Source organism: Aegilops tauschii, chromosome 7 (assembly GCF_002575655.3).
Source record: "Aegilops tauschii subsp. strangulata cultivar AL8/78 chromosome 7, Aet v6.0, whole genome shotgun sequence".
In the NCBI taxonomy this organism is placed as follows: domain Eukaryota; kingdom Viridiplantae; phylum Streptophyta; class Magnoliopsida; order Poales; family Poaceae; genus Aegilops; species Aegilops tauschii.
Genome location: NC_053041.3, coordinates 7,664,793 through 7,788,411, shown reverse-complemented (window position 1 = coordinate 7,788,411; position 123,619 = coordinate 7,664,793). Strand labels below are relative to the sequence as shown.

The window sequence follows — 123,619 nt, the reverse complement described above, 5'->3', positions numbered from 1 at the left end:
CATATCGTGGTGTGACACGCATCAATATTGGTCGTGGTTCTTCGGCATTGTTCTGGAAAGATAATTGGAATCATACCATCTATGCTGAAACATATCCAAGAGCCTTCTCTTATGCCACCTCTGAAGATATTTCGGTCAAAGATCTTCTGACATCCACGGACCTGCATGAAACCTTTCACCTGCCTCTCTCAATACAAGCCCGCGATGAGCTACGCTCCATTCAAACTGAGGTGGTCGGGGTCACTCATGTGGATGAGCACGACACTTGGCAATGCGTGTGGGGAGACACCAACTTCAGAACATTCTCATACTACAAATTCTACTTCAGGAAAGTGATTGCCCATGAAGCTTTCGGTTGGCTGTGGAAGGCAAAGTGCATTCCCAAGATCAAGACCTTTGGATGGCTCCTGCTTGTTGATCGTCTCAACACCAGAAATATGCTCAAAAGGAGGCACTACAACATTGGGAACAACTTTGATTGCCTCCTGTGTGGCCAACATGTTGAAGAATCGGTGGAACACCTCTTTTTTCATTGCACTTTCAGTCAGGAGTGCTGGAGATCTCTAGGTTTCACTTGGCCCACGCAGAATGACAGACTTACTATGATCAAAAACCAAAAAACCATGCAGCCCCGAAAGATGTGGATGGACATTTTCCTGACGTCGACCTGGAGTTTATGGAAGGAGTGCAATAACCACCACTTCAGGAAGATCAAGCCTTCTGTGGCATCCTGGAAGCAGAGATTCAAGTTGGAATTTTCCAACCTTAGATATAGAGTGAAACCCTCCAAAGAGCATATTATTACCACACTACTAGAGAATATACAATAGAGCCCTGCTGCCTCCCGATAGCCTTGGGTGGTGACCCAACCACCCACTGTATGTAATACACCATGTAATTGTGCCTTCCCTGTTTTGGGTAATATATATGCAGTAGGAACCTTTCCTACTGTCTTCACAATAAAAAAAAAAGAGTCAATGTGCCAGCCTTACAGGTTCATCCCATGCGTGAGCCGACTCCATGGGCGCGACGCAGGACCATATAAATGCGATCGAACAATCCCGTGCGAGCCGGTGCACATAGGCATCAGGCTTGCCGATGCGTGAGCCGATCGACGATGATGGTGCGAGCGTGACACAGGCCCCGACCAGCGCGAGCGAACCAGCCCGGCATGGGGCGCACAGTCCTGATAGGCCAGCCCTGCGCGCGACTTACTTGCCACGCCCGCCCACCCAACGCGACAGAACCATCCCGCATGGGGCCGAAGTCGTCAACAGGCTTCTAGCCTCCCCATAGCGCGCGCGGCAACGCGCAATAGGGTCATCACATTCACAGGTGCGACCGAAACTGCCGGATGATTGTGGCCCTATGCGACCCTGCGGTCCACCCATAATGAACCGTCGGGGTAGGTCGGCTAGGTGCGCGCTGCCCGAGCAGAGCAGATCAGACGGCACGGAGAGCCCCCCACGGTAGGCCGCATCCTTAAGAGCATGGTTAATAGAAGCGCCTACCGGTTGTACACGAGCTCCATGTGAGCAGTAGCCTTCATAAAAGAAATCTCGTGCAATAAGACTGGCTCTATACGAACTGCTGGATAGTTAAAGTAATCAATGTTTGCATGCATGCAAAACGCTGTTCATTGGACAGTGGGACGCTGGAAACAGAAAACGGCAGCGCTAGCGCTTGCTTCGGGCTGCAAGCAGGCGGAACTTTCTCGCGTCTTGTGTGTAGCCGGGCGCTTGACGAAGCGCTCGCTACCTTCTCTCTCCTGTCTTAACTCTCCTCCAGCTCAGAATATTGCTGATGTGGAATTCCTTATAGCCCGCTTAGTAAGACTATTATTCTTGCTCCATTATAGCCCGCTTGTACTATCCTAGTCTTCCCTGGGCCTTAAAAGCTTCTTTTTACGAGGAAAAAATTGGTGTCTTAAAAACTTTATTCACATAAAACTTGACAAGAACTCATGAGATGAGTTAGTATAAATTAATTCAAAACTTTAACATTCTCTATTGTAGCAAATTACTAAAATTATACTTAAACATTGCACACTAAATGTCTCCACATATTTAATATTGGTATTCACTAATGGAAACATTAAATAATTAAGCATAAGCAAACAATGTAATTATAATAGCAAACTGTCAAAACAAAAAGAGTCTGTAAAGAAAAAGTAGTCAATAAACAAGAGAACTGAACAAAGAGAGACTAGCAACGGAGACCCAACAAATTGCTAGAGGTGTAATGCGTACTGTGTGAAATTTAAATGCTCCGGCTTTTGTATTGCATGAAAAGGCCAATGGCAGATGGCTCGGCCAGCTTGATTTGTCTAGGGATTTCATTACGTGATAACTTGTATGAATCATGCATATAGCTAACATAGTCCTTTTGTTACTGTTGATTTACTTCCATTTTCAATTTTCCATCCGGTAAGCAATGTGCAAGAGTTTAGCTCTATTATATTGAGATAAAGTTTACATTCAATAGTTGTTCTGGATTTCCTTCACATATATTCTTGTGGAGATGTTTAAACATGGCCGGCAGTGGACAATTATGCATAATTAATAGACCGCACCCAAAATAAAAAACTGTAGAGTTAATTCATGAATGAAAAACGGCGCGGCAAGGCGCACGTCACACTCTAGTAGCATGCATTTCTGGCTGCTTTGTCATGTCATCCGTTTTGGAACTATGACCCAGATTTGTCAAAACTAGACGAACCCTTGTCCTCGCTTAATGCCTTCTGAAGCGCGTCCTGCATGTCACCGAACCTCCGAGTCATCCGTTTTGGAACTATGACCCAGATTTGTCAAAACTAGCCTTGTCCTCGCTTAATGCCTTCTGAACCGCGTCCTGCAGGTAACCGAACCTCTGAGTCCTCTCGGTGGATGCGTCTCTTTGAAGAGGAGCCAGCTCAGGTTCATCATCCATAATCTTGTCTATCACATTTGAACAACGCGGAAAGAAGCGTTTACAGAGTTCAACTGGTAAAAAAAACATTGAGCTTGCAGTTAGTCCAGATCCATAGACTATTGGGTTTCACACTTCAGCTACGCAAGCTTTCTTATTCAGAATGTTACAGCAGATAGTCTAAATAAGTGAATACTATTATTTGGTTGAAAATATAAATAATGTAGAAGCGCGGTGGTTATACAAAGGCAATCTGTGTCTCACCTGTTTTGGAGAGGGTACTCATCCGAGCTAAGTGTTCTTCATTCATATGGAAAGGAGTTTCATTTAGATCAATGGTTGCCAGTTCTTTCTCCGGAGGAGGTTTTGCCCCAGAATCAAGGGTTAACTTCAAAGTACAATCCACTTGAGCGATGTCCATTGCTATTCTTGCCTCAGTTGGAAACATTATCCTCATCAAAGCAACTACATAGCAAGAAAATAATTGAGTGAAAACACCACTTCCAAGAGAAGAAAAAGGTAGCACACATTGGGTAATTGCACATGGAGAACTTCACTCCACATGCAAAACACCATCATCTGCAAACCATACCAACCACTAATTTGAACACTTGACGATTTGTAAATAAATGTTACCTCGATTTTCGAGGTACAACAGCTTTCCACGTTGACGGTCACCAGCTATTGCAAGAGAAACCGATGCTTCTCCAAGTTGTGGATCCCTTCTTTCAGCTTGCTCCAGTATCTTAATGCATAACCTATCTTCACGAGACGGTTTTCCTTCTTCTGTAATCCCAAAGTAATCCCCATGTTTTGTGAGTCTCTTTGAGATTTGAACTGCTTTTCTTCCATCAAATGTAAGATCGGAATGCCGAGCACCTTTGGTTAAAACAGAGACAAGAATTTTAGGATCTCTTCGCCTGGCAGCAACGTGAAGAACAGTATAACCTCTTGGATTTCTATGATTAACATCTGCAAGTCCGATATCCAGAAGTTCCATTGTGACCTTCGAGTCACAATGTTCTACAGCATGGTGCAATGCAAATGCACCATCAAGATTAGTCCGCCCTTCTTTGAGCAGCATCCTCACTAAACACACATCATCAGAATCAAGAGCTCTGAGTATCCTTCTTACATGTTTGTTAGGAAATCCCTTATCTTCGGGTGAAACTAGTCCAAGACTTAGCCGTGAATCAGTAATCTGCTCGATGATATCTGAAGGCAATGCTTTCTCAAGAGTAATCATGTCAAGATTTGACCGGACTACCATCTCAAGGCATCTCTCGAGCAGATGCATGCAAGATTTATTGCATAAGTTCGCAACAGATAAGATCAATGGAAGGTTATCCACTTCAACATCATCAAGGACATCAAGGAGAAGCCGCTGCATGGAAAAGAAAGGCATAAGGTAGCTTAGTACCGTCTCCTTAAAACACGAAACAATACGACTGTAATGTTACAAGTAGCGACTCGACAAGAATTATCCTCAAATGGTAGACACACAAGTCATCTGCAGCAAAGTCAAAACTATCAAAATACAAATCCCAGATAAGAATCTGAAAAGGCAACAATTTCATTAAGGCCCCGTCTCAAAATTTCTAGCTTGTGCAGATGCATTGGTTGATGACTGTTTACCTAAAACAAGGGGTCTCCTATCTAAGTACAGCCCCTTAAGAGAACGTTCATTGATCTTACTGGAAAATGAGAGGTTATGGAGCTAATATGTGTATAAAAATTAGGAATGTTAGGCCCTATTAGTAGGATCATTGTCAGTTTTGATATTTCACTTCACACGCACATCCAAAACTTTATTAATTGAAAACACTAGATCAATACTATTGTAACAGGGGAAAAGCACTGTATTTATATCTTTGGTTTTTGCTGTACATGTATCGACTGTCGTCATTCATGGAGCCTAGATTTGGAAAGTATTATCAAATCATGTTTGTCATGAACTGCCTATCGTTGATGCATGTACCATGAAAAGTCAAAACAAGAATCCCTGAAATATATCATTAAAAATGACACAGCACTTTGCAGTGCCAACTGCATCATTTGCATATTGAAGACATTTAAGCGGACAGTTTTGAAACTGAAAGAGACACCACATTTATACCAGCACTCACCGATAACTCGATTAATTATAGTAAAAAAACTAGTCATAAAAAGATAAATCGATTAATTTCCACACCTATGTCAAACTGAGTTAGGAATGAGTGTTGATTCTTGAACCTAAGTGGCTGTTGCACCGTAGTAGGTATCTCCAAATAACTCAACATATCCTAGCACCCATCCAAAACTTCACCAGTTTAACGAGTACCATATATTCACCACAAATGTAATGCTTGTCGCTATTTTGTGAAAGCATTGAAATTAATATTTTTTGCTGAAATAATATGATAGGTTTCTTTCCCATTCCTCTCAAATATAGCATTGAAATGTCTGACCAATATGCATGCCAGCAGGCATAATAAACAAGTGATATGAAGAAATCATTGCAACAGAGAAGAGGAGGAAGAGGCGGACCTGGAAGTGGTTGGTGAGCACGGCAACCTGGAAGATGGATGCGGCAAAGATGACCTGCGCCATGAACGAGATGGCAGGGAGGCAGCCGACATGGGCGCAGCCGTCCACGTCTGCGCAAACGCATGCCGACTTGGGAAGGTCGCGGATGCAGCCGGTGTACAGGTACTCGAGCACCAACTGCAGTGCCTCATACCCGACCTCCACCTCCTCACCCAGAAGCTCCCGGAGGTCCAGCGGGTTGCCCTCCCCTTCAGCGGCACGACGCGCGAAGACGGCATCAAGGAAGGGACTCCGGACGGAGAGCACGGAGCGGTACGCACGCATGTCGACGAGGAAGGTGAAGTCTTCTGGAGGGCGAAAGGCGGTGGCGAGATTGTTGGAGAGGTGGCAGAGCGTCTCCACATCTGCGTCCCCGGAAGCAGCAGCACCCTCTGTCGAGACACTGTCGCAGTGGGTGAAGGCGGTGGTGACCTGGCTGGTCGGAGTCTCCGTTGACGTTGCGGCGGCCATGTGCGACTCGACCGCCGAGTTGGTGGGAGGTTTCTCTTTTGTGCTTTCATCACCATAGGAAGTAGAAGTCACCAAACACACATGGACTCTAGGATTTCTCAGATGATTACTAATGACCGTCTTCACGGCATACTCTATAAGAGCAGCTATACCCCCAAATTTTACAGAGATCTCTTTAAGGTCTGGCATATGCTCGATGCGGATTAGTTGATGTTGGTCCATTCGGGGGATTGCATTGAAACCCAGCTTCAGCTTCCAGAGATTAGGCATTGCATCCGCCTCAAATTTCAGCCATGGGATACCACTCGTGAACCTCAACTTGAAGTACTTGAGAACTGAGAACCCGGCCATCTTGTCAAAGAGGATCCTTTGAGCAGGCGCGCACCGCACATACAGCGACAGAGCAGTAAGGGCAGGCAATCCTCTGAGAATATCAACACAACTCATCTGCAGTTCCACCACTGCAATCTTCAGAATGCACAAGTTACCAAGTTTTTTAACCCACTTAGGAATTCGGGAAAATATGACGCAGCTGTGCGGTGAGCATTCAAATCTCTGGAGAAGTGGGAGAGGTTCCAACTCATCCCAGGAAATGATTACTTTTGAGGCACCAGGAACCACAATATCTTTAACCGATGGGCCATGAGACACTACTATAATTTTCAGGTTGCCATGTCCTCCTAGTAAAGAACCCAGAGCTTCCATGTTTTTCTCTGGATGGCCAGAAGGATGTGTAGAAGAAATGGTAAGATAAAGATCTTGCAGGTAGTTCAGGTTGCCAAGGCTCCACAGACTGATGATGGAGTCAGTCATGCTGCCAATCCAATCCAGCAGATTTGTGTCAACAGGAAGGGTTAGGTGCAACAAGTGTGGGAGATATATAATATCCCATGGGATAGCAGTGACTCTTGGTGCATCTATAATATCCAGCGTTTCCAAACATTGCAGCTTTCGCATTTGGTTTGGTAGTTTTATGCACACATCACTTGTAATCTTCAAATATCTCAACTGAAACAGTTCTGAAATCCCAGTGAGGTCTATGGGGTCATGGTCGCCACAATGACCGGATAGTTGAAGGTTCAGAACACGGAGAACCTTGAACTCTCCAATACAAGGCATGCACTCGAACAATCCAACAAAATTAAGTGACCGAACTTGCGGCTTTGTGATGTTTACTGGTGTCTTGGCATACCTTGCAGTGGCAAAGAGGAGAGATAGCCGACGGGCCTTATGAGAAAGTGATATATTCTTTCGATTATAATCTACTACCACAATGAAATTCTCTTCTGCAGACTTGTGTGCAAGAAGATCACGTACCACTTCATGAACAGTACAGGACAACACCTTATTGTTGTAGTTGATATTTAGAGGTTGGATGAATCTTCTATCAATAAGTTCATCGAAATAGATTCCTGCAGCTTTCTCCATCCAGTTTTGATCTTTTTCTTTCCCTTTTCGTGTATTGATGAAGGCTTCAGCCACCCATTGCTTCACCAGATCATCCTTCCAGACTATGGAGCCCTCTGGATACATATGAAGATACAACAAACATGTCTTCAGATGATGAGGAAGATTATTGTAGCTGAGGTTCAGTACTTGTCTTGTTCTTTCCGAAGTAGAACTTGACCACGATTGTGACCTCAACGAATCACGTATGTATGTCAGAAAATCCAGTGATACTGCTGTCTGTTGATTTGCCAAATGACTAGCTATGTTGATCGTAGCTAGCGGCAAACCACCACATACATCAACAATTTCATTTGAAACTTGTTTAAATTCTTCAGGGCAGTCACTTCCAGAACCAAAAAGTCTGTTAAAGAACAGCTTTCTTGAGTGATCGTCATCAAGAGGTTTCATCATGAAAACATGTTCTGAGTGATCACAGCAACATGTTAATGCAACATCTTCAATCTGTGTAGTTATTATTATTCTGCTGCCACGGTTTCCATTTGGAAAAGCATATTTGATAATATCCCATGCTGATGCGTCCCACAAATCATCAATAATAATTAGGTACCTGCATGCCAGGAATTCACGCATATCAGATATATTGTGTCAGGCTAATAGTAGAAATGAAGTTTGATGTGTTTACAGTAAACTAGAATAAATAGCATAAGGGAACTGGGTTAGCAGTGCCTTTTATCTTGCAGATGTTTGCTGATATTAATGTCGCTGATGCCAAGCTCATTAGAATTGGCATGTAGTGGCCGCTTCTTCTGGTGGAGTTGCGAGAACAAGTCGCAGAAAAGTATCTGCATATCCGGCTTTTTGGACACTCGAATGAAAGCTCTGCAATCAAATTGCATCCCAATTCTGTTGTACAACACTTTGGCAAGTGTAGTTTTACCCAGACATCCAGATCCAAGGACAGATACCACCTTGAGCTGCTGCTGATCTGCCACCAGTGAGTCGATAAACTCATTCATCCGGCCATCAATTACAACGTGATCATTGGTTTCTTCATAGTGCATTGGAAGCATATGGCCAGTGGACAAGAATGTACGTCTCCTCAAGTTGCTGCAACAATGGAGATTATATCTGTCATACCGTTCAATAGCCTCCTGGACATAGATCCTGAAATCTGAAATTGTTTCCGCAATCTTGGGCTTCTTGGGAAGACGAGGGACAACACTAACATGAACGCGTTTGCTGGTCTTGACACCATGTTCTGACACTTGCATGACGTATGTGATCTGTTTGTACCATTTGAGCCTCTTCTTTATGGTCATCATCTTCTTGTTTTTCTTCTTCTTGTTTTTGTTGAAATGGTCAGGTGGCACAGATAAAAGGCTGTCAATGTAATCCTCCATGTCGTAAGACAGGTCACGCACCTCATTCATCCAGCACATGGCTATTGGGGGATGGTCATCCACCTCTGACAGTTCATCAAGGTAGGAGCTTATCTCTTCAACATCATCTTTGAGGAGACGCATCCCATCCATCACCCTCTTGGAGAAGAATTTCTGAGAAGATGAATCATCTAGCAGCAGCATGTCCAGCTTCCCAACAAGAGCTCTCATGGCGCCCAAGGAAGCACTGATCACCCAACAATGGCCCTGGAGGAGATGGAACTTGGCGGCGTTGGACTGGCGCATGGAGAGAGTGTTCATGTCCCAACCAGCACCAGCGCCCGAGTAGCTGCCTTCGTTCTGGATCCTGGGAGGTTTCCTGTCCGAGCAACTGCCGGTGAAGCTGGCGGCTTCGTCCTTGATCCTGAGAGGTTTCATGTCCGAGTGTCTGCCAGTGAAGCTGGCGGCTTCGTCCTTGATCCTGTGAGGTTTCATGTCCGAGTGGCTACCGGTGAAACTAGTGGCTTCGTACTTGATCCTGGGAGGTTTCAGTTCCGAGTGACTGCCGGTAAAGCTGCTGGCTTCATCCTTGATCATAGGAGGTTTCATGTCTGAGTAACTGCCGGTGAAGCTGGTAGCTTCGTCCTTGATCCTGAGACCGCCCCCGGCGAAGCTGGCCACGTCAGCGTGGGCCTGGGCAGCATTCATGTCCCAGGTGCTGGGGGGCATGCTGACGCTGGAGAGGCTATTACTGGGGGCGGCGGCGGTGGCGGGGAGACTGGGGAGCCCTGTAAGCTGGCTGAGGTCGGTGCGCGGGTTGTGCGTGATGGGGTCGATGCCCATGTGGAGCAGCTTCTTGCGCAGGTTTGTGTTCCAGTAATTCTTGATAAAATTGCCTGTCCTTCCTGGCAGATGGGTTGCAATCGCCGACCACCTGTTTAAAGCTCAAATCATCAGCAGCAACAGATACATAGTACAACAGAAGCAACAGAGAACAATATACGTACTTGTTGCCGAGCATGGAGTGGAGGTGGATGGTGGTTTTCTCCTCCTCATCGGTGAAGGGTCCGCGCTTGATGTCGGGGTGGAGGTAGTTGGTCCAACGGAGGCGGCAGCTCTTGCCGCAGCGGTTGAGGCCGGCGCGCTTGGGGATGGTTCGCCAGTTGCCGCCGGTGCCATGCAACTTGATGTAGTCCACGAGCAGCCTGTCCTCCTCCTCCGTCCATGGGCCCTTCTTCAAGGGGGGCTCACTGCTGCAGGACGGCGACCTCCCCATTGATTATGTGTATTCTGCTGGCTCTCTGTGCATGTCCGATGGCACCGGCGTGCTATTCTGATCGATGTTTGGTGTCTAAAAACTGAGCCAGCACTTTGCGTCCCTGATTTGGCTAGAGGAGCTCTCTGTCCTGGAGACGACGTTGAGCTAGCTGGACTGCAGGGGGGAGCTGCCTATGGCCGCACAAACCACATGGGACTGGCCTTGCTCGATTTTGCTTTTTTCACGAGCTCAAATTTTTTTTATCGACCAAAAGTGCATCTGTCCACCTGTGCCTTAAGTCATGCTAATTGTTCAACTAATTATATATGGGAAGCCTGCTGTTTAAATTTTTTTTTTACAGGAACCTGATGTTTAAAAAGTTGATAGTGCCTACTATGATAGCAGAACGTTTCAAAATCTAAAAACACATTTATGATAGTGGGTTGCGTCAGCTCAGAGTTTCTGAAACCTCCAAAAGGACAAATACAACATTTAAAGAACACCATATACATTGAATGACGCAATTTCAAGGCAATTGAATGGCTGTGACAACAGGGGGCGCAAAGAATGGTTGCAAATCTCCAGATTTTTGTTAGTAACAGTAGTTGTTGATTTAGAGGCTCTAGATGAGGCACTGAGGTTGATTTGTATGTGCTACACAAAATTATTTTTGAAAAAAATATATAGTTGAGCATCTCAGCAAGTGGCTACTAACGCCAATTCCACTCATGTTCCTACAAAGTTCACCCATATTGAAATAGAAACATGTACCTGTTACCACCTTGGTTAGAGCACCTAATTGAAATACTAGGGTTGTGTGTATACATTAATACAGCACGCATCTACAAGCCACAGCTGTCCTTCCTCATAGTAGGAAATTTTCACCCATGTTACTGCAAGTTCATCCACACTAAAATAGAAACATATACTTACCTGCTATCACCTTGGTTTGAGCATCTGCCTGGTGGCTACTGACACCGGCCTAATCGAAATACTACCGCTGTGTATAAATATATAGCACACATCTTGAGGCACAGCTAGCTTTCATCATGGTAGGAAATTTCCACCCATGTTACCACAAGTTCATCCACATTAAAATAGAAACATCTACCTGCTACCATCTTGGTTTGAGCATCCGGCTGGTGGCTACTGACACCGGCCTAATTGAAATACTAGCGCTGTGTATATATATAGCACACGTCTTGAGGCACAGTTGGCTTTCATCATGGTAGGAAATTTCCACCCATGTTACTACAAGTTCATCCACATTAAAATAGAAACATCTACCGGCTATCACCTTGGTTTGAGCAGACTGGTGGCTACTAACACCTAATTGTAGGGCTGTGTGTGTTTGTGTATATATATCACACATCTTGAAGCACAACTAGCTTTCATCGTCGTAGGAAATTTTTACCATGTTACTATAAGGTCATCCATATTAAAATAGAAACAAGTAACTAACAAACAAGGCGTTTTCCATCCACCAGAGATGGCCCATTTGGGAAATGTGAGCCCGGAGAGTAGTATTTGGTTGTAAAATGAACCTTTTTCCATGTGTTTTCTTGAACTTTAACTTTTTTTTAATCTGGTACTTGTAAATCATATGTGTACAGATTTGTCAGTAGAAATACATTCATACCATCTAAATTTAACTACTGTATATTTCATAAATAAATTATACTAGAATCTAGTGGTCCAAGTTATGTTTCGAACCATGGCCATGTGCAAAGGGGACCAATGTGAAAAAAAAATATATTGGTAGCATCATATGTAGTGCAAATAGTTAACTCCTCCATGAAGGAAGAGTGGAATGGAGGCAGGCACTTCTAGCTACCCATGAACCGGCCATGGCTGCTGTTGTGACCTCTTCTATATCCAGGAAACTCAATGATCTGATCTCCCAACCAGAGTGAGAGAAAGGGGCCGGCCAGGGAGATGGAGGCTGCGGCAGCCACTGCTTTTGCCTGTAGGATTGCGCCAAAGCTGTTGGCATTCTTAGCTACAAATCACAAGCTTCGGCAGAACCTGGAGCACGACATCACCTACATCAGAAATGAGTTTGCGTTGATCTCTGCCGCCATTCAGCAAGATGACGACCACCGCTGGAGGAGCCGACCCAGCAGAGACCACATGCAGAGGGCCTGGGTCAAAATCATACGTGACCTGGCGCATGCCGTCGAGGACTGCATCGACCGCTTCATGCACCGGGTGACCATCTCCGGGACATCGACATGGCTTCGCCAAGCTGTTCACCGGGTGCAGACGGTGACAGTCCGTAAGGAGTTTGCCAAGGCAATCCGTGAGATCAAGAAGATATCACAGGAGTCATCCAAGCTGAGAGAAACTTATTACAGCGCCAGCATAGCTGCTGGCACCTCCTCTTGTTCAGCAGCGTCGTCGTCAGTGGCAAGTGAGACGACGACACAGATGGCGATAGATGACACTCTCTCAGCTGGCAGATCTGTTGGCATGGATGCGCCCCAGGATGAGCTTCTTGAGCTGATCCAGCAGCAGCAACAGCAGCTCAAGGTGATCTCCATTGTTGGTTTCCATGGCATAGGCAAGACTCTCCTTGCCAGGCGTGTGTACCACAGAATGGAGAACCAATACGAAGCTCGGGCTTGGGTCTCTGCAGCAGAGCAAGGGGTCCCAACAAATGTTCTCAAGCAGATACTCCAGCAACTTGGTATCCCCACCAATGGTGGAGGCAACTTCAACAAGCTCTGTGCAGTCCTCAGACTATACCTTGGAAGCAAGAGGTAAATAATTTAAGCTACTTGTTTCCAAACCATATTGGTAATTTTTTTCAACTCCATCTGTGTTTGACGATTTGATCTCGACCTACAGCAGCCTACATCTTTCATATTTTTGCACAGTTCAGCAATTTTCCTAGCTAAACTCACTAGTGTCATCTTCGCGGGTACAAAATGGAATTTACTCTGAATTATAATTTCCACTTGATATCTCTCCATGTCAATTCTGTCTGATCATGTACTCCTCCTGGTAGGTTCTTCATCGTCATCGATGACATGCAGACGGAATTTTGGCATGATATAAAAGATATCTTTGTGGGGCTGAGCGGTAGAGTTCTGGTGACGACGGCCATTCAGTCAGTAGCAAATGCCTGCAGCAGCTCAGCAGCTCATGATCATGTGTATGCAATGAAAACTCTTGCTGATGAACATTCAAGACTACTGTTTTTCAAGGAAGCTTTCCAAGACGACAATCCGCCAGTCAATAAGGAGGATCAGCTTGGCTCAGAAGCACTGAAGAAGTGTGATGGCTTACCCCTTGCTCTTGTCACCACAGCTCGGTACTTGCAAAGCACAGGTAATCCGACACGTGAAAACTGGGCAACATTATGCCACAACCTTGGAGTACATCTGGAAACAAAAGAGATGTTGGCAAGAATGAAGTGTGCGCTTGTCCATAGCTACACCAGCCTTGTTAAACATGATGTCAAGACATGCTTGCTCTACCTAGGTATCTACCCTACTGGTCGTACTGTCAGGAGAGGAAACTTAATAAGGAAATGGTGCGCCGAAGGGTTTATCCAAGGAGATTATATGTGTAATGCTCTGGATGCCGCTGTCGCCAATTTCAGAGAGCTGGTCAACCGGAGTATCATCCAGCGTACAGATGCCAGCAGCAAAAACATCAAAGATCAGGTGAAGACATACCGTACTCACGGCATGATGCTGGAGTTCATCCTGCACATGTCCAAGTGTGACAACTTCATTACCTTGTTATATGATCAGCTGGCTCCCCCACCCCCACCCAGTAAAGTCTGTTGGCTCTCCCTCCATGACGCAAGTGCCAGAGTAGCCAATGATCTATCTCTTGTCCGGTCTCTGACAGTCTTCGGCAAGGCACATGAATCCGTCTTGTATTTTTCCAAATATGAACTGCTGCGGGTATTGGATCTGGAAGAATGTGGTAACCACTTGGAGGACAAGCACCTTAGGGAGATATGCAACAACCTGTTGCTGCTTAGGTACCTAAGCCTCGGGGCCGCTCTTACAGTTACAGTGCTCCCCAAAGAGATAAAAAAGCTTCAACTTTTGGAGACGCTGGATGTGAGAAGAACCAGGATAGAGATTCTGCCCACACAAGTCATGGAGCTGCCATGCCTGATTCACCTATTTGGAAAGTTCAAACTCCAACAAGGTGTAGGTGGCCGGAAAATGCTTAAGCTACAAACTTGGTGCTCAGAGAATAGCAAATTGGAAACAGTGGCAGGATTTGTTGTGGACAACAACAAGAGCCAAGGATTTGCACAGCTCATGGAGCATATGAAGCACTTGACAAAGGTGAAAATATGGTGCCAGCAGTCCACTAATAATAGTATGGATCCCATTTCCAGCGGCAGCAGCAGCAGCAGCAAGTACACTCATCTCTCAGAAGCCATCAAGGGGTTCATCAAAAGAAGCACCGATAAAAAAGCTCATTCACTGTCACTGAGTTTCAATGACAGATGGTGCCAAGACTTGCTCGTGAACTTATCCCTAGAAAAAGAACAAGCCTCCTCCTGCTATCTTAGCTCGCTCAAGGTAGAAGGGGGCAACATATGCAGCCTGCCTCCATTTGTTACCATGCTAGGTGGTCTCACTAGCCTGTGCCTTTCATCCCCTCATCATCAGCTGAGTGGGGATATTCTTGCTGCCCTGAGCAGAGTGCGCTGCTTGGCGTACCTAAGGCTGATTGCATCCCAACTGGGCAAACTTGTCATTGTAAGAGGTGCACTTGGAAGCCTGCGGCGACTATGCATCGTGGTTGAAGTCATGACTGAACTGGAAGTCCAAGAGGGAGCTCTGCCGCTCCTCGAGTCGCTCCAGCTGCTATGTAAGGATCTAAATGGCTTTTGCAGCATCATGATCCAGTCCCTGGGACGTATTAAGGAGGTCACCCTCCATGATGGAGTCAATGATGAAACAAGACAGAAGTGGAAGGAAGCAGCAAAAAACCACCCCAGACGCCCGAAGCTCTTGTTTGTTAAGACAGCAGAAGATGTTGATATGGGAAGTGAACCTGCAGACAATTCTGAGAGCCCTACGGTGCCAACCAATGATACGACATTACCAGTGACAGCGCCCCATGATGCCATTTCTACTGGACAGTCTGGTAACCAAGTATTGTGCATCTCATTTTACTTAATTGTTCGTACTTTGGTTAATTATTGGTGTTGAGTTATATATACTCCCTCTTCACGCATCTATGTGACATTTTCTATTGTGCAGTACAAGTTGATGGTGATGATCTGCAACAGGATGATGATGAGAAAGAAGATACAGATAAAATTGATATGCTAGTGGATTTTGTTAGCAAAACTTGTCTGGGCACTATGATGAACAAGGAAAGTTTTGAACAGGGGATGGAAGGAATGGTGGTGGGTGAGAATAGAAGAAAGAGGGCTAGGACTGTTGGTGAAGGCAACTCAATGGACAAGGTTTTTGATAGGGTGAAGCGCAAGAACCCGGAGAACATCCCAGGTAATTTACACATTCCAACTATCCTAAATTTTCTGATGTTTCTCTTGGTGACATGGCTAGTAAAATTGGGGTCACGTTTGGAAGTAATTTTCTAAATTTTCTGAAGCCCACCTATTTATGAAAAGTAAAATAAAAAAAAGTCAAAACTATGTTTGTTGTCCCATGGCAAAAATAAACTTACTTTTTCATGATGGAACTTTTTTTATTGTACCCATAGCAATCTTTTGTTTGGTACTACGTAAAATTCCTTTTTACCTTACTTTTCATGATAGAAAACTTATTTGTTGTACCATGGATATTTTTTAACATGGCAAATTCCTTAAAAAAAACTATCACTATGGCAATTGTTTTTTGTATGATGGTAATTTATTATAGGTACCATGGAAAATTATAACATTTGACCATGAAAATTATTTTACTTTTAGTTTTAGTTTTGCATGATGAAATTTTTTAATTGTTAGTACCATGGCCTTTTTTATTTTTTTTTGTAAAATTCCAAATATCATTTTGGACCATGGAAAACTTTCTTTCTGTCATACCTCACAATTCATTATTTGTTACTATACAATTGTAAATTCCTTTAGTGAATTACCATTTTTGAATGATGGCAATTTATTTATGTTCACATCATTGAATTGTTTTAACAACCCATGGTGAATTTAGTCTTAATACCACTGTAAATTATTTTGTTTATAGCACGGCAATTTTATCTTAACAACAATGGCATACATAGCATTGTTAGTTTAGGAATTTTTATCATGCCAACTTATTTGTTTGTGTGTTTCAAGATGAATTTTCTTTTTAAATACATAATCTTGAACATGGTCAAACATTTTTTAACACGTAGGTGTTTTTTATCAAGAACCTGGAACTTCTCTCATGCGTATTCACATGTCATTTTTATTTATTTTTCCCACAGTACATATAGGAAAACAAAAAAAAATCATTGTGTGGTGTTTTACCGATATATTTGCCTTCCTTTTGCAATGGATTTTTTTTTGAGCTTTGACTGCTGGCGTCCCAGTAGAAGAGGTTTGGCCGTAGGTGGGCTAGTAGAGGATGTGTTCGCGCAGTGGAGTGTGTTGTAGCGAACTAAACGGTTCGCTCATTCCCCGCTGGTAGATCGAAAGAGTTTTTCGATCTGACCAAGTCCCCTTATCTGGGCCCATATTTAATCTTAAATTTTTATATTTATTTTTTGTCATGTCTTAAATTGGACTATCAGTTACATGTCCATTCATCCTAGCCCTTTCCTCCAAGCATAGACAGTTTCAGCTTCTATCTGAACTCTGAAGGTCTTGTTGCGGCAAGCCGTTTGTCCCCGGCGACGGCAAGACTGAATCTATTCCCTGAAGAAACCAGCCGCATCATCCACCTTTAGGGAGGGCTCGCTTGGTTGGTTGATATGTTTGAAGTGTCTTCCTTGAAGCTTCCTCATGTCCACAGAGGGTATAGCATGGTTGACTAGAGTCGGTGCTGATTTAATCCTTTTTCGACCGGTAATGCACGCTTGCACTAGTGGTCAACTTGACTACACAACCAACCTGCCGGCAAAAAATAAAAAAAGGACTACACAACCAACCAACCCCAGTCACACCGAGTTAGTTACCACGTTGCTTTTTTATGTTGGAAATGTGCCTTCAAGTTATTCACTTCAGTAAGTATAGTAGATAAACAGGTAAATACACTAGAAATCCCAGAACTTGTACGCAACGTTCAGTTTAGTGCATAAACTTGTAAAATACGTGTTTCTGGTCATCTAACTTGTCCTCTTGTTCATATACGGTGCTTTCTACGGTATCCTGTCGTATCCCTATGAGTGCCACATGGAGGGCCCACTGTCAGTGGCTGAGATGGTGGTAATCCGCATGCACTTTTTTAGATAGCACCCTTGTATTTTATTTATTGACGTAAAAAATTCTAAAATAAATGGAAAACGTTGGAACGTTTGTGGGATTTGAACCCACGACCTGCTGTGATTCGCCCAGGACAGACAACCACTCGACCAGCTGAAGTTTTACATTAAATGTATACAATTTGCTTTATATAACATACACCATACGAATTAAAGTAAAAATCAAACCGGGAAAAAAGGAAACCCCACTTCAAACCGGCGACCTGTTGCACTAAAGCGGGCGTCCTAACCAACCACCTAATGTTACTTCATGTTTATTTGAGACTACTAAGATATATATCCAAGTGTAAAAGTACACGTTCCGAACTACATTTTCTCTTATCTAGATTATTAATTTTAAATTATTTGAATTCAATTCAGACAAAATTCCCGTTGATTTTTCCGAATTTTTCCATTACTAAAACCGAAGTTACTTGGACTACTATTATGAAAAAGTTCAGACCTCGGCCTCGAGGACGTAGTCCGAAAGAAATTTGTAAACATTCATTCTGAACAATATTTTCTTTTATCTAGATATTCACATTCAAAGAATTTTTTTATGATTTGTCACGAAAAATTATGTGCATTCATTTTGACCTATATTTTTCTTTATCTAGATATTAAATTTTCAAATTATTCAAATTCAAAACACAATGTCGTTAATTTATCCAAAAGAATTTAGGTACATTCATTATGCACTATATTTTCTTTGATCAAGATTTTAAAATAAAAATTGTTCCATTTCAAAAAAATAGTTGATTTGTCCGAAAAATTAACGTACGTTCATTCTACACTATATTTCCTTTTATCTAGATTTTAATTTTTAATTTTTTCAAATTCAAACAAAAATATATTTGATTTGCCCTGAAGAATTTATGTACATCTATTCTGCACTGTATGTTCTTTTATCTAGATTTTTAAATTTACATTTATTCGAATTCAAGCATAAATTGAGTTTATTTGTCCGAAAAACATACGTACATTCACTGTGCACTATATTTCCTTTTATATAAATATTTAAATTTAGAATTAGTCGAATTCAAACAAAAATTCTGTTGATTTGTCCAAAATAATTTACGTATATTCATTCTACATTTTATTTCCTTTATCCAGACTTTAGAATTTTACAAAATCAAATTCAACCAAAAATTTTGTTGGTTTGTCCAAAATAATTTGCGTTCATTCATTCTGCACTATTTTTTGCGGGAATATACATTTAAAGTTAGGTACTATGTGAAAAAAAAATCTATCTTTGCTAAAAAAATTAAACATAGCTTGCTGCCATTGGAATACATAAATTTTATACTATACATACATAGCAGTTTTATCGTTTTTTATCTCTATTTATCACTGATAAACTAATATCAAATCTATCTTACAAAAAAAACAACACACAAGATAAAATTTGTTTATGTTATTAAGTGTAGTTTTGGCCTGATGGTTAGCACTTGTACACGATGCCATAGTATCAAACTGGGGCTTTCCCTTTTCAGCAAACCCTTTTGTTGTTTTAATTTCTATTTTTATTTATGCAGTACGTGTTAAATAGCTTTTACTGTGCATTTTAGCGTCAACTGTTAGTTGGTCTAGTGGCTCTCTATGCTAGGCGGATCGTGCTAGCTCCTCGGTTTGAATCCCATCATGCGCTACAGCTTCTTTCATTTTATTTGAGGATTTTTTGTGTAAAAATAAATAGAATGTATGGGTCCTTTCTTACAAAAAAAAACCCAGCCTCAGCCACTAACGGTGGCCCTGCCACGTTGGCATGCGTAGGGATACGGTAGGAAGCACTATATATGAACGAGATGACAAGTTAGATGCCCAGAAATACGTATTTTACAAGTTTATGCACTAAACTGAACGTTGCGTGCAAGTTCTATGACTTCTAGTGTATTTACCTCGTAGATAAACGAAAGTGCTCTCCACACGGCGGCGTCGTAGATAAATACCAAGTCCGGAGTCACTTGTATTGCCATCAGTCAACCACTTGCACTGTGTGCCCTATCCCCTATGGCACGTCACAGTCATTTCTAGCTGCATTCATCGGTCAACCACGTCAATCATTTTAGCTGCATGCACCTTCTATTTTGAAACGACCGCGGGTGCGGCACTCCGGCGCGTGACGAGGAGATGCATGCAACCGAAATGTCTCAGACTTTCCACGCTCTCCAACGCTGACCGTGGCACTATGCAGCCACTTCGATTTCATTTCATACACGCGCACTCACTCGAAAACGTTCGCACTGTGCTCAAATGGAGCCACACCCACGAGGCAGATCCGGCTCGTACGTGCCCCGTCATGTGAATGTACACATTTACATCTTACCTCTACTCTCTAGAAGCATATTCGTTCTTCGATGCACAAAAACGACGAATCTTAAGCCGTCAGAAAATCTAAAATAAATTCAAAAAATACACAACCATCGAGGCCAAGTTTATGACTTGAGCGCCGGTTGATCGGGTTCAGCACAAAGAAGCTAACCATCTCAGTCATGTTTAGTTCATGCATGTAGATCGAATTTGAAGCAAGCATTTTGTAATTCATTCGTGAATGTAGTGTTTATCTCGGTCATATTCTAATAGTAAATTAAGCTGACATAATACTACCTGCACTTCTACAAAAGCAGCGGCTAAAATAATAATTGTACTATTAGACTGTGAAGATGGAAGCCTGCCAAAATTTGACAGCAAATGTTTTCAACGTACGACCCTTGACCGTGTTCCCCTACCAGACTTTGACCGTGTTCTACAGTTTTCAGGTAATAAAACAGCCCAAACTAGACATTTCTTCTTCTTCTTTTGGCACAAAAGCAGACTATTATTTGAGTTCCAAGTTTCCCATTCATGGATAGCAGTGTTGGTTCACTTTCAACGAAAATTCTGCCATCTCGGTAGGTATACTACGTTCAGCACACAATAGTTCACTCATTACAGTAGTACACAACTTTTTTTTTAATAATGTTTTGAAATTTCAAACACTTGATTGTATTTAAACCGAATTGAAGTGCGAAATGAAAACCAAAATCACTGACTGAACTATTGAAGTTAGCTTTGCTATGGCTGAAATATTGTTTGAAACTGAAATTCAAAACCGGCGGCCTCTTCATTAATGATCATATGGGACGTTCTTGAAAAATAAATAAAAATAGAGTGATCATATATGGGACAAATATAGCAAGTGGAAGCGGAAGGAAGTTGACGGGATATTTCTTTCTCCTGTTTTATGATTTTTGAGAAGGCGAATTAGTTTGGATAATATACCCTAAAAAACACGCCAAGTCAATTTGTAAGACCATTCTGAATGTTTGACGACCATGTTCCATGTATGTTAGTTTATTCATCTCTATATAAATTGACCAAGAAAAAGCTTGTTTGCCACACCATTCGGATGAACACCAGCCGTTCTTGACGTTGCTGCAGGGATAGTACGTACCTTATCCTTTGGGGCCGATTGGGCGCCATGGCCGGCGGACGAGACAAAGCCAAGCCGCTCGAGTTCACGCCGACATGGATCGTCGCGTCCGTCTGCTCCATCATCGTCATCCACTAGTAGAAAAAGAGGCTTCCATACGCCCCCATTAGTCCCCAAAACAATCGAACCGCGACAAAAGGGGTCTTTAGTCGCGGTTCGGGAGGAGACCCGCGACCAACTATCTGGGCCCAGCGCGCTCGGTCGACAGCTGGCCGATGGGAGGGGCTTTAGTCCCGGTTGGCCTGGCAACCGGGACTAAAGGTCCCCGAAGGCCTTTAGTCGCGGTTGGCCAGGCCAACCGGGACTAAAGGCCCATCCCTATATATAGGACTCAGCTCACTTTACTTCACTCAGCTCACTTCACTTCACTCAGCTCACTTCACAATTTTCAGAAGGGGGTGGTGGGTTTGCTTTTGGTTCCTCCTATGCACACAAGGTGTTCGATGAAATGCCCGAGAGCCTGAAACAAACATGATATGAAGTGTCCGAGCCACACTTGAGCTTTCTCATTTATTTTTCCTCCGCGATCGCGGTTAGCAACTTGAACCTTTCATGTGTCATTGATAAAATATGCATGTGTGTAGTTCATTGTTTAATTTGTATTATTTCTAGCTAGTTAGTTTAACAAATGCATGATGGTTAATTATATACTTTATATAATAATAATGCAGATGAATCGGCAATGGATGTACGGTCCCCGACTCTCCGGCGAGTTCACTACGGGTTTGAAAGATTTCCTCGTAGTGGCAAATGCGAACAAGCAGCAAGGTTTTATTATCTGTCCATGTGCTGTCTGTAAGAATCAGAAGGGTTACTTCTCCTCAAGAGACGTTCACATGCACCTGCTTCGGCACGGTTTCATGCGAAGCTATAATTGTTGGACCAAGCATGGAGAAAGAGGGGTTAGAATGGAAGAAGATGAAGAAGGGGATGATATCGATGACAACTATCATGATCATTTCGGTGATACTTTCATGGAGGATGATGCTGAAGGTGGGGAAGGGTTAGGTGAAGGTGAAGAAGAGGCACATGATGAGCCCGCTGATGATCTTGGTCGGACCATTGCTGATGCACGGAGACGCTGCGAAACTGACAAGGATAGGGAGAATTTGGATCGCATGTTAGAGGATCACAAAAAGTCGTTGTATCCAGGATGCGATAATAGTCTGAAAAAGCTGGGCTGCACACTGGATTTGCTAAAATGGAAGGCACAGGAAGGTGTAGGTGACTCATCATTTGAAAATTTGCTGAAAATGTTGAAGAATATGTTTCCGAAGAATAACGAGTTGCCCGCCAGTACGTACGAAGCAAAGAAGGTTGTCTGCCCTCTAGGTTTAGAGGTTCTGAAGATACATGCATGCATTAACGACTGCATCCTCTACCGCGGTGAATACGAGAATTTGAATGAATGCCCTGTATGCACTGCATTGCGTTATAAGATCAGAGGCGATGACCCTGGTGACGATGTTGAGGGCGAGAAACCCAGGAAGAGGGTTCCCGCCAAGGTGATGTGGTATGCTCCTATAATACCACGGTTGAAACGTCTGTTCATGAACAAAAAGCATGCCAAGTCGTTGCGATGGCACAAAGAGGACCGTAAGTCCGACGGGGAGTTGAGACACACCGCTGATGGAACGCAATGGAGAAAGATCGACAGAGTGTTCAAAGATTTTGCAGCTGACGCAAGGAACATAAGATTTGGTCTAAGTACTGATGGCATGAATCCTTTTGGCGAGCAGAGCTCCAGCCATAGCACCTGGCCCGTGACTCTATGCATCTACAACCTTCCTCCTTGGTTGTGCATGAAGCGGAAGTTCATTATGATGCCAGTGCTCATCCAAGGTCCAAAGCAACCCGGGAACGACATCGATGTGTACCTAAGGCCATTAGTTGATGAACTTTTACAGTTGTGGGCCAGACCTGGTGTACGTGTCTGGGATGAGCACAAAGGAGAGGAATTTGACCTACGAGCGTTGCTTTTTGTAACCATCAACGATTGGCCTGCTCTCAGTAACCTTTCGGGACAGACAAATAAGGGATACAATGCATGCACGCACGCACTGCTTACATGAGACTGAAAGTGTACGTTTGGTTAATTGTAAGAAGAACGTGTACCTAGGTCATCGTCGATTTCTTCCCCGAAATCATAACGTAAGAAAGAAAGGCAAGCATTTCAACGGCAAGGCAGATCACCGGCCGAAGCCTGCGGAACGTACTGGTGCTGAGATATTTGATATGGTCAAGGATTTGAAAGTCATCTTTGGAAAGGGTCCTGGCGGACAATCAGTTCCGCGGGGAGTTGACGGGCACGCACCCATGTGGAAGAAGAATCTATATTTTGGGAGCTAGAATATTGGAAAGTCCTAGATGTCCGCTCTGCAATCGACGTGATACATGTTACGAAGAATATTTGCGTGAACCTGCTAAGCTTCTTGGGCGTGTATGGGAAGACAAATGATACAAAGGAAGCACGGCAGGACCAGCAACTTTTGAAAGACCCAGATGACCGGCATCCGGAATGGTTTCAAGGTCGTGCCAGCTACGCTCTTACAAAGAAGAGAAGGTCATTTTTTTTGAATGCCTGAGCAGTATGAAGGTCCCATCTGGCTTCTCGTCGAATATAAAGGGAATAATAAACATGGCGGAGAAAAAGTTCCAAAACCTGAAGTCTCACGACTGCCACGTGATTATGACGCAATTGCTTCCGATTGCTTTGAGGGGGCTCCTACCGGAAAATGTTCGAGTAGCCATTGTGAAGCTATGTGCATTCCTCAATGCAATCTCTCAGAAGGTAATCAATCCAGAAGATCTACCACGGTTACAGAACGATGTGGTCCAATGCCTTGTCAGTTTCGAGTTGGTGTGCCCACCATCCTTCTTCGATATTATGACGCACCTCCTGCTCCACCTAGTCGAAGAGATTTCCATTCAACAAGGGCAAGACTCCGGATTTCAATGGACAACATGAGAAACTGAAAGATGATTGGCCAGAATTTGTGAGGCAAAAGCAATCGGAGCATTTCAAGGAAATATCGAAAAAAATAAGGATAATGCGAGTAAGAAAAAGTTCCATCATATTATGGGGCCAGGAGGATACCGCCTTTCGGAACCTAGGTGGCAGAAGATGGAGGAGGACCTGAGGGTGCGAGGAATCCCTCTAGGTACAGAGGGATGGGACCCAAGGGCCAAAAGCTGGTGGTACGGGCATGGGGGGTCGCTAGACCCGGAGACAGGGGTGTGTGTTCACCGGCAGAAAAAGTTTGCTCCCACCCAAGCCCTTATTGACGCAATGACCCAAGCTCAAGAGGGCTTGATCAAGTTCAACAGAGAGAAAGACGCACTGACAACAGCCCTCGGGAATGATGAACACGGAGGACGTGTACGAGGCAAAGGCAAAGTTCCGTGGAAAGTAGGGTTTTCCCAGGACAATGACCCGTACTGTTACAGAAGCCGTAAGAGAAAGACGGACCGGGATGCAGATCTTATGGCGAAGTTTGCATCGGAACTCCATGAGTTGAAGCAAACCATGCATGAACTAGTAAAAGAAAAATCGGCTGCAGGGCCGCATGAAGATCATGAAGCGGATCGCGGAAGCCAGCAGCGGAGAAGCAGCGTGGCTTCCACGGATGCCCCGCCTGGTGCTAGTGCACCGATGATCGAGATTCGTGCACCGGAGCCTCACTACCCCGTGGATGATGTAAAGGAGATGAAAGAATGTGATCTGCATTATCCCGTGGGGAACGTTTCCACGAAGGTAGCTAGCGGCAGTGCTTTACCCTGTACACCTGGAGCACTCCACCACAACAACCCCATTGCATATGGCTATGCTCGTGTCACGGTGGAAGACATAGTCCAAGGGTTTGAGGACCTGGAGATTGACAAACCTAAACCCGAAGGGGAGAGAAGACTTGGAGATGTCAAGCGCCAGATCATTCTATGGAAAAAGAAGTACATAGTGTTTCCAGGCGAGGCGCCAAGGCTAGCAAGTCCACCCCCCTCCGATGGTGGTGGTGGTGGTGGCGGTGGTGGTGGTCGTGGTGGTCATGGTGGTTCACCTACACCTCCTTCACGCCATTCGACGCCGTCCCCCGATCCACAACCTCCGGCGGGTACGACGCCCCCCAATCCTCCTCCGGCGGGTACGACGCCCCCCAATCCACCTCCGGCGAAGAAGCAGAAGCAGGCGGACAGCAAGGAAACCCGCTCCTGGACTATTAACCCGGACCCTTATGTACCTAAGACCACAAGGGTACCGGAGCCATCACTGAAGCCTCTCCTCCCAAGGCCTTGGGAACTTAGTGAAGCTGAAACCAAATTGGCCGCGTCTGCTGATTATGAGAAATGGAAGGCGGATATGAAGGCGATAAAAGAGCCTGAGCCCAAGCAAGTATTCACTGAGAAGCAAAAGAAGTGGGCTAAGGATTTTTTGACGACACCGTCCCAAGCCGAGCTGAATATGCCTGACGACTATGGACATGAACTTCGTAGGCAAGCAAAAATATTGAAGGAGGAGAAAGAAGAAAGTAAAAAAAGCGGGAAACAAGTTGACCAGCTCGGGATGCAGAAGAAACAATCGATCCCCCCGCTCATAGTGAAAGCCGGTCCGGAAGAGGACCCCGAGATCATAGCAGCTGCGGCAGCACTTGGATTGACTGTAGCGAGTGCCATGAAACAAGCGTCCGAGATGGGTTTGACTCTTCGTGCCTTCTTAGGCCTTGAGGATGCGCCAGTATGTGAGATAGCATTACAATATGTGCGGAATGGGCCTCTCGTCGAGCCTGCGCGGGAAAAGAGTCTACCACCACAAATGCGAAATCTGCTACGTTGGTACAAGCAATTCATAACATGGGCCGACAAAGAATATGTTTATGCGGATGTTACAGAGGAGCATCACACCAAACGGTACTCTATACAAGTTCATATGAGTGAATTGTTCCAGCTGTTCAATCTACGCGACCTCGACAAATCTATGCTGAGTTGCTACGTTCTGTAAGTGATTTATTTCTACCGCATCTCGTTCTTCATTGCTTGCACTATATATATATATATATATATATATATATATATATATATATATATATATATATATATATATATATATATATATATATATATTGTCCTAACTATATTGTTGCGTACGCTATTATGCAGATTGAAGATTTGGGAATGCAAAATAAAAAACATCCATGATGTTGGGTTAATGGACATGTGTTACAAAATCACCCCGAAGACGTGGAGAAAGACTTGTACAAGTTTCTTAGAAAGCATCAACTCAAAAGTCATATTCTATTTCCTTACCATTTTGGGTGAGTGTTTCTCTCTTGTGCCCATTCTCTCTTATTTACTTCATGCATGGTATGTCTAATCGATGAGTTATGCATGACTGTGCATGTAACGTGTCCGCAGGTTCCACTGGATTCTGCTAAATATTGAACTTCACACCTCCAGAGTTCTAATCATGGACTCTATGGATTCGGATCCAAAGCGTTGGGCCGACATGAGAAAAATGCTGCAAAAGTAATTATTTTCAATCATTTGAGCTCTATATCGATCGGTCTCTTTCGTTCATTTCCTAATATCAAGTAACTAATAACTCCCTTGTTCATTTAATTTTCTTTGCCCTGTAGGGTTTGGAGACGGTTCTCAGAAGAAATTGTCGGTGAATTCAAACATGAGCTAGATTTTAGAAGGTTAGTTAATGTGGATAAGCAGCCACCGGGGACCAATCTATGTGGATACTATGTTTGTGAGAACATCCGGAGACACACCTCTGAGCGGAAGGCATCGGATAGCGTGCGGAACGCGACGGATAACTTGCAGAGGAGGCTTAGGCCAGAAGCTCGCTTCCGACCAATTCAAGAAGAATTAGCAGGATTTTTCATGAGGGAAGTCATCAATCCTAAAGGAGAACACTATACCGAGGACGAAGAAATTTATATGCATACCCGAGATTGAAACTTGTTCAAAGTTGTATATGGTCATCCATCCTAATTGTGTATGGAAACTTGTTGGAAGTTGTATATGGTCATCCGAGATTGAATATATATTATATATTCCTCTTGAATTCTTCTTGTTTGAAATTTCATATGCATGTATATAGTAGCGTAGAATATGTGTACTGAAACTTCATCAAAATTAAAATAAAACACAAAATAAAATATAAAAGAAATGAAACACTACAAATTAAAAAGAAACCAGGTTTAGGGGGGCTAAAACCCTAAACCTGCGGAGGAGGCCTTTAGTCCCGGTTAGCCATGAGAACCGGGACTAAAGGTCCTCCGCCCCGACGGACCCCTGGCGCCCACGTGGACGGGCCTTTAGTCCCGGTCAGCCACGAGAACCGGGACTAAAGCCTTTAGTCGCAGTTCTTAAGAGGCGCGACTAAGGGGGGTCTTTAGTCGCGCATATTTAGTCCCGGTTGCACAGCCGGGACTAAAGGCTGTTGCGAACCGGGATTAAAGGGCTTTTTTCTACCAGTGATCATCTCCCTGCTCTTCGAACGCTTGCTGCACCGCCTAGGCAAGGTACGTGGATGCCTGAGTGCGTGCGTCCACCATGTGCAAGTACAATGCATCACCAGCTAGCTGACTATTATTTCATTTCCACGCAGAGGCTGAAGAAGAGCCGAAAGAAGCCGCTGTATGAGGCCCTCCTGAAGGTGAAGGAGGAGCTGATGCTGCTGGGGTTCATATCGCTGCTGCTCAACGTGTTCCAGGCCCCCCTGGGGAAGGTATGCGTCCGCCGGAGCGCCATGCGCCACATGCTTCCCTGCAAGCCGCCGCCGCGCCGGCCGCGCAAGACCGAGCACTTCGCCGATGCTGTGTTCACCGGCGTCATGGATGGGGCCAGGCGGCTCCTGGCCGGAGGAGGCGCCTCCGACGAATACTGCCTCAAGAAGGTACTAGCTTCAAGAGCCTTGCTTCGGTAGACACACACAAACCCCCCCCCCCCCCCCCCCTCCCCCCCCCAACAAAACGTAGAAGGGCGACGTATGCCCACCTCGTATTGTACAGTTGTGTCGGGCATACGTATACCGCGCGCATGGCAAAAAAAAAATGCCACGATCTACACGCCCGTCCAATCTTCTCGCCCGCCCCATCTGATCGCCCGATCACGGTAGTTCCAACTGGCCTATCGCCGCCGTCAGGACCCTGTCCGACGCTGCCCTCGCCATCCCAACTTCGTCCGTCGCCGCCTCGCACCATTGTCGTCCGTCGCCGCCTCTCACCATCCGTCCCAACGTCGTCCGTCGCCGCCTCTCACCGTCGTCGTCCGTCGCCGCCTCTCACCGTCCATCCCAACGTCGTCCGTCGCCGCCTCTCACCGTCGTCGTCCGTCGCCGCCTCTCACCGTCCGTCCCAACGTCGTCTGTCGCCGCCTCTCACCGTCGTCGTCCGTCGCCGCCTCTCACCGTCGTCCTCCGTCGCCGCCCTCGCCGTCCCAACGTCGTCCGTGGCCGCCTCTCACCGGCGACGTCCAACGCCGCCTCCGCAGCACTGTCGCCCCCCGCCGCGGATCCTGCCAAGCATCCGACCGGTTGATCGTCGTGCACGTCGCCGCCTGAAGGCCGTCGTCGAACGCCGGCAACGTCTACACCGCGGGCCAAGGTTTGTCATCCAAACCTAGCGGGCATGGGGCAGGCATGATGGATAAAGTCAGGGATAGTCCGTGCATCTGCTGCTTTCTTTGATGTTGATGTTGGGATGTGGCACTGTGCTTGATCAGTCTAAAGTTTGTAGTTCCACTAAAATATAGAGTACTTTTCTGAATATGAATTTAGAGTGGAAGTAAGTAAAATTCTAGCTGTTGGTTATGGCTCATGTTTAAAATATAGTCTTCTCTGAATATGAATTTTACTTGCTTATGGCTGAGAACATATAGAGATTTTTCTGAATTTGAATACTAATGTTGCCCCTAACTGTATAGAATTACTTATGTTTATTGTTTTCTGAATGTGGGCATTGGTGTGTCAAGCACAACATCAATAGTAGTACAGGGACAAGCTGCCTTGGATTTGGCTGTTGTGCATGTATCGCTCCTGGGGAAATTTAGTTGCTGAAATAGTTTATTTCGGAATGTATTTTTTATTTTTTGTAAACGCTATTTTGAAATATAGCACGCTATTAGCATGCAATAACTTGCATAGCATTTGGAGAAGGGCCTCGCTATATTTTGTAGTGCGATATTTTTTCGTTGTTTAGGGTTCATCAAAACCTCTTGCCGCAGCGCTGCCTGTACGGACTACCACATGATTTACAGAACTAGCGTTGCTTTGGGCATGATGCAGTGTACTAAACCTAACACACGATGTTTTGCAGTTCTGTGAGTTAGGCGTGTTGACATGGACGAAGAATCCGCATTCGGGAGGGATGAGAATGATACTGATAAGGTGACTAAGACTGATCACGATAATTTGAACGAAGATGATGACAACAGCGACAATGATTCCGTCTCGTCATATGATATCTTACCTCCGGATGATTTTCATAATAATGACCATGGCGCAAATAGTGAAAACGTAAGTGGCGTATATTTTGATTTTATTTTTGAATTTGCAAAGTATGGCATGGCTAACTATATATCTTTGTGTACAAATTTGCAGGAAGATGTGGATGTTGACAATGTGCAACATAGTTGGCAAGAATCATTTGCAGATAACTTGAGCCAGGTTAGTTGATAGATGTTGTACATCGATCAATAGTATGAATTAAATGATAGTAATTGACATATATATTTTCAAATGAATGTTGTAGGAGGAGTCAGATGGTCCTAGCGGTGATCACGATGAGGGAGAGATCGATATTGAGGAGGCTCAAAGGCAGCAGAAGATGCTTGAGACACATTGGAAGGTCATGGCTATGACCTTTCGGTCGCAAGGGGATGCATACATATTCTACAACAATCACGCCAAAGAGCACGGGTTTAGCATCAGGAAACAGAAGGTGAAACGAGGTGCTTCAGGAATGATACGGTACCGGCGGTTTCTTTGCTCCAGGGCAGGGAGAAGGCAGAGCAAGTTCATAACCATGGAGGGCCGCAAGCGCAGGCTTAGACCGGAGACTCGTTGCGACTGCGGTGCACATATGGTGGTGAAGCTGGACAGAGAACGTGGCGTTTGGTTCGTCGCATCATTCATGGATGATCACAACCACGCGATGGCTCGGCCCGACGAGGTTTTTTTTGTGGTCACACAGGCGGATTGGAGATGGCCAGAGGGCTGAGATATTGGCGATGGAAGCGGCCGGGATAAGAAAGTATATTATAATGGACAACTTCATAGCAGATACGGTTCGTACGATAGGTGCGGGCTTATCAGGAGGGACATTTACAATCTTTGTTGCAGAGAAAAAATGAAGCTCATTGCAAAGGGTGATGCAGAGATGGCAGTTGGCATTATGAGGAGCAGGAAGGAGACGGACCCTGAGTTTTTTTTTGAGTATGTGCTTGACAAGGAAGGGCGACTGAAGAGTATGTTCTGGTGCGATGCACAGTCGCGGAGGGACTATCAGGACTACGGAGATGTGGCCGTGTTTGATAGCACGTATAGGATGAACAGATACGGTATGCCGTTCGTCCCCTTTGTAGGAGTTAACAACCACCGTTGCACCACAGTGTTTGGTTGTGATATCATTGCTGACGAGACGGAAGGGACAGACGTGTGGCTGCTGCAAACATTTATGAAGGCAAACTGTCAGGTGAAGCCAAAGTCAATAATCACAGACGGTGACGCTGCAATGATCCGGGCTATTCGGACTGTCCTTTCAGATGTTTTCCATCGTCTTTGCTCGTGGCATATTGAGAAAAATATGCAGAGGCACCTGCATTACAAGTCACTGGATGAGTTCAGATCGCTCCTGTACTATGCCACCTCTCAAGTGAACTTTGAGCAGAGATGGAAAGCTTTCTATGATAAGTGGAAGACGGATAGAACTGAAGAGTGGCTTGACAGGATGTACAGGAAGAGGAGACTGTGGGCAGCTTCATATCTTTCCGATGTTTTTTTCTTGGTATGCGAAGTAACAAGAGGAGTGAAAGCCTCAACTCCTGCCTTCACCTTCAGCTGGACTACGGTATGACAATTGTTGATTTGGTGGTGCATTATGAGAACTGTATAGTTCGCCTGCGTGAGAACGAGGCATATGATGACTGCGAGGCATTCCAGAAGGAACCACCGTCTGTTACTGAATATAAAGCCCTTGAGGAGCATGCCGCCAAAGTATTCACACCTACTAATTTCTACATCTTGCAAGATGATTTGCATAAGATGGGTCAGCTGGAGATATTTGAGACGCTCGTGGGAATTGGGCGTCAGACATTCATGGTGACATGGAAGGATAACCACAAGTTCAAGTACAATGTTGTTTATGAACCAGGTAACTCAGAAGAAACTATTACATGCAATTGTCTTAGGATGGTTCGGAAAGGGCTGCCATGCAAACACATTCTCTTTGTTCTCCATCATATGAATTTAACTGAAATACCAAAGTGTTGTGTCCTTTATCGGTTGTCCAAACATGCGAGAGATGGGTTGCCTGTGCAGAGGAAGAGTGATATGTTTGGATGGGGTTGGTCAGGGCCATTGGAGAGAGAACGGTATGGTGCAATAACCATTAAAACCGCAGAAGCTGCTCATGTTGCAGAAAATGATCCCTTCTTGTTCGATGAGTTGATGAAGTGTCTGGACAACATAATAGCACAGAAAAAGATTTCAGAGGAGGAACTTATAGGAAGTAGAAGGTATGCTATGCTTAAGAAGGAGGCAAGTCAGGCGCAACAAGTTGAGCCTGGTATTGGTGATCCTCAGAAAGTTTCGACAAAGGGTGCACCTAAGAAGGGGCGGTCAAAGGGGGGCCCCGACGTTACAAAGAATGGTAGGCCAAAAGATTTTGCAGAGAAGAAAAGTGGTCCTTTGTGCAGTCTGTGTAGTCTCCCAGGTCATAATAAGGCTACATGTCATTTGAACGAGAAGTAAGATGTTATCTTCTTATTTTTGTTATGTTGCTACTTTGATTTTACCAACTATATTTGCTCACCCATTTTTTTATGTTTTGTTCAGGAACTGGGCGTAGAGATGCAGCTTGGTTTGTAGGAAGAATAAAAGTGGTCGCACGAACCTATGTTGTTTTTTATTCGTACGTGTGTGCAAGAAAACTTGATAAGTTATTTGTTTATGTTTTGTCAAAATATTTTATGTAATAATTTTGTATTTTGTACTGTCCTATGTGAAATAGTCTGCAATTTCAGCATTCTGTTTGTTTTGTTTGGATGATCACTGTATCCGGGTTGACTCGGGCGGCAATAGTCTGCAACTGCTGCTGTTTTCGGCCGCTCCTTTCTGTCAATTTTTTTTTCAAAAAGTGAAGTTACAAAAAAATAAGCCCAACCACCGCTGCTGGGCCCATAGTAGCTTACAGAACGTACCCAAATCAAGCCCAAAGGCGACTCAGGCGGCTGATCGAGCCCACTAACGGGCCCAGCAACGTGGCACTGGGAGTTATAGACTAGAGGAGTTCGAAACGGGGGGCGGAGGCAGCTATTTAATCCGCTCCTCGCGCCGCCCCGCTTCCGAGGTGGGACTAAAAACGGCGATGCTGCCCCGCGCGGGCGAGGGGAGGGGGCGTGGGCCGGGGGAGGAGCCCTGCGCGGGCGAGGGGATGGGGCGTGGGCCGGGGGAGGAGGACGAGTGGCGGCCTGCCTCTAATGCGCCGAACTGGGCCGGCCGGTCACAGCGCAGAATACGGCCTCGTGAGCCCTGTCGAGGCCGCGTGTAGTGCAGTCGTGACGCAACGCCGTTTTTAGTCCCACCTCGGAAGCGGGGGGGGGGGGGGGGGGGGGCGAGGAGCGGCTTAAATAGCTGCCTCCGCCCCCCGTTTCAAACTCCTCTAGTCTAACTCCCCAGTGCCCCGTTGGACCCCATTTCTGGGCCCGTTAGTGGGCTCGATCAGCCGCCCGAGTCGCCTTTGGGCTTGATTTGGGTACGTTCTGTAAGCTACGATGGGCCCAACAACGGTGGTTGGGCATTTTTTTTATAACTTTACTTTTTGACATTTTTTGTAACTTAACTTTTTGCATAGAAAGGAGCTGTCGGCCGGCCGCATTTCTCTACAACTATAGTACAACTATAGAACACACAAATGATAGAGTTTATAAAAAACGCTGACTCGAAGGTGTGGAAAGATGAAAATTATAACATCAAACAAATTTTATCTATATGTCAAGTCTGAATTTGAAAAACTAAAAGATGTCTTAATATGTAAATTGTATCAAGTACCGACAACGGCACGTTTATTTAGTGGAGATAATAGCCAACACCCCATCCTCCGACTCATTTCTTCTCCATGATCTTGAGGATCTTCTCTTTCACTACTTCCATCGTGTTGCATTCTGAAAAAAGTATTTCAGCTAGAGTGCGTCCCCTTGAAGCATTAACCTCATCTTGATCGAACTCAAATGTCCAATCATCTCCGTCCCAGTTTTGAATGCATTTCACCACGAAAAGACCACAAGAGACTCTGCAAGAAACCACAAGTCAATTATTGATGGATTAGACAAGTACATACTAATTCAACATTTGCAACATACCCGTCTGTTTGTTTAGGCATATCGTACTCCCTTATTGGCCAGGAAGATACGTCAGGATGTTCCGTTTCAATAAGTGCATTCACCTCCTTTGTATCATTAGCTATTTCTGCCCTCTGAAATAAAAATGACAAATCCATATGAAGTACATTTCGAATAACTATATATTGTTTTATGTAACGTTGTAAGCTTACCAGCTTAGAAATCTTTGCAAGAACTCTTTTGCTGCATTCACCAGTAGAGTTTAAAACTTGAAACTCTTTTTTCTTGTTGTGCATAAGAACTGTTATCCAATGATTTTCTTCCACATGAAAAGGAAAGTATGCCTACAACAAAGTTTATTCATGTTGGTGTAAACACAGATAGTTATGTACTACGAATGATCATACTAAACTGACGTACTTTATCTTTACCTTATCTTTGATGAAATACTCTTCAGTAACTCTAGACACCATTTTAGTTTGCTTTGTGAAATGATCCATAAAATGCCTCTTAGAGTTGTTAACCTTTCCATCAGCACGAAGAATAAGCCAGTGGGACACCCAAGATGATAATATGTGACGATCAGCACGAGGATTATGGGTCTGCATATGGTTGCAATAACTATTGATGACCTACAAAATAACATAACAGCAATACGCCTATTAGATAATTTATGTAAATGACATGTACAACTTAATAAATTATTGCTAATACTTACACCGCCATGCAACCACTTTTTCGAAATGATGGCTTGAAGCATATCAGGTGTACATGTTTCCCCACCAATTCCCATCATGTGCATGATAGTTTTCTTGCAAAGCTTCTCCGAGTCTGCCAGTGTCTAGATATAAACCTTCGCGGCCTCTATGTGATCCTCATTAATGTAATCAGTATTAATCATAGCAGCTCTTATACCAAACAGATCTAAAATAGTAAGAAACAATGAGTTAATAAAGTGTGCATGCAAGGACAGAAGTATGTTGCAACAATAAATTACCTACAACTTACTTTTCTTTGCACGTTTACGTCCACCGTTCTGCTGGTAGGGTGAAAGACAGTATTTTGACTGTTTCCTCTTGCGTTTCCCATCATTCTCCTCAGTGCCATTTTCTTTCGCATTTTTAATACGGGTGTTCAGACTATCCATACTAATGTCCTCAGATTTATCGGCGCTAGACTCGTCTGACACTTCATTCATACTCTTGGGGGTTGAAGTAATAGCTGGAAAGTCATTCGTGTCTACCGTCGCAAGAGATGGGTTGGGTGAATTACCATTGTCCTCAATAACGAAGGGGTCGCCTTCATCTCCTGTACCAGGTGTGTTGTGATGCACACCTTTCTCACGCGCCATTTTCTTCCCCTTCCCAGTGGTGAAGGATGCGTCCACCATGTTATCCATATCTTCTTTTGCAGGGTTGATTTTACATCTGTCCAATATTTTGATGATTTGTATTTTGATGGGCCATACTTCCCCACCCAGTCTTCACTATGCTCCACAAACTCAATGTCATCATCAGACCCCTTGTTTGGCTTGAAGACAAGACCTTTCTTCTCCAGCTTCTCCACTACTATCTGCAATGACACATTGAAAGCATTAAGTACATGCATAAATTATGAATAATCCCATGTAAACTAAAATACACATCACTCGTTACCTCAGCACATTTATCAGGGAGAAGTCTAATTTCTTTTTGCATATCTTTGATGCATTTCATCACTTGATCTAATGTAGTATCCCTGCTCGATGAAGCCTCGTCTCTATTATCTTTCTTTTTTTGGGCACGATCTTCTTGCTCTAATTCTTCCTCAGCCATTCTTCATTGTTGAGCAATTAATGTCTGCCTGTACTTCTCACTTATCACGTCATCAATCTGTGACAGGTTAAATCAATTTAAATTTCTCAACATATAAATAGTAACATAAGTGCATGCAGTACGAACCATTAAAACTTACCGTCCCATTACCACGGCCGTATGACGTGTCCTACGCGTCACGCTTCTTAGCCTCATCTTCTGACCAATTAAGCATCAACGGATATTCATGAGCCAGTGGATCAAATGCCTCATCATCCAGTGGCTGCACTTTCTCCCAAAACAAGTACTGCATGAACATGAAGTATATTAGCAATTTTTTTCACAAACTATAGTTCGAAAGAAACAAATATAACATAAGATTTACCGGTAGGAGGGCAAGGTTTCCGATAGGCCAAGTAAATTTTGTAAGATCTGATAAGGTCTTTGTCATGCCTTCAATGCAAACGCGTAAAGTAAACGCGTTCCAATTAAATGCTTTGATGGCCTCCACATCGTGCACTAACTTGTAATAAGCATTAGGAACTTCTTTCGTGGACTGCGGTGCAAGAACCGTGCCTAGAAGAACCAGAACAATTCTACGGAGAAAATCATCATCGTACGTGCCACTGGCAACGATGTTCTCAATCAGCTCGTCTATCATCATTTCCCCCGTATTGGAATCTAGAAAGCAACTAGGCACCTTCACCTTCGCCTTTAACCCCCATTTTCCTAGCGCTTTCATGGCATCTTTGCCCTTGTTCTGTAGCCCGAAAATGTCAAACACATCTTCGGTGCGCAATGATATCGCACCGTTTTTTGATGGCATGATGAACCTTTTTCTGTCCCACGCATATGATTTAATAATGAACTTGAGCAAACATTTTCGCATGAGCACACTAGGAATCATCAACATTTTTCCAAGACTAGTGCTTGCAAAACGCTTTTTCTGCCTAGAGTTTAGTTTGCTGACCAAGAGACACCACTTCTCAACCGAACAAAAAATCTCTCCGTACTCCACCGTCGCTAGGAATAGGAGCAAAAATAACGTTAGCTACTTTACATGGGTACATGATAAACATGATGAATGCATAGTACCTCGTGCCATGGGAACAGGGCCGGCCCTGGGGGACGACGGCGCGGTGGCGTTGGTGGCAGATGGTGTCGGTCGCAAACTGTAATAAAATTCATAGATATATAAGCTCATTCACATTAGACATAATCAATTACACATTCCAAGGTGCAACTTAGGGTGTGTTTGGGAGCAAAGTAATTTTGAAGTTTTTTAGGAATACTATGATTTCTGAAAAAAGCTTTGGTATTTAATACTTTGACGTGTTTGGACTAAAACAAGAATGTGGTTTAAGATGCCATAGTATCTTCTATACCATGGTTTTTCTGCTGTACATACCTACAAAAACTGAATTAGGATCAGCTGTCATGCATGCATAATTATTACCAAAACTATAGCAAAACTACACTATAGCCAAACACTTTGGTGGTTTTGACAGAACTAAGAAAAACTATGGTTTCTAATAACCAAAGTATTAGTTGCGCACACATTAGAATACTCTGGTTTTAAATTACTACGGTCGCTAACTGTAAATAAAATTCATAGATATATAAGCTCATTCACATTACACACATGTTTCCGTACTAAATTCATAGATATATAAGCTCATTCACATTACACACATGTTTCCGTACTTTGACAAGGGCAAACTGTAGATAATTCATAGACATATAATCTTGCTCAAGAATCGAAATACCGAATCAACTAGGAGAACAGAGATTCTACCATGCACGGTATCTACAGTGCATGTATCAGCCACTCATGCATGCATGTATTTACTGCAGTACTTAGTGCACTAACTTTCCTCTCCTCAAAGAAGCGATACACTTGCTATCTTCCGGGCGCGACTCTCGGTAACACAATGAGTGGCACATGCAGCCCGCTCTCAATCAACTAACAAACTGTAACTACACACTCTACTGACCTAGGATAAAAAATTCTAGGATCAAGGTTATCCATGATAAAGCACATGAAACATGCAAGTAGGTCCGAATCTGTGTTCACCTACTTGGGGGCGTCGGCGTTACGTGGCGACGGGGGCGACGGCGTCGGCCGCAGATGGCGTCGGGGGCAGATCGTGTCGGGGCAGTCGGTGTCTGGGGCGTCAGCGTGAGGTGGCGTCGGGGCCGTCGCGGGCGTCGGCGTGAGGTCCGAATCTGTGTTCACCTATGGTCCGAATCTGTGTTCACCTACTTGGGGGCGTCGGCGTTACGTGGCGACGGGGGCGACGGCGTCGGCCGCAGATGGCGTCGGGGGCAGATCGTGTCGGGGCAGTCGGTGTCTGGGGCGTCAGCGTGAGGTGGCGTCGGGGCCGTCGCGGGCGTCGGCGTGAGGTGGCGTCGGGGGCGGCGTCGGCTGCAGATGGCGTCGGGGGAGGCGGACGCAGATGGCTAGGGTTGGGCGGCGTTTACTGGCGATCGTGGAGGCGGCGTGGACTGGCGATCGTGGAGGCGGCGTCCACTTGGGCTTTGACCCCCGATGGATATGCATGTATACGCGCGGCCTATCCATTAATTTTATTTTTCTAGGAACCCCTTCATTAGTTCAATCATTAGTTGCGTTGGTTTTTTAAAACAACCATTATCGAAAATACATTGATTGATACGTAATTTTTTTACTCCGCCAAATGGCACGATACTTTTTCCACACTTTGGCATCACCCTCGACAGCACCCAGACCAATTTTCATATTTTTCCGGCGGACGATGCATTTCCTAGGATTTTCCCGGTGATAATGCCCTAAAACACTGTCCGGACGTGACGCAACATTCGTTTTGTGTCTGTTTTCGTTCATTTTCTTGCGTTGGGGCCTACGTTGGCCCTGCACACATGTAAGCATACTTTGGTCATATTTAACAATGTCATGCGACTTTACTTAACTGCCCGGGCGGTGCACTGCACTGTCTGGGCACTGCCCGGGCAGTTATGTAACATTACATCACATTAGTAAATATGTTTTTTCTATAATATTGTCAATTCGCGTATTTTTTTACCTCAGACAAAAGACGTGACGCCACTATGTTTCTTTTTTTGACTTTGCTAAATGGCACGCAACTTTTTTCACACGTTGGCATAACCGTCTACAGCACCCACGCCATTTCGCATATTTTTCCGACGCTCGATGCATTTCCTAAGATTTTCCCGGTGAAAATGCCCTAAAACACGGGCCGGACGTGACGTAACGTCCGTTTTGTGTCCGTTTTCGTTCCAACCTTTAGTGGGTCCCCACGTCAGTCGTGCCCACATGTCTGCCCACTTTGGTGCAATTGCATGCATGCGATCACGTAATGTTGGAAATATGCCCTAGAGGCAATAATAAATGGTTATTATTATATTTCTTTGTTCATGGTAATTGTCTATTATTCATGCTATAATTGTATTGTCCGGAAATCGTAATACATGTGTGAATACATAGACCACAACGTGTCCCTAGTAAGCCTCTAGTTGACTAGCTCGTTGATCAACAGATAGTCATGGTTTCCTGACTATGGACATTGGATGTCATTGATAACGGGATCACATCATTAGGAGAATGATGTGATGGACAAGACCCAATCCTAAGCATAGCATAAAAGATCGTGTAGTTTCGTTTGCTAGAGCTTTTCCAATGTCAAGTATCTTTTCCTTAGACCATGAGATCGTGCAACTCCCGGATACCGTAGGAGTGCTTTGGGTGTGCCAAACGTCACAACGTAACTGGGTGACTATAAAGGTGCACTACGGGTATCTCCGAAAGTGTCTGTTGGGTTGGCACGGATCGAGACTGGGATTTGTCACTCCGTGTGACGGAGAGGTATCTCTGGGCCCACTCGGTAATGCATCATCATAATGAGCTCAATGTGACTAAGGCGTTAGTCACGGGATCATGCATTGCGGTACGAGTAAAGAGACTTGCCGGTAACGAGATTGAACAAGGTATTGGGATACCGACGATCGAATCTCGGGCAAGTAACATACCGATTGACAAAGGGAATTGTATACGGATTGATTGAATCCTCGACACCGTGGTTCATCCGATGAGATCATCGTGGAACGTGTGGGAGCCAACATGGGTATCCAGATCCCGCTGTTGGTTATTGACCGGAGAGGCGTCTCGGTCATGTCTGCATGTCTCCCGAACCCGTAGGGTCTACACACTTAAGGTCCGGTGACGCTAGGGTTGTAGAGATATATGTATGTGGAAACCCGAAAGTTGTTCGGAGTCCCGGATGAGATCCCGGACGTCACGAGAGGTTCCGGAATGGTCCGGAGGTGAAGAATTATATATAGGAAGTCCAGTTTCGGCCACCAGGAAAGTTTCGGGGGTTACCGGTATTGTACCGGGACCACCGGAAGGGTCCCGGAGGTCCACCGGGTGAGGCCACCCATCCCGGAGGGCCCCGTGGGCTGAAAGTGGAAGGGAACCAGCCCTTAGTGGGCTGGGGCGCCCCCCTTGGGCCTCCCCCCATGCGCCTAGGGTTGGGAACCCTAGGGGGGGAGCTTCCCCATTGCCTTGGGGGGCAAGGCACCCCTACCCCCCTTTGGCCGCCGCCCCCCCCCCCCCCCCCCCCTTGGAGATCCCATCTCCCTGGGCCGGCGCCCCCCCCAGGGGGCCTATATAAAGGGGGGGGAGGGAGGGCAGCAACCTACAGCCTTGGGCGCCTCCCTCCTCCCCTGCAACACCTCTCTCTCTCTCTCTCGCAGAAGCTCGGCGAAGCCCTGCCGGAGACCCGCTACATCCACCACCACGCCGTCGTGCTGCTGGATCTCCATCAACCTCTCCTTCCCCCTTGCTGGATCAAGAAGGAGGAGACGTCGCTGCACCGTACGTGTGATGAACGCGGAGGTGCCGTCCGTTCGGCACTCGGTCATCGGTGATTTGGATCACGGCGAGTACGACTCCGTCATCCATGTTCATTGGAACGCTTCCGCTTGCGATCTACAGAGGTATGTAGATGCACTCCCTTCCCCTCGTTGCTAGTATACTCCATAGATGCATCTTGGTGAACGTAGGAAAATTTTAAATTATGCTACGATTCACAAAAATTATGCTACGATTCACAACAATGGCATCATGAGCCAGGTCTATGCGTAGTTACTATGCACGAGTAGAACACAAAGAAGTTGTGGGCGTTGAGTTTGCCAATTCTTCTTGCCGCTACTAGTCTTTTCTTGTTTCGGCGGCATTGTAGGATGAAGCGGCCCGGACCGACCTTACACGTACACTTACGTGAGACAGGTTCCACCGACTGACATGCACTAGTTGCATAAGGTGGCTAGCGGGTGTCTGTCTCTCCTACTTTAGTCGGAACGGATTCGATGAAAAGGGTCCTTATGAAGGGTAAATAGAAATTGGCAAATCACGTTGTGGTCATACGTAGGTAAGAAACGTTCTTGCTAGAAACCTACAAACCACGTAAAAACTTGCAACAACAATTAGAGGACGTCTAACTTGTTTTTGCAGCAAGTGCTATGTGATGTGATATGGCCAGAAGATGTGATGAATGATATATATGATGTATGAGATTGATCATATTCTTGTAATAGGAATCACGACTTGCATGTCGATGAGTATGACAACCGGCAGGAGCCATAGGAGTTGTCTTTATTATTTTGCATGACCTGCGTGTCATTGAATAACGCCATGTAAATTACTTTACTTTGTTGCTAAACGCGTTAGCCATAGAAGTAGAAGTAATCGTTGGCGTGACGACTTCATGAAGACACAATGATGGAGATCATGATGATGGAGATCATGGTGTCATGCCGGTGACAAAGATGATCATGGTGCCCCGAAGATGGAGATCATAGGAGCATGATGATATTGGCCATATCATGTCACTATTTGATTGCATGTGATGTTTATCATGTTTTTGCATCTTATTGCTTAGAACGACGGTAGTAAGTAAGATGATCCCTCATAATAATATCAAGAAAGTGTTCACCCTAACTGTGCACCGTTGCGAAGGTTCGTTATTTCGAAGCACCACGTGATGATCGGGTGTGATAGATTCTAACGTTCGAATACAACGGGTGTTGACGAGCCTAGCATGTACAGACATGGCCTCGGAACACACGCAATACACTTAGGTTGACTTGACGAGCCTAGCATGTACAGACATGGCCTCGGAACACGGAGGACCGAAAGGTCGAGCATGAGTCATATAGAAGATACGATCAACATGAAGATGTTCACCGATCTTGACTAGTCCGTCTCACGTGATGATCGGACACGGCCTAGTTAAACTCGGATCATGTTTCACTTAGATGACTAGAGGGATGTCTATCTGAGTGGGAGTTCATTAAATAATTTGATTAGATGAACTCAATTATCATGAACTTAGTCTAAAATCTTTACACTATGTATTGTAGATCAAATGGCCAACGTTGTCCTCAATTTCAACGCGTTCCTAGAGAAAACCAAGCTGAAAGATGATGGCAGCAACTATACGGACTGGGTCCGGAACCTGAGGCTCATCCTCATAGTAGCCAAGAAAGATTATGTCTTAGAAGCACCGCTAGGTGATGCACCAATCCCACAGAACCAAGACGTTATGAACGCTTGGCAATCACGTGCTGATGATTACTCCCTCGTTCAGTGCGGCATGCTTTACAGCTTAGAACCGGGTCTCCAAAAGCGTTTTGAGAAACATGGAGCATATGAGATGTTCGAGGAGCTGAAACTGGTTTTTCAAGCTCATGCCCGGGTCGAGAGATATGATGTCTCCGACAAGTTCTTCAGCTGTAAAATGGAGGAGAACAGTTCTGTTAGTGAGCACATACTCAGAATGTCTGGGTTGCATAACCGCTTGTCTCAGATGGGAGTTAATCTCCCGGATGACGCGGTCATTGACAGAATCCTCCAGTCGCTTCCACCAAGCTACAAGAGCTTTGTGATGAACTACAATATGGAGGGGATGGAAAAGACCATTCCCGAGGTATATTCAATGCTGAAATCTGCGGAAGGGGAGATCAGAAAAGAACATCAAGTGTTGATGGTGAATAAAACCACTAAGTTCAAGAAGGGCAAGGGTAAGAAGAACTTCAAGAAGGACGGAAAGGGAGTTGCCGCGCCCGGTAAGCCAGTTACTGGGAAGAAGTCAAAGAATGGACCCAAGCCCGGGACTGAGTGCTTTTATTGCAAGGGAAGTGGTCACTGGAAGCGGAACTGCCCCAAATATTTAGCGGACAAGAAGAAGGCCGGCAACACCCAAGGTATATGTGATATACAAGTAATTGATGTGTACCTTACCAGTACTCGTAGTAGCTCCTGGGTATTTGATACCGGTGCGGTTGCTCATATTTGTAACTCAAAGCAGGAACTACGGAATAAACAGAGACTGGCAAAGGACGAGGTGACGATGCGCGTCGGGAATGGTTCCAAGGTCGATGTGATCGCCATCGGCACGCTACCTCTGCATCTACCCACGGGATTAGTTTTAAACCTCAATAATTGTTATTTAGTTCCAGCTTTGAGCATAAACATTGTATCTGGATCTCGTTTAATTCGAGATGGCTACTCATTTAAATCCGAGAATAATGGTTGTTCTATTTATTTGAGAGATATGTTTTATGGTCATGCCCCGCTGGTCAATGGTTTATTTTTGATGAATCTCGAACGTGATGTTACACATGTTCATAGTGTGAATACCAAAAGATGTAAAGTTGATAACGATAGTCCCACATACTTGTGGCACTGCCGCCTTGGTCACATTGGTGTCAAGCGCATGAAGAAGCTCCATGCAGATGGACTTTTGGAGTCTCTTGATTACGAATCATTTGACACGTGCGAACCATGCCTCATGGGTAAGATGACCAAGACTCCGTTCTCCGGAACAGTGGAGTGAGCAACCAATTTATTGGAAATCATACATACCGATGTGTGTGGTCCAATGAGTGTTGAGGCTCACGGAGGATATCGTTATGTTCTCACTCTCACTGATGATTTAAGTAGATATGGGTATGTCTACCTGATGAAACACAAGTCTGAAACCTTTGAAAAGTTCAAGGAATTTCAGAGTGAGGTTGAGAATCAACGTGACAGGAGAATAAAATTCCTACGATCAGATCGTGGTGGAGAATATTTAAGTCACGAGTTTGGTGCACACTTAAGGAAATGTGGAATAGTTTCACAACTCACGCCGCCTGGAACACCTCAGAGAAATGGTGTGTCCGAACGTCGTAATCGCACTCTATTGGATTTGGTGTGATCTATGATGTCCCTTACCGATTTACCGCTCTCATTTTGGGGTTATGCTTTAGAGACTGCCGCATTCACTTTAAATAGGGCTCCGTCAAAATCCGTTGAGACGACACCGTATGAATTATGGTTTGGGAAGAAACCTAAGCTGTCGTTTCTAAAAGTTTGGGGATGCGATGCTTATGTCAAGAAACTTCAACCTGAAAAGCTCGAACCCAAATCAGAAAAATGCGTCTTCATAGGATACCCTAAGGAAACTATTGGGTATACCTTCTACCTCAGATCCGAAGGCAAGATCTTCGTTGCCAAGAACGGGTCCTTTCTGGAGAAGGAGTTTCTCTCGAAAGAATTGAGTGGGAGGAAAGTGGAACTTGATGAGGTGACAGTCACCCCTTCCGAACCGGAAAGTAGTGCAGCGCGGGAAAATGTTCCTGTGGTGCCTACACCGACTGGGGAGGAAGTTAATGATGATGATCATGAAGCTTCGGATCAAGTTACTGAACTTCGTAGGTCCACAAGGACACGTTCCGCACCAGAGTGGTACGGCAACCCTGTCCTGGAAATCATGTTGTTAGACAACGGTGAACCTTCGAACTGTGAAGAAGCGATGGCGGGCCCGGATTCCGACAAATGGCTAGAAGCCATGAAATCCGAGATAGAATCCATGTATGAAAACAAAGTATGGACTTTGACTGACTTGCCCGATGAGCGGCGAGCCATAGAAAACAAATGGATCTTTAAGAAGAAGACGGACACGGATGGTAATGTGACCATCTACAAAGCTCGACTTGTCGCTAAGGGTTATCGACAAGTTCAAGGGGTTGACTACGATGAGACTTTCTCACCCGTAGCGAAGCTGAAGTCCGTCCGAATCATGTTAGCAATTGCCGCATACTATGATTATGAGATATGGCAGATGGACGTCAAAACGGCATTCCTTAACGGCTTCCTTAAGGAAGAGTTGTATATGATGCAGCCGGAAGGTTTTGTCGATCCTAAGAATGCTAACAAAGTGTGCAAGCTCCAGCGCTCAATCTATGGGCTGGTGCAAGCATCTCGGAGTTGGAACATTCGCTTTGATGAGATGATCAAAGCGTTTGGGTTTACACAGACTTATGGAGAAGCCTGTGTTTACAAGAAAGTGAGTGGGTGCTCCGTAGCATTTCTCATATTATATGTGGATGACATACTATTGATGGGAAATGATATAGAATTCTTGGAAAGTATAAAGGCCTATTTGAATAAGTGTTTTTCAATGAAGGACCTTGGAGAAGCTGCTTATATACTAGGCATCAAGATCTATAGAGATAGATCAAGACGCCTCATTGGTCTTTCACAGAGTACATACCTTGACAAGATATTGAAGAAGTTCAGTATGGATCAGTCCAAGAAGGGGTTCTTGCCTGTATTGCAAGGTGTGCAATTGAGCACGGCTCAATGCCCGACCACGGCAAAAGATATAGAAGAGATGAGTGTCATCCCCTATGCCTCAGCCATAGGGTCTATTATGTATGCCATGCTGTGTACTAGACCTGATGTAAACCTTGCCGTAAGTTTGGTAGGAAGGTACCAAAGTAATCCCGGCAAGGAACACTGGACAGCGGTCAATAATATCCTGAAGTACCTGAAGAGGACTAAGGATATGTTTCTCGTTTATGGAGGTGACGAAGAGCTCGTCGTAAAGGGTTACGTCGACGCTAGCTTCGACACAGATCTGGATGACTCGAAGTCACAGACCGGATACGTGTATATTTTGAATGGAGGAGCAGTAAGCTGGTGCAGTTGCAAGCAAAGCGTCGTGGCGGGATCTACATGTGAAGCGGAGTACATGGCAGCCTCAGAGGCAGCACAGGAAGCAGTCTGGATGAAGGAGTTCATTACCGACCTAGGGGTGATTCCCAATGCGTCGGGCCCGATGACTCTCTTCTGTGACAACACTGGAGCTATTGCCCTTGCGAAGGAGCCCAGGTTTCACAGGAAGACCAGGCATATCAAGCGTCGCTTCAACTCCATTCGTGAAAGTGTTCAAAATGGAGACATAGATATTTGTAAAGTACACACGGACCTGAATGTAGCAGATCCGTTGACTAAACCTCTCCCTAGGGCAAAACATGATCAACACCAGGACGCAATGGGTGTTCGATTCATCACAATGTAACTAGATTATTGACTCTAGTGCAAGTGGGAGACTGTTGGAAATATGCCCTCGAGGCAATAATAAATGGTTATTATTATATTTCTTTGTTCATGGTAATTGTCTATTATTCATGCTATAATTGTATTGTCCGGAAATCGTAATACATGTGTGAATACATAGACCACAACGTGTCCCTAGTAAGCCTCTAGTTGACTAGCTCGTTGATCAACAGATAGTCATGGTTTCCTGACTATGGACATTGGATGTCATTGATAACGGGATCACATCATTAGGAGAATGATGTGATGGACAAGACCCAATCCTAAGCATAGCATAAAAGATCGTGTAGTTTCGTTTGCTAGGGCTTTTCCAATGTCAAGTATCTTTTCCTTAGACCATGAGATCGTGCAACTCCCGGATACCGTAGGAGTGCTTTGGTTGTGCCAAACGTCACAACGTAACTGGGTGACTATAAAGGTGCACTACGGGTATCTCCGAAAGTGTCTGTTGGGTTGGCACGGATCGAGACTGGGATTTGTCACTCCGTGTGACGGAGAGGTATCTCTGGGCCCACTCGGTAATGCATCATCATAATGAGCTCAATGTGACTAAGGCGTTAGTCACGGGATCATGCATTGCGGTACGAGTAAAGAGACTTGCCGGTAACGAGATTGAACAAGGTATTGGGATACCGACGATCGAATCTCGGGCAAGTAACATACCGATTGACAAAGGGAATTGTATACGGATTAATTGAATCCTCGACACCGTGGTTCATCCGATGAGATCATCGTGGAACGTGTGGGAGCCAACATGGGTATCCAGATCCCGCTGTTGGTTATTGACCGGAGAGGCGTCTCGGTCATGTCTGCATGTCTCCCGAACCCGTAGGGTCTACACACTTAAGGTCCGGTGACGCTAGGGTTGTAGAGATATATGTATGCGGAAACCCGAAAGTTGTTCGGAGTCCCGGATGAGATCCCGGACGTCACGAGAGGTTCCGGAATGGTCCGGAGGTGAAGAATTATATATAGGAAGTCCAGTTTCGGCCACCGGGAAAGTTTCGGGGGTTACCGGTATTGTACCGGGACCACCGGAAGGGTCCCGGAGGTCCACCGGGTGGGTCCACCCATCCCGGAGGGCCCCGTGGGCTGAAAGTGGAAGGGAACCAGCCCTTAGTGGGCTGGGGCGCCCCCCTTGGGCCTCCCCCATGCGCCTAGGGTTGGGAACCCTAGGGGGGGAGCTTCCCCCTTGCCTTGGGGGGCAAGGCACCCCTACCCCCCTTTGCCCCCCCCCCCTTGGAGATCCCATCTCCCTGGGCCGGTGCCCCCCCAGGGGGCCTATATAAAGGGGGGAGGGAGGGCAGCAACCTACAGCCTTGGGCGCCTCCCTCCTCCCCTGCAACACCTCTCTCTCTCTCGCAGAAACTCGGCGAAGCCCTGCCGGAGACCCGCTACATCCACCACCACGCCGTCGTGCTGCTGGATCTCCATCAACCTCTCCTTCCCCCTTGCTGGATCAAGAAGGAGGAGACGTCGCTGCACCGTACGTGTGTTGAACGCGGAGGTGCCGTCCGTTCGGCACTCGGTCATCGGTGATTTGGATCACGGCGAGTACGACTCCGTCATCCACGTTCATTGGAACGCTTCCGCTCGCGATCTACAAGGGTATGTAGATGCACTCCCTTCCCCTCGTTGCTAGTATACTCCATAGATGCATCTTGGTGAACGTAGGAAAATTTTAAATTATGCTATGATTCACAAAAATTATGCTACGATTCACAACACGTAACCCTAGTGCAACGAGGTTAGTTTCGGTCTACCGAGGGGGGTTCCACACTAGGTTTTTTTGACTCCGCCAAACGGCACGATACATTTTCCACACGTTGCCATCACCCTCGACAGCACCCACGCCAATTTTCATATTTTTCCGGCGCGCGATGCATTTCCTAGGATTTTCCCGGTGAAAATGCCCTAAAACACTGCCCGGACGTGACACAACGTTCGTTTTGTGTTCGTTTTCGTTCATTTCTTGCGTAGGCCCCTACGTCGGCCGTGCACATATGTATGCACACTTTGGTGCCATTGCATGCATGCGATCATGTAGCCCCAGTGCAACCAGCTCCGTTTCTGTATGCCGGAGAGGGGGTTCCCAACTACTTTTTTTTGACTCCGTCAAACGGCCCCAAACTTTTTCCACGCCTTGCCATCACCAAACACAACACTCACGCCAATTTTCATATTTTTCCGACGCTCGATTCATTTCCTAGGATTTTCCCGGTGAAAAACCCCTAAAACACTGGCCGGACGTGACGCAACGTTCGTTTTGTCTCCGTTTTCGTTCCAACCTTGTGTGGGCCCCTACGACGGCCGTGCCCACATGTACGCACACTTTCATGCAATTGCATGCATGCGATCACGTGGACTTTGTGCAACGAGCCCCATTTCGGTCTACCGGAGGGGGGGGGGTTCCCAATTACTTCTTTTTTGACTCCGCCAAATGGCACGAAACTTTTTCCACACTTTGGCATCACCGTCAACAGCACCCACGCCAGTTCGCATATTTTTTCGGCGCTCGATGCATTTCCTAGTATTTTTCTAGGTGAAAATGCCCTAAAACACTGGCCGGACGTGACGCAACGTTCGTTTTATGTCCGTTTTCGTTCCAACCTTGCGTGGGGCCCTACGTCAGCCATGCCCACATGTATGCCCACTTTCGTGCAATTGCATGCATGCGATCACGTACCCCTAGTGCAACGAGGTTCGTTTCGGTCTACCGGAGGGGAGTTCCCAACTACATTTCTTTACTCCGCCAAATGACACGCAACTATTTTCACACGTTGGCATCACCGTCGACAACACCCACGCGAGTTTGCATATTTTTCTGGCGCTCAATGCATTTCTTAGGATTTTCCCGGTGAAAATGCCCTAAAACACTGGCCGGACGTGACGCGACGTGCGTTCGTTCTCCGATTTCGTTCATATTTTGCGTGGGGGCCTACATTGGGCATGCACACACCCTCAGAAAAAATGGTTTCATTTCATGCATGCGATCACGCTCCCGTAGTGCAACCAGCACCGTTTCGGTGTGCCGGTCGGGCTACTCTCAAAGACGTTTTTTTTTCATCTCGACCGAATGACCCAAAACTTTTTCCACGTACTCCGGGCATCATCGGGAGCACGCACGACAATTTTCGTTATTTTTTGACGTCCGATGCTTTTTCTAGGGTTTTTTTGGGCGAAAATACCCTAAAACACTGCCCGGACGTGACGCGACGTGCGTTCGGTGTCCGATTTCGTTCATATCTTGCGTGGGGACCTACATTGGGCATGCACACACCCTCGCAAAAAATTATTTAATTTCATGCATGCAATCATGCACCCCTAGTGTAACCAGCACCGTTCCGGTGTGCCGGTCGCGCTACTCTCAAAGATGTTTTTTTTTCATCTAGACTGAACGACCCCCAATTTTTTCCACATACTCCGGGCACCATCGGGAGCACGCACGACAATTTTTGTTATTTTTTGACATCCGATGCATTTTCTAGGGTTTTTTTGGGCGAAAATACATTCAAACACTGCCCGAACGTGACGCGACAAGCGTTCGGTATTTCATGTGTTTCTTTCATGTTTTTAGCAAGTGAATCGGATAATCCCATACTTTTTTCACACATTCGGGTCTGCTTATATAGCTAATCTCGCAAAGTTTTTCAGTTGCTCCATGAAATTTAACGTAAGTCATTCCGCTATGACGGAACGGTCCGTTTCGATAGACATTTATTTTTTTGACATCTATTTAACACTACTAGAAAAAGGCCTCCTAGTGGCGCACCAGTTTTGCCTACTAGTGGCGCACTACTGGTGCGCCACTAGTACCACGCCATTAGATCTTTTTACTAGTGGCGCACCACTGGTGCGCCATTAGTATCTGGTATACTAGTGGCAGTGCGCCACTAGTATAGCCCAGGATGCGCCACTAGTATGCCTCCCAGGGGCCATATTTACCCATGTCCTTTGGCATACTAGTGGCGCACTGGTGTATGATGCGCCACTAGTAGTCTTTTTTGCAGTGCGCCATTAGTGTGCTTAGTGGTGCGCCACTAGTATGAATATAAGGTATTTTTTTTTCTTTTCTGATATTTGCACAGGTTATAAAACATATTACTGCACATAATATAAAGAGCACAACATATAAACCGCAGATTTATCGGATACAATAAAAGATTAGTCTCCGAATACAATTCATCATATTAGTCTCCGAATTTGAAATACCGAACAAAGTTCGAACATTACAAGTCTCGAAACCGCGAGTAGCGAGTTTGTCGAAAGTAATACTAGTCCTAACAAGTCCTACTAGTCATCATCATACAACTTCTACTCGTTATTAATAACAAGTCATACGATCATCATCCTAATAGTCATCGAACCAACCCTACTTAATTGTTCTTAGCACATGATCATCAGTATTAGGCAGGACCTAAATACCCTATTTAAGGTAAAATAGCATAAAACAATATAGACCCCGACTCTCCATTATGAAGAATGGAGATCATCCTGTCTCCAATTCTTGCGCCTCGCTTCTTTTTGCTTCCAAGAACCTCCTTACGACTGTCCATACATTTTTTCCATTCCTTGATTTTCATGTCTCCACTTCTTTTAGAAATCTGGTATGGACAGTTCAGATTCGTAGGATGACCTGGACATATGTTCAAAACATCAAGGCGACCACTCTGATACATCAGATGAGGCACAAAATTCTCTGGGATTATCTGTTGAAAAACATAGTAATAAATTCATAGTTAGCAATGATGTACTAGTTTTAGAAGTATGCAAAAGATGCACGGATGTCGTAATAGTAAAAAATCTTACCAGGGTATCTCCATAGTAGTTACCGTAGTTCAACACGTGCACTAGTGGCACGTATTGACCATAATGTGGATGAGTTTTACAATAGATATTGTAATTCTCAAGATCAGTACAAAATCCGACCAGATGAGTTTTCTCCTTATAAGTTAACTCAGAGCCATCGGTGTAGTAGGTTATGTCTACCATGTTCCGCACATTGTTTGAACAATCAAAATAAGCTGCCAATGGAAATAAGCTGTCAACTATTTTGAAATGAACAATATAAATTAGCTAATAACTATGTTTAAGAAACTCACATAGCGGTAGAACTGGAGGCGTATCAACAAGGACCCAAATGTCCATATTGTCTTGGTCGATGTCAGGATCACCAAGATCCATGGTGACAAGCATACCCTCATCAAAACCATACATCTTGCAAAATGCTTCCTAATTTTTGCAACCAAAATGGGTTACGCTCCCACAATTATACAGATTTACTTCAAAATCCACATCATGATGTGTCCTTAGGTGAATTTTCTTTGTTTCATAATTTTCATGGTCTTCAAAATCCATCCTCTCCAAGACATATCGTCTTGCATGGCATGGGATAAACTATACTCGAATTGTAAAAGATGAAAATTACACGTTGAAATAGTTGAAGTCATGCTTAATTATGAAAAAAAAACACTTGTCGTCGATGCGTACCGTTTCAACTTCGAAGGTCTCCTTGAGCTTAATGCTGAAGCGCCGATCATCGTCCAGGTGAGGCCTGTCGCACAAACCTCGATCGTCGTGGCACCAGCCGCACTCCCCGAGACTTTCGTCGTCCGATGACGACATTTCCTACGTTCATAATTCAAAGATTAAACTTGTACAATTAAATATATGTACTACAAAAACTAAATTAGATCATTATTATTCATCACGGGTTGACTATCGGTCTGTCAAGTGTTTTCTTGAAAACTCTCAGCTCACGTGGTATATACATTCGACCGTTGGTGATGGTCGCTCCTCCATTTGTCCCCGAGTGCATTACACCAAAATGTCTAGCACACGGGAACAAAGGAGAAGCGACCCCCACGACAACAGTCGGGATTCTTCGTCCTCTCATATATATATGCATGGTGGAACTCCCTCACTGATTCCTCTCTGACATTTGCGACCGTCAGTGATGGTCGTTACTCCTTCTTCCCCTAGTGCATAACAAAGGTCTAGCACCCGGAGAAGAAGGAGAAACGACCCGCACAACAACAGTCGGGCTTCGTCGTCCTCTCATATATGGTGGAGACTCGACAGACTTAAAGTCAACCCGAAATATCGTCTAATTTTCTTTCTAAAAAAGGATTTGGCTGGTCTCACCTCGAGGTCGGAGGGGGTCGGTGACGGGGACGACGGCGGGGATGATGGAGGGGTGCTCCTAGATTTCTGTGAAAAAAAACCTATAAGCTATCAACTAATCATATCGCAAAATAAAAGTAGTTTTCCAATTTGAGCATTCAATAAGCAAAATCAAATCGCAAAATAAAGTAGTATTCAAATTAGGATGCATTCAATTATAAGCAAAACTACATCATCTCTTGCGTCCGTACATCGTCGAATATTATCACTAATACACCTCGAATACTATCATACATATAGCATCGCTAGTACAGCTAGAACCGTAGCGCCCGACAGGTATCGGCGTGAGCGGTGGACACCCAAAGAGAAGGAACCATCACAGGATCGTAGCTCCAGTGAGATCCCTGAAGAAGCTGCCATGTGTTGTCGAACCTGCCCTCCAACGCAACCATGTAGCGACGGACGTGCTCGTCCTCCTCGCTGACACGGTGACGTACCACCTCCGCGGTGACCGGAAGCCTCGGCACCATCACAGGCCCACACGACCGCCACCAAACATGGAGCGGGTCAACGACAGGCTGGCTCCTCACCAACCTACGCACCCCGGAAGGTAGCACCTCCCAAAACCAGCCCGGCGGAGTCCAGTCCCGGACATGGCCCCTCTGATCAAGCCGGCCTCCGCCGAGTCGATGACGAGGATGCGGGATAGGCGTCGTCGACGTCGATGCGGGAGTAATTGCTTGAACTAAAAAAATAAACTAGTTTTATTAATTTTCTTGCTAAAAATAAACTACTTCTATATATAGTAAAATAAAGTAGTTTTCTTAAATCAACTAGTTCAACTACTAATTAAGCACTTACTCTAAATAAAATAAAGTATTACTTCTATAAAAGTAGTTTTCCAATTTGAGCATTCAATAAGCAAAATCAAGTACCCCGGCCCATGCATTAGTACTTCTATATGTATAACACAAGAGGCAGTTGATCCTACTTAATTAAGTACTAAGATACCCCGGCCCATGCATTAGTCGCAAGTACCCCATATGTCCTATTTTTAGCAAAGTCATGCTAAAATTCAAGGAAAATTTCAGCATGACCTTTGCTGAAAATAGGACATATGGAGTACCCGAAATTGCCGAAACGGAAGTTAATCGACATTCCGGCAAACTCAAGGGCCTCTCGGGGTACCTGCAAAATCATCACGACACGATGGTCGGAGACAAAACCCTTCGATCATCATCATTACTTGTCAAATACAGAAGAAGGAACAATTTTACATGCTCTTAAATCTTATGCTTTTTACATGCTTTTACATGCGCCCTCCTATGCTTTTTACATGCTCTTAAATCTTAATGGGCTATGGACGGCAACGATCTGCACACCCACCTACTGGCCACCCTGCATGGCTGCATAATGGATGTGGAATAGCCGTACGTGGTGCTCCATGTGAGATTTGGTCATCTTCTACACAATTTGATTAATTCCATGCATTGTTATTTGGATGGTACTTCACAATGAACAGATGGAGTTTAGTAGATGCTTACTAGAACTAAATGTTGCATAATCAGAATGGTTCAATTCTGGATTCACGTGGCTTCGGTTAATGATCAGTTTGCCTATTTAAATAGAATTCATAGTTGGGCAGAGCATGCATATACCAAAATATACGTTCCTTAAAGCTAATTGACTCCTTCAAATATTTATTTAGGTGTAAATAATATCTGGGCGATGATTACAAGAAGGAAAATCAGAAGCCATCAAAGACAAGACAAGACTTAACTTGATTGTTTAATTTTAGTTCAATTTCTTGTGCTTAGTTCTGTGCATTTATTTAGGTGTCTAGGCTGATGTGTTTCGGATCTCAGTTATGGTAGATGAAACACCAGATTTTAATTAACTTGCAAAAAATATCTTCCACAAGTATTTGTCTACGAGATGATTACAGAAAGAAAAATCAAAAGCATCAAAGACTTGCACTTGTTTGTTTAGTTTTAGTTCTATTTTGCTTAGCTCTGAACATTTGAAAGAGTCAATAGCTGACCTTGGCAAAATGTAGCTGTGGCAAAAGTGTGATGATCAAAGTGCCCTGCAAAGACGCCCAGAAAATGAGACTCACATATGTGTACCAGAGCGCTGACAAACTATTAGCAGGTCAAGAAACAGTAGCTATGAACAAAACAAAATGGCTAATATTGTCAAAACGTGCTTCAAAGCACATTGGCGAGAATGGTGGTTTGTGGTACGGTTTGCAAAACACAGGATTACAGCATGAGCCCACTTGAATCTTACAGGACTGAACCACAGTAGGGAACAAAAAGATTCTTTCCACAAGGTTTGATTGGATGATGTTTTTCCTAAGATGTATAGGAGTCATTTGGGAAAATCCTGTAGGAGTCAATCCTACAATTCAAACACCTCACATCTCAATTTTTTTTGTTATTAAAATAATTTACTATTACCAAGTGTAGCCTGCAGAGGAAAAGACCTAACCGAATGTTGTTGATTAAAACATTAACTCTTTACTGTTTGTGCGGGCCTCAAATGTTTTTTCCTTGTTGACAAATTTCAAATATCCATATTTTATAATTACCATCCATTCCAAATCAAACTTCTTTAAGTTTGACTAAAGCTATTGACTCTAAATGAACATGGCCGGAAAATGATTTATAAACATCTTGAAACTAAGGTGTGTGTGTGTGTGTGTCTATAGTGTTTCCCAAGATCCAACCGACAGAAGAGATATTCCTCATTTGTATATTTAAACACATGCCTCAGGGAGACTATAGGGCTCTGTACCTGCAGCGGCTGCGGCTGGAGGACGGCGCCGTCGACGAACTCGAGGGCGGGGGCACCGGATGCTCCTCTCGTTGATGGGGGAGGGGAGGGGCTGGAGGCAAACCCTAGCCGCCAAGCGCACGAGTGCTGCAGCTAGGTGGAGTAACCTCTGCCGGAGACGACGGAGCAGGTGGCCGGCGTCGTGGTTGGTGAGGAGAGCGCGAGGAAGAGCGCCCCGTGTCCGAGGAGGTGGTTGGTGCCTTGGCGGCCGGCGGCGGCGGAGGCCTGGAGGATGGAGGGACTGAGGGAGAGATGGAATCGGGGGCTTGAGAGATGTGATCGATTGGGGGAAGAAAGGAGATTGGGAAAAAAAACATAGTAGTGGCGCACGGGTGACTGGTGCGCCATTACCAGTTAACACTAGTAGTGGCGCATGGGCTGGCTGGTGCGCCATTAGCATTTTTTTTAAATTATTACTAGTGGCGCACTGGGTTAGTGGTGCGCCACTAGCAGTTGACACTAGTAGTGGCGCATGGGGTGGCTGGTGCGCCATTAGTAATTTTTTTTTTAAAAATATTACTAGTGGCGCACCGTTGGTCTGGTGCGCCACTAGTATCTTTCATACTAATGGCGCACCAACACATGGTGCGCCACTGCTATATAGTAGTGGCGCACCACATGTCTGGTGCGCCATTAGTAGCCATATCATCTATAGCCCTTTTCCTAGTAGTGTAAGGATTTTTTTTCCTTTATCACATATTAAAATTCGTAAAAAATAAGAGCACACATGTCTTTTTGATTCAAACATTTCAAATTCCATTCATATTTTTAGGATATCTTACGTAAACTTGAACGGAATTTGAAATTATACATAAAAAACAACCTAAACAAACTACTCCTCCATGGAAAGGTCAATGACCTCCATCATGCCGCCGTCGCCTACGTCATCATCGTCGCTACCGTCGTCGCTCTGCTCCGCCTTGAGCGCTGCCTCAACAGTCGCCAAGGCCGCCGCCTGCTCCTCGGCCACCCGCCCAGCCGCCGCGGCGGCTTCTTCCGCTGACCGCGCCAGGGCCGCGAGCAGTCCGGGCGTGTCCTCCGCGTCGCCGTCCTGTCGGAGCGCCGCCACCTCCGGTGGGATCACGGCCTCGGCCGGGGCTGGTGGGGCGGGGCCAGGAGGCGGGGCGCACCCGCGCCCGCGCGGGCGGGAGGGCCCGGCTTCGCCTGTGATGTCGCCGACGGGGAGCCCACGGGCGGCGCGCTTGAAGGCGCCGATCACGTCGTTGAACCGCTTGCCCCTCCAAAATCGGCGGCGGTTCCTCCGGTTGAACCGCCCACCCGGGTGCGCGCTCAGCTCGGCGTTCGTCGCCGGCGGGCCCTGCGTGGGGTAGCCGTCAGCGGAGATCCTCCACGGCCGCGGCACCTTCGCCGCCAGCGGCACGAGCAGGCCGAACCGGAAGAGATCTTCCGTCTGCCCTAGTGTCAGGCTCGAAGGCCAGACACTAGGGCAGACGTCGTCGTGGGGGCGAGAGAGGGATGAGATGGACGGGCGGTGTGGACGACGGGCGGTGTGGGCAGGGCGGGCGCGACAGGACTAGATTTTATAGCCAGCGGGCGCGGGGCGGGGCATTAACGATGGTAGGTGAGAGGCGCGGCAGGCGAGGAGCCGGCAAGCGGTGGCGTGCGGAAGGCGGGGAGCCGGCAGACGGCGGCGTGCGGCAGGCGTGGTCTGGGGGAGGGTGGATAGGGACGGGGGCGCCGTGCGGCAGACGATGCGCGGTAGTCGCGTTGACTGCGCGGTTGCCGCGTTGATCACGGGCGGGCGGGGCGGCCACGTCTGGACGTTTGATTTTTTTTCCAGTCGGGCGGGCGGGACCTGTATTCGTATACGTATATGCTCCGGCATTTTTTTTCCAGGCGGGCGGGTGGGCCGACTCTTTTCAAAAAATGCCCATCATGCCTTCTTTTCTGAAGAGGTATTGGGCAATCTCAGCCGTCTTTGTATTAGAGGGGGTCCACCGAAGCGGAAGTGACTAGCTTCAATTAATTGGCAGTGGAGGTTCTTGCTTTGGTCTTTGCTACTCCTGTTTTCCGTTTTCTTTTCCAAGTGTGGACTTCTCCTCGGCTCAAAATATTTGGTATTTTGTATTTGATAATCAGTTTTTTGACGCCTTATTTGATATTCAGTTCCCACCTTTTCTTCTCTTCCACCTTATTTTTATCTAATAGTTTATTCCATGTTTACTTGGCATGTAGGGCATAGTTCCAATACTTTCAGCTGAAGCTATTCATCAGTTACACATATTTATCTTCGTGCTGGCGGTCACTCATTTCCTTTTTAGTGCTATTACAGTTCTTCTAGGAATTGCTCAGGTACCAATTAGAAAACTCAAACTCAAACTAAAGTAGTGATCTAAACACTCTTATATTAGTTTACAGAGAGTACTTATTCTATCATGCTTATGCTAAAAAAATTGTTGCTGGTTGTCCAGACGAGAAAGTGGTGAAATTGGGAGACCAAAATCCAAAGAAATGATGATAGTCGTGAGATTCAGACACATTTCAAATTTGATGAGTGATGAGTTCACAGATTTTCCTCATTATAAGGTTATGTCATATTATTTCATTATGAATGTTTGGTCGTAACTTGCAGCCCCTCGAATGATCAAGCATGTTCAAGAATTCAAATTTATTCAAGACCACTTTAAAGGTGACAAAAAACGATGGAAGACATTTGGTTGGCTGGTATTTTATCTCTTGATCTTTAAGTGTCAATAAAAATGTATATTGTAATTGTTGTTTTCTATAATTGAAGTATAAGATAATCAATTGTCATTTTAGCGTTCCTTCTTCAAACAATTTTATGGATCTGTCACCGAGGAGGACTATACAACAATGCGACTTGGTTTCATCATGGTAATCATAACTAGTTGTCATCAAATAGAAGTCGCTTTCAAACTTTTGAGCATGCCTTGTTAGTGGATGAGATTTAAATGTTCTCCTCCCCTTTTCACAGAAACACTGTCGGGGGAACTTAAAATTCAACTTTTACAGTTACATGATTAGAGCATTGGAGGTTGATTTCAAGAAGGTTGTTGGTATTAGGTAAATAGTCAATGCTACTACCACACAATATATGGCATGATGTTCTTCTAGTGGTTATATCAGTTATCAGTATACAAAGTAACTAATTAACCGGCATGTTTTTTCGAATGCAGCTGGTACCTTTGGACTGTGCTGATGATATTCCTATTGTTGAATGTTCAAGGTATCTACTTTATGTTGTGTCCTACTTACATATTTAGCATGAATTATTGTATCAATATATTTTTTTGCTAAGTTTACTAAGTAATGTTTTGTTGCTTTATGGAAAATATAACTTCACTATATGGTTGTAGGATGGTATGTCTACATTTGGATATCGGTGGTTCCATTCATTGTAAGTAACATAGTATATTGTCCATGACAAAAAAATGAAAACACAAAATTTTATTTAGTTTCTGCATGTTTTCAGGACTTTATTTTCTTTTTGGTATGGATCCGGTTAAAGGCACAACCTTGACATGAAGTTATGCATTTGTTTTGGCAGATGCTACTTGTAGTTGGAAGTAAGATGGAGCACATCATTACGGAACTGGCTTATGAGGTTGCCCAGAAGCATACAGCAATTTGTGGGGAATTAGTGGTAGCTCCTTCAGATGATTTCTTTTGGTTCCATCGGCCTAAATTAGTCCTTTTGTTGATCCACATCGTCGTCTTCCAAAATGCATTCGAAATTGCATTTTTCTTTTGGCTCCTGGTAAGACAAAATGTTAATTGGTCGACCATCAATAGAGATTAATTTATATTTCATAAAACTATTATAAAAAATGATGTATTTACAGGATTATAAGATATGGACTTGATGGTCCTAAATTGCAATCTAATAAGTACAACTAGAACTAACTCTTAATTTATGAACCTTGCAGGTAACATACGGCTTTAAATCATGTATCATGGGAAAACCAGCATATGTTATTACTCGAGTTGTCATAAGGTACAACAACAAAAAGACACTATCGTGCAATAATATTTCAACACGTCTTGAGAAGCAGCATACTCATCACTTCTTTATGTTCTTTTCTTTTCAGTGTCATTAGCCAATTCATATGCGGCTATAGTACCCTACCGCTATACGCCATCGTCTCTCAAGTAAGTCCGCTTAATTAGATGGATATCATTTCAGCTTCTCATTAGGATTTTAGTTAATGCACACTTTAATTCGAAGTATGATTAGCTGACGCCTGAGTAATATAGAGTTCTTTTCCACAATTAGATGCCACAGTATAGGCATTTACTGAAATGATCTAAGTACGACCTTTGGATATGTAATCTTATTAATTTCATCCCGCTATTATTGCAGATGGGGAATTCATTCAAAAAATCTATAATTGATGAGAATGTGAATGAAGGCCTTGTCAACTGGGCTGAAAAGGCAAGGAGAAGCACAAGAGTCCCAAACAGAGCAGCTATTGATGCAAATAGTTCATCAATTGATTAGGCAAATGGCGGCACATTTGAAATGGCAAACACACCGGAAAAATCATCAGTGGAGCAAGGGACTGCTAGGCTAATTTAATTGCATACCTAGGCTTTAGGACCCCAGTAGGGTACGAATATGTCCACACTAGTGGTTTAGCACGACTACATGCATGTATCTATGAGAGGAAAAGAAGATAATGATATCAGCATCAAAAGTGAAAATTTTGAAACTTCAAAATGTTTTTCTCTCTCAAACCATTGGTCCAATTTACGATCCGTTTTCATGGTTGATTTCTGTCTTAGAAGTTGCCACCCAGTGTTTTACCCAATGTGTCGACACACATGTACATGATATACAGTAGGACATTTTAATCAGTATCTTTGTTTTTTTAGCAAGGCACGTGTATTTTGCTAGTCACGAATATAGATTAAGAGAGGCAGGTTTTTTTTTCCCGCTCAAGCCTGAAGTGAGGGTTCCCGCAAATTATCAGATTTCAAGGGAGGACACGACAGGGCCAGCGAGGCCAAGGCGCTAGGTTCCGGCGGCCTGCCAGCCTGGATGGAAAATTTTGTCCACTGAATCTTGAGGCGGCGGCAATGCGGCATCCGCATATGCATTGCTGTTATCTCGCCCAAATTCTCCTCATTCTTTTTTGATATGTCTCGGTATCATCGGCAAAGAAGAGAAAATGACCCCAGTGTTAAGTTTGTTGTTTTATGCAACAATGCACATGCATTCAACTAATCAAACACAAAAAAGGGCAAACCAACCATGCATAGACCAAAGAAACTAGATCTAACTTGAGGAGTAATTAAGCACCATATAACTACTCACCAGCTCCTGAAGTTTCACCATAAACTGAGTACAAATTCCCAAAAAAGTTTATGTCTACAACTCAAGTACTAGTACATTTACCATCACTACGATGTTTCTAAAATAAAAGCACGACGGAGGCTGAGGTGGCCACGGCCACGACGGAAGCCACCACGCCACTCCTCACGCCGACGCTGCCATTCTCGTCGTCTGCGGCGGGGTCAGGCGAGTCTGAGTCTGGCGAGCTGGCGGGCCCTGGCGGGCTGTCGTCGTCTGTGTCGGAGTCATCGTCCGACGACGACGAGGACGGCGTCGCGGCGGATGAATCATCCTCGGGGTCGGCGTCGCCGCCGTCCGGAGTCTCGGCGGCTTCGGCTTCGGACGGGCTCGACGCGGAATCCTTGGATGAACTGGCCGGGGCCTTCGCCGACGTGGCGCCTTTGCTCGGCGACTCGGCGCCGGACCCCTTCGCGGGCGCACGGGCGGGCGTCGCTGTCTTGGCCGGTTCAGCCTTCGGAGTAGCCACGGACGTTGCGTTCGCCGCCGTGGGCGCTTTCGCTGTCTTTTCGTTGACCGAAGCAGGAGCCTTTGCGGAGGCCTTCGAAGGTGCTGCCGCTGAACCGGACTTCGCGGAGGCCGCCGGAGCCGGAGGCTGGGCGGCGAGCGCCACGACGGCGAGGAGGAGGACGACGAGGCCGACAGAGTGTGCCATGGCGCGTCGCCGGCGGAGGGGGGGCTTTCGGAGGAGCCATGGCGCTGGAGTTAAATAGGTTGACCAAGGGGGAAAGGGTGCCGGCTAGACCGCGAGACATGCACGGCGAAGACGGTGGCTTTTCTTGGGTGGGTCGGCGTGCTGCGTGTGGTGGTGGCGCGCGCCAAGCGGCGGCATGCGTGCATATGCTTTATGTGTTGGGTGAATGTACCTTTTTTTTTTTTTGAAATGGAACACTAAGATTCCATAGATCACACTGGTCCAGCTAAAGTGCTGGCCAACCGGACGCTTACATCATCTGGAAGGTCCTCAGACCAAAACTCCTGAACTACTTGGCGACTAGCACCAAACGCAGCTAAAGCATGAGCAAGATTATTACATGCCCTCGGGGCAAAAGAGAAAGAAACACTATTGAAATTCAGCCAGGCAAATGTACGTATTTCCTGAAACAAGATTCCCGAGCCAGATCAGCAGTATTGCTTCGCAGTGCATTGACGAGCACTTGACAGTCAAGCTCCACCTCAACATTAGTCATGCCCCAGTTTGACGCTGCTTCAGGTGCCATAGCACATGCTTCCGCTTCTGTTCGCACCGGGGAGGCCACATGACGCAGATAGCCAGCTCCGGATCCTCGGATGTCACCATCGTGGTCCCTGATAACAAAACCCCAGCCGCCAGTACCCTGTGTTACTGAAAAAGCACCGTCGCAGTTAATCTTCAGGCGGTCGCCCTCGGGCCTTCTCCACACCTGGGCTTGGGTGAATGTACCTTGGGTATATGGAATTATGGATCAGTACTATTTCTGGACCATTACTGTATCCTGTCATCCTGCTAGATTAGATTACAGTGACTCATCCAAAAAATAAAAAAATTTGAGCACAACAAATAGAATAACGATTGATTTTTCTTAGGCTACTCATAGTGGGGAGTAAATTAGACTAGTAACGTACATATGTTACTACCTTTATAGTGGGAAGTGTTATAGATGTAGTAACATACTCCCTTTGTTTTTTTTACTCCGCATATAAGAAGTCAAACTTCATAAAGTTTGACCAAATTTATATACAATATTATCAGCTTCTACAATACTAGGGATATACAACATGAAACTTAATTCAATAACGCATCTAATGATATCAATTTTATATTATAAATATTGATATTTTTTTCATACAATCTCAGTCAAACTTCACTATGTTTGACTTCAAACAAATCTTATATGCGAACTAAAAAGAAACAGAGGGAGTACATATCTTCATTTATTGTTTTGTAGACTTATTTTGTATTGAGAAGCGCTATGTGATGGTAACATATTATGTTACTCTATTTGTCTATCTCTTCTTTAATTACATGACACATCATTTTTTTTGCTTATGTGATATCTATATTACTATTTATGTTACTCCCACTATGACTAACCGTAGGACCCAGTTATATTTTTGTGCACTAGTGAGCATTGGTTGAGCGGTACAATTAAACATAAACTGTGTTGTGCGATTTGGATCTGCCGATTTCGACGGATGGCTTTCTTCCTCCTCTCACGATTCATTGTTCATCGTCTTCCTCCCTACATTCTGAACCATAGTTTTATATAGCGCATTATCTTGGCGCTAGGGTGTTTGAAGGGGCATCACGCTAGGACATTTAGTGTCATTTAGTGCCATTTATCGCACTATAGCACAATTTAGTGCGCTAACGCTTTGGCCGCTATTTGCCATAGCGGGTTATTTAAAACTTTGATTTGATGTGAACTGAACAGCCCACAACAGGGTCGACTCTATGTTTTGGAGGCCCCTAGGGCGTTGTTGACGACTTAGGTCCCTAAAGCCATATGTTTCTAAGAAAAGGTCCCTAAAGCCATGTAATTACCGAAAAACAAGCTAAATACAATGGTACCACTAGTACATTATGAAATCCCAAGGACAAACTCCCAATATAAGCAAATCACAGTGTATTAGGTGAGAAGTCAGCCTCTTACAAGTGCAAGACATGCATGCTACAATTGCTAAAGTTAAGTAGAGTGAAGTGTGTACAGTGAAAAGAAACATGCGCATGGGAATATTGGGATTGGCTATTTGGCCTCCATTGTGGTACTGGTTATGATCATGGATTGTCACAAGATCTATATGAACATGCATAAGCTACCTTGCTTGATGAACATTGCAGTAAGCGCGTTGAGCAATGGTGCATGGTGTTCTTCCTACTGGTTTCCCTGAAATTCCCATTTCCTTCTTGCTGTTCTTCCTACTGGTTTCCCTGAAAACCACCTAAAATGCCTCATCTCTTAGTGACTTAACAAACAAAATTATGTTTTCTTTGATAATCCAATAATACTTACCAAATAAGTCATCTTGTCGGTCACTGGTAACAGGTTCATGCCAAAACCGGATGCAAAAATAAACCGATTCTCATCACCGATGTGTCACCTGTCTTGACCGTTTGTGATATTGTTTATACACTGACTTGCCAAATCCCACCTGCAGGTCAATTGTAAGGTTAACACGGCCTTTTATAATCAAATCCTTTTACAAATCAACCCTCCCTTATCCACTCTCCACTTAGTCTTAATTAACCATCCTCGCCGCCTTCCTCTCCTTCCCATGACCCTTCCTAGTCCTCCCTCTACTCTCCCCGCCCCATCCAAATGGGCCAGCCCCAGCTTTTCTCGATGCCTCCACTCCATCCTTGACTCTACAATGCCCTTCTGTCGTGCTTCATGTTGTCGGCAATGCCACGGAGGACCACCCCACTCACTGTGGCAGCCGTAGTGGTGGAGTTCCATTGTTGGGTCGACCGCGCCGGTTCGCGGTCGTAGTCTGTCATTCCTACCAACATCTTCGACCTCGGTAGCGGCCACGGTGGTGAGCTCCTTTCCTTTATATCAATCATATATATTGTATGGTTGTGTTCCAAGGATGATCTAATTAAGTGCTAGACAACATAGTAATGCTACAAACATGGTACTCTGACTACTTCATGTGTTGGTTCATTCCACGCTGAAATCATAAATTTGATGCAATTAAGTGCTATGTGTTAGGAGTTTGCTATAATAGTATGTTAAGATTTGGGGCTCCATGTTGTAGGAACGTCTACACAAAGTTTTGATCATTTTTAAATTAAAAAGTAAGACAATTCTAGTATGCGAGGTAAAAATAATGTAGGGACTGTTTCATTCTTACCTTCTACCTGTGTGCATATTCATTCTACCATGTGTATGCATGTTAATTCTGCATTGGTATTAACTTAGCAATGTCTATATATGTATAATATTAAGTATAGAAAAAGAGTATGTTGTTTATTTCATGTGAATAGGGGACAAACACACATCATTGTGACCTTTCAGGGTACGAAATCACTATTTTTGTAAGAGTGTTTTGTGCAGTGCAAATTGACATTTTTTTAAGAAATGGAGGAGGACCCCCGGCCTCTGCATCTGGATGATGCATGCAGCCACTTTATTAATTATTCGCACGAGACCTTACAAAGTCATAAAACAGTAAGACTAAAGCCACCGTCTAGGCAACATCTGTCGCTACTCCTATCTAGTTGATGTAGGGATGCTGATAGTCTGGGCCTAATACCAAACAGACTTCGCAGCTAAACCTAACATCTAAGACCTGAGGACCCAATCAGGACGCCTTCCGGGTATGAGGCACCCACTAGTCCGGCGCACTCCTCAACCAGGACGCCTGCCGTGTATGAGGCCGCCGCAGCCACCTGCCACCAATCCATCTTCAGTGTTGTACTGCTGCATCTACCTTGCTCGGTCAAGCTGTCGTCGATGCCACCACAACGCAAGACAACGCCACCATCCCGCGCACGTCCATCATCACACGCCCACCGGCGAGACCACGCTGCTCCATTACACCAAGACCCGCCGTTGTCGACGTGCCAGATGCCACGCCGCTCCTCCGACGCGAAACACCACCTGCTGTCGCTGGTGGATGCAAAACAGAAGGGAGTACCATCTGAGCTCGAACCTCATTTCGGATAATTTGAGGGAGATTTGCTGAGGTTGCTATACTCCTCTCGAGACACATTGTTGATTCTTCGATGTCAGGACATTTTACTTCCCCAAAACAAATTATCTTAACACTTAATTGAGTATGTCGCCCGTAGACGTTTGGACATATGACAATGTACGTATGAAATGCAATGAAATTATGGTGGATGCGCTTATATATTGAGAGTACATGTAACTTTATGTTGTAGTGCATCTTGGGCCTGCACTCTGCACTCAATGTAGCCCCAGGTTGCCTAATAAAAAAGTGCCATCACTGACCCAGAGGCACTGATGTGCCAACGCGACACATCAGTGGTGACTACTTTTGGCTGGTCAGTTTTATCTGGGCATGTAGTGGTGACACTGAGAAGAAGAGAACAATACTTGAAAGTGAAAGGTGTGCATTTAAGTTATTGCGCTGGCAATGCAAGTATTTAATTGAAGGAACTAGAGTTGGTAAAATTTCTAATGCTCTTAGCTTGATTGACTGGTGGCTGCATGCTCTGGACTGTATTCCTGATCGCCGAAGGCATGCTTTCTCTCCCCTGATCATGATTATTTCGCGACGCATATGGGTGGAGCGAAATGACTGCATTTTCAATCTCAAAGCCTCGACGTTCGTGCATACATGCGATTCCATCGTTCGGGAGCGGCATACTCGGCGGACGGCTGGCATCAAGGGCGTCCAGTGGCTGGGTGATCACCGCTAAGAAAAGTTTATCCCGTCCATGCCTTTGCTGCTTTGCAGCTTTCAATCACTGATCCTCCAGTTGTAATTTCATCCTTATTTCCTTTTGTCGACTTTCCAAGGTGAGTCTCTTACTGAATCTTTTCACCACGTTTTGAGGTTTGCTCCCTTCTTAATGAATGAAAGTAGGGATCAAGCTGGGTAGTCCTCCGTCCCAAGATATAAGAACGTTTTTGATACTATAATAGACAAGGGCTATGTTTGAGCAGTTTGGTGGCGTGTGGCGCATACCAAGTCGTGGATGTCGAGAAGAACAAGTTTGTACATTGCGATACACTACCTAGCGGAACAGGGGAGAAGCTGTGCATAGAAAGTACAACTATACTACTTTGTATTCCCTCCTTTCGGAATTACATGTTGCATGCATGGGCGTGTTTAAACGCGTTTTTAGTTCTAGATACATCTATTTCTATTTATTTCTGCGATAAGTAATCAGACTGGAGGGTGTAGTAGTTTTGTCTTCGGGTAATGCTAGGCCTACAAAGGCTTCTCTACACATTTATCGGACCTGCAAACTTGGAGGTTTAGAGCATCTATAGCCGGGCACCCCATACCCCCCTCAAACGCTTGGATCCACGGTCCGGTCGGTGACCGGTCAAAAAACCTGACCCAGACGGGCACCTCAAACGGGCCTCAAATGCCTGGGCTGACCGACATCCCTCATATCCATCTCAAATGTAGGGCGGATATAGGAGGCTTGAACACGATCGGCGCGTGTCCGCATGTCGGACTGACGATGGGGTCCCAATGGAAAACACCCAGAAACCCGACGGTCCGACGGGCGTCTCCTCCTGTGGGGTGAGAATGTTGTGTGTCACCGCTCTTGCTCGCCGTCCGAGGGCCAAAGTCTGGCTATTTAAGCTGGACGGCGTCCCCCCAGCCTAGCCACATCCACTTCCTTCCTCTCCGTGCCGCTAGCCCGAACCCATCGACCTCTCTTCGGCTTCACCTCACTCTTCCCACGCCATTCGGTTTCGCCATGGCCCGGCAAAAGAAAACGATGTATGCTATGCTCACGCCGGAGCGCCGGTTCCAGATTGAGGAGGAGATCCGGGCAAGGCGCGCCGCCTACATCGCAACAGGCATGCCTCCAGACTCACCGGAGCCGGAGGAGGAGGAATAGTTGCTTCCGATGGAGGTGGCGGATCCGGAGCAGGACGAGGTGGAGCAGCCAGAGGAGGAGCCGGCGCCGGTTGCAGGCTTCGACATGGAGGGCACCATGGCAAAGTTCGCGATCATCCAAGTGGCGAAGCAGCATGCCATCCTGGAGTCCATCCAGGTAGAGTCCTATATCGAGAGGATCGGCAATTCATCTGGTAGGAACAGGTGGGGACCGACGCACTTTTTGCTGAACTTGACGCGGAGGAGCCGCAGTTACGGCTGCCGCCCATGTACCCAGATCTAGGCACGGAGATAGTGGGCATCTCTGAAGAGGATTAGGGTAGTATAGTTTATTTGATCAATGTAGTACATGAATTTTCTCGTTTGTATGCTTTGTAAAGATTCAAGGTTTCAAGTACGAGGTATTCGGACACAGAGAAGCAAATTTAAGATGTGATCGATCACTGCCCGTCTGGTCATGTCCGTGCGGACATTTGGGTCTCCAGATTTACTGTCCCTAGATGCTCTTAGCATTGGAAAATCGAGAAAGCTAAATTCCTGCCGTCTGGATTCTGCAACAGATCCAAACACCTTATATGCCGTCCATTTCAGATCGTACGCTCGCGGACAATCCCCACATCCTGATCAAAACTGCCGCATTGATTGCCACATATCACGCGGGTATGCATGCATGCGATGGGAGCGGCAGCGATTTGCATGCATGCGTGTGGCGTGAGCTGATTTTTTAGACATGCATGCACATTGCAACAAAAATGATGACGTCATCAAAAATTCCTTCAAAATTCAAATTTCAATATGTTTTGTAGGTGCAAACTGTCGGCCTGATTAAAAAATCATTTTCACGTAAAAAATCTGTCGCGACGAGACCTTCAAACTAGATCCATGTTGATATGTTCCGACAAAAAAAACTCAGGTCAAAAGTTATCAGGCCACGCTAAGTAAGTTACCACGTTTGTGCTACATAAACTACCAATTTGCATCCCCGCAAAAAAAACTACCAATTTGCATCCCCGCAAAAAAAAACTACCAATTTGCAACAGGTCCAAACGACCCAGCAACCGTACGATCCGCATCGGCCACCAAACGGCCTGGACTGGCGACGAGGGAGGGCCGCGCGGACGGGCCCCACCTGCCCTCCCGCGAGGAGTAAATCTAGATGCGCTCGTCTGCGACGACGAGCTCGAAGGAGCGGCCGTTGTCGTCGATGGAGAGCAGCACGTGCTTGCGGTAGTCGCGGATGGAGACGGAGGGGAGGACAGAGACGGCGTCGGTGGATGCCCCACGGCTGCTCGATCTCCTCGCTCGTGGCCGAGCTCGAGCCGTCGACGGCGTCCGTGGACTCGCTCCGGCGAGCCGCCATGGATCCCCGCCTGCTGGCCAAGCATAACCCGGACAAGCGGATTCGCATAGCGTCGTTCGGGGCACTGCGGCCGCTCATCGCACTGCTCAGAAGCGCCAGCCCGTCCCCGTCGGCCAAGCAGGAGCCACAGCAGCAGTGCGGCGCCAATGCAGTTCTCGACATGCTTGCCGCAAAGAAGCTACTGCCGGCGAGGGGCATACTGCTACAGTCCGTGCACGCGCTCCCGCTGCCGGTGGTGCAGAACCTGCTCACACTAGAGATGACCTATGGTACACTGAAGAAAAGAAAAGAGGAGTGTTCTGCATTGGATCCATCCTCTGCTTTGCTCCCTGCAGCTGCTTATACATATCATTTTGTTCTGCACTCATGTTGAGATACCATGGTAACATCACTAGTTTTGAAGAAATTGCAGTTTTTGGCCTCTGAAGAAACTGCACTTCGCAAGTTAGCAGCGGCAACAACAGCTATTCGGTGCTCAATTAGAGTACCAATTCAGTGTGAATCGTTCCAATTAGAGCGCCAATTGAGCATCGGCAGCATCAGCTAGAACATGCTGGAGTACAAATGCGTCGTTTCAGTTCAGAAAATTCAGTTTTTTAGTGTTCTTTTTTCTTAAGAAAGGGTACGAGACCAAGGTCTACTATTAGTTTTCAGAAAATTCAGGCTTTCATTGTTCCATTTTCTCTCTGTGAAATGCAGCTTGGTAAATTAAGAGTTAAATTCAGTTTCAAGAGATAAATCGGAGGGACTGTAGATGCAGTTTGTGTCAAGTATATGTCCTGTTATATTTATGAAAACGCTAAAAACTGAACCATCCCGATAACTTCTATGTAAATAGCATGATAATTTAAGCTTCACAGAGCTGATAACTTGGATATAAATACTGAGGGTAATTTTAACCCGGGGAATAAGTTGTTGAAAAACACCCCTGGTAACTTATTTGTACATCACATGGTAATATACACATCGCAGACCAGATAACTTAGGTACAAAGACCACGATAACGTTGACCCTTGAAAAAAATTGTTGAAAATATACTACGGTAACATCTGTGTAAAATAACATGGTAATATAGGCTCCTGGACCTGATAACTTAGGTACAAACACATGATAACTTTGACCTGGAGAAAAAAGTTGTTAAAAACATACTACCAATAACTTCTCCGTAAATAGCATGATAATATACGCTCCCGAACTTGATAACTAAGATACAAATACCACGATAACTTTGACCCATGAAAAAAAGTTGTTGAAACCATACTCCGGTAACATCTGTGTAAATAACATGGTAATATACGATCTCGAACCTGATAACTTAGGTACAAACACAACGATAACTTTGACCCAAGAAAAAAGATGTTAAGAACATACCACGGATAACTTTGTGTGTAAATAGCATGATAATATAGACTCCTGGTCCTGCTAACTTAGGTACAAACAACACGATAAATCTGACCCGTCAATTTTTTTATTGAAAACATACCACTAATAACTTCTCGTGCAAATAACATGATAATATAGGCTCCCGGACCTGATAACTTAGGTACAAACACCACAATAACTTTGACCCGTGTAAAATGGTTGTTTGGAAACATACTCCGATAACATTTGTATAAATAACATGGTAATATAGGCTCTGGACCGGATAACTTAGGTACAAACACCTCAATAACTTTTGACCCATAAAAGAAAGTTGTTGAAAACATACTCGGTAGGATCTGTGTAAATAACATGGTAATATACGCACACCAGAGTTGATACCTTATTTACCCCATGCATGATAACTTTTGACACACACAAAAAAGTATTCGAAACATGCCAACATGGTATCTAGTTCCGAAGGTCTCGCAGCGGTGGGTTTTTTTTGTGAAAACAGATTTTGGATCAAACAGGCGATTCGAGCGACAAAACATTTTGAAATTTTAAAACAAAAAGAATTCATGATGACATTAGCTTTTCTGCACTTTTAGTGCATTTGCATGTGGGGAGAAGTTGGAAGAAGCCAATTTTTATGTCCGAAATTTGCCTATGTAAACATCATGGTAACTGATGTATCATATACGTGATAACTGGCATACCCTATGCGTGGTAACTTTTACCCAAAAAGAAGTCGTCGGAACATATGAACATGAGATCTAGTTTTGAAGTTCTCACCGCAACGGTTCTTTTATGTGAAAACAATTTTTCAATCGGAGCGATGGTTTGGCCTACGAAACATTTAGAATTTTTTGAATCATGAGGGAATCTATAGTGATGTCATTAATTTTTTCTCACATGTATGTAATTAAGTTTTCTTACAAATGCCATGCACGTACATGATGAAGAAAAAGAAGCATTAATTACCACATGCATGTGGAGAAAAACGGACTGCACGCAATCGCGAGTTTGAACGGGCTATATGTGCAACGTCCGGATCTATCGCTAAAATCAGGACGTCTGCGAGTTAGCACTGTCCGAAAATAAATAGATGCTCTTTGTTGATATCCCACTTCACAGCTCAAAGACTCCTAAAAAAATTGACAGCTCAACGAGAGAAGCGATTCAGCGACTGTTATGATCCGTCCGGATGCAGGCGACTGCCCAAGCGTTTGCTTCTTATTATAGCTACTAGGCAGCACACACCGCACTTACAGGTGGCCCTCGATCTACACCTTGACCCGATCGTCACTGTAATACTTGGAGTACTCTGGCTGACCTGCGGGCCCCAACTCCCATATATTTCTCTTCAGATGACTGCCTTCTCTCAAGCTTGCACTGCGTTGGTTGACGGAGCTTCAGTTTCTTCAGTTCCAACCTGCCCCTGTTGCCTTGCACAGTTGCGCTGCAGCACCCCAGATAGTTGGAACCTCTGGGCCTATGGGGTACCAGATTAATGACCCTTGCACTCCAGCACCCAAAGAAGGTTAAATGGAAAATTATTTGTAGTAACTGAACAGTTAGACACCATCTACAGTGGATGGTCTAAAGAAGGTTAAATGGGAAAAAAAATACACTTCACCACACTAACATGTTGGTAAATGATAAAACGATCTTAAAACAGTTGCGCACAGGCAAAACAGAGTATTTGAAAGTATATAGGAAATTGTAGAGATATTCAACAATAGTGATATATAGCTATAAATCAGTGAGGGGCCACCAGTAGGTACACATATCAGTCAATATCTAACTCCACTTGGTTTCACCCTCTCACTCCAGCAACCACACAATTCCATAGCAGCCTTTTTTTTTTTTTTTTGAACTGAAAGGGATTTCCCCCCGCCCCAACTTTTTGAAAGCCAAGGCAAACCATTGAAAACAAACTGTTAAATAGCGCTCGGCGACAATTGGAGAGTAGCTGCCACAGAAGGAAACACTCAGGGTTCTAGAGACTACCCTATTACAGGCAAGATGCATATTGAGTCTCCTGTACAACGGAGTTCGGCAAACAATTGCATGCTGTCTGCACAGGAAGAAATCCGGTCAGCTGACCGTAAGTAGCACATTCTCTAGCAATAGACTGAAACTGAGGACCGGACATCTTGTTTTGAAACTGACATTTTTGCGCTGCAGATGATTAATCTTACTCTGTTGCCCTTTATAATACAAGTTAACTTATGTGCTCCAGCAGCCATTGTTAGCACTGATATTTATTTGGTGATCTAAGCAAAGAGAACCTTGGCTCAGTGGTTGGGCATGTGGTTGTGCAGCCTAACGGCCCGAGTTTAATTCCTAGAATTGACAGGTGATGCATAGAGGTTTTCCCCCATTTATTGAGGATCAAGTTTGGTGTGTGGTGAAACCACTCATCAAAAAATATCTTGATATTCATTTAAAAAATTCTAAGGACCATGTTTATCTTGGTACTCATACTAAAAATGGCCGTATGCATCTCTAGTTGGTGCAGAGGCCGGGGAAATGAAATTCTCCCCCTACTTTGTAAGTTCTTTGTGTAAATAATTAATAAAATGACTGCATGCATCGTCCAGATGCAGTGGCCGGGGGTCCTCCTCCATTTCTAAAAAAAATAGAGTAGAGAATTGAGTTGCACTTGGCCCGTTGCGTCGTGAAAGGAATTGACGCAGGAGCGCCTCTTCAGAGCTTTCTTGGCCTGACATAGGCAATACATTCCACACAAAAATTCTTCCTGGTTATGAGATTTCTGGTGTCTTCCATTTCAAAAAAAAAAAATTATCTGGTGTCGATTTGTTCTGGAGCAGTAACTGACAACAACATCTTGCCTATTCCTGCAGAACAGTGAGTGACACAAGTGAGAACAAGTCTTCAGTCTTCAGAGCAGATGCATCGATGTCTAGCTTATTGTCCAATCGACAAGTTGGAAAATGAAATGATAATGGTACAGGTAATTGTTCGTATATGCAAGTTGCAAAATAAGCTCAAAGCTAGTTTGAATGTCGGTATTTCAGTATTTATTGAATGAAAGGGAAGTGTTGTCGACCTAAATACAACATTTCCACACCCTTTCCATCTTTATTCCCTTCCACTGCCTTTTTTCTGAGAAAAATGTTTCCTTCCACAGTTATTTGTACTAACTGAACAATTAGACGTACACCATCTACTCTGGATTGTCTTACGAATATTAAATAAACTCAGAAAAAATAATTCACTGCACTAACGCAATGGCAATGCTAAAAGGATCTTAAGAAACAGTTGCGTATAAGTAAAACAGAGTATTTGAAAGTATATAGAATGAAGGAAATTATAGAAATATCCAATAATAGTGATGTATGGTTGCAAATAAATGAGGGACAGTCTTCAGTCAATATAGCTCTTGGATTCCTTGATCTTATCTCCATTTGCTTCCATCCTCTCTCCAGCAACCACACAACTCCATAGTAGCCTTGGCTAGCGAGAGACCTACACAGGGGCGGCGAAGGAACGAGCAGCCGTACGCTGCTCTTTCACCAATCTGGACAAGATCAAATCTGGACGTTGTTGAGGTGAATTCTCTTCTCAATCCTTGGCCTTGTTTTGCTCTTCTTCGATTGTTCATCTTTGTTTTTTTAGCTGTACAGTAGGCAAAACCCCACTGGAATTTTTGTGTATGTATCAAAAAGTATGTACAACAGGTCTATACACGAGTTATACAAGCTAAGCTATTGTGGAACTATAAAATAGGAGGATTACGAGGTTGTTCATGTTCTGCAGTGCTTAATCTCTCTTCTTTCCTGCTGCAGTTTCTTATTCCTCCGACCTGCAAGATCATGACAGAGTCGCTGCTTCTTCCTCTAGTGCGCGGCGTGGCCGGCAAGGCTGCAGACGCACTTGTTGAGACCGTGAGCCGCATGTGTGGCCTCGACGATGACCGCCGAACGCTGGAGCGCCATCTGCTAGCCGTTGAGTGCAAGTTGGCGAATGCCGAGGAGAGGAGTGAGACAAACAGGTATGTCAAGAGCTGGATGAAGGAGCTCAAGTCTATCGCCTACGAGGCCGACGACGTGCTTGACGACTTCCGGTATGAGGCGCTGCGCCGCCAGTCTAAGATTGGCAAGTCCACTACCCACAAGGTACTCGGCTACATCACGCGCCACAGCCCGTTGCTCTTTCGTTTTGAAATGAGCAGGAAACTCAAGAACGTCCTCAAGAAGATCAATAAGTTGGTTAAGGAGATGAACACATTTGACTTGGAGAGTTCTGTCCGTAAGGAGCGGCAACATCCTTGGAGGCAAACACACTCAAAACTGGATGACACTAAGGAAATCTTTGGAAGAGATGATGATAAGAAGGTGGTGGTGAAGTTGCTGCTGAACCAGCAAGATCAGCGGAATGTGCAGGTGCTCCCCATATTTGGGATGGGAGGTCTTGGCAAGACAACTCTTGCTAAGATGGTGTATAATGACCAACAGATCCAGGAACATTTTCAGTTAAAGATGTGGCACAGCGTGTCCGACAACTTTAATGTCGTTGCTCTTTTGAAATCCATCATTGAGTTGGCCAGAAATAAAAGATGTGACATGCCTGACACCATTGAGCTGTTGCGAAAGCAACTTGAGGAAGTCATTGGCCAAAACAGGTTTATGCTCATGCTTGATGATGTGTGGAATGAGAACGAGAGGATGTGGGAGGATGATCTGAAGCCTCTTTTGTGTTCTGTTGGTGGACCAGGAAGCATAATAGTAGTCACAACTCGAAGCCATAAAGTGGCCTCTATAATGCAGACCCTTCGACCCCTCAAGCTAGAATGTCTGAGTGAACAAGATTCATGGCAATTGTTTGCACATAAAGCATTTAGCAATGGTGTAGAGGAGCAAGCAGAGTTAGCCCGCATCGGAAGGCGTATTGTCAATAAATGCGGGGGGTTGCCTCTTGCTCTCAAGACAATGGGTGGATTGCTGAGTTCAAAGGAAAAAGTACAGGAATGGAAGGCCATCGAAGAAAGTAACATTGGGGATAATGATGGAGGCAAATATGAGGTCATGCCCATACTGAAGTTAAGCTACAAACACCTGTCCTCTGAAATGAAACAATGTTTTGCATTCTGTGCAGTTTTTCGCAAGGATTATGAGATGGAGAAGGATAGGTTGATCCAACTATGGATGGCAAACTGCTTTATTCCAGAAGAGGGAACAATGGATTTAGTACAGAAAGGAGAATTCATTTTTGATGAGTTGGTTTGGAGGTCCTTCCTCCAAGATAAGAAAGTGGTAGTCAAATCTGCAATCCATCATGGTGACACACAATATAAGACAGTTGTATGTAAAATGCATGACTTAATGCATGATCTAGCAAAAGATGTCACAGAAGAATGTGCAAGTATAGAAGGATCGTCTCAGCAGAAAGCATTGTTAAAAGGTGTTTGTCACATGAAAATGTCAAAGGCTGAATTGGAACGAATCAGTGGGTTATGCAAAGGCAGAACATACCTCCGCACTTTATTAGCTCCATCAGAATCATGGGACGATCATAATTATAATTTTCCAAGCAGATCACACAAGGATATTAAGGAGTTGCAACAGGTATTGGCATCACTAAGAGCATTGCATTGCCCCCCTTCTCCAACTGTCATTTGCAAGGCCATAAATGCAAAACATTTACGATATCTTGACCTCTCTGGGTCTGACATCGTGAGGTTGCCAGATTCAATATGTGTGTTGTATAACCTGCAAACACTGAGGCTCATAGATTGCAAGGAGTTGCAACAGTTACCAGAAGACATGTCAAGATTGAGAAAGCTCATCCATCTTTATCTTTTTGGTTGTGATAGGCTCAAAAGTATGTCTCCAAACTTTGGTCTACTGAACAACCTTCACATATTAACAACATTTGTAGTGGATACCGGAGATGGCCTTGGGATAGAGCAGCTCAAAGATTTACAATGCCTTAGCAATAGTTTGGAATTGTTGAATTTGAGCAAGATAAAGAGTGGCGAGAATGCAAGAGAAGCCAACCTCAATCAGAAGAAAAATCTAAGTGAGTTGTTCTTCTCTTGGGACCAAGAAATAGATGATGGGCCTAGAGATATTGCATGTAATGTGGAAGAAGTGCTTCAGTGCTTAGAACCTCATAGTAATATCCAGAAATTGGAGATATGTGGATATGGTGGCCTAGAAATATCACAATGGATGAGAAAGCCTCAGATGTTTGACTGCTTGAGAGAACTCAAAATGTCTGATTGCCCAAAATGCAAGAGTATCCCTGTAATATGGCTCTCAGTCTCTCTAGAGATTTTGGTCTTAAAGATGATGGATAACCTGACAACATTATGTAATAACCTTGATGAGGAATGTGGAGGATGCATTACCCCTCTGCAAATTTTCCCTAGGTTGAAGAAGATGAGGTTGATTGAGTTACCAAGCCTGGAGATATGGGCAGAATATAGTGTGGGAGAGCCTAGTAATAACCTGGTAACATTCCCAGTGCTTGAAGAGCTAGAGATCAAAAATTGCCCCAAGCTTGCAAGTATTCCAGTGATCCCCAATGTCAGCAACTTGACAATACTTGGAGTTCACAGTATTGCAGTCGGTTCAGTTATTATGTGTATCCATTTAGGCTCCTGGCCATTTCTGGTCCGCTTAACTCTTGGGTCTCTCGAAGACAAACCCATGTTGCCTCTAGACGCCCAGCAAGGCCAAAGTGAAATACCTCTTGAAAAACTTGTGTGGTTGACTCTGGAAGGCCCCAACAGCTTGGTCAGAAGCTCTCGATTGTCCAGCTCACAACTTATGGTTTGGAAATGCTTTTCGTTTGTGGAAGACCTGACGATTGATGGTTGCAGCAATCTTGTCCATTGGCCAACAGAGGAGCTCTGGTGCTTGGATCGCCTCCGCGTTCTGTATATCAAACGTTGTGACAACCTGGAGGGGAGCACTTCATCGTCTGAGGAGGAAACCCTTCCGCTGTCCCTGGAGGAATTGATGGTTTCTGAGTGCCGGAGTGTGATAGCGCTGCCTTCGAACCTTGGGAATCTGGCCGAGCTGAGGAGTCTCTTTGTGAGAAACTGCAGCATCCTGAAAGCGTTGCCTGATGGGATGTGTGGCCTCACTTGTCTTAGGGAATTGAAGATTTGGGGTAGTCCAGCTTTGGAGGTATTCCCGCATGGTCTCCTGGAGCGGTTGCCAGCCCTCGAACGCTTATTCATAAATGGCTGCCCGGAGTTGGGAAGACGATGCAGAGAAGGTGGGGAGTATTTCCAATTGGTCTCCTCTGTCCCACGTAAGTGGATATCACCAGCTTGATTTTTTGATGATGGTGCAAAGTAAATCGGCAAAAGCATGAGCGCCCTGGTAAATAACCAATCTCCCTTGTGTCTAAAACTCTAGATAAATGTTCTCACATTGAATCCGGTGATAACATGATGGATTCGACATATCTGCAGGTCTGAATCTCTGAAAGCATCCGTGGCATGAAGGAGGCAATGGTCAATCTTGCCGCTGTGCGCGCCGTGACCTGGAGGGCCAACCGCCGTCCTCGTCAGGCCTTATTCGGTTGAGGTGGTTTTTGAAGGAGAATGACAGGGTTTGAGGGGGATTAGAACCCCTACAAGTCAAAATTCTCTCCAATCCACTCCAATCTCCTTGAGAGGAGGATTAAACGAACAAGGCCTTAAAGAGGAAGGAGCAGAGGATGCACGCTGTGGGCCGACACATCAACCAGCAGCAGAGGGTCTCTCTCTCTCTCTCTCTCTGCGGAGGGATTAGCGGCCGCAATGGTCATTACTTCTCTCTCTCTCTCTCTGCGGAGGTCCTCTGCAAGTAGTATTTCATTTTTCTCAAAAATACATATAGGGAGTATGTAGTAATGCACGAGCTGGTCGTTCCTTCAATCTGAACAGCACAAGGCAGGTGTGACTCCAACACTCTTACATTTCTTCTACCGTACGAATGTATCGCAAGTTAATTGTGCGGCTCGGCTTGATAGCTATTACTGGAACCGGAAGCAGTTTCATAAGAAACTCATTGATAGATATTGATAGCTCCAGCCAATATCAATGAGTTTGCAACGAGTTACAGACATGAGGCTTCTTTTTTTCTTTTTTGCGAGAAAACATGAGACCTCTTTTCAAGTCCGTGCTGTAGATTCCAATCTATGTCTACAACATTGTATCTTCGGTGTGTAGATAATAAGTAACAAAGTCTGTGCCGTTGAAACAGGCTTCTTTTCACTTTCAGCAGGTAGATAAACATCACAAAGGCCAAGGATTTTCCCTCCGCAAAACGGCAATGTCTGTCGTACTGGTGATGAGACTGTTACACTTGTTCCTACAATGCCAATAACAACTAATGGCAGCAATGATCTGAGCTCGTTGGAGCCTGACCAAAGCAGATCTATTCATCTCTTGTCAACAACTAATCATCACCAAATCAACTCTTCCGTGGAATCAATCAATGATAGTATTCTAGTGAACTCTAGTACTACTAATCAGGCAGGCAGGCACACACACTGACTGATTGCGTACTGGATCATCGTCAGAGCGTGGCGATGTATGCGTCGGCGAGCATCTTGCCGAGCCGGACCTGGGCCTGCGTGGTGAGGTGCGTGATGTCGTTGGCGAGGGGGAGCCCCATGGCGTCCACGTACTTGAGGTTCGCCACCCGCACCGCCCTCTGCTGCTTCCTCACCAGGTCCAGCCACTTCCCCTGCTTATTCCCCTGCCACTGCGCCGTCGCGATCCCAACCTGTTCCAAGAGATCACCGATGCATTCACTCACAGAGTTCACAATGGAAAGATCAATGGAGTCGAGACAGACGAACGGACCTGGATGACGAGGAGGTTGGGCAATGCGAGGTCGCGGCGGACGTCCCGTACAAACGCCTCCATCCTGCCGGCGTACGCCAGCGCGTCCTCGCGCCGCATGGTGTCGGCCTCGCCCTGGAACCACAGCAGCGCGGCGACCCTCCCCGTCCCGGCGCCGGCGACGCGGGCGCGGGCGACCATGCGCTCGTACATCTCGGTGCCGCGGGACCAGTTGGCGATGGGCGTGCCGCCCTGCGCGCAGGGGACGAGCCCCACGACGGCGCCGCGCGGGCAGGCCGGGGAGCGGAGCAGCGCGTGCGCGAACGGCATCCCGGGGCCCACGCCCACCACGTTGCCCGCGTCCACGCCGGCGTGCAGCGGCTCGCGGGCCTCCTCCCAGCGGAGCGACGGGGAGAGGCGCAGCGTGCGCGGCGACGGCGCGCACTCCGGCGGCACCACGCCGTCCCAACGGTTCCCCGACGTGGCCCCGCCCCGGCCCCCCATGTTGGACTGCCCCGCCAGGATGAACACCAGCGTCGGCGCCCTCTCCGCGCCCCCGCGCGCGCTCACCGTCACGGCCGCCGCGAGCAGCGCGAACACGGCCAGCAGAATGGGTAGCGCTCGCCGTCCCGAGAGCATCGTCGCCGCCGCTGGCTCCATGTCCCGGGCGGCAAGGTCCAAGGTGACGGCGGGTCGACGAGCCGGGCCCTTGCTAGCTGCTCTGCTCAGTGCTCACTGGGTGCCACTGGTTGGCAGCACTGGATGGATGCCTGGATCCAATCGTGGGGAGATGATATGATATAGAAATGGTACGGCAAGGGACAATGGCCAATCCGCCATGGCGTGCTACGGTGTGTGATGCTTTCTTGTCTGGGGGCGAGGGACTGGCAGTGGCGGCCGCATGTGTGTCTGTCACGGGCAACCGCGCTTGGCTCGAAACAGGCGTCAAATGAGCTGTCCGAGCTTGGACTCCACTGCACAAGAGCACATGACTAGTACCATGGTGCATTTTCTTGGGACCTAAAAAGACTAGTACTGGCGTCGGAGGAACCAAAAGGCAATGCTGTCAAAAGCCAGACAAGCAAAGAGTAATGGGTGAATCAGTAGAATATAATCTTACATCCACGGATGCCTTTTACAGACTAAGAGCATTTACAGTCGCAATGGGCAAATCCAGCCCGACAAACGCCCGCCGAGGATACTGACCAGTCGCGTCTCAAATATTTGATTCTACAACCGGATACCCTAAATTCATATTATTACATGCAACGTGAAACCTAATCTAACCGGGGGTCGCTCGGTTCTGCCATGGCCATGTTCAGCGGCCAGCTACGCTCCCCGGAGTGTTGGTCTGGTCGCCGGCAAGGTAGAGTAGGACATGAGACACGCGGCTCACGGGACTCAAGGCGTCGCCGTCTCCCATGCACTACTCTTCCTCGTCAGAGCCCGTAACCCGAACGGTGCCGGTGGACGTCAGATCCGTCGTGGGACGAGTCGGCGACTTCCACATGCGGTTGCGGCGTCCGGACTGATGCACCATACGGGGTGCCGGAGAATGTGACTCCACCTCGTCGACGTCCACCGCCGCCTCCCGCGCCCGGTGCCTGGCACGGTGGGCACGCCGTGCCATATTCTCGTCGGACGAGACCATGGTGGGTCCCGATGCTCGGCGCGCCAACAGAGGGGTTGCGCGTCCGCACCGCGTTCGGACACCAGACGAACCTCATCGCCTCCGGCGAGGCCGCGGTGGCTGCCCTAGCGTCGGATCCATGCGCCATTTGGGCGGACGCAATGGATTCCCGACGTAAGGAGTCTGAGCTCTGTCGTGCACGGGCCTCCTCCCGGGAGCGGCGAAGCGCAAGCCGGAAGGCCATCTCCTCCTCGGGACCGCGTGGGATGAGCTCAGGTCGACGGATCTGGAGGTAAAGGACTCGGATCCGTTGCCTGCCATCCCGGAGATGGTCGGAAACCGCGGGAAGTGAGCTCGGATGGCGGAGTGGAGTGGAGAGGAGAGGCGTGAACTGGCTAGGGTTTGGTCCGACGAGCGGATGGGGAGGAATATATGTGGGGTCGGCTGGGCCAGTGTGGGCCGGGTCCGACGTGGCAGGCGTACCCGGGTGCGCCCGGGGCCCCCCATATCCACCGCATATTTGGCCTAGATATGAAGGGTGCCGTTCAGCCCAGACGTTTGAGGCCCATTTGAGGGGGTTGTCTAGGTCGAAAAACCGTGGCCGGTCAGTGACAGGGCGGCCCGCCCGGGCGTTTGAGGAAGTTTGGGGCTGCCCAGTTGTAGATGCTTTAATTCTCCCCGGATTTCATGGGGGGCCCTTTCCTTCGTCCTATTTTTCCGATGCTAAGAGCATCTATAGTCGGGGACACACTAGTGCAGAACCGGGCATTATCACCGGTTCATAAGGCCTTTTAGTGTCGGTTCTGTAACCGGCACTAAAGGGTGGGGACTAAAGCCCCCCGGCCCCTTTAGTACAGGTTCAACACGAACCGCCACTAAAGGGCCACCACGTGGCACGAGCCAGCGCCGAGGGCGGTGAGACCGTTAGTACCGGTTTGTAACACCAACCGGTAGTAAAAAGGTTTGGGGGTTTTGGTTTTATTATTTATTTTTCCTTTAATTTTATGTTTTTCATTTAATTTAGAGATTGTTTTTACATTATTATGAGTTATTAAATCACTAGGTGAAAGAACCGCGGATTAGTTTTAAGTGGATGGATCCTAAGTGATCAAGTAGTATGGATTATTGATAATCCATATTACTTGATCACTTAGCTAGGATCCATCCAGTTGAAACTAATCAGCAGTTCTTTCACTAAATGATATAATAACTCATCATCATCATCATCATCATCATCATATTAATATAAAAACTCTTGCATCATATCATCACTAACAACACTGGCTAATAATCATCATAGTCGTCATTACCACTATTTAATCATCATAGTCATTACCACTATCTAATCATCACCAACACTAGCTAATAATAATCATCATAGTCATTACCACCAACACTAGCTATTTAATCATCACAGTCATAGTGTAGCACATAATCATCTTCAAACTCATTCTAGCCTTAAAGAAGAAACATTTACTTGTACAAGAAGCAAAGATATCATCGAGTTCAACATGGTCATGAGATTGTAAGCGTTCATAAGACCACAAAAGCAAATCACTTTGAGATTAAGTTCAGGACGAAGAACACGGACATGAGAGGACAATTACTAAGAGCAGGAACTAGCTAATCACTCCTAGTTTTGGAGTATGGACAACAAACTTGGTTGAGGGACTAATGTGTTTGTGAGAATTGCAGGATAACACAGGTAATAGTCCCCTATTGATTCGGTTTACCTACCAGAGATGACCCCTAAAAATGTGTGAAGACATTGAAGACAATGGTGGTTCGTGAAGACATTCACGATGAAGATTATGACATGGGAAGACATTCTTGTGAAGACTTTGGAGTGCAAAGACATAGTTGTTTCGTAGTTTTCTTTTCTTCTTTGTTGAGTCATAGGAACCACCGTACTGTTAAGTGGGGTCCAAGTGAACAAAGTCAGAGTGACTAAAGTGATGCTCAACCAAATCCTATGTCTTCGAGCGAAGACAATGAGAGCAAATCTTATCCAGAGATGGATGAGTCAGCTTTACTTGTAGCCCAAGTCAAGTTGCCGCGTGTGTTTGAAATCCGACCGTTGGACACGTGTCTGTTCCTTAGTGACAGAGGGTCATTTCGGAAAAATCAGGTCGGGTTGCCTCCTGGCTATAAATAGCCCACCCCTACACCATAAATTGGTGGCTGCTCAGGGTTAGTGCACGGCTTTTGTCGTTTGAGAGCAACCCACCTCCGAAGCATCTGAGAGAGAGATCCTTGCGAGGACAAAGCCCAAAACACCCAGAGCCAAAGAGTGTTAGGCATCACTTAAGTCTTTCTGTCCGCGTGACCTGAAGACTTGTTACACTTGAGGACTGTGAATCCTCCAGCCGGTTAGGCGTCGCGTTCTGAGCGTCCAAGAGCCATTGTGGATCGCCGGTGAACGAACTCTGTGAAGGTTTGGAAGTCTACCTTGAAGAATTACCAGAGTGATTGGGTGAGGACTGGGTGTCCTTAGCTCAAGGGGAATAAGGTGAAGACGCGGTCTTCTGAGTTATATCTCAGCCTCCCTAACTAGACGTACAGTTGTCAGGGCAACTGGAATTGGTCTACCAAATCCTTGTCTTCACCAAGCAACTGGTTCTATCCTTCACTTCCCTTTACTTTACAGTTTGTCTTCATGAAGTCATTGCTTGCCTGTATGATATGATTGACTTCACTGAGTGAAGACTGTTTACTGTTTGGCTTCATACTGTCTTCCATCCTGATCCATACTACCTGGCTGCTGATAGTCTTCGTGCTTTCACTTCATTGCATACTTGACTATGGCTTGTCTAGTGTAGTCTACCTTCCGCTCCATATCAATAGGCTCATTTCTATGGTTTGTCTTCAAATACCTCGTGTATTGAAGACTGTCATAAAAATCGCCTATTCACCCCCCTCTAGTCGATAACAAGCACTTTCAATTGGTATTAGAGCAAGATACTCCCTTGTTCTGTGTGATTCGGTTTAACCACCTGGAGTTTTAGCTATGTCGACTGCTGGGATAATCAAGGTCTCCGCTGCATGCCCTGTCTTCGATGACACTGATTACCCCTACTGGAAGAATAAGATGCGCATGCATCTTGAAGCCATTGACGTCGACCTCTGGTATGTTGTCAAGAATGGCGTCCCCAAGGTCGGTGAAGGTGTCGCCGCTGCTGATGTCAAGAGGTTCATTCAACTGGGTTCAACTGCCAAGAACATCATATGTGGTCATCTGACCAAAGGACAGTACGGCCGTGTGAGTGCACTGGAAACTGCGAAGCTAGTCCAGGACTGGCTCTCCAAGGTCAACGAAGGCGTCTCAACTCAAAGAGATTAAAGGATTGATGTTCTTTGCAACCTCTTCAACTGCTTCACGAGAAATGACAATGAGAATGTCCAGCTCACGTTTGATCGCCTCACTGATATCACAAATGAGCTTCGCGCACTTGGCGCCACTGAGATCACCAAGCACGAAATCGTCGAGAAGCTTCTGAGATCACTTGACAGCTCATTCGACACCCTGGCCCTGATGATTCAAGAACGTCCTGACTTCAAGACTCTCGATCCATCTGACATACTTGAGACGCTCAACACACATGAGTTCCAGTTATCTGAGAAGAGAGACATCTATGGCCCCAACTATGGCCGAACTCGCTCTTTGAAGGCAAAGGTTGTTTCCTCATCTGAAGAAGAAGAATCCGACTGCAGTTCTGGGGATCCTAAAGACATTGTAAAGGAGCTAGCTATGCTCGTGAAGAAGTTCCAGAAGTTCACCAAGAAGAAAGGTTTCAGAAAGTCTTCAAGATCCAGCTCAAGAAAGGATGAAGCTTCCACTCGTGACCACAAGAAGAGAACATGCCACAAATGCAAGAAACCTGGTCACTACATCTTTGAGTGTCCACAATGGGACAATGAGACCAAGAAGAAGAAGAAGAAGAGCAAGGAATATGATTCTGATGACAAGAAGAAGAAGAAATCCTCAAAGTCTTCTTCAAAGTCTTGATCAAAGTCTTCATCTCACAAGAAGAGCTCATCCAACAAGGCTCGTGCATTTGTTGGTAAGGAGATTGATTCAGAGGAGGAGTCTGCTTCTAAGGAGGCGGAGGTGGAGTCTGAGGAGGAGTCCGATTCAGGCATGACAAGCCTGGCTCTAGCTTCAGCCTATGTCGCCAAGTCCATCTTCAACACTAAAGATAATGGCCTTGTCACCAACGCTGATGCTGATGATGAGGATGACTCTGCTCCTACATACTGCTTCATAGCACGAGGTGCCAAGGTAAACTCACGCGATGCTTACTTTCAAACATCAAGTGAAGATGACTCTGAATGTGAATCTAAACCTAGCTACAAAACACTTGCTAAAATTGCAACTGAAGAACAAACTACTATGGAACATATTCAAAAGTTGCTAGACAAAAGAGATGACCTGTTGGACGCGGAAATGACTCGAACTCAGTCCTTAATTGAAGATATCAAAAATCTTCATGTTAAGTACGATGAACTTGAAAGTCTTCAGGAAACTCTCTCAGCTACTCATAAGAAGCTTTCCTATGATTATCTTCAAAGGAAGCAAGAACTTGAGAACCTGAGAGCGACGCATGAAGATCTTCAAAAAGAGAACGAGTCACTCCGCGCTCAACAGATCAGTTCCGCTCAGGAAGGTTTTGATCCACCATGTCTAAAATGTCTTGAGTGTGATAATGTTGTCTCTGTTGCTGAATGTTCTACTGCTTCTACTGTTGCAATATCTTCAACTGCTGATGTGGAAACTAACCCCTCTGTTGAGGATACCACTACTATTGCTGATGAGAATGCCAGGTTGAAGACATTGCTTGAAACAGGGATGTACAAAAGCCTCAAAGGGCATCAGACATTATGTGATGTCCTCAAGAAACAGATTCTGAACCGAAACCCTAGGAAAGAGGGTGTTGGGTTCGAGAGGAAAATGAATGTTGATGCTTCATACTGGAAGCCTGCGCAGTACCCCAAAACCACATGGGTTGCTGCAAAGGGACCTTCAGTGGATCCATCTACCTTATATGGCTTCACTTGTGCTAAGCGGATTATCATTGATGAATACTTTGATGCAAACTATAAATTGTTTAAGAATCAGAATGGTGTAGTGTTTGCCAGGTATATTGGTACTAGCTGCAGGAATGGACCACATTTGAAGAAGATCTGGGTGCCCAAAAGTTGTCTTGAGAAGCTTCCTGTGAATCTCATCATGACACCACCTGGGAAGAAGACAAACCCCAGACCAAAGGCTTCATATGGTCCAAAGGCTTCATACAGATAGAGGACTCACCAGAGTCACCCTAACGCCAATGTTTTGCAGGGAAACCATACTCAGACTTATGAATATGAGCGTGTTTCGTCAAACCGCTATGTTCATAAGACCAAGAACTTTTCTGCTTATTCTTATGAGTACTATTCACCTCCTTCAAGGCTATTTGCTAGGGATCCAAAGCCGAAGTTCTCAGATGCTGCACTTAGACTCATTGCTTCTAAGCCACCCCTGAAGATGTGGGTGGTTAAGAAAAATTAACTCTCTTTTGCAGGGAAAGGTCTCCAGCCGGAAATCAAAGGCTTCTAATGCTTATGCTGGGGACCTAAAACATCTTGTGGGACGCAAGATAAAATGCCAGAATGGACTTACTATGTATTTCGTCCCAGGATTTCTTGAAAAACATCCTATCTACCCTAACGGGGATCTGAACTTTCATAATATGCTTGTTCCTCAAATGTTTATGCTTCACATTTCCCTCGGTGAAGCCTATCCACCTAACTGCACTGTAGGGTACAACACCAAAGGCTTCTAAGTGGATTATGGACAGTGGATGCACTAACCACATGACTGGTGATCAAAGTCTTCTTATGTATTCAACCCTACGTCCGTCTGACAAAAGTCACATCACATTTGCTGACACTGGTAAAAGCAAGGTATTGGGCCTAGGTAGAGTTGCAATCTCGAAGGATCAGCACATGGATAAAGTGATGCTTGTTGAATCCCTTGGTTTCAACTTAATGTCTGTCTCAATGCTTTGTGATTTGAACATGATTGTGATATTTGGTAAATATCGTTGCCTTGTGCTTATGGAATCTGACAAATCTCTAGTCTTCGAAGGGTATCGAAAAGATGACCTGTATATGGTGGATTTTTCAGCAGGACCACAGTTGGACGTTATGTCTTCTAGCAAAAGCTTTAGAGTGCTGGCTTTGGCACCGGAGGCTAGAGCATGTTGGCATGCGGAACTTGTACACTCTCGCCAAGAAGAAGCATGTCATAGGCATCTAGGGCGTCAAGTTCAAGAAGGATCACCTATGTGGTGCCTGCGAAGCTGGAAAGATGACTAGGGCCAAGCATCCCTCAAAGACAATCATGACGACGACACATCCCTTCGAGATGCTTCACATGGACTTATTTGGCCCTACTCACAACTCTACCCTCACCACCACTGCTTGCCTCTATGGCTTCGTCATTGTTGATGATTACTCAAGATATACATGGGTGCACATAATTCTCTACAAGAATGAAGTGCGGGATGTCTTCAGAGGATTTGCCAATCGTGCCATGACCAACTATGGCATCAAGATCAAGCACATCAGAAGTGACAACGGCACATAATTCAAGAACACCGGACTCGACACTTATCTTGATACATTGGGCATCACACATGAGTTCTCCGCTCCATACACACCTCAGCAGAATGCCACGATGGCACAGACGATGCTTGATGAGTATAAGACACCTAGGAAGTTCTGGCCTGAAGCCATTGATACTGAATGCCACGTCATCAACCGTGTTTATCTTCACAAGATTCTAAAGAAGACATCATATGAACTCCTGACTGAGTGCACCTGCCAAATGTGCTAGATGAAGCTACACCAAGTGAATCTATCAAGCTTATGGGTACTAGAGAACTCATACCTTCAGAGCCACAGGCTGAAGAGGAAATCATCATTTCTGCACCTAATCAGCCCGAAGACACTGCTCAGCCTGAAGCCAATGCTGAAGATGAAGACAATGATCAGCAAGGGCAAAATCTTTGTCCTGTTCATCCTCGTGTTGCAAATGAAGTATAGATTAAGAAGATAATTGATAGTATCAATGCACCTGGTCTACTCACTCGTTCAAGAGCAACACAGCTGGCAAATTTCTGTCGGCACTTTGCATTTGTCTCTATATCTGAACCCAAGAAAGTCGATGAAGACTTCATGGAACCTGAATGGATTCAAGCTATGCAGGAAGAGCTTCAACAGTTAGAGTTGAAAAATGTGTGGGAGCTGGTAAAGCGTCCAGATCCTCGCAAGCACAACATCGTCGGTACCAAATGGATCTATCGCAACAAACAAGATGAGCATGGCCAAGTCGTTAGAAACAAGGCTCGTCTTGTTGTTCAAGGTTACACATAAGTCGAAGTGATTGACTTTGATGAAACATTTGCTCCTGTGGCTAGGCTTGAAGCCATTTGCATCATGCTAGCCTATGCCAACCACAACAACATTCTTCTGTACCAAATGGATGTAAAGAGTGCCTTTCTCAATGTCAAAATTGAAGAAGTGTATGTTGCACAACCACCTGGTTCTGAAGACCCAAAGCATCCTGATATGGTATACAAGCTCAACAAGGCACTGTATGGCCTCAAACAAGCACCTCGAGCTTGGTATGACACACTCAAAGACTTCCTAAAGAGCAAAGGCTTCAAACCTGGTTCTCTAGATCCCACTCTCTTCACGAAGAGATATGATGGTGAACTGTTTGCATGCCAAATCTACATGGATGACATTATCTTCAGCTGCACTGACAAGAGATACAGTGATGAGTTTAGGCATATGATGCAAGAGCAATATCAGATGTCCATGATGGGTGAGCTGAAATTCTTCCTTGGTCTTCAAATCCGTCAGCAGAGCAATGTCATCTTCATATCACAAGAGAAATACCTCAAAGATTGCCTGAAGAAGTTTGGAATGAAAGACTGCAAAGGGTACACGACGCCAATGCCAACCAAAGGTCAATTGGGTCCCGATGACAATGGTAAAGAGTTCGATCAAAATGTATACCGCTCCATGATTGGTTCTTTACTCTACCTATGTGCATCTAGGCCAGATATAATGCTTAGCGTTTGCATGCGTGCCCAATTCCAAGAGGCACCAAAGGAATCGCATCACTTAGCTGTGAAGCGAATTCTTTGATATTTGGCTTACACCCCAACACTAGGATTATGGAATCCAAAGGGCTCAGAGTTTGATCTAGTTGGATTCTCAGATGTTGATTATGCTGGTGACAAGGTTGATCGCAAGTCCACATCAGGAACATGTCACTTTCTTGGACGATCTCTTGCCTGTTGGTCTTCAAAGAAGCAGAACTGCGTGTCACTCTCCACTGTTGAACCTAAATACATTGCTAGCTGCTGGATCTTGCTGCGCTCAACTTCTATGGATGAAGCAAACCCTCAAGGACTACGACATCCACCTAAAGCATGTGCCACTCTACTGCGACAATGAAAGCGCCATCAAGATTGCCAACAACCCAGTTCAACACTCAAAGACAAAGCACATTCAGATCCGTCATCACTTTCTCAGAGATCATGTCATGAAGGAAGATATTGATATCATTCACGTCAACACTACAGAGCAATTGGCAGATATCTTCACAAAGCCCTTGGATCAGAAAAGGTTTTGCAAGTTGCGGTGTGAGCTAAATATCTTAGAATCCTCAAATGTCCTGTGGTTGGACACACATCCTAACGCATATGCATGTTGATGACTTAGATGTGCAACACACGAAGTAATGTATATCTTCACTCAATGAAGATATACACTCTATGTGTGAATACATTAACGTGGAATTTGACTTCGGAGCGCCACGATAATTGTGCGCCGTGTCTCGGTCTAATACTTCCTATACTATGGGTAACGCCAGCACCAAACTTTCTTGAAGATTTTCTTTTGGCGTCATGATTGCATTATCTTCGCATTTGGTTTGTCTTCAACAATGATTTATCTTCAAGGTTTGTCTTCCCAATGTTGATTTAGTCTTTTTGATGAATATATGGTGTTCTGTCCTCTACAGCATTCACTTATAGCTATGTCTTCGAACTTGCCATTTTTTCTGAACTAAGTGAATGTGATCGGAGCCTAACCCCTTCTGTGCTTCATACTCAAACTCTATTTATCTGGCCATATGCATTCTGTTGAAACGTGTCAAATGTCTTCATTGCGTCCTTGTCAGCTAAAGATATAGAGAGACACATTTAAACCTTCTTTCGATGCTATATCCCCTTTTGCCTGAATATCGGAGAAGCCGGAACGACCACCCGACAAACCAGGCGTGCGTGGGAACATGGAACAACTTCCAATGAGTTGCATGCATGCCATGTGTCCATCAGATGTGAACCGCCAGGGGCACCTGCGTAATTGCGCAGTGCTTCCCTTTACCTTATAAATACCCACACCGCACGGTCATTATCTTTTCTTCCACCTCGCCACCTCGCTCAAACCCTAGCGCCACCGCTAGCTTGTGTCGACGCAGGAGACGAAGCGCTTAGTTGTCGTGACTTCTTCGACGCCGTCCTCACGCCGGCCGTGGACCTCGTCTTCTCCGCCGCCGATGTAGGTGTCTTCCGCCGCCAAGTTAGGGCGCGGGAGATTGGACTGCTCGGCTTCCTTTTCTGCCTCGTCTAGCAGTTTGTCAGTGGTAATTAAATCTCACTTTTTGCTGTCTTTTTGAACTGTCAAATCCATCCACTTCAACCAAAAGTGGTTTCTACACTTCCAAATCTGGATCTGTCTCTTTCTGCATCTCATATCATGCTAAGGGTATTCACTTATGCTTCATAACTAGTTAGATTCCTCACTTGTACCTATTCATGGATTCGTACAAATCTGGAACCAACTCTCTTCAAATAAGTGAGTGTATTCGCTCTATGAGGTCAATGTTTTCAAAACTGATTTATCTTCAAAATCTTCTGAGAATGCATATAACCTCTTCCCCTTCCCTCGCATCTCTAATGCTCTCACAGGTACATGTCCGTGGGAGAATCCCTTGGTTCTCATAGTCTGCATTCAATTGCAGAGTTCTTACAGCATCATATTCACTCCCCTGAAGCCAGTTCTTGCCTGACAAGTAAACAGAAGCCTTTCACCATTCTGAAGCCAATCTGTCTGAATATCATGGCCACTGAGAAATCAGCAAGGAAGGGTGGCAGACAGCATCGTGGCAATACTGCTCTCGATCTTCCTCCAGATCTGTATGAGATGTACAAGACCGATCCTGTGGAAAACTACAATCAGCGCAAGACCCGAATCCAATGGATTCAAATATATTGGGCAGAACAGTGGTTCAAGTATAACTTTGTTTTGCTGAATATGCTGAGAAGAATGCCATCAAGCGCCCGTGGGGCGACATTCTGTACAAGAATCTGCAGCCAAAGTCGAAGCCTGAAGCTATTGCTCAAGGTTTCTATCCGTGCATGGTCCGAGGACCGAAGCCTGAGAATGCCGACCCATCATCCTTATTATGGTGTTGTGACGACAATCTATTCAAGCGCAACTACCAGTTCGCAAAGGAGTCAGCTGCGAAGAACAAGAAGGATCTTGGACTCAACTTCAACCCTGGTCCGTCTGCTCCAAGACAGGATGGCACTCGCGATGCCAATCCCAATGTCATCGGGCCCTTCACTAGTTTCGATGGGATCCTCTCCCACATTGCTGCTCAGAGGGCCACGGTGGATCGGTCTGCAGATGACGCAGACTCTGAAGATGTGCCAGCACCACCAAAGCAGAAGAAGAAGAAGTCAAAAGCTTCGAAGCCCTCTGCCACACCAAAAGCTTCGACTGTGAAGCCATTGAAGACTGCACCTCTGAACCCAGTGTGCAGTCTGAAGATTTGTCTCATGTCTCCAAGAGGACAAAGAAGACCAAGCAGCCTAAGAAATTTTCTAGGAATAACCTGACACTTGTTGTTGTTCTGCGCAACGAGGAAGACACCATTGATCTGTCAAGTGATGAAGATCTTGGTGATGAAGCTCTAGAGATGCTGATCAAGAGCAAGCAAGAGGAGGACATCTTCAATGATCTGCCCTCTTTGATGTTGATATTCTGAACAACTTCATCAATGAGTGGTTTGATGACCAGAGCATCAGTATTGATGACCTATAGCTTCCCGTGGACATAAGCGTCACATTTCATGGAGCCATTGCCAATGAATTGGCCTTGGCTCAGAAAATCATCGAGCTCAAGGACAAGCTAGATCATGAGAAGGCGCATTTCAAGAAGAACATGGCCAAGCTCAGTGTGGCTGATGTTCAAATCGTCAAGAAGATGCTGCATGATCTTAAGGAAGAATTCCACAAGAAGCGTGAAGAGGCCAAAGGCTCACGCGAGCACATGAAGTATTATGCACAGAAATGTGTCCAAGCCCACAATGAAGCTGAAAAGAGAAAACCTCTTGGGCGCCCTGGCATCGACCCCAGGATGGCTGCCAAGCAAAAGAAGAAGTTTGTTGCAGTCCCATCAGAAACTCAATGGCAGGAAGTACCTAGCATTGTCTTCCCTGCCAGTATGACTGGCTCAAAGCCAAAGGTCACCTTAGCAGCTTCAGAGCTGAAGAAAACCAGGCAGGTTGAAGCCGAAGCCAGGAAGAGGAAGCACTAGGATACTTGTGATGATGCTCCCTCCAAGAAGAAATTGAAGACAAAGGCTTCAAAGTCTTCAAAGAAAGAGTGTGCTACTGCCTCAGAGCCCCTCATCGTTGAACCTATTTCAGTTGCTCTCCCCGCCTCCACCAACCGAGAACGTCGCCTTGTGATCCATGAGCCTGCTTCCACAGAGGATCATGCAAGTGAAGAAGTTCCAGATGCTGATCCCAACACAGCTGAAGACATTGGTCATGACGACAATATGCATGATGATGAATGCTACCTCTTGAGCACTGCGTTGGTTTTCCCTTGAAGAGGAAAGGGTGATGCAACAAAGTAGCGTAAGTATTTCCCTTGGTTTTTGAGAACCAAGGTATCAATCCAGTAGGAGGCCACGCTCAAGTCCCTCATACCTACACAAACAAATAAGAACCTTGCAACCAACTCGATAAAGGGGCTGTCAAACCCTTCAAGACCACTTGCAAAAGTGAGATCTGATAGAGATGATAAGATAATATTTTTGGTATTTTTATGATAAAGACTAAAAGTAAAGAAAGAAAAATAAACGACGCAAGAAATAGATTGTTGACGGGAGATTAATATGATGGAGAATAGACCGGGGGCCATAGGTTTCACTAGTGGCCTCTCTCAAGATAGCATAAGTATTGTGGTGGGTAAACAAATTACTGTGGAGCAATTGATAGAATTGAGCATAGTTATGAGAATATCTAGGTATGATCATGTATATAGGCATCACGTCCGTGACAAGTAGACCGACTCCTGCCTGCATCTACTACTATTACTCCACACATCGACCTCTATCCAGCATGCATCTAGAGTATTAAGTTCATAAGAATGGAGTAATGCTTTAAGCAAGATGACATGATGTAGAGGGATGAACTCATGCAATGTGATATAAACCCCATCTTTTTATCCTCAATGGCAACAATACAATACGTGTCGTTTCCCCTACTGTCACTCGGATCGAGCACCACAAGATTGAAACCAAAGCTAAGCACTTCTCCCATTGCAAGAAAGATCAATCTAGTAGGCCAAACCAAACTGATAATTCGAAGAGACTTGCAAAGATAACCAATCATACATAAAAGAATTCAGAGAAGATTCAAATATTGTTCATAGATAATCTTGATCATAAACCCACAATTCATCGGATCTCGACAAACACACCGCAAAAGAAGATTACATAAAATAGATATCCAAGAGAATCGAGGAGAACTTTGTATTGAGATCCAAAGAAAGAGAAGAAGCCATCTAGCTAATAACTATGGACCCGAAGGTCTGAGGTAAACTACTCACACATCATCGGAGAGGCTATGGTGTTGATGTAGAAGCCCTCCGTGATCAATGCCCCTTCCGGCGGAGCGCCGGAAAAGGCCCCAAGATGGGATCTCACGTGTACAGAAGGTTGCGGCAGTGGAATTAGGTTTTCGTGGAGCTCCTCGATGGTTTGGGGGTACGTAGCTATATATAGGAGGAAGAAGTAGGTCGGTGGAGCCACGAGGGGCCCACGAGGGTGGAGGGCGCGCCCCCTGCCTCATGGCCTCCTCGGTGATTTCTTGACGTCCACTCCAAGTCCTCTGGATCACGTTTGTTCCAAAAATAACTCTCCCGAAGGTTTCATTCCGTTTGGACTCCGTTTGATATTCATTTTCTGCGAAACACTGAAATAGGCAAAAAAACAGCAATTTGGGCTGGGCCTCCGGTTAATAGGTTAGTCCCAAAAATAATATAAAAGTGTATAAATAAGCCCATTAAACATCCAAAACAGAATATATAATAGCATGGAGCAATCAAAAATTATAGATACGTTGGAGACGTATCAAGCATCCCCAAGCTTAATTTCTGCTCGTACTCGAGTAGGTAAATGATAAAAACAGAATTTTTGATGTGGAATGCTACTTAGCATTTTCTTCAATGTATTAATCTTTATTGTGGCATGAATGTTCAGATCCGAAAGATTCAAGATAAAAGTTTAATATTAGCATGAAAATAGTAATACTTCAAGCATACTAACAAAGCAATCATGTCTTCTCAAAATAACATGGCCAAAGAAAGTTATCCCTACAAAATCATATAGTCTGGCTGTGCTCTATCTTCACCACACAAAGTATTTAAATCATGCATAACCCCGATGACAAGCCAAGCAATTGTTTCATACTTTTGATGTTCTCAAACTTTTTCGATCTTCACGCAATATATGAGCGTGAGCCATGGACATAGCATTATAGGTGGAATAGAATGGTGGTTGTGGAGAAGACAAAAAGGAGAAGATAGTCTCACATCAACTAGGCGTATCAACGGGCTACGGAGATGCCCATCAATAGATATCAATGTGAGTGAGTAGGGATTGCCATGCAACGGATGCACTAGAGCTATAGGTGTATGAAAGCTCAACAAAAGAAACTAAGTGGGTGTGCATCCAACTCGCTTGCTCACGAAGACCTAGGGAATTTTTGAGGAAGCACATCATTGGAATATACAAGCCAAGTTCTATAATGTAAAATTCCCACTAGTATATGAAAATGACAACATAGGAGACTCTCTATCATCAAAATCATGGTGCTACTTTGAAGCACAAGTGTGGAAAAAGCATAGTAACATTGTCCCTTCTCTCTTTTTCTCTCATTTTTTATTGGGCCTTCTTTTTTTTTGGCCTCTTTTTTTAGTCCGGAATCTCATCCCGACTTGTGGGGGAATCATAGTCTCCATCGTCCTTTCCTCACATGGGACAATGCTATAATAATGATGATCATCACACTTTTATTACTTACAACTCAAGAATTACAACTCAATACTTACAACAAATTATGACTCTATGTGAATGCCTCCGGCGGTGTACCGGGATATGCAATGAATTCAAGAGTGACATGTATGAAAGAATTATGAAGGTGGCTTTGCCACAAATACAATGTCAACTACATAATCATGCAAAGCAATATGACAATGATGGAGCGTGTCATAATAAATGGAACGGTGGTAAGTTGCATGGCAATATATCTCGGAATGGCTATGGAAATGCCATAATAGGTAGGTATGGTGGCTGTTTTGAGGAAAGTATATGGTGGGTATATGATACCGTCGAAGAGGTGCGCGGTATTAGAGAGGCTAGCAATGGTGGAAGGATGAGAGTGCGTATAATCCATCGACTCAACATTAGTCATAAAGAACTCACATACTTATTGCAAAAATCTATTAGTTATCAAAACTAAGTACTACGTGCATGCTCCTAGGGGGATAGATTGGTAGGAAAAGACCATCGCTCGTCCCCGACCGCCACTCATAAGGAAGACAATCAATAAATAAATCATGCTCCGACTTCATCACATAACGGTTCACCATATGTGCATGCTACGGGAATCACAAACTTTAGAACAAATATTTCTCAAATTCACAACTACTCAACTAGCATGTCTCTAATATCACCATCTTCATATTTCAAAACAATTATCAAGTATCAAACTTCTCTTAGTATTCAATGCACTTTATAGTTTTTATCTTGGATGCCTATCATATTAGGACTAATTTTATAACCAAAGCAATTACCATGCTGTTCTAAGGACTCTCAAAATGATATAAGTGAAGCATGAGAGATCAATTATTTCTATAAAATATAACCACCACCGTGCTCTAAAAGATATAAGTGAAGCACTAGAGCAAAATTGTTTAGCTCAAAAGATATAAGTGAAGCACATAGAGTATTCTAACAAATTCCGAAAAATGTGTGTCTCTCTCAAAAGGTGTGTACAGCAAGGATTATTGTGGTGAACTAAAAAAAACAAAGACTCAAATTATAAAAGACGCTCCAAGCAAAACACATATCATGTGGTGAATAAAAATATAGCTCCAAGTAAAGTTACCGATGGACGAAGACAAAAGAGGGGATGCCTTCCGGGGCATCCCCAAGCTTAGGCTTTTGGGTTGTCCTTAGATTTTACCTTGGGGTGCCTTGGGCATCCCCAAGCTTAGGCTCTTGCCACTCCTTGTTCCATGATCCATCAAATCTTTACCCAAAACTTGAAAACTTCGCAACACAAAACTTAACAGAAAATCTCGTGAGCTCCGTTAGCGAAAGAAAACAAAACACCACTTCAAGTTACTGTAATGAACTCATTCTTTATTTATATGGGTGTTAAACCTACTGTATTCCAACTTCTCTATGGTTTATAAACTCTTTTACTAGCCATAGATTCATCAAAATAAGCAAACAACACACGAAAAACAGAATCTGTCAAAAACAGAACAGCCTGTAGTAATCTGTAACAAACGAAAACTTCTGGAACTCCAAACATTCTACAAAACTAGGAAGACCTAGATAATTTGTTTATTGATCTACTGCAATTGGAATCAGTATTGTATCACCTTCTGGTGATTTTTAACAATTTTTTTCGTGAACAGAAAGTTTCTGGAATTTTCAGCAAGATCAAATAACTATCATCCAAGAAGATCCTATAGGTTTTACTTGGCACAAACACTAATTAAAACACAAAACCACATCTAAATTGAAGCTAGATGGATTATTTATTCCTAAACAGAACCAAAAAGCAAAAAACTAAAATAAAATTGGGTTGCCTCCCAACAAGCGCTATCGTTTAACGCCCCTAGCTAGGCATAAATGCTTCAATGATGCCCACATGAAAGACAAGAATTGAAGCACAAAGACAGCATCATATAGCATGTGAAAAACACATCTATGTCTAACATACTTCCTATGCACAGGCATCTTATAGGCAAATAAATTATCAAGACAAGCAAATACTAGCATATGCAAGGAAGAAGTGAGAAACAATAGTAATCTCAACAAAACGAGAGGTAATTTAGTAAAATAAAAATTTCTCCAACCATATTTTCCTCTCTCATAATAATTACATGTGGGATCATATTCAAATTCAACAATATAGCTATCACATAAAATTTTCTCTACATGATCCTTATACATGCAAAGTTGACACTCTTCCAAAATAGTGGGATTAACATTAACTAAAGTCATCACCTCTCCAAACCCACTTTTATCAAAAATATCATAAGATTGAACATACTCCGAATATGTGGGATATAAAGTTGAAACTCTTCCAAACCAACTTTAAATAATATTGCAAACACTATTATCAATCTCATATTCATCATGGGGCTTAAATAAATTTTCAAGATCATAAGAAGAATCACCCCAATCATGATCATTGCAACAAGTAGTAGACATAGCAAAACTAGCATTCGCAAGCTTAGGGTTTAGCACAATTGACATCAAGAAAATTTATAGTAAAATCATTGCAATCATGCTTTTCATCGAAGGAACTATCAAGTATGGGTGCAATAGCAATGATCTCATGTTTAACATAAGGAACTATAGCAAATTCATCTTCATAAATATTGGCATCATGGCCACAAGAATAGCAATCATCATGTTCATCAAGGGATATTTCAACCAAATCATCATAATCATAATTATCTAAAGATTCATGCATATCATTATTTTCTTTAGAAGCAACGGTCATTCTTTCAATAAATTCTTTGACATAGACATTATGAGCATAGTTTTCATAGCAATATTCAAGTATGTCAAAAATTTCAGATTCGTAAAGAGTAATATCATACTTTTCAATCAAAGAAGCGACTTCATAAGAACCCTTAAAAGTAACAAATTCTTCAATTTGTTCGATATCATAGTAACTATAAACACCCTTTGCATAAGAAGATAAGATATCATTTTCATTAAACTCACATAGGTAGGGGAGGTGTTTTTTAGGGTTCTTAGAGCAACAAGTAATATCACAAATTTCACAAAGATTCCAAGCATAACAAAGCAATCTGTTTATTTGATCCCATAAGAGTCTCCCTTTTTCAGACAAACGGTGACGCACAAAATGAGCATGCTAATCTAAAGATTTCCCATCAACTAGGCTAGTTGGGGTTTCAGCACGAGCGCATAAGGATCGAAGATGATCCAAGCAGAACACTTTAAGTGGATCCATATCAATAGATTTTTAGCAAGCAAAGATGCAAGAAAATAGAAGGCACGTGGAAACACAAACAGAAAGGCATACGGGAAGAAGGCGAATAAAACAACAAGGGGGAAGTGGGGGAGAGGAAAACGAGAGGCAAATGGAAAATAATGTAATGCGAGGGATAAGAGTTTGTGATGGGTACTTGGTATGTCTTGACTTGTGCGTAGCCTCCCCGGCAACGGCGCCAGAAATCCTTCTTGCTACCTCTTGAGCACAGCGTTGGTTTTCCCTTGAAGAGGAAAGGGTGATGCAGCAAAGTAGCGTAAGTATTTCCCTCAGTTTTTGAGAACCAAGGTATCAATCTAGTAGGAGGCCACGCTCAAGTCCCTCGTACCTACACAAACAAATAAGAACCTTGCAACCAACGCGATAAAGGGGCTGTCAATCCCTTCACGGCCACTTGCAGAAGTGAGATCTGATAGAGATGATAAGATAACATTTTTGGTATTTTTATGATAAAGACTAAAAGTAAAGAAAGCAAAATAAACGGCGCAAGAAATAGATTGTTGACGGGAGATTAATATGATGGAGAATAGACCCGGGGGCCATAGGTTTCACTAGTGGCTTCTCTCAAGATAGCATAAGTATTACGGTGGGTAAACAAATTACTGTCGAGCAATTGATAGAATTGAGCATAGTTATGAGAATATCTAGGTATGATCATGTATATAGGCATCACGTCCGTGACAAGTAGACCGACTCCTGCCTGCATCTACTACTATTACTCCACACGTCGACCGCTATCCAGCATGCATCTAGAGTATTAAGTTCATAAGAACGGAGTAATGCTTTAAGCAAGATGACATGACGTAGAGGGATAAACTCATGCAATATGATATAAACCCCATCTTTTTATCCTTGATGGCAACAATACAATACGTGTCGTTTCCCCTACTGTCACTGGGATCGAGCACCGCAAGATTGAACCCAAAGCTAAGCACTCCTCCCATTGCAAGAAAGATCAATCCAGTAGGCCAAACCAAACTGATAATTCGAAGCAACTTGCAAAGATAACCAATCATACATAAAAGAATTCAGAGAAGATTCAAATATTGTTCATAGATAATCTTGATCATAAACCCACAATTCATCAGATCCCGACAAACACACCGCAAAAGAAGATTACATCGAATAGATCTCCAAGAGAATCAGGGAGAACTTTCTATTGAGATCCAAAGAGAGAGAAGAAGCCATCTAGCTAATAACTATGGACCCGAAGGTCTGAGGTAAACTACTCACACATCATCGGAGAGGCTATGGTGTTGATGTAGAAGCCCTCCGTGATCAATGCCCCTTCCGGCGGAGCGCCGGAAAAGGCCCCAAGACGGGATCTCATGGGTATAGAAGGTTGCGGCGGTGGAATTAGGTTTTCCTGGTGCTCCTCGATGGTTTGGGGGTACATACGTATATATAGGAGGAAGAAGTAGGTCGGTGGAGCCACAAGGGGCCCACGAGGGTGGAGGGCGTGCCCAGGGGGGTAGGCGCGCCCCTGCCTCGTGGCCTCCTCGCTGATTTCTTGACGTCCACTCCAAGTCCTCTGGATCACGTTTGTTCCAAAAATAACTCTCCCGAAGGTTTCATTCTGTTTGGACTCTGTTTGATATTCCTTTTCTGCGAAACACTGAAATAGGCAAAAAAACAGCAATTTGGGCTGGGCCTCCGGTTAATAGGTTAGTCCCAAAAATAATATAAAAGTGTATAAATAAGCCCATTAAACATCCAAAACAGAATATATAATAGCATGGAGCAATAAAAAATTATAGATACGTTGGAGACGTATCAATGAAGTCCTTCCTCAGCTCGAGCCGCAGTCGATATCATCGCCTGCTCCAACGAGGAGTGAACTTATCAGCATTGGTCGTCCATTGACGCCAATAGCTCAAGATGACTCATGGGCCGAGCGCCAACAACAAGACAACCCAGTACAAGATGATACACCAGGTACTCCCCCTGCTCAAGTTACTTCTTGAGTTCTTGACGATGAAGACTACATGGAACAGACCACTCCTTCTCCAAAGGCGCCGCCAGCTTTTCGCAGGCTTCGCAAAGGCCTCAGGCCATAGGTCTCCATGCCGTGCATTCCATAAGGAGAAGCGCAACACACTAGCTCAGTAGCACTACAAGTGTTTCCTGAAGCCACTCCTTCTGTGACTGCCTCAGAGTCTGAAGCCAGGACTGGTGAAGACATTCCGGCTGCATCAGCCAAAGAAGAAAGAGAAGAAGAAAGAGAAGCCACACCCCCAGCAAGTGATCAAGTCATTCTCTAGGAGAATGTGATTGTGCCCGACCCTCTAGTCTTGAACAGATGGAGGTTGAAAACCCTGAGGCTGCCACCAACATCGCCACCGAAGCCAATGACACAGTCATGGCTGAAGACAATGTGGACCCTGACTCTAATGTGAATGCTGAAGCCACAGTGACGCCTACCATCTCGGATGGCGCCGTTCCTCCTCCAAGGCCTCATACCATGGAACGTGCATTCAATCGTGAAGGTGAGCTTTTCACAGTGAGATGGCCTCACTACAAAAAAATACACCTCCGTGATGATACGTGCGTGTCACAGTAGGTCGCGTTTTTTGTCATGCATGTACATCCATCACAATTTTATGACAGAATCAAGATAGTCATACATGTGCTGTCGTAGAAGTGTTCCATGACATTACCAAAAATATCATCATGGAAGTGTCCACTTCCATGACGATAAATCGCGCATCACAGAAGTGCTTTCGTCAAGGGTGACCAACACGTGGCATCCACCGTAACGGAACACCGTTAAGCTATCGGGTCCAGTTTTGGATCCGATAACCCGCTAACAGCCCCGACCAATGGGGATTTTCCACGTGTAAAATCATCATTGGCTGGAGGAAACACGTGTCGGCTCATAGTTGGGACACATGTCATCCACTCATTGACCGGAGGCGCCTATGATACGTCGACACATGGCACGACCGAACAGAGGCCCATTCCTGTGAAAAGGCCGGCCCGTTTTACTTGGTCAAAAGGTGGCGGGCCGGCCCACGGAAAGCCCGTTAACGGCCTGTTCGCATATAGCCCATTTACAGCCTGCTAACCCAGGGACCGTTATGACCTATCTGAATTAGGCCCAGTAGCGTCATCTGGGCCGTCCAATATGATTCCAGGCCATTTTAAGTTCCGGCCCATGTATGGCCCATGACGTCTTTCGGCCCATATGAGGCCCTTTGTAACTCTTGGCCCATTAACGTCCCGTGGGGAAACTTGCCCGTAATGAACAGTGTATCACTTTATACCCATTAACGGCCCATTAATCCATTGGGCCATTTGTAACCCATGTTTTCTTTCGGCCTTCTCAGGGCCCATTTATTCTTGGGCTCATTTCCAGCATTCGGTTACTTACGGCCCGTTACTGCCATTTTCTGCTTGTGGGCCAAATTCAGCCCGTGGTTACAGTAGGCCCGTTTGTGGCCCGTTAATACGTTGGGCCGTTTTCGTAGCGTCATCAAATACGGCCTATTAACGACGGCCCGTTATGGTCGGCCCATGAACGGATGACTACAACTCTAGCCCGTTTACGGCCATAATGCGGTCTGTTTTTGGCCAATCAATCATATGGCCCGTCTAAGGCCCATTGATGATACAGCCCGTAGAAGGCCCATTGTTTCTACGGACCGTAGAAGGCCCATTGTTTCTACGGCCCGTAGGAAGCCCAGTGTCACTACAGTAAATATGTAGCCCATGGCCTGTTAAAAGCGAGACGCTACTATAGGTTTAGACCTGCTAATGGCCCAAGATGATTATAGGCCCACGTTTTGGCCCATATGAGTAACGGGTCGGCCTGAAGACCGACAACACTGAGATCCACTGAACCTTCCGGCCTAAATTACAGCATACCGACCAAAGAATAAACCTAGACTATACAACAAAGAAATTACGGCATATTACATCCACTGGGAATCAAAGTTCGCTACCGGTGATAATAAAGCACAACATGACGGCGAATTACATACACTAGGCATCAAAGGTCGCCACCAGTGCATATAAACGCGCCGACAAAATAATATACAAAACTGAGAGCACCTCAGAAGGCACTAGACCTGGCAAGCTCGGGCCCCGCAAGCAGCCGAACAAGCTGATGAGACCTCAGTTGTGTCAACGATAGATGCTTCATCCCTAGCTGTATGGCACCATAGTGCGCAAGGCAGTCCCCTGACATCTTCATTACATCTTTGACTTCAAGTCGGAGCTGAGCTGAAGCAAGCCTTTTCGCTTTAAGTTGAGACTGAAGAAGTCGAACTGATTGAGGCAGCGACTGCACAGAGGTTGTCTCACACCTGCTGGTGAGTAGCTTCAACTCACTATCTTCATCAAGACAGGACCTTGGGGTCATCTTGCTGTCCTCAAGATGGTTTGGCTCACTATCTTTCCTAAAGTTCTGCTTTGCATAAGAGATACGACTCTGAAAGAGAAACAAGGAGACACGTAACAGGTTTCACAATTATATAAGCAAATAAATGGATCTGTTCTGCATAAGGAACATGTTTTTACAACTACAATTTAAAACGGGTAGTTGTTGCAAACATCCAATCAGATGTAAACAGCAGTGGAGGAAATGATGCCTATCCAAATCTATACTAGAACAAAGTTTGAAGGCTTGAGAAGGGTGACCTTACATTACATGTTAACACGGGCTGGACCAAGCCCTTCTCCATGTTGATGGAAAGATAATTCAATAAATTCCCCAAAGAAAATTGTTTATAAGCGTTGCCATTATTCTACATTTTGCAAAGAGTAAATATAGATCAAATAATATTGGAAGAAATAGAGGATAATGAAGCTCAGGTGCAGACTGATGATACATAATCAAATAGCAATGAATTAAGTACAACGTTACAAGGCAAAAGGTACTGACAAGAGGAATGCAGACATCAACGTGTGCAGTGGCATTGGCTTTATTCAACATTTTGGTAAGAGTAAATGTAGATATGGTAATTTGGAGAAAGTGGAGGGCAGGGCAGATAAGATGCAGAGTAATGCTAGACAATCAACTATCTCGCGATGCATGTACAGTAATACCACCACCGTCCGTTATTAGTTGTCGCTCAAATGGATGTATCTAGCACTATTAAGTTCTAAATACATCCAATTGATCAACAATTAATTCGATACAGAGGGAGTACATGACAACAGGTACTTACATGAGCAATCCAAAACTTCATAACCATTGTGTTAGTTCAACATTTATCTAAGAGTAAATATAGATCTTATAATTCCAAGCAAAGGGAGGATAAAGGAGCGAACATTTACAGTGATGCTACATAATCAAACAACAATGAGTGTAAGTATGCTGAGAAAGGGCAAGAGGTACTGACAAGAGCAATGGAGAGCCCAGTATTGTCGTGAGATCCTATGATCCTTTGAGCAAGGAGATTCATCTGAAATTAGTTTTCATACAAGAGAGAAGGTAAGGCACATGCAGAAATTTAGGAGTTCAAATTTTGAATTGATATCATAGATAGTACTTGACGCTGGGCTGTCAGCAGTTTTAATAGGGGTTTGGCCACTGGAGTAGGGGAAAAGTCTGTTACAGTTGGGCCTGTGTTTTCTGTGGCTGCTGATCTATCTGATTTAACAGGTATCACTACCTTTTCCAAATACCTAGTTTGTACTCCTTGAGGATTTGCAATCACCCTCTTCCTTTTGGACATCTATTACGAAAGAACAACATTTGACTGAAAAAACATAGTATGACAACACATGGAATAGGTACAGAAAATGGATAGGTATGGCATATACTCATATATGATGCTTAAACAAAGCAGATGGTGTAACAAAGTAGAAGTAATGCAAGAGGTCAGATGCAAAATATGTGCGACCAATACAACCTTGCCAAGTTAGAGCATGCACCTGTTGGGGAACGTAGTAATTTCAAAAATTTCCTACGCACACTCAAGATCATGGTGATGCATAGCAACGAGAGGGGAGAGTGTAGTCTACGTACCCTCGTAGACCGTAAGCGGAAGCGTTTATCAACGCGGTTGATGTAATCGTACGTCTTCACGATTCGATCGATCCAAGTACCAAACGCACGGCACCTCCGAGTTCTGCACACGTTCAGCTCGATGACGTCCTCGCTTCTTGATCCAGCAAGACGGGCGAAGTAGTAAATGAGTTCCGGCAGCACGACGGCATGGTGACGGTGTTGGTGAAGAACAATCTCCGTAGGGCTTCGCCTAAGCACTACAAAAACAATGACGGAGGATAAACTAGAGGGGACAGGGTTGTCGGCACACGGCTTGGTGTTTCTTGATGTGTCTTTGGTGCTAGCCCTACCCCTCTAGTTATATGTTGAGCCTTGGGGTCGAAACTTGGAGTAAAAGCCTCCACAAAGTCGGTTTCACCCGAAAGGCAAGAGTCCTTCTCGGACTCCAGGACCAGACGCCAGGGTTCCCGGCGTCTGGACCCAGACGCCAAGGACCCTGGCGTCTGGCCCCTGGACTCCGCAAAACATCCTTTTGCGCTTTCCAAAAACCTTGTGGGCTTTCCCCTTTGGCCCAAATAAAGTGTTCTCGTACCCCAAACATTTCGGGAAACATCCGGAACCCCTTCTGGTGAATTCCGGAACCCTTCCGGAGTCAAAACACTATTATCCCATGTATCAATCTTTATCTCCGGACCATTCCGGAGTTCCTCGTCATGTCTGTGATCTTATCCGGAACTCCGAACAACATTCGGTCACCAACATACATAACTCATATTATACTATATTGTCAATGAACGTTAAGCGTGCGGACCCGACGGGTTCGAGAACTATGTAGACATGACCGAGACACTTCTCTGGTCAATAACCAATAGCGGAACCTAGATGCCCATATTGGCTCCTACATATTCTACGAAGATCTTTATCGGTCAAACCGCATAACAACATACGTTTGTTCCCTTTGTCATCGGTATGTTACTTGCCCGAGATTCGATCGTCGGTATCTCAATACCTAGTTCAATCTCGTTATCGGCAAGTCTCTTTACTCATTCCGTAATACATCATCCCGCAACTAACTCATTAGTCACAATGCTTGCAAGGCTTATAGTGATGTGCATTACCGAGTGGGCCTAGAGATACCTCTCCAACAATCGGAGTGACAAATCCTAATCTCGAAATACGTCAACCCAACAAGTACCTTTGGAGACACCTGTAGAGCACCTTTATAATCACCCAGTTACGTTGTGATGTTTGGTAGCACACAAAGTGTTCCTCCGGTAAACGGGAGTTGCATAATCTCATAGTCATAGGAACATGTATAAGTCATGAAGAAAGCAATAGCAACATACTAAACGATCAAGTGCTAGGCTAACGAAATGGGTCAAGTCAATCGCATCATTCTCCTAATGATGTGAGCCCATTAATCAAATGAAAACTCTTTGTCTATGGCTAGGAAACATAACCATCTTTGATTAATGAGCTAGTCAAGTAGAGGCATACTAGTGACACAATGTTTATCTATGTATTCACACATGTATCATGTTTCCGGTTAATACAATTCTAGCATGAATAATAAACATTTATCATGATATAAGGAAATAAATAATAACTTTATCATTGCCTCTAGGGCATATTTCCTTCAGTCTCCCACTTGCACTAGAGTCAATAATCTAGTTCACATCGCCATGTGATTTAACACCAATAGTTCACATCACCATGTGATTAACACCCATAGTTCACATCGTCATGTGACCAACACGCAAAGCGTTTACTAGCGTCAGTAATCTAGTTCACATCGCTATGTGATTAATACCCAAAGAGTACTAAGGTGTGATCATGTTTTGCTTGTGAGATAATTTTAGTCAACGGGTGTGTTACATTCAGATCCGTAAGTACTTTGCAAATTTCTATGTCTACAATGCTCTGCACGGAGCTACTCTAGCTAATTTCTCCCACTTACAATATGTATCCAGATCGAGACTTAGAGTCATCTAGATTGATGTAAAAAGCTTGCATCAACGTAACTCTTTACGACGAACTCTTTTATCACCTCCATAACCGAGAAATATTTCCTTAGTCCTCTAAGGATAAATTTGACCGCTGTCCAGTGATCTACTCCTAGATCACTATTGTACTCCCTTGCTAAACTCAGTGTAGGGTATACAATAGATCTGGTACACAGCACATGGCATACTTTATAGAACCTATGGCTGAGGCATAGAGGAATGACTTTCATTCTCTTTCTATCTTTTGCCGTGGTCAGGTTTTGAGTCTTACTCAATTTCACACCTTGTAACATAGGCAAGAACTCTTTCTTTGACTAATCCATTTTGAACTACTTCAAAATCTTGTCAAGGTATGTACTCATTGAAAAAACTTATCAAGCGTCTTGATCTATCTCTATAGATCTTGATGCTCAGTATGTAAACAGCTTCACCGAGGTCTTTCTTTGAAAAACTCCTTTCAAACACTCCTTTATGCTTTCCAGAAAATTCTACATCATTTCTGATCGACAATATGTCATTCACATATACTTATCAGAAAGGCTGTAGTGCTCCCACTCACTTTCTTGTAAAGACAGGCTTCACCGCAAGTCTGTATAAAACTATATGTGTTGATCAACTTATCAAAGCGTATATTCCAACACCGGGATGCTTGCACCAGTCCATAGATGGATCGCTGGAGCTTGCATATTTTGTTAGCACCTTTAGGATTGACAAAACCTTCTGGTTGTATCATATACAATCTTCTTAAATAAATCCATTAAGGAATACAATTTTGTTTATCCATTTGCCAGATTTCATAAAATGCGGCAATTGCTAACATGATTCGGACAGACATTTAAGCATCGATACGAGTGAGAAAATCTCATCGTAGTCAACACCTTGAACTTGTCAAAAACATTTTTCCGACAATTCGAGCTTTGTAGATAGTAACACTACTATCAGCGTCCGTCTTCCTCTTGAAGATCCATTTATTTTTTATGGCTTGCCGATCATCGGGCAAGTCAATCAAAGTCCACACTTTGTTCTCATACATGGATCCCATCTCAAATTTCATGGCCTCAAGCCATTTCGCGGAATCTGGGCTCATCATCGCTTCCTCATAGTTCGTAGGTTCGTCATGATCAAGTAACATGACTTCCAGAATAGGATTACCGTACCACTCTAGTGCGGATCTTACCCTGGTTGTCCTACGAGGTTTGTTAGTAACTTGATCTGAAGTTTCATGATCATCATCATTAGCTTCCTCACTAATTGGTGTAGAGATCACTAGAACCGATTTCTGTGATGAACTACTTTCCAATTCGGGAGAAGGTACAATTACCTTATCAAGTTCTACTTTCCTCCCACTCACTTCTTTCGAGAGAAACTCCTTCTCTAGAAAGGATCCATTCTTAGCAACGAATGTCTTGCCTTTGGATCTGTGATAGAAGGTGTACCCAACTGTCTCCTTCGGGTATCCTATGAAGACACATTTCTCCGATTTGGGTTTGAGCTTATTAGGGTGAAACTTTTTCACATAAGCATCGCAACCCCAAACTTTAAGAAACAACAACTTTGGTTTCTTGCTAAACCACAGTTCATATGGCGTCGTCTCAACGGATTTAGATGGTGCCCTATTTAACGTGAATGCAGCTGTCTCTAATGCATAACCCCAAAACGATAGTGGTAAATCGGTAAGAGACATCATAGATTGCACCATATCCAATAAAGTACGGTTATGATGTTCGGACACACCATTACGCTGTGGTGTTCCAGGTGGCATGAGTTTGTGAAACTATTCCACATTGTTTTAATTGAAGACCAGACTCGTAACTCAAATATTCTCCTCCACGATCAGATCGTAGAAACTTTATTTTCTTGTCACGATGATTTTCCACTTCACTCTGAAATTCTTCGAACTTTTCAAATGTTTTAGACTTATGTTTCATCAAGTAGATATACCCATATCTGCTCAAATCATTTGTGAAGATAAGAAAATAACGATACCCGCCGCAAGCCTCAACACTCATCGGACCTCATACATCAGTATGTATTATATCCAATAATTCAATTGCTCGCTCCATTGTTCCGGAGAACGGAGTCTTAGTCATCTTGCCCATGAGGCATGGTTCGCAAGCATCAGTTGATTCATAATCAAGTGATTCCAAAATCCGATCAACATGGATTTTCTTCATGCGCTTTACAACAATATGACCTAAACGGCAGTGCCACAAATAAGTTGCACTTTCATTATTAACTTTGCATCTTTTGGCTTCAATATTATGAATATGTGTATCACTACGATCGAGATCCAACAAACCATTTTCATTAGGTGTATGACCATAGAAGGTTTTATTCATGTAAACAGAACAACAATTATTCTCTAATTTTAAATGAATAACCGTATTGCAATAAACATGATCAATTCATATTCATGCTCAACGCAAACACCAAATAACCCTTATTTAGGTTCAACACAAATCCCGAAAGTATAGGGACTGTGCGATGATGATCATATCAGTCTTGGAACCACTTCCAACACACATCGTCACTTCACCCTAAACGAGTCTCTGTTCATTCTGCAACTCCCGTTTTGAGTTACTAATCTTAGCAACTGAACTAGTATCAAATACCGAGGGGTTGCTATAAACACTAGTAAAGTACACATCAATAACATATATATCCAATATACCTTTGTTCACCTTGTCATCCTTCTTATCCGCCAAATACTTGGGGCAGTTCCGCTTCCAGTGACCAGTCCCTTTGTAGTAGAAGCACTCAGTCTCAGGCTTAGGTCCAGACTTGGGCTTCTTCACTTGAGCAGCAACTTGCTTGCCATTCTTCTTGAAGTTCCCCTTCTTCCCTTTGCCCTTTTCTTGAAACTAGTGGTCTTGTCAATCATCAACACTTGATGCTTTCCTTGATTTCTACCTTCGTCGATTTCAGCATCACGAAGAGCTTGGGAATTACTTTCGTCATCCCTTGCATATTATAGTTCATCAGTAAGTTCTAGTAACTTGGTGATAGTGACTAGGGAACTTTGTCAATTACTATCTTATCTGGAAGATTAACTCCCACTTGATTCAAGCAATTGTAGTACTCAAACAATCTGAGCACATTCTCACTGGTTGAGCTATTCTCCTCCATCTTGTAGGCAAATTATTGTCAGAGGTCTCATACCTCTAGACATGGGCATGAGTTTGAAATACCAATTTCAACTCTTGGAACATCTTATATGCTTCGTGGCGTTCAAAACATTTTTGAAGTCCCGGTTCTAAGCCGTAAAGCATGGTGCACTAAACTATCAATTAGTTATCATACCGAGCTTTTGTCAAAACGTTCATAACGTCTGCATCTGCTCCTGCAATAGGTCTGTCACCTAGCGGTGCATTAAGGACATAATTCTTCTGTGCAGCAATGAGGAAAATCCTCAGATCACGGACCAAGTCCGCATCATTGCTACTAACATCTTTCAACATAGTTTTTCTCTAGGAACATATCAAAAAATAAACAGGGAGCAACAACGCGAGCTATTGATCTACAACATAGATAGACAAGCAAAATACTATCAGGTACTAAGTTCATGATAAATTTAAGTTCAATTAATCATATTACTTAAGAACTCCCACTTAGATAGACATCCCTCTAATCTTCTAAGTGATCACGCGATCCATATCAACTAAACCATGTCCGATCATCACGTGAGATGGAGTAGTTTCAATGGTGAACATCACTATGTTGATCATATCTACTATATGATTCACGCTCGACCTTTCGGTCTCAGTGTTTCGAGGCCATATCTGTTATATGCTAGGCTCGTCAAATTTAACCTGAGTATTCCGCATGTGCAACTGTTTTGCACCCGTTGTATTTGAACGTAGAGCCTATCGCACCCTATCATCACGTGGTGTCTCAGCATGAAGAACTTTCGCAACGGTGCATACTCAGGGAGAACACTTATACCTTGATAATTTAGTGAGAGATCATCTTATAATGCTACCGTCAGTTAAAGCAAGATAAGATTCATAAAAGATAAACATCACATGCAATCAAAATATGTGACATGATATGGCCATGATCATCTAGCGCCTTTGATCTCCATCTCCAAAGTACCGTCATGATCTCTATCGTCACCGGCATGACACGATGATCTCCATCATCTTGATCTAAATCAATGTGCCGTCACATGGTCGTCTCGTCAACTACTGCTCTTGCAACTTATTGCTATCGCATAGCGATAAAGTAAAGCAATTATTTGGTGCTTGCATCTTATGCAATAAAGAGACAACCATAAGGCTTCTGCCAGTTGCCGATAATTTCAACAAAACATGATCATCTCATACAACAACTTATATCTCATCACGTCTTGACCATATAACATCACAACATGCCCTGGAAAAACAAGTTAGACGTCCTCTACTTTGTTGTTGCAAGTTTTACGTGGCTGCTATGGGATGAACAAGAGCCGTTCTTACTACGCATCAAAACCACAACGATAGTTCGTCAAGTTAGTGCTGTTTTAACCTTCTCAAGGACCGGGCGTAGCCACACTCGGTTCAACTAAAGTGAGGGAGACAGACACCCGCCGGTCACCTTTAAGCAACGAGTGCTCGCAACTCAAGTGAGAGAGACGTATGCGTAATGTCGGTCCTGGCCGCTTCATCTCATAATACCGCTGAACCAAAGTATGACATGCTGGTAAGCAGTATGACTTGTATCGCCCACAACTCACTTGTGTTCTACTCGTGCATATAACATCTACGCATAAAACCAGGCTCGGATGCCACTGTTGGGGAATGTAGTAATTTCAAAAATTTCCTACGCACACGCAAGATCATGGTGATGCATAGCAACGAGAGGGTAGAGTGTAGTCTACGTACCCTCGTAGACCATAAGCGGAAGCGTTTATCAACGCGGTTGATGTAGTCGTACGTCTTCACGATTCGACCGATCCAGGTACCGAACGCATGGCACCTTCGAGTTCTGCACACGTTCAGCTCGATGACGTCCTCGCCTTCTTGATCCAGCAAGACGGGCGAAGTAGTAGATGAGTTCCGGCAGCACGACGACGTGGTGACGGTGTTGGTAAAGAACAATCTCCGCAGGGCTTCGCCTAAGCACTATGAAAACTATGACGGAGGATAAACTAGAGGGGACGGGGTTGCTGGCACACGGCTTGGTGTTTCTTGATGTGTCTTTGGTGCTAGCCCTACCCCTCTATTTATATGTTGAGCCTTGGGGTCGAAACTTGGAGTAAAAGCCTCCACAAAGTCGGTTTCACCCGAAAGGCAAGAGTCCTTCTCGGACTCCAGGACCAGACGCCTGGGTTCCCGGCGTCTGGACCCAGGCGCCAAGGACCCTGGCGTCTAGCCCCTGGACTCCGCAAACTTCCTTTTGCGCTTTCCAAAAACCTTGTGGGCTTTCCCCTTTGGCCCAAATAAAGTGTTCTCGTACCCAAACATTTCGGGAAACATCCAGAACCCCTTCTAGTGAATTCCGGAACCCTTCCGGAGTCAAAACACTATTATCCCATATATCAATCTTTATCTCCGGACCATTTCGGAGTTCCTCGTCATTTCCGTGATCTTATCCGGAACTCCAAACAACATTCGGTCACCAACATACATAACTCATATAATACTATATCGTCAATGAACGTTAAGCGTGCGGACCCTACGGGTTCGAGAACTATGTAGACATGACCGAGACACTTCTCTGGTCAATAACCAATAGCGGAACCTGGATGCCCATATTGGCTCCTACATATTCTACGAAGGTCTTTATCGGTCAAACCGCATAACAGCATACGTTTGTTCCCTTTGTCATCGGTATGTTACTTTGACGAGATTCGATCATCGGTATCTCAATACCTAGTTCAATCTCGTTACCGGCAAGTCTCTTTACTCGTTCCGTAATACATCATCCTGCAACTAACTCATTAGTCACAATGCTTGCAAGGGTTATAGTGATGTGCATTACCGAGTGGGCCCAGAGATACCTCTCCGACAATCGGAGTGACAAATCCTAATCTCGAAATATGCCGACCCAACAAGTACCTTTGGAGACACCTGTAGAGAACCTTTATAATCACCCAGTTACGTTGTGACGTTTAGTAGCACACAAAGTGTTTCTCCGGTAACATACTAAATGATCAAGTGCTAGGCTAACAGAATGGGTCAAGTCAATCACATCATTCTCCTAATGATGTGATCCCATTAATCAAATGACAACTCTTTGTCTATGGCTAGGAAACATAACCATCTTTGATTAATGAGCTAGGCAAGTAGAGGCATACTAGTGACACTCTGTTTGTCTATGTATTCACACATGTATCACGTTTCCGGTTAATACAATTCTAGCATGAATAATAAACATTTATCATGATATAAGGAAATAAATAATAACTTTATTATTGCCTCTAGGGCATATTTCCTTCAGCACCTTGATGGGTGAATAAGATAGGCCATCCTCCACCATGCCAAGTTTGTTAGCCAGTGGATTGTTCCGCAATAATCCTCTCGTGCGCCCATTATCATATTCATTTTGATAATATTCAATACCTGACATGCATGAAAACATAAAAACAAGTGAGATTATCTTTGTAATGCAGAAGTGATTCTAATCCAATACTTCCTCCCTGTAAACCCCTTTGTGCTATCTCTGCAATTCTTCTAAGAGGTGACATGCATGCTACAATTTGGTGTGTGCATTAATATAATGTGGCCTACTACTCAAAATATGAGAGCTCCAGAAGTGATGATACTTCGCAGATGACAGCTTCAACATATAGTAATGAAGAACAAGTCGACCTGACCTGACAGATTCAAAATATACTAAGGGAGAATAACTCGACTTGACCAGTCGACCGCAAGAGAAGAGGATCATCTTAAAGAAGAGCAGAAGATCAAGCAGATTGAAGATATTACAAGTCTTTCTATACAATGTCGGTTGGCCACCCATGACGAACCAGAGCGCACAGAGAAATACTATTCTTTCCGGTCTCTCCATATGTGGCTCACATGCATTTCGAAACTAAAGTAGGAACATTTAGCTGACCAATTAAACATCTCTCAGTTTTACTAATGTCAGCATAATATCAGATTTGAATTTGAACAACTAAGCTTGTTTAGCTCGATGGGTGGAGCAGTGCTATTACGACACGAACCACGTAGGCTGATCGTGATCATCATAAAATGGGGAAACCGTAAGCATGATGAGTATAGTGTTGACCGTGGCAGTGGGATGGCAGATCTGAAGCTGCAAACCGCGCAAAGGGTAGTTAGCAACTGATATTTGCTTTGAAATAACAACTAAGATTTGGTATGGACAAGAAGGTATAGTCAACAAGTGACAAAGAAATGCAATTCTGCTGTCTCTCTATATGTCGCGACATGCATTTGGAAACTCAAGTGGGACCTTTAGCTAACCAATTAAATGTGTCTGTTAACTAATATCAGTATCATATCAGAATCATATTTGAACAACTAAGCTTTGGAATTCTGACTGTTGTGTTGTTTAGCTTGAAGGGTGGAGTAATGCTAGTATGACAGAAAGCACCTACGCAGATCATAGTAGAGTAGATAAAAGGGGAAAACCCTAAGCATCAAGAGTAAAATCAGGAAAGTGGAACTAGCTGGACCAGTGGGTGGCGCACATGCTTTTCGAAACGAATATAGGAACATTAGGTGACCAATTAAACGTTCTCTATTTTAGTAATATGAGCATCATATCAGATTCGTATTTCAACACGTAAGCTTTTGAATTATGAGTGGCATGTTGTTTCGCTTGATGGGTTGAGGTCTTGAGGAGCAGTGCTAGCATGACACGAAGCAGTGAAGCACCTACGATGATGGTAGTGAATATAAAGGGGGAAACCATAAGCTTTACGAGTACAGTGACCGTGACATGGTGGATCTGAAGGTGCAAACCGGACAAAGCTACTTCGCAACCAATGTTTGCATTCAACTAGCCACTAGGATTTTGTACGGACAAGAAAAGTACTGTAAACAGTTTAAGATCTATTTTCCGGGTGAGATCAATAACTTAAGCACATATGGAAGAGTACCACCTCTCTTGCGACGCCGTGTAGGCCCTTGCTGATACGTTGAGGGTGCTGCGGGTGCGATGGCTGTCAGCGGCGGGGAAGAAGATTTTAGATGGCAGACGGCCGGGTTGGGGGATAAATCTTGTTGCCGTGGACGAGGCGGTCGTAGGAGCGGCAATGGCAAAGTGGACGACGGCGCCGATGAAGCGAGACAACGCGATGAAAGGATCCTGGTCAGGCGCCGTGGATGAGAGACGTCCATCTCTTGCAGTGGACGACGGGGTAGGGGTAGCGGCTCCGGCAAGGTGGAGGATGGGGTGGCGGACGGAGGAGGCTGGCCGTAGTGGGGAGGTTGTCGTGGCGCCGATGGTGTATGAATGGGGAAATGGAGGGGGAGGGGGATCTCAAACTTTGGGACGCGCTAGTCTGAAATGTGGCATAGTTACGAACTTATCCCCCGTTTAAAATTTCGGACATCACGTCGGTTGGGGATAGGACAGTAATCTCACATCTCCCAAATATTTGCCGGTAACGATTTCGGGCGAGGAGAGTGTGTTTTGCCGCCCACGGTTGGCGCCCACGGTGTATGAACGGGGCTGACAGGTAGGGCGGTTGTGTCACGTCCGAGGGAAGTTACACATCTGCCCCTATTTAAAATATTAGCCTACATCGATTTCGGACGAGGAGAGTTTGTTTTGCCATGCACCGTGGATGAATGGGGAAATGGAGGGAGAGACACATGTCTTTCGGATGAGCTTGAATCAAATGTGTTTTGCCGCCCACGTTTGGCGCCCACCGTGTCTGAATGGGCTCAGAGGCCGTCGTGTCACGTCTGATTGAAGTTACTAGTCTACCCCTATCGACAACAGTGTAAATCCGGTCGATAAGGATGTCAAGTGTCAGGGGTAGACAGTAATTTCCATCTCGCAAACACTTGCTTCGGGCAGTCCACAAGTGATAGCGGGTGTTTAGCCGCTTCATTCAAAACTTGGGAGAATTAGCATTCATGTTTGCCCTGGGCCCTGGCAACCAAATCCAAATCCAATTTTTATTCGATTACGAATATCCACAGATAATTCTACGTTTTGTTATTTATTTCTTCAAAACCACAACAAAGATTTATTCCACCTTTATATATGATTATGATTTAGAAATGCCGTGATCTTCGAATTCAGTAGGTTGGATACACTTTGAGTCAAACAGTTATTTCATCCAATACAATATGCTGACACGAAAAACAGTTCACCTTATGTCAATCATACAAGTACTGAGGATTACCTCGCCTAAAAAATTCGGATCATTACAACACATGGACAACATAGGGGGTCTTACAACATAATCCATTCCGAGACATGACACAACATGCAAGTACAATAATCTAATGACAATTTCAACTGCTATCTAAAGAAGAACTGGGATTACCCTGGGCTTCAGATAGCAGAAGCAGCAGGACCTCCTCCGTCTTCAAATGCAACATTCTTACTTCCTCCAATTCTTGGGTTGCTTGCATAATGCGTGCAGCTAATTGCATAATTTACAGCTTCAAGATCGAGATTACCTCATTCATGGCAGCCACACCATCTCTTTCTGCCTCTAGTAGAGCCTCAAGAACTATAATATATGTGCTCAGACTGCTCTCCGGTGGTGTTGCCTCTGAACTACTACCATCTGGTAACATGGATGGCGCACTGCTTCCACAAATAGATTCTGGGGTTGTACATTGTGTCCTAGTGTGAACGGCATCCTGAAAGGTTTCCGCTGGACATAAGTAAGAGATAGTTATCGCATGATCCAGGCAGTAAGCTTACATGGTAAATGACATACGAATTATTGCCGAGCATGGCAAGCTATATTTAAATGGTTCGAAGCAGCATCAGCTGAAAAGAAATTAAAATGGTAAGATGAAACTAGGGATGTAAGTGGCAAGTAAACGACATCCGCCAGTCCCATCTAGTTAGTTTTTGCTAGCTCCCTGGTTCATTTTCCTCAAAAACCAAAAACTCTTTTGAACTATCATACCACTAGTGGACTTTATTCGGGATTAAATGGGACCCAGTTGTCATCCCTAGTTGAAAGGGAGTGTACCACCACTATATTTAAGTTGCCAAGGCATCTAAGCAGTTGAAATAATCTGAGAAAGCACTTAACAGTGTGGCCTCATATAAACTACGAAGACAGTCTTGTGATGAAGTTCAGGGGAAAAGTTAAGGACTCAAATGAACTAGGCATGCATTTCTTTACGATAGTACAGCAGGCACTGCTGACATATTGGCCAACTCAGTTATAGCGTAACAAGTAACAAACAAGCATTCGAATCAAGCAATACAACAAAGCAGACAACCGAACTATTTGTTATTCTGTAGGATTACAGGTTGAGGGCACAAGCCAAGAAAGCAACCCACACGCATTACATTTCACATGTACTAAAACACACTGGCTTACCATATGTTGTTGTGAAGCCTCTCTGCTGTTGCAATGTTCTTTGAAGATATCGTCAGCATTCCGTGGTTGCAAATCTACTTGTTGTAGTTTATTCTGCACCCTCTATTTAGGTAAAATTAATTTTAATCGCATGCACTGGTTCGAATTGATCATCAATGGTTCATCTAAACTAATGAAAGAAGGGTGTGTGCATACACGACAATATATCTGCTTCCCTCTATTTTTATGCTTGTTCGAGGTGCCAGCCCCAAAAGAACAAATATTTTGCTTGATGGGGTTGGCAGCTCCATAATTAATAGAAGCATCAAATTAGTCATGCAACTTGGGAAGATCAAGAACACACAAAAAAGTAATGAACAGAGGCTCGTAGCAGTGATGTAATAGCTAGCATCATAAAATGTAGGGTAAAACGAACAAAAACCAGCGGAACCACATGTTAGTTTGCTGATGTGTAATTAAGCATAGAGAACATGAAGCAGTCTGATGGAACCAACAGGTGGCATCAGAACAACACCATTATCATAAATATAGCATGCAAGAAGTAAAATAGTAGGCAGTGATATCTAGGACGTACAGTAATACTTAGGACAAAACTAAAGCATATTAACTATATGTGCACTGGTATGTAATTTAGCACATGTAACATGTTCACTGCCAGAAGTATGGCCCTACAGGTGCAAGCAGAATAACGCGTCTCATGAAAAACTGAATGATGCCCTGAAGAAATTCAAAGGTGCAGTGCTTATGCTAAGAAAGTGAACGTAGGCGCCGGCCGTTGGATAATAGTACCTGATTCTCGGCGGCGTATGGGTATCGCTGGCATACTTGATAGCTAAGGATCGTCGATGGTGCTCGTGTTGCGGTTGAGTTTGGGCCGGCTGTCGCCGTCGCTGAAGCGGCTCCGGTGCTACGGTTGCGGCGCCTGTCGACAGACAAGAAAGCTCATCTGTGGTAAGTGAACAATTGCACGATAAAGAGAAAAACCGAAGGAGTACAGATCGAAATAACCTGATGAGGCTGCGGTGTCGGTAAAGCAGGGCCGGTGGAGTTGAATATGGCGTCCGTGGAGCGGGTCCGGTGCAGTGGACGAAGGCTTCGGCGGGCGCGTTGTACAGTGCTTTTGGTGAGGCGGATCTGTTGCGGCGGAAGAGGGCTTGTATGAAGGGCCAGGGAAGGGACGGACGAGGGAGTCAGTGAAGGGCCTACACTGTGGTGGACGAGGGCGCCGGTTAAGCAGATCCGGTGTGGTGGACCATGATTGCGGTCAAGGAGATCTGGAGCAGTGTACAAGCCAGTCGCTGAAGCGGCTCCGATGAAGTGGTGAGTTGGCAGTTGGGGGTTCCAAGGTGCGGAAGGTAGATCCGTCGGGGTGTGAGGTCAACCGCTGCGGCGGAGGACTAGATTCGGCGGCTTGCCGTGGTGGGGGGTCGTGGAGGGGAAGGGGAGGGGCTCTGGGGAAGAATGTTGGGGGCAAAGAGGGGAAAACAATGGAGTTACCAAAGCAGCCCTTTTCCGTTCATGTGGCAGGGGTAAAACAGGAATATCGCAGGGCTAAACTTTCGGGCGCAAGATATTTCGATGTGAGCGGGAAGTTTGAAAGCTTTTGGCGCCTGAAATTATATTCTGCTCTTGTACGGCCGACTATGATATCATGGCCGAGAATTTGTTTGTTTCGCACGCAAAAAAAGTGCAAGTTTTGAAAATCAATGTCTCCAACTCGAAACTTAGATTGTCCATTCAATTCAAATATGGATCATTGAGCTACTACAAGCAAATACCATCATATGGTCCAATTCAAATTAAATTCCAAATGTGTTTATCCTAAATATGATGACAAAAGAAAAAATGTGTATGTGTATGAATAAAGTGGATGATTATAAAGTTTGAACATGCCCGTATGTGTATATCTCTAGATTTGATATATGAATTTGAAATCACGAAATCCCGGCTTAAAAATGTACCTCCATTTAAATGAATTACAAAAGCTAATGATGGAGTCGAATTCCAAAATTCCAATCTTAGGTTTGTAATTCTGGTACATCAAAGTATATCACACATGTTCAAAATTATCGTTATCTCATAGTCCAAACTGTGAAACAAATTGATCAACCTTGAGTGCACACACTATTGACCATGTGTATCTCAATTACGCTAAAGTCACTCAAATATAGACACCTCACTCTTTATCTGAAGCCAACCCCCCCCCCCCTCGTCGCCCCCCACACACAGAAGTCGTTCTCTCCCCCAAAAAACAACACACGAGCACATTAACACCCCTCTCTCTTCTAAAGTCTGGACCCCAATATAGGTCTCTATCACTTTGTCTCTTGGGCATGCACACATCTCTTCCCCCACTCTCTAGCTAGGTCTCCCGGCATCTCTCTTTCCCAAGCACACGCACTATGTAGAGTGTATCTTTCCCATACACACAAAACGTCGCCCCCAAATGTCTATCTCCCTAGTTATGTGGTTCTCGCAAACTCACCTCACACACCACCCCACTGCAAAACAAGCACACTTTGTCTCCTTGTGCACCACTCTCCTCTTTCTATCTCTCCCACATGCGGACCCTCCCCAGCTCCTCCCTGTATACATATATGTCGTGACTCTTTCCATAGCTCCCTAATGTATCATCGTTCTCGATCTCGCACATTGTTCTCTACACCATCTATTCTAGATCTCTCATGAAGTCCCTATCACACACACGATGACTCGCTTCCCTTGCGTCTCCATACATAGGCCAATTTCAAACAACTTCAACATTGTCTCCCTATCTATACGACATTTATGGACACAAACGCCCCCTCTCTTCCTCTCTCTCTCTCTCTCTCTCTCCATCGCTAGCTCTCTCTCTCTCTCTCTCTTTCTTGCTCTCACACCCCTCTCCCACACACTATCGATGTCTCTTCCAAATAGTCTGCTCCCCCTGCCCGCACCCATGCTATCCCGCTACTACACATGTCACACTATTCCCCCTTCCCTTATACTGGATTTACATCATTAGTGGTCTCTCTACTCCACATACACACACTCCCTCTCACACACAAACGCGCGCACAAACACACAGAGACACGCACAAACACCCATTAATCTGGATCCTCATCTCTCCCCTTGTCCGCATGTGTATCTCGCACACTCACTCTCTAATTATGTATATGTGTCTCCACGTTACACAGCACAAAGCCCCATGTACATGTCTCTCTCTATCCTCCACACACATAGACACAAATAATCTGTTATCATTGCCTCAGTCTCTAGACATATCACACACGCACAATGTCTCTCTCTCTCTCGCAAATATGCTCAACAAGGGTTTCCCCGTGAATAACTTACCATCTATTCATCAACAGTCATGGCAGTACGGCGAACACGAGACGTGAAAAAGAATAAATCTGCATGTGCTTAGACCACCTAGTATGACTACTAGGACTAGAGCAAGCCAAAAAGCGCGCCGCCGTCACCCCCTCCTTATCGGCGACGAGAAAACCTTTGTTTTACACAGTCGAGAAGTCATTGTGCTCATGCCTCAAATGCTGAGGCGTTGAATAGAATGTAGATGCTAGTTTACGGAAACAAGTATCGATAATACGTTTGTATCTCCATACTTATATTTCCTCTCTTATAAAGAACCGAGTTGGTGATGATGGTACGCGTTCCATCTTGCAATATAGACTGTCCGATCTATATCTGACTGATGGAAATTAAACTAAAAGGTGCCCGCACCCCTCTCCACATTTGCAGACAAGGCCTTACCTCGTTCATCCTTATCTCCAACAACCTCATTGTTGAGCAATTAAGAAAGGAAGCCTCTGGAACAAACTGGCCCGGTGGCCGCTGTCGGCGTCGTCAATCCCCATGCCTCCGCTCAGTCCGACCACCAATCACCACAACCCCCACTCCTCTTCACCTTATCTCCTATTTCTCGAGATATCATTAGTTTTTACACATGGGATTACTCCCGCATGGGTCAATCACAACGAGTGTTTTTATAAAAAAAATGCATCTTGATGTTCCGTGCAATGCACGGATCTTGCTAGTACTCCTACAGAAGACTAAGTTGGTGACCATTAGATGGTGTGTCTGCCATCCGTCGTTTGTGATCATTAGATCTACATCTAACGACTGTGAGGTAAGTTGTTGCCTTTTCTCACAAACATCCCACTTGTCTACCAATTTGCAGAAAAACCCATAATTAGTATCTTAAAGCCAACCACATCCCTCCCTGGCCTCACCAAAACAACCCAAGGAATATATTCTAATTGAAACATAATATATCTCTAGTGATATATGTATATCAAAATTAGAGTGTTTTGTATCAAGTTTGTGAATAAGTATTATTCTAATTATGATTCGTTGCAACGCACATGAACATTGCTAGTATTTCCAACCATGCAATTTTTTCCCTAGTATTCCATAGTTTCGAGTTTTCCATCAAGATATTAGTCACTCATGGTTGATATTTACTTTCAATCATGTACACATATGCACTATGTAACTAGCCTTGCTTATTGGGTTCCAAAGCTTAACTTTCACTCCTACTTACAATATGTAGATTATTTAACAAAAAACTACCACTTTCAACCAGCCCTAGGAAGAATCTATTGTACAAAAAATAGCAAAAACATACCCAAAATTTCTTAATCCACGCCAAAAACTACTACCTACCGATTAGGTTAGTTTAAACCCATTTATGACAGGATTGGCCCATACGCCCGTGCTGACGAGGCAGCTTAAACCAACACATTTTGTTTGACAGTTGACACGAGGGACCCACATCTAACCTTCTATCCTGCTATTCCCCCTCAAATCATTATTTTTCCTGAACATTACTTAAACAGTACTGATGCGTGTTCGTCGGTGGCACCGGTGATGAGCGAGTTGGCCGCCGCTCCGCCAGACGGGTCGGACGCCGCGCTGGCCTCCGCACGGGTTGGCAGGTTGGCCCGAGCGTGACTCACGAGCGAGCAAGCCGCTGCACTGGCCTTCGCTCCACTACTAGGAAAAAGGCTACTAGCAGCGTGGGTACCTGCGCTACTAGTATCGCGCTACAACTAAACGTTAGTAGTAGCGCGGGGCAAACCGGCGCTTCTACTAACAATTTACTAGTAGCGCCGATGTCAATCGCGCTACTACTAACGAAATAGTAGTAGCGCGTCTATAGTACCACACGCTACTAGTATCCTGAATACTAGTAGCGCTCCATTTCAACCCCACGCTACTACTAACTAATTAGGAATTAAAAAAATAAAATCCATCAATTCCATTTTATGCATACAATTCTAACAACTAAAACATGCCCAGATTTGTAATCAACCAACAGCATTCCACATCATTCCAAATCAAAGATTTATAGTAAACCAGGAGCATTAGAGCATATCCATACATCTACACTTATTGCCTAGTCACTTATTCCCAGCTAGTGCAAACACAGTTGAAAGCAAACAAAAATGCATAAAAACACCAAACAGTGGCATTCTATCCCTCCAAATGATTTGCTCCCTCTCCATCCTTGCAATCATCTTCTTCTCCCTTATGTGCTTCTCCCATTTATGAATCCAAGATTTCTATAAAGAGCAAAGAACAAATTAAATTAAATTTCAGTAGACATATATTTCCTTGCATGTTGTGCTGTACAGCAGCTACAGGAATAAATATACGAAAACAAAAAAGTGAGTGAATTCTATTAACAAGAGATCGCCTATGTAATAGCTACAAACAAATGAACCTGCTACACCAACTCATATCATGTCTTACATTGATATTCTCCACGTGTTACACATATACACCATCACCTATTTGTCATAAAGTATTTGTCAATGACTAATTGGGTTCTTTAAACTTCTAAGAGGAAAAAAGATGCCATGGCGTTGCTCGCTGCTAACCAAGCTTTTAAATACCAGTCGTATTGGCTGCAATATCGGTTTTGAGTGCCCACCGATACGAAGCTGTGTTATCGTTTTGAAAATTGCGTTGGTCAACTTACCGGCCGCAATATCGCTGGTCAGCCCGCAATATCGAGGCGATACATGTCCGGCCGATATGAACGATATGTGAAAAGGGCCCAATTTACATAAACTAGGTGAGCCCAGCCCACAAACGTGTACAAGCCTGCCTAGTACTAATAGACCTAGGTCATTTTCTTGGCGTACTAGTACACAGCGGCGGTTGCTGCGATCTCCTCTGGCGGCAGCCGCCTGCGACGGCGGACAGAGCGACTACACGGCCTTCTACATTGCTCTCCGGCTGGAAGCCTACTCCATCCTTGGATCCTTCAGCGTTTGTTATCTGTGTAACGGCGCAACCTTCTCTGACAAGCTGCGACTGCAAACCACAAAAGTTTCAGGCAAGTACGTGATGGTCGGCGGCCTCGTCTCGCTCCCAGGCAGTGGCCCTCGTCTCGCTCCCCGGCGGCGGACGCAGCGTCAGACACACACGAGCTAGTTCAGTTTCTACTTTCTACTACTAGGCACACACGAAGCAGAGGGAAAACAGAGTACTTGTTCAGTTTAGAGAGAGAGAGAGAGAGAGAGAGAGAGAGAGAGAGAGAGTAGCCAGCTTGTACACTCATACCTGCAGTCAAACTTGCAGCTAGCTGCAAGCCGATCTGCCCACAATCACACAAGTGCATTCAAGTTTAAGCTAATAGTACGAATGTGCATTCTGTATAGGGGGATTCCTGCACTAAGATGTATAATAGGGGGATTCCTGAATGGTCATACAAGAAGCATTGGGGATAAACATGTATAATAGCATGCAATCATACATACTTATTAATTTCATCACTAACAAGCACATAGAAAAACAAGGTTAAAAGCCAAGATGCAACAGGAGGAAAAGGTGCCAAGAATAGCACTGTTTTCATCAAGTGTTTGCAAGCCTTCAGTAACTTGAAAGCAGTAAAGTGTCGGTGTTACATGAGCTGTGTGGTCAATTGGCATCACAGGTTTTTGAGAACATTGCCACCATGCTCATATGCTCATATACACACCAAACTCCATCAAGTGTGGAAGCTTTTGTAGAAATTGGCCCCACAGGGTTTTGTTCTAGCACCACCACTGAAGCAGTAGATTGACTCATAACAAGTTTAATTCAGCCGAGCAAACAATAAAAAGACTGAGGATCAACATTAACCAAAACTAAGTGATTGTGTTAAACTAGGTGTTAGTGCTACAGACCAACATAATGAACATGACCAAGCATTTAAAAATCCATGTGATTCACAGATATGACAATCAGAAGCAGATAGTGAAATTAGCAATTAAGATTGAAGAACAAAGCAACATTTTCATGTTCTATCAAGAGCTTGACCTTCTTTTCCCTAAAAAGGGTTTGACCTTTTAGGTGTATGCCAAGTGACACTGCAGCAGCTAGATTGGGATAGACAAACAATAATCAAGTATGAAAATGAAAATGAACAGAAACAAAATCCATTCATACATGTTCCAGTGCGCGTCCATCTTTGCCGGAAAATCATGAATTCTGTGTTTGGATTTTTTTATTCATCTGCCTACTGTTTCAAGAAACAATAAGGCGTACGCCCAAACCCAAGCTCTATTGTAGCGTCCTATTTCAAAGCACTAAGCTTACAGAAGTACAAGAACAGACAATCATGATTGTTTCGACACTCGCTGCACGACAACATGCATTTGTCTGGCCAGAGTCAATTGCCAACCTAAACACGCAACCGTGATAATTACATACACACAGCTCAACTTATGGTATTCAGCTTGACTCCTATATGACACACTGCTCTACCCAATAATGGAAAGACCTTGACTGCTCCACAGAAAGGCACGGTGCCTACACATGTAGGTACTAGTGAAAACTACCTACACAGCATCAACAACAGGATGCATCACTGATCTGGAGGAGACGAAGCAACAAATCCCACGTCCCCAGTACCAA

General features: G+C 44.7%; 4 protein-coding genes and 1 pseudogene across 4 annotated transcripts; 3 read left to right on the top strand and 2 right to left on the bottom strand.

Moving 5' to 3' along the window:
* Positions 1-2,464: 2,464 nt before the first annotated feature.
* Positions 2,465-10,147, bottom strand: LOC109734478 (uncharacterized). The gene is made up of 6 exons (XM_073504797.1): positions 9,740-10,147; positions 8,080-9,666; positions 5,434-7,960; positions 3,544-4,291; positions 3,172-3,372; positions 2,465-2,981 (listed from the first exon to the last, which is right to left on the bottom strand). The coding sequence occupies exons 1-6, from the start codon at positions 10,006-10,008 to the stop codon at positions 2,791-2,793; spliced, it is 5,523 nt and encodes a 1,840-aa protein (XP_073360898.1). The 5' UTR covers positions 10,009-10,147; the 3' UTR covers positions 2,465-2,790.
* A 1,660-nt stretch (positions 10,148-11,807) lies between these two features.
* Positions 11,808-15,669, top strand: LOC109734468 (disease resistance protein RGA4-like). The gene is made up of 3 exons (XM_045231164.2): positions 11,808-12,749; positions 12,998-15,111; positions 15,234-15,669. Exons 1-3 carry the CDS (start codon positions 11,926-11,928, stop codon positions 15,572-15,574), a joined length of 3,279 nt encoding a protein of 1,092 aa, XP_045087099.1. The 5' UTR covers positions 11,808-11,925; the 3' UTR covers positions 15,575-15,669.
* A 5,164-nt stretch (positions 15,670-20,833) lies between these two features.
* On the top strand, positions 20,834-59,159 carry LOC109734477 (MLO-like protein 1; annotated as a pseudogene).
* Positions 59,160-71,896: 12,737 nt separating this feature from the next.
* LOC109734475 (putative disease resistance protein RGA3) lies at positions 71,897-77,240 on the top strand. Its single transcript, XM_020293683.4, has 3 exons — positions 71,897-72,758; positions 72,996-76,541; positions 76,634-77,240. Exon 2 carries the CDS (start codon positions 73,023-73,025, stop codon positions 76,491-76,493), a length of 3,471 nt encoding a protein of 1,156 aa, XP_020149272.1. The 5' UTR covers positions 71,897-72,758; positions 72,996-73,022; the 3' UTR covers positions 76,494-76,541; positions 76,634-77,240.
* Positions 77,241-77,456: 216 nt separating this feature from the next.
* Positions 77,457-78,810, bottom strand: LOC109734476 (probable carbohydrate esterase At4g34215). Its single transcript, XM_020293684.4, has 2 exons — positions 78,014-78,810; positions 77,457-77,933 (listed from the first exon to the last, which is right to left on the bottom strand). Exons 1-2 carry the CDS (start codon positions 78,650-78,652, stop codon positions 77,724-77,726), a joined length of 849 nt encoding a protein of 282 aa, XP_020149273.1. The 5' UTR covers positions 78,653-78,810; the 3' UTR covers positions 77,457-77,723.
* Between the last annotated feature and the right edge of the window lie 44,809 nt (positions 78,811-123,619).

Coding starts and splice junctions, on each gene's coding strand:
- LOC109734478 (XM_073504797.1), bottom strand. CDS start 10,008: ATGGGGAGGTCGCCGTCCTGCAGCAGTGAGCCCCCCTTGAAGAAGGGC. Junction 7,961..8,079: donor AAACATCTGCAAGATAAAAG/GCACTGCTAACC, acceptor CCTGGCATGCAG/GTACCTAATTATTATTGATG. Junction 2,982..3,171: donor GAGTACCCTCTCCAAAACAG/GTGAGACACAGA, acceptor TTTTTTTACCAG/TTGAACTCTGTAAACGCTTC.
- LOC109734468 (XM_045231164.2), top strand. CDS start 11,926: ATGGAGGCTGCGGCAGCCACTGCTTTTGCCTGTAGGATTGCGCCAAAG. Junction 12,750..12,997: donor CTATACCTTGGAAGCAAGAG/GTAAATAATTTA, acceptor TCCTCCTGGTAG/GTTCTTCATCGTCATCGATG. Junction 15,112..15,233: donor CATTTCTACTGGACAGTCTG/GTAACCAAGTAT, acceptor GTGCAGTACAAG/TTGATGGTGATGATCTGCAA.
- LOC109734475 (XM_020293683.4), top strand. CDS start 73,023: ATGACAGAGTCGCTGCTTCTTCCTCTAGTGCGCGGCGTGGCCGGCAAG.
- LOC109734476 (XM_020293684.4), bottom strand. CDS start 78,652: ATGGAGCCAGCGGCGGCGACGATGCTCTCGGGACGGCGAGCGCTACCC. Junction 77,934..78,013: donor CCAACCTCCTCGTCATCCAG/GTCCGTTCGTCT, acceptor CTCTTGGAACAG/GTTGGGATCGCGACGGCGCA.